This window comes from Quercus robur, chromosome 12, assembly GCF_932294415.1.
Source record: "Quercus robur chromosome 12, dhQueRobu3.1, whole genome shotgun sequence".
NCBI classification, from domain to species: Eukaryota; Viridiplantae; Streptophyta; class Magnoliopsida; order Fagales; family Fagaceae; genus Quercus; species Quercus robur.
The window spans coordinates 31,698,696-31,842,874 of NC_065545.1; the positions used below are offsets into that span (position 1 = coordinate 31,698,696).

Here is a 144,179-nt window from a genome sequence, read left to right on the forward strand (position 1 = left end):
TGGTCGTTTAGGTGGAAGGGCGGTGCAGCATTTATGATCTTGGAACTTGTTTCCATTTGCACCGATTATGTTCGGCAACTCACGTTCCCATTCATATCATGTCCTTCCCGGATGTGACTCATGCGCTCTTCCGGGAAGGATCAACCGGTCAACTCTGGGAACTTTGTGCTCAAAACCTGTTTTTACTTTTAAGGCAGTTTCAAGAAGGATCCGGGCCCAAGGACAGTACGGGCTTTGGAAGCTCGGCGCCGGGCCTGCATCCAGGGCCGGTATGGGCTTGGGCCCGGGGCCTAGATGGGTCTGGGCCCAAGGGCAGTATGGGCCTTGGAAGCTCGGTGCCGTACAATAGCCCCCCCTTGATTCATACTCGGTTGCCGAGGAGAATCAAGGTGCTGCTTAGGGCCTTTTGATCCCAGGAGTCTTCTAGCCTGGGACTTCTGGCTGTCACTTCTCATTAAAATTCATCTCAAAAGACGCGCCGTTTCGCGGCGCCAGGCTCAGTCGTCATTATTGCCTGACGGTTCGTAAACCGAAGCGGCGCGTACATCAGTTACGCTTGGCATTCGTTGGGTCGCTCGTAGGCTGTGCCCATTTATTGCTTGATTAAGCGTTTCCTCTTCCCCCGTTTCTTTTGGCTCTATAAATAGTCCTTCTCCACACTTCATTCCATTTTTCCTTCGCCTCTGATCTTTAGCGTCTACTCTCTGCCGACCATAGTTCTGTGTGCTTGCTTGCTTCAGCGTTCTTTTCCTCCTTAGAACCCAAAGTAAGTCTTCCTTCCCCTCCCTGTTCCTTCAGCTTTGTTTCTTTGAGTTCATTCTTATAGTTTTAGGCTTTGTAGATGGGTTATTCTTACCTCCTAGATACCCCGGCTGCGTTGGCCACCTTTAGGAGTAAATTTAGCATTCCCAGTGACGTGGACGTGGCCTACTGTCACGAGAGTGATATGGAACTCCACCGAGGGCAGGGTACAGCCTTCTTTCCTTTGATGTCCATATTAGAAGGTGGGGTTAGGTTCCCGGTAGATCCCCTCCTGATAAACACACTCACCTACTATGGGCTGTGCCCCGACCAGCTTCCCCCCAACTTTTACCGGGTAGTTAGTTGTGTCAGCCAACTGAACCGAACCTTTAACTTACAGTTAGACCAACATGATATTAACCAAATGTACAGCCTCTGTGGGAGCAAGTCCACAAATTATTATTTAAAGACGAGGGATGCTCGGGTACGGCTGATATCGTGCCTACCCGATTCGAACAGGAACTCCGCCGGGGAGTTCGTCAGGGTGCGCGGCAATTGGTTTGCCGGGGAGATCCCTTGCCCCCTCACACGGCGTGAAGTGGGTTCGTACCCTCCCCTTCTTATAGTTGTTTGAGTAAAAGAAAGAAAAAAAAAAAAATTTTTATTTGTTAAAAGCTAACGCGTTATCTGTTCTTTTGCAGACGGTAAAGTTTTTGTTCAGGACCTCAGAGCCGTCCACGTTAGGGACCTAAACTTCGTCCTCCGTTCCGAGATCTTTGTGCATTAGGACGGGCAACTCCGGGCCTCCCACCTGATCCTCGGCGTGGAACCGGTTTACTCTACTTGGCAGCCTTTCAAGCAGGCGTTGGTAGTTGACAGCCCCCTGCTATCGTACATAGACGTCCGGTACGTGAACTTCTTGCCGCCGAAGCTTACAACCGGGGAAGCGAGGGAATTTGGTCGGCGGTTCTCTGCCGCGGACGAACTAGTCCCCCAGCGAGACGATTCCGCGGAGCAGGTATCCCGGCGCCTTAGAGAGAGAGCTCACGAAGCCATACAACAAGGGGACCAAGCCCAAGAGCAGCCCCATCCCGAGGATCCACCTGCCGAGCACCAACAGCAAGTGACAGACGCTGCTAACCTGCTAGCTGAAGCGATCCAGCCCGGTGTAAGAATGGTGGCAAGGAGAGCAATGACCCTTGACAGGTTCGTGCCTGGTGCCCGGCCGACCAACCAGCCCCCGCCTACTCAGGGTCGGGGTCCAGTTTCTCAACCTCCTCCCCCCTCGCAGTCCGGACGTGCCCGGAAGAAACAGAAAGTCACCGAGCAACCTTCCACGGGTCCGGGGGACGCCGTAGTTCAGACTCCTCCCCGTCCAACTGGCGGAATCGTTATCCGCGAGCCGCCAACCGAAGCTGGCACGGGGGGCGCGTCCTCCTCCCAAGTGGCTCCAGCGTGGGAGCCTAAGTTCCTTTTGGACGGCAAGCCATTGCCCTCAACCGCCTCCATTCGGATGTGGGACAAGGGCGAGGGCGGTCGTATCGCCCAGACTTTGGCTGGAGCTCTCCAACTCCCCGAGGACGTGCATGCTTTCGAGGATGGGTCCGAGGAGTCCGTGGGGCGCCGGTTAGAGTGGCACGCCATTGCGGTAATTCTTTTATCTCTTTACTTTTCGTATATATATAGATTTCCCTGGGTTTCTTTGTTAACCCCCGTGCTTGCTAGGCCGCTCAACTGGCTCATATCGTGGCTGCCCGGGCACGGGAGCTTGATGAGGAGAATGAGCGCGAGAAGGAGGCGCGGGAGGCAGCAATAAAAACCGCTAAGGAAAAGGCAAAGATTGCTGAGTCTGCCGAGAAGAAGGCAGCTGCCGCAGAGAAGTTCCGAGCATCGGCTGAAAAAAGGTGCACCGATCTCCTAGCCCGGCAAAATGAGACGGAACTTAAGCTAGCCCAAGCCCTCAGCCTCAATACTTCTCATGCTGACGAGATAGCCGATCTCAGGGCCGGCTTGGCGGCCGCGGAGCAGAAGTGGTATGACGTAGGTTTTGCCGATGCCGAGAACTCCGCAGAGCCGGTGGTGACTGGGGCTCGGCGTATGGGTTTCGAGGCCGGGTGGTTTGCTGCTCTTCAGGCAATGGGAGTCCCTGAGGACTCACCGCTGAGGGACCCCACCAGATTCCATTTCCGAACCCTGTACCTGCCGGCCAGGACGCCCCGGCTGCTCTTGATGAGGAGGAGACGGCCAGTATGAGGGAGTTGGTTGAACAAATCGACTCCCATGCTGAGCCCGAGGAACTGGAGGCCACGAGCATACCTACTGTGCAGGAACTTCTTGACGAGGCCCAGCCTTTCTCCCTGATCGTCCAGTAGGAAGTGCCTCCACCGACTCAACCCCCTAGTTGACTTTATTTTCTTTTTATTTCATTTTTATTTGCCTATGTCACCGGGATGTGGTGATTGAACCGTTGCTCTATTTTATTGGTTTTATTTGCCCATGTCGCCGGGATGTGGTGATTGAACAATTTGCTTTCACTTGTTTAATTGGTAGTCCGTTTCCTTTTCCTGTTTCAATTTGTTGAGTGAAATTATATCCGTTTGTGCTTTGCTTGAATTATACCTGTGCTATGGTCGTTTAACAGAATGGTACCCCCGAGAACCTGTTGTGCGGAGCTGTGGGTAGTTTTGAGAGCGCTATTTGGACTTAATTTTTGTAAAAAGGTTTAGGTTTTTATCAGGTTTTGGTTTGACCGAGAATAGAGTTTCCGTCCTTCGAGCATTTGTTTGCAAAGTTTCCGTTTGTTCGGATATTCGATTTTAACCGGGAACCAGTTTTTGTCTTCATAGATTTAATTGCAAGTTTCACACATGCTCGGTGATTTAGACCGGGTCGAGGGTCAGGTTCATGCCCTTAAGGTTTATTCGTCAGGTTTTTACCTGCTCGGCGATATTGATCGAGCCGAGAGTCAGGTTTTTGGCTTTTGAATTTTGTTCGTAAGGTTTTCACCTGCTCGGCGATATTGATCGGGCCGAGAGTCAGGTTTCTGTCCTTAGGATTTTGTTTGTAAGGTTTTCACCTGCTCGGCAATATTGATCGAGCCGAGAGTCAGGTTTCTGTCCTTAGGATTTTGTTTGTAAGGTTTTCACCTGCTCGGCGATATTGATCGAGCCGAGAGTCAGGTTTTTGTCCTTAGGATTTTGTTTGTAAGGTTTTCACCTGCTCGGCGATATTGATCGAGCCGAGAGTCAGGTTTCTGTCCTTAGGCTCTTCTGGAGATTCTCTTAATGCGCGGCTACAGGTTGAAAAACAGCAAAGACAAAAAAGTTCATCATACTCTTAATCTTCACAGAATACAAGTTTTGGCTTACATCGACGGTTACGCGTAGAACTTCTTCAGGTTGTTGGCGTTCCATGGTCGGGGGAGCGGCCTCTCGTCCAGGTCCTCCAAGTAGTAAGCCCCTGCCCCTGCGATGGCTGTGACTCTGTATGGTCCCTCCCAACTCTGAGCAAGCTTCCCTGCAGCCACGTCCCGCATGTTCCCTACTACCCTTCTTAACACCAATTCCCCGGCGCTGAATTCCCTGGTCCTTACATTTCGGTTGTACCTTTGCGCCAGCTTCTGCTGATACTCGGCAAGACGTACGGTCGCGGCCTCCCTGCATTCTTCTAGCCAATCCAACTGCTCCATCATAAGGTCGGCGTTCTGTACGGGGTCAAACCCGACGACCCGCGCGCTGCACAAGCTCACCTCGGTTGGTATCACCGCTTCTGCTCCGTATGCCAGAGAAAATGGGGTTTCCCCCGTGGATCTCCTGGGGGTCGTGCGGTAGGCCCACAAAACACTGGGTAGTTCTTCTGCCCATCTTCCTTTCGCTCCATCCAACCTTCTCTTGAGCCCGTTCAAAATAGTCTTGTTTACTGCTTCAGCTTGGCCGTTGCTCTGGGGGTATGCCGGGGTTGAATACTTGTTCTTGATGCCGAGCTCGCTGCAAAAGGTCCGAAAAGCGTTGCTGTCGAACTGTAGCCCGTTGTCTGTCACTAGTGAATTCGGCACCCCAAACCTTGTAACTATGTTTTTCCACACAAACTTTTTCACGTCGGTATCCCGGATATTGGCCAAGGCTTCGGCTTCAGCCCACTTTGTGAAGTAGTCCACGGCCACTAGTACAAAACGGCGGTTCCCCGTTGCTCGGGGGAATGGCCCGAGGATATCGAGCCCCCATTGTGCAAATGGCCACGGGCTGCTGACGGGGTTTAGATGTCCGGCCGGCTGATGGATCATTGGGGCGTGCCTTTGACATTGTTCGCAACTCCGAACGTATTCGACGGCGTCCTTCTGCATATGTGGCCATCAAAACCCCTGCGTCATTGCTCTGTGTGCTAAAGATCGTCCCCCGGCATGCCCGCCGCACACTCCTTCATGCAGCTCGGTTAGAAGCTCCTTGACTTTTTCAGGATGCAGGCACAAGAGGTAAGGGCCGGCGAAGGACCTTCTGTACAACTTTCGGTCCGAGGACAACCAGTACCTGGGAGCCATTCGTCGAATCTTATTGGCCTCGGCCTCATCCTCTGGAACTTTATCTTCGGAAAGAAAGTCTATAATCGGGTTCATCCAGCATAGTCCGGCCGCCGCCACCTGCGCAACCTCTACTCCGGCACGGTCGAGGGCAGTCTTCACACAGATGCTTGGTTCCCTTACAAGTTCAATCGTGATAAGCCTCGGGGTGTCCTCGGTAGCCGATGAGGCTAACGTGGCAAGAGAGTCAGCATGCTTGTTTTGCGACCGGGCCACCTGGGATATCTTTACCGTTCCAAACTGACCGATGATCTGCTTTGCCGTACTCAGATAAGCTTTCATTCGGGGATCCCGAGCCTCGAAGTCCCCCGTGATCTGATAAACAACCAGCCGAGAGTCTGAGTAGATCTCCACATCCCTGGCGCCCAGATGCAATACTGCCCTTAGTCCGGCCAGCAGGGCCTCATATTCGGCTTCGTTGTTCGAGGCTTTGAACCCCAATCTGAAGGAATGTTCCAGTCGCATGCCTTCAGGGGTGATTATGACAATACCAGCCCCGGCCCCCAAAGCGTTTGATGCGCCGTCCACAAATAACCTCCACGGGCGAATCTCCGCACTACAGATTATCTGGCCTTCATTCTTAGGCGTAAATTCCGCGATGAAATCAGCGAGAATCTGCCCTTTCACCGAGCTTCTTGGTCGGTATCTTATGTCAAACGATCCCAACCGAGTCCCCCACTTAGCAATCCGTCCCGTGAAATCGGACCTCTTCAACAGTGATTGCAATGGATACTCGGTAAGGACGAACACTGTGTGTGCCTGGAAGTAGTGTGGTAACTTCCTCGTGGCGTGTACCAAGGCCAAAACCAACTTTTCAAGAGGCAGGTACCTCGTCTCGGCGTCGACCAAGGTCTTGCTTACGTAATACACCGGTATTTGCACTCCCCGGTCCCTTAGTAATACGGCACTTACGGCATGATTGGTGACTGCAAGGTACATAAACAGATCCTCCCCGGGCTCCGGGGCCGTCAACCTCGGTGCCTTTGCCAAATACCCCTTTAGTTCTCGAAAAGCTTCATCGCAGCTCTCGTCCCATTGAAACCCCTTCCACTTCTTCAGAAGTTGATAGAATGGCCGGCAGCGATCGACAGACTTGGAGATGAATCGGTTCAGGGCGGCCAACATCCCGGTGAGCACCTGCACCTCCTTAGGGTTGCTCGGTGGTTTGAGGCGATTGATTGCCTCTATTTGGTCGGGGTTAGCCTCTATTCCCCGAGTGGAGATTAGATAACCCAGGAACTTGCCAGCCCCCACTCCGAAAGTGCACTTTTCGGCATTGAGGCGCAGCCTGTGTCGTCGTAGTATCTCGAATACTCCCCGAAGGTCTTCAGTATGCAGCAACTCTTTTCTGCTCTTTACCACCATGTCGTCGATATAAACTTCAACCGTGCAACCAATTTTTTCCCGGAACATCCTTGTCATCATACGCTGGTAGGTGGCCCCGGCATTCTTCAATCCAAACGGCATGACCTCGTAGTGATAGTTTGCGTTCGGGGATATAAACGCTGTCTTCTCTCGGTCCTCGGGTGCTAAGGCAATCTGGTGGTAGCCTTGGAAGGCGTCCAGGAAACTCATTCTCGGGTGCCCGTACGTGGCGTCCACCAACTGATCTATCTTGGGCATCGGGAACGGATCCTTGGGACACGCTCTGTTTAAATCGGTGAAGTCCACGCAAACTCTCCATTTACCGCTCTTCTTCTTTACTACGACAGTGTTTGCTAGCCATCTCGGGAAGAATATTTCTTTTATGACCCCGGCTTCCTTCAGTCTCTGGACCTCCAGGTTTACTGCATCGACGTGCTCCTTTGATGCTCTTCTCGGCTTCTGCTTTTTCGGAGGAAATGATGGGTCCACATTGAGTTTGTGAACAATGAACTCGGGGTCTACGCCGGGCACTTCATACGGGTTCCATGCGAAGACATCTATGTTCTGCAACAGGAACAACAACATCTCTACCCTTTCCCGGTCATCCATGCTTGTACCTATCTGGAAGTATTTGCCACTATCTGGGAGAATTCTTACCTTCAGTACCTCCTCGGCAACGTCCGCCCCCTTTTCCTGGGGTATTTGTAATTGCTATGCAGTCTCCTTTCCAGCGTACTCAGCTTGGCCAAGCTGCTCCTTTTCCCACTGGACCGCGTCTACGAGGCATTGCTTCGCCACCTGCTGATTTCCCCTTACCTCTACAACTCCGTGCTCAGTAGGAAATTTTACTTTCACGTGAAGGGTGGACGGAACAGCCCCCATGGCGTGAATCCACGGCCTCCCCAGGATTGCGGTGTAAGGTGCGAACGATCGGACTACTATGAACGTAACTACAACTTCCTTGCCCTCCATGTCCACAGGGAGTGAGATTTGCCCCTCGGGAATCACCATTCTCCCGTCAAACGAGACCAATGGCGTGTTATACTTTGCTAAATCCTGGGTTTTTAACCCGAGCCCTTCGAAGAGGTCCGGGTACATGACGTCAGCTCCGTTACCCTGATCAATCATCACCCTCTTCACCAGGAAGCCGCCTATCCGGGCGGTCACCACCAAAGCGTCGTCGTGAGGTTGGATGGTTCCTTCGAAATCATCTTCTCCGAACGAGATGTCTAGCCGTCCAACTCTCTTTTGCTTCTTGGATGATTCTCCCTCCGCGCGAGCCACAGTCATCACCATCCTTGCCGCTGCTGCCCCTCTCGGTGCGGCATGAATGACGTTGATTACACCCCGGGGTGGTGGAAGTGGATTCCTTCTCTGTGGGGCGCTCTGCTCGGTCTCCCGGTCAGTGGGATCTGCTACAAACTCTTTCAGGTGCCCTGCCTTCACTAACTGCCCGAGATGATCTTTCAATACCCTACACTGCTCGGTGGTGTGCCCTTTGTCTCTGTGATAAGTGCAGTATAGGCTTTGGTTCCTCCGAGATGGGTCGCCCCCCATCTTGTTCGGCCATCTGAAGAATGGCTCGTTCCTTATCCGTTCCAGTATCTTGTGCACGGGCTCTTTAAACAACACATTAACCCCTTCCATCTGCACCTCTAGTTCCTGCGTTCTGAAGTCCCTTTTCGGCTTTGGCGGTAAGATGCTTTGCCGAGATCTCCCCGTAAAAGGGGCTTTCCCCCTGCTTTGCAACCGGTCATCCTCCAGGCGTTTGTACTCCTCTATGCATCTCATCAGTTGCCTCATGTCCTCCGTGGGTCTTCTTGTCAGCGACTCCCGTAGTTCAGAATCCTCGGGAAGCCCCATCCTGAAGGTACTAGCCGCAATTTTCTCGTTTCCCCCACCAATCTCATTGTAGAGTTCCCAGTATCGGCTGGCATAGCTCCGAAGGGTTTCCCCGACCCTCATTTTCATGGACAGCAACGCGTCGACCGGTTGTTGCACCCGGCTGCATGTTACGAACCTGCTGCCGAACTCCTGAATCAGCTCGGCGAAGCTGTGTATAGAACCTTTCCGCAACCCATTGAACCATCTCAGTGCGGTAGAGCCGAGACTAGAGGGGAATACTTTACACATTAATGCATCGTTGTGCGCATGCAACGACATCATGTGGATGTAATGACTAACATGCTCCACGGGGTCTGTCCTCCCCTCATAGGAATTGAATGGTGGACGCGTGAATCTGCTCGGCATGGGTGCCCGTTCAATCTCGTCAGAGAATGGAGACTGGGCCGCCATCCGCAAGGCCCTGCTCATGGCATCCATCGCGGCGTTGTGGTGCTGCCGCTCCTCTGGCGACTCTGACCCTTGGTTATCATATCCATGCGACCGGGAACGGTCCCGTCTACGATGAATATCCCGGGAGTGACGACGTGACTCTTGAGAATGGGATCGGTCCCGGTGTTGTTGTGTAACAGATCGGCTAGAACCTTCCTCGCCACGGTTCCTCCTGGGTTGGGGGTTGTGGTTCCTTTCGTGGCGCCGACCCCTTGCCTCCAGCTCCAAGTCCATTACCAATCTGCGCAACCGCTCCAGCTCCCGGTCTCTATCATCATGTTGCCGATGTGCTGAGACGTTTGAAATCATCCGGTGCGTTTGGGCCGATCCTTCTCCCAATCCGGACCTTTCCTCTCCTCTTGAATGCTCCCTATCCTCCAGCCGCTTCTGCCTTCTCTCCCTCCACGTCGATCCCCGAGAAGATCCTGCGGAATTGCTCGGAACGTGCCCTCTTGAACGTTCCTCAGACATCTTCTTTGCTTGAGTCTCACTCGAACCACAGCTTCGTAGGATGGCCCCACGGTGGGCGCCAATTATAAGAACCAAGTACAAGAGCTCTGGGCCTTAGATTCCTTGGGCTCACAATTTATTTGTAGTGGGTTGAAGGATTTCCTACAATGGGTCGTTCTCGGCAGAGAGACTCAAAGTAACACTCAGTTGAAATGTTCTCTCCTTGACTATTCTCTCTCCATTTTTTCTGAACCCCTTCTTCTCCCAACTTTCTTCTATTTATAGTCAAGGTTAGTGGGGAGATCATGATTACAATCACCGTTAGTGCTACTAAAGGTCCAGTATTATCTGGTTAAAGTGGTCGTTTAGGTGGAAGGGCGGTGCAGCATTTATGATCTTGGAACTTGTTTCCATTTGCACCGATTATGTTCGGCAACTCACGTTCCCATTCATATCATGTCCTTCCCGGATGTGACTCATGCGCTCTTCCGGGAAGGATCAACCGGTCAACTCTGGGAACTTTGTGCTCAAAACCTGTTTTTACTTTTAAGGCAGTTTCAAGAAGGATCCGGGCCCAAGGACAGTACGGGCTTTGGAAGCTCGGCGCCGGGCCTGCATCCAGGGCCGGTATGGGCTTGGGCTTGGGCTCGGGGCCTAGATGGGTCTGGGCCCAAGGGCAGTATGGGCCTTGGAAGCTCGGTGCCGTACAGGTTCCTTTCACAAAATTATAGTTCAAGCTAATATTTCATTTCAATAGCACCGACTAAATCAAATAAATTTTTAATATATATTTTCCATATGGAAGAAATTCTAGTTTTCCCCCCTCTAAATCAAGGTAGCTAAGTAATTAAATAAAAATTTGTTAGGAAAGACAAAAGAAATATATTCAATAGATTAAAATAAAATATACTTTAATAAAATAAAACAAGCCAAGAAAAATGTTACTTACTAAACGTCAACGATGTCTACTAAAAAACTCTTAAAACTCCTCAAGAAAATTCCAGTAAGACCTAAACTCCATCATAATTAATTCAATTACTTAGAAGATGTCCAAAAAACAATACTAAAATAAGTTATCCTAGGATATAACTATTTTAAATCAATAGATCTATAGCACAAAGTAATTTCTAAGGTCCTTAGCTAAAAGAATCTCAAGAATTATCAAGCCTTTTTTCTTTAAAAATTTAAAAAACACCATTTAAGTGTAGTTTTAGACATATGATTTTTTTAATGAGAAATGCTATGTCTACAACATTTCTACAACATTTTTACAACAAATCCTAAGTGGCAAGTTGTTACTGGTTGTTTTTGTTGGGGCAAAAAAGTAATCTTAGTGTTAGTTTTAAATTTGAACCAATAACAACTAACCACCCATGATTTGTTGTAAAAATGTTGTAGACGTAGCATCTCTCTTTTTTAATAAGTCATGTAACTTATTTAAATATTATACATAAATAGTCTTATAAATTGCAACGTATAGCGACTTGAAGGAGATTCCTCTAAACTAATTTGAAAATAAACTTTGTTCTTTAATAAAAAACATCTAAAAAAATTTAATTAAAAACTCCAATCCCCTTCTTATTTAAAAAAATAATTTTTTAAAAAAAGCAACAACAATAACAACACCGTCCCCTCCCCTTCCCCTCTATCCAATCACAATTTAGAGATGAAGAATCACATTCATCGTATGAATATGTAAAGTAAGATGCACTACAGAATTTTTTTTTCAAGATTCTTTTTGTGAAGCTTTAAAACAAGGCACCAGCGATCTAGTGGTAAAATAGTAGCCTACCAGTTTGCCAAGGTACAAACCAAGGGTTCGAAAGGACACCTGGTCTGATCATCCACATTAATATTCCACAGGCAAATACGGACATGGGTAACTCATGCAGCAATGCATGAATTGCACTAGTGAGTGGCCTACATAAAATGCATGGTTTTAAAATACTTAGAAGTTTGAGCATTTATAAGCAATCTCTGTTGGATATAATACAACAATTTACTTTTGTGATAAAGCAAAAGAAACAATACTCAGATAAAACAATAAGCAATAATACAGATAGATGTGAAAGATAAATACAATTAATAAATACTGAATATATAAATAGAAATCTGCAAATAATTAAAGATTCACAGACCAAATGCGTGAAAGGATGAATAATTGAGATCAAGTCTTGTGTTTGACACAAACTTCTTAAAGCAGATTTTGCCCCTCACACTTTCACTGTGGTGCTTTGAGACTCGTGGACGTCTGCCTCCCAGGATAAAATGATCTTCAGCATGAAAACAAAGCACACAAGGTCGTGTTTTGCGAACTACTCAATGCCTCTTTCTCTCTCTTTGACACAAAATGAATAAACAAAAATCTCACTGGGAATGTTTTCTCTGAAAAATTATTTTTCATGAATGAGGAACAATGAAACTATACGTAACTTAAAATTGAAACACTGTTTCAGAGATAACTGCTGTATACAGACTTATTGACTCAAAAAAAAATAAAAAAAAAATATTATTATTAATTGGATAAGTGGGCCTAGTCTACACATGCTTAAAGTCCAACCCAAACTCATATTCTCTATCATTTCCTATTTCCAATGTGAGACTCAAGGATTTTCACCACTTATAATAACATCTTCAAGTGAATATAGAAAATATCTATACTATTTTTCCAACCATCTCAATCTTGGTTTATTACTTTATATGCAGTTTCAATTCAGGGAATGGTAGAATACTCAATTCACAAATACCTTGTCACGATCTTTCTCATTTTATTCTTCATTTACAGTTATTCAGAAGAAATGAATAATTAGAGGAATGCAAGAGGGCACAATGGTTGTTCCAGCAAGTCATATATCCAAGGGAAGTCTTGAAACTTGATTACTAAGAAGCACACCTGTCACTAATAAGCTTGAAAAATCAAGTGATGATCGTCTCATTCATCACGGTAAGAGTCACGTCGAACACGTCTGTTCTCGCGATTGGCATAGAACATTTGCACTCTCCAATCTTCACTTGTAGGACATCCACACTGAGCCGCAAGCCAATCGTTGTAATGGAACTGCAAAATGACATCCAAAGTATTTTCTGAACATAACCAAATTAATATTAAGGTATAAGAACTAGAGGAATGAAATTTGATTGCCATCACTAGCCGAATTAACTTCTTCTTGTCCAATTCAGCAAGTCTTCTAATATTAATCAAGGAGAAATTTCCTAAATGCACATTAGAGCCATTTATGACTTATTTTTAGAGATAGTTACAATATACTACTAACCTCGTAGCACGAGCATTTTACCTTTTAGGCCTTAAATATTTTGTACATGAAAATGTGTCAAACCCTCGTGGTCTTTCTTTATGCAAGTGTAGCATCCTATAACACTTACATTGACAATAGGTCATTTTACACCATATATATTTGATGCTGGCCCAAAGGGTAAATAAAAAAATCAAAATCCACCATATGGTCATATGGCATGACGTGTGTACAAAACCATAATGATGCAAGGCTGGACAATTTTATTTATTTATTTTTAAAATGGTAAATTTAGGAGTGAACACCTATATATGCTTGCTTAGAGCAACACCAAGTAAGAGAAAACAAAACCTCTAAGAGTCAATACTGAGGGTTGGCCGGAGTCCAATGCTAGACAGTCGAAAAAATTTAAAGAGATTTTCTTCATCAATCAAACTGTAGTTTATGTCCTAGTACAATATTGAGTATATAAAGTACTAGGGCTAAATCCTAATTCTATTAACATAAGAAAACCTTTGGTTCTAATTCTAATTGACCGAGGAATCCTAATTTCAAATGACTTAAGAAATCCCAATTAGAGAACTACATTAAATACCTTGACTCTAGGAAATTAAATAAAAAGAAGTAATAAATCTAACTTCTAATATCTAAAATAAAACACAATTGATCAATAAAAAATCAATCAACTCCAAAATTAATAAAACTAAATTAAAATAAATACTTCTTTGCGATTCATCAAGTAGGCCCTCGACTAGGCCAAATTTACCCGTGTCGTCTCCATGTTAAGAGTGTATTGCTTAGACACATCCTCCATTATCTTCTCTTGCGATGGAAGCTCAATTCGGCTAGACAAAACACCGGCTATCCACTTGCTTTGGAGTTCTAACATGGGGAATGGAATCGCCTGGCACCAATCACATATAAAGATCTACTTCCACAATTATGATTAAACTAAAGATCAAACAAAAATAAGGGCATCTTATAATAAGTAGGGATAAACCTTTGATGGTAACCCAACAAAAGAAAGGCATGGGGCCAAGGCTGGTGGGAAAATATGCTTGTACAATGGCTCCACACGGTTGTCATCCACAGTCACAATGCCATTGGTTTCAAGAAAAGGAAAATGATACTTGTACCTTAAAAAAAGGTAAACAGCTTTTCATTATTATTATTTTCAGTACCATGTTTGGTTCATTCTTAAATTTTATATTCAATAAGAAACTTCGTGTAAAGACACTTCTGGTTCTAATGAGTATGCAACATACTCTGTGCAGTGTAGAATGATGTCACCAAGGACAGAGCTCCCATCTGGGAAAATCACAGTACCATCTTCACACACGCTTTCTATCTGCATCAATTTGATTTATATTTGAATTCTAAATTAGCCTTTCCACATAATCAAGTCAATTATTTGATGGACTTCTCATTCTCATGGTACCCACCTAATTCTGACCAGGGGTAAGGACTATTACCATAGGATGAAGCCACATATTATCATAGCCGGGCTGCTTTCCATATTCTCCATCTTCAACAGATCTAGTAGCAATATGGACTTCTTTGGCAACACCCACTATGACCCGAGAAATGTCTTTAGCACTTGCTGAATTCCCTATCAAGACTACAACCTGCATGAAGCAGAAAATAGATTAAGGTAAACTAATTACTTGGATTGCGAGGAAGGTAAGGGGGATTAAAAGAAATATACGAACTGTAAGTTGTTTACAGGAACTTAGTAGCAAGTCAATAAAAAAAAAAGGCTTCTCTAATGCCATGCAAATGTGTTATGCAAGGCATTTTTTGGTAAAATGTAATGCTGTCACGATTGATGAGACAACCTTATGTGACTATCCTTCATAAAGTCAAAAATAGCATACTCAACAAATCAAGACCTATACATAATATGTGCGAGTGTGTGTACTACACACAAAAATATGGATTGAAATGAATATGATAAGCAAACCTAGTCAGAATTTTCTCTAATTCTCCTTGTCAGATTGGATGCCTTCAGAATTTGAGGTCCAAGTTCCACAAACATCTTAAAAAAAAGATTTAACTATCAGATTTTTTTCTATTATAAGTGATTTCAATACATTTTTAGGTTTCTCCAAATATCAAATTAGTAAAGTTAGCACTGTTAAGTGAATTAACAAAAGTTTTATAGCTAAATGTCTTATGTACTTAAAATATTAAGATGGGAATTACTTCATGTGGTTATTTTCAGTCCAAAATCTGGCTGGCTGCTATATAGAACATCCCATTATACATGAAATGTGGACAGCTAAATAGGGGAAGCCTTTTCTTGTAAAAGGAATAAATAGATACAAACTCCTCACTTTATATGGTAACAGAAGATATACCACTAGTGGAGACTGGAGAGGATAATAGGTGAATCAGATAACATGTGTCATGGTCAATGTAGTTCAGCAAAGATTTATGGTCCCTTTGGAACAAATTCGAATAGGATTGTAATCTGGAACGTGAAGCCTCATCCTAATCTAGTTCTTGAAAGCAACAATCAATTTCACCTAAAGTAGACAAACTTAAAAAATTCGACGAGTAAGTTTGCAAGGAACAACTGAGTATAATAGGACACCGATTTTAGCTAGATGGGGTACGTCCTCCATATTCTTTTGGAGAAAACTTAGTTTTTTATGGCACTGTGCCAAAGACAAAAACCAGACAATTGCTGGTTGAATAATCTAAATTAATGACGAGGACCACTTGAGGACTTCAGCTTATAACTTGGGATAATCCTCAATTTCGCTAACGAAATGGAGATTTTTAGACGATTAGTGAAAATGAATCATTCTTCATGTCCAGAAAAACAAGAAGAATGAGTTTACCACCATGGTCCAAGTCAACTAATCATTCACCTCTTGTTCTTCCTAATAAATAATAGCTACTTGGTTGTAGATTTGCAGGAGTAATTCTTACATGCTCCGGGAGTAATGCTCCCCTCCTTTCACATGGGGGGTGGGCTCCATGGTGGGACCCACCTCTCATGTGAGAGGAGGGAGCATTGCTTCTAGAGCACCTAAGTTTTTTCCAACTTGCAATAGCACATTCTTTTTACTTCTTTTTATTTTTTATTTTTACTTCCATCTGTCATGAATTGTGAAAACGATACCCCAAAATTGATTAATTACAATTTGACTTGCTTATACAAAATGTTCACAAAAAGCTCACCTGAAAAATACACAAAATTTGGTCGATTAAATAAGTTAAAGAAGAAGAAGAAAGAACCAGATGCAACCAAAAGCAAGCATTCACTCATACAATGATCTCCTGTATGAAGACCTAAGCTGAAACTTCTAAAGCTCAAGTCAACCATTCAAGGTCCTAGCTAGAGAATATAAATATTATCTTCTTTAAATTTTTAAAAAGGAGAATAAAAGTGAGTTTTGGCCCCAAATGAAGGGAGAACAAGTTATTCTAATCGATGAACTCCGTTTCAGTCCCACCGATCGTGTGATCTCTTGAGGTTAATGTAAATGCATATATTATTTGATTCTACTCATGCGTTGCAATCAATATCTTTTCCAAATCATTTAGCAAACAAAAACTACAATATCAAAGTAATACCCCTACCATTGTTGTATATATAGATATATACAAGGATAGGTTGTAATAATGTTGTTTGATTTTAGAGAATATTGTTTCATAAAGTAAAAATTCAAATTTTGGAATTTTCTAAGTAAAAATTATGAATTAAGCATTTTCGATCGGTCAAAATGGTAAAGAAAAAATCCTAGAGCTTCTACCTAGTTCGATCACTAGTCGATTCCTGTTCGATTGATTGAAAAGAGTATACGATCGATTGAAAGAACCTCTCGATCGATTGAAATTCGAAAGCTAAATTTTCTGTAGAATTTTTTTGGTGACTATTTGGAAAGGTTGAAGAGGTTTCAAGCCTTGTGAACGGTTTTATGAATTGATCGAAACTCGAAAGCTGAATTTTCTATAGAATTTTTCTGGTGACTATTCAGAAAGATTGAAGAGGTTTCAAGCCTTGTGAACGGTTTTATGAAACATTTTAACTCTCTGTACGTGTCTTTTGATGAAATATAACCCTATGGTATAAATAGAGGCTTATGTTCACTTGAAAAATAGTAAGTTAGAGAGAAACACAAGAAATCCTGTGCTTATTCTTCAGAATTGCTATCTGTAGAACTCAACATTTTGGTTGTATCCTGAGGACAAATTTGTGATAACCCTTTAGCAACAATAGTGTGGGGGGCAAATATTGTCTAGGGAAAATGATATAGTGCCTCCAAGTTATCTATTTTTTATTTGTCTTTTATGTTAACCTTGTTCTTCCATTATTACTTTGTATAATATCCCGAATAATCTTAGACAATATTTCCTACAATTGAAGGAACAAATGATGTTTTAGCGTTGAAGATGTTAAATCATGAGTTGGTGAAATTGGATCACTTTGATGGAACCAATTTCTCTAGATGGAAAGACAAGATGAAATTCCTACTTTGGAAAGGTTGAAGAGGTTTCAAGCCTTGTGAACGATTTTATGAATTGATCGAAACTCGAAAGCTGAATTTTCTATAGAATTTTTCTGGTGACTATTCAGAAAGATTGAAGAGGTTTCAAGCCTTGTGAACGGTTTTATGAAACATTTTAACTCTCTGTACGTGTCTTTTGATGAAATATAACCCTATGGTATAAATAGAGGCTTATGTTCACTTGAAAAATAGTAAGTTAGAGAGAAACACAAGAAATCCTGTGCTTATTCTTCAGAATTGCTATCCGTAGAACTCAACATTTTGGTTGTATCCTGAGGACAAATTTGTGATAACCCTTTAGCAACAATAGTGTGGGGGGCAAATATTGTCTAGGGAAAATGATATAGTGCCTCCAAGTTATCTATTTTTTATTTGTCTTTTATGTTAACCTTGTTCTTCCATTATTACTTTGTATAATATCCCGAATAATCTTAGACAATATTTCCTACAATTGAAGGAACAAATGATGTTTTAGCGTTGAAGATGTTAAATCATGAGTTGGTGAAATTGGATCACTTTGATGGAACCAATTTCTCTAGATGGAAAGACAAGATGAAATTCCTACTTATTGCACTCAAACTCTTCTATGTCTTGGACCCGAATTTGACACATTTTCCTACTGCGAGTGATGAAGACACTGATGAGATAAAGACGTAAAGAAAGAAACGGGAGGAAGATGAATTGATTTGCAGAGGGCATATTCTCAATACTCTTTTGAATCATCTCTATGATCTCTACACATCACTGAAGGAGATTTGGAATGCTTTGGAGGCAAAGTACAAAACTGAGAAAATAAGTACAAATAAGTTTATTATTCAAAAGTATTTTGATTATAAAATGCTTGATAATATCTCAGTTTTGGATCAAGTGCACGAGTTACAGATTTTGGTCAATAAACTCCGTGATTTGTCAATCAATATTCCTGAATCATTCCAAGTGGGTGCAATCATTGTGAAACTCCCACTAAGTTGGAATAATTTAAAGAAGAAGCTTCTGCACATGTCGGAAGATCTCACTTTAGAACAATTCGAACAACATTTTCGAATTGAAGAGGAAAGTCGGGTTAGAGATGTGACTAACATTGATTTTAAGGTAAATGTGAACAATGTAAGCAGTGTTCAAAGTGGGAGTTCGAGTAAGACCAATAAGCACTTGAAAGTGAACAAAAGTGGGAGTGGTTTCAAGAAGAACAACTCCAATAATCCCAACAAGGACAAGAAGAATCGGGTATGTTTCCATTGTGGAAAGAAAGACCATTACATTCGTGAATGTAAACTTTTAAAGAACAAGAAAACGGATGAAGAAGGCAATACCATTGAAATGAATGTCATTGAAGACATTGTTGCTATGGTGTGTGGCATACATATTGATATGATCATTGAAGTTCATATGGCTATGATTGTAAATCTTTTAAATTGGTGGTTCGATTTAGGTGCAATGGTGCATGTGTGCAACAACAAAGAGCAATTCGGGACTTATGATGAGTCTTCCATAGAACAACAAGTGCTGATGGGCAACCACAATAAAGCAAAGGTTCTTGGAAAGGGCACTGTTGATGTGAAAATGAGTTCTGACAAGATGCTGATCTTGACCAATGTTTATCATGTACTTGATATCAAGAAGAATCTTGTGCAATTTGTTATATAAGAGTGGTGTGAAAACTGTACTTGAATCGGACAAGTTAATCTTGTCCAAGAATGGGATATTTGTAGGAAAATGATATGCTACTGATGGCATGTATAAACTAAGTATTATTAATAAATAAGTTTCTGGTTGTACTTATTTTGTTGATTCTTCATATATGTTGCATGGCAGATTAGGACATTTAAATTTCAAATACTTGAAGTTTATGTCAAAGCATGGTATGATTTCATATAGGTATGATTTCATATAAGCATGATGATGAAAAGAAATGTGAAATTTGTATTCAAGCAAAGATGACAAAGAAACCTTTTTCTAAGTTGGATAGAAATTCTATTATGCTTGAACTTGTACATTCTGATGATTTTTCTAGATTTACATATGTGTATTTAATAAGAAATAAAGATGAATCTTTTGACATGTTTAAACGTTATAAAAATGAAGTAGAAAATCAAAAGGATAGGAAAATAAAGATCCTACGAAGTGATAGAGGTGGTGAATTTTTTCTTAATAATTTTTCTATGTTTTGTCAGGAATATGTTATAATAAAACAAAATTCAGCCCGTTATATAGCCCAACAAAATGGTTTGGCTGAAAGGAAAAATAAGACTTTTGTAGATATAGTAAATGCCATGATCTTAAGTGTAGAGCTCCCATTTAATTTATGGGGAGAGGCATTGCTTACATCATGTCATGTGCACAATAAAATAGCTTCCAAAAAGATTAAAATATCTCTATATGAGTTATGGAATGGAAGGAAACCAAACCTTAATTATATCAAAGTAAGGGGGTGTTTAGCCTTTTATAGAGTTGTTGATCCAAAAAGAATAAAGTTAGGACCAAGAGCTATGAAAAGTGTGTTTGTAGGTTATGCTGAAAATTCAAAAGCATATAGATTATTAGACTTAAACTCTAATACAGTGGTGGAATCAAGAGATGTTGAGTTTATTGAGGATAAATTCAGTAAAGATTCCATGGATGCTTTGATACCTACTCAAACACAACAATGTGACTCTAATCATAATACTATTTTGGGTGTTACTAATAGGATTAAAAGTGGTTCACCAAGTGAATGAAAAAAGAGTTAAAGGATAAGAAAAGTAAAGGACTTTGGTCCAAACTTCATTTCTTATCAAGCTCAATTGTTTCTTGTTGAAGGAAATAGACAAGTAGTCCTAAATAAAATACCTATTGTGTTTAATACAGAGAATGATCCTAAATCATATGAAGAAGCTATGGCTTCTAAAGATTCAGCTTTTTAGAAAGAAGCTGTGAATGATGAGATTGACTCAATATTATCCAATAATACTTGGGTCCTAGTGGATCTACTTACTGGTTCAAAACCAATTAGTTGTAAATGGACATTTAAAAGAAAATATAATACTAATGAATCAATATAACCTTTAAAGCAAGGTTAGTGCCAAAAGGCTTTAAATAAAGGGAAGGAGTAGACTATTTTAATATCTATGCACTGGTGGCTAGGATCACGTCTATTCGTGTGTTGTTAGCTCTTGCATCCATATACAAGTTGATTGTACATCAAATGGATGTTAAGACAACTTTCCTAAATGGTGATCTTGATGAGGAAGTTTACATAGAACAACTTGAGGGTTTTGTATTTTCTAGAAATGAAAAGAAAGTTTGCAAGTTAGTTAAGTCTTTGTATGGCTTGAAACAAGCTCCAAAACAATGGCATGAAAAGTTTGACTTAGTAATTTTGTCGGATGGCTTTGTGCACAATAGTTTCGACAAATATATGTATTCCAAATTCACAAAGGATTATGGAGTCATTGTATGTCTTTATGTGGATGATATGCTCATATTTGGTACAAATATAAAGATGTATGTGAAACAAAAAAGTATCTATCTTCTATGTTTCAAATGAAAGATTTAAATGAAGTAGATACTATTTTGGAATCAAAATTAAAAGACATAGTGAAAGATTTTCATTGTGCCAATCTCATTATGTTGAGAAAGTGCTTCAAAGATTTGAACATCTTAATATAAAGGAAGCAAATACACCTTTCGATCAGATCATAAAGTTGGGTGAAAATACTGGAAGAGTAATTGCACAGCTCAAATATGCTAGTGCTATTGGTAGCATAATGTATGCTATGCATTGTACAAGACTAGATATATCGTTTTTAGTGGGCAAACTTTCTAGATTTACAAGTAATCCAAGTGTGGATCATTGGAAAGCAATTGATAGAGCTCTTGGTTATTTAAAGAAAATCATAAGTTTGTGACTCTTTTATTCTGAATTTCCAGCTATGTTGGAAGGTTATTCGGATGCTAGTTGGATTACTAGTGTAAGTGATAACAAATCCATGTCTAATTGGATATTTACTCTTGGTAGGGGTGCCATCTCTTGGGCATCAAAGAAACAAATGTGTATTTCTCACTCCACCATGAAATCAGAATTTATAACCTTGGTAGCAGCAGGCAAGGAAGCGGAATGTTTAAGAAATATGTTGTTAGACATAGAGTTATGGTCACAACCAATACTAGCCATTTCGATGTATTGCGATAGTGAAGCCACTTTGGCAGAGCATAAAGTAAAATGTATAAAGGTAAGTCTAGACATACATGTCTAAGACATGATTACATAAGACAATTAATAGAATCTGGTACCATTTTAATTGTTTATGTAAGGTCAAATAGTAATTTGTCAGACCCTTTAACCAAAGCAGTGTCTCGAGATATGGTTGGGGTAACATCCATTGTAATGAGACTAAAACCCTTCTTTTAAAAGAGTCACCAATAGTGGGAACCCAACCTCAAATTGATTTATTTTAAGGAGGTTTAAAGGGTAACAACAAGCTATTGATACGTGGTTAGTAAGAGCACTAATTTTATGTCTCATTCAGGATGGATTAGTGTAAACTGTTACGATGAAATTGAGGATGAGTTTTACACTTTTAATGAAGTTCATAAAGTGTAAATGTCTGTGTAACAGGGACATAGGAAGGAACTTCACCTTTGTGAACATAGAAGTGGTGCCACTTCTAGTAAGAGTAAAGGGTTTTCTCTTGTAAATGTTCACTAAACCGGGAAGAGCACAATACCATAATAGTGCTAGCAACCGTGGATTTCTAAATGTGTTGTGGATGTTCTCATGCGTGTGTTGTTTTCGATTTCAACACATAAGAGTTTTGGTTTAAGCACCAAACCACCATTAACTTTGTTGATTTCTTAAGCAATTACACTAAGGGGAGGTTTATGTTGAAAGACACATTCCATTATGCATGATAGAATATCAATCAAGTGAGACATATATTATTACAACCTAGTGGGGGATTGTTGTCTATATAGGTATATACAAGGATAGGTTGTAATAATGTTGTTTGCGTTTAGAAAATATTGTTTCATAAAGTGAAAATTCAGATTCTGGAATTTTCTAAGTGAAAATTTTGAATTAAGCATTTTTGATTGGTCGAAGCTTTGGCTCAATTGATCAAAATGGTAAGGAAAAAATCTTGGAGCTTTTGCTTGGTTCGATTGCTAGTCGATTCCTATTCGATCACTAGTCAATTCCTATTCGATTGATCGAAAAGAGCATTCAATCGATCGAAAGAACCTCTCGATCGATTGAAACTCAAAAGTCGAATTTTCTGTAGAATTTTTCTAAAGACTATTAGGAAAGGTTGAAGAGGTTTCAAGCCTTGTGAATGGTTTTATGAAACATTTTAACTCTCTATACGTGTCTTTTGATGAAATATAACTCTATGGGTATAAATAAAGGCTTATGTTCACTTAAAAAATAGTATGTTAGAGAGAAATACAAGAAATCCTGTGGTTATTCTCTAGAATTGCTATCTATAGAACCCAACATTATGTAGGGAAAATGATATTGTGCTTCCAAGTTATCTATTTTCTATTTGTCTTTTATGTTAACCTTGTTCTTCCATTATTACTTTGTATAATATCCCCAACAACCATAACACAAAATCGAATGTTTGTATATATACAAAGATAAAGAATAAGCAAATAGAAACCTGGCACATACTTGATCTTGGAAAGGTTTAGGAACACGATAATTGTGGCTATGCATTTGCTTCCCAAGCCACTCTTTTATTCTTGACAAACAAAAGAAAAAAGTCAAAATATAATTTTGGTCTTTAGACTTAGACGGCTAGACTAAAAGTGATTTTTTTTTTCTTTTCCCAATATTAAGAGGTGAGAGAATTTGAACCATTCAATCTTTGTTGGAGATTCTAAAGAGTGCCAACTAGTTAAATTATAAGACTTTTGATAAAGTGTCATTTTTTATTTTTTATTAAAGCAGCAAAGAGTGATTTTAATATTTTGAAAAATTATTAAAAAAATATTTTAGAGCACAATAATTTGATACTATTTGTATAAACTATGGGGTCCAATAATTTGTGGCCCTGGCCCATTTTTACATTGGGGCCCAAGGCCCGAGCCGAGGAAGGTTATAGCCGAGGATAGGTAATAAAAGTCCAAATAGTCTTGAGACTCAGCCGAGGATGATTCTGTCCTCGGCATATCCGAGGTCTCACTGGAAGGAAGGGCAAAAACGGTATAGGAACAGCTTGGAAAAAATCTAAAAATATCTAGGTCAATAGAGAAGGGTACGCTGGAAAGTATAACGATCAGGGAAAGCTGCCCTTACTGCCATTCAATACTTTGCACCTGATAGAGCCATACTCTTATGCTTTTACAACCACCCTCAATCACTCTGGGTATGGGCTGATGGGACAAGTATCAGTCTTGGAAAATCGAACCCACACGTGGACGTTGGATAAGGGATACAAGTTAGTATAAAAGGAAAAGTAAGCATCCAAAGGAAGGGGCTGGGAAAAATGGCCAAAAACCAGAGCCTTCCAGCCTGCCTCCAGGAGAAAGACTTTTATGGCGATCACGATTTAATTATGTACGAACACCGCGGAAAACCACCGTCTTGTGACCAAGGCCTAGCCTTTCAAACCCACGTTCTATAAATGATATTGTTTGGGCCTTTTTACGTGCGAACCCAATATTGTTATGGGTCGTCACAAATCATGTCCTTACAATTGGCGCCGTCTGTGGGAAAGGCTTGTGTTTTGGCACAGGTAGTGGGTTGAGACAATTCCTCACATCATTTCCAACAGCTGGGTGTAGTGTTCTAGCATAAAGTTCCACTAGGGGCTACGTTTCTTCACTAGGGGCTACGTTTCTTCACTAGGGGCTGTGCTTTGTAGCGTCAGCAGCACGGATGGTTCTAGGGGCTTGGCTGAGTTGCTAATTCCCCTTAAACCAAGGTCCCACGCCATAGTCGAGGGGGTAATTCCCCCAACTACTTAAAAATCAAGTTTTGGACAGAACCAAGGTATTGCATGGTCCTCGGACTCAAACCTATGGGGAAACCAACTACTTATCAAAATCAAGTTTTGGACAGAACCAAGGTATTGCATGGTCCTCGGACTCAAACTTATGGGGAAACCAACTACTTATCAAAATCAAGTTTTTAACAGAACCAAGGTATTGCATGGTCCTCAGACTCAAATCTATGGGGAAACCAACTACTTATCAAAATTAAGTTTTGGACAGAACCAAGGTATTGCATGGTCCTCAGACTCAAACCTATGGAAAGGTCAGCTACTTAATAAGAATTCTAAGTTGCTCAATCCTCGGATCAAATACCAGAAGAGGTTAAAGCTATGAAAGTTATTAGGAAGATGGTGAAATGCCTTATTACTCAGCAACCTGTAGGGGCTGTTCATTTTTTTTTGGTTATATGTCCTCGGATGATTACCTCCTACACCACACCGAGCATTCAACTGTCATCTCGGCTATTTTGGGGTAAGTATTGTTTTCTTAGGTCGGCATTATTGTGCCAAATAACTCTATTAAGTTCATAATAATATCTTTTCCTTAGCAAGAGTTTCGACCCTAAGTGTCATTTGTTCAAGTTGGCATTATTGTGCCAAACAGCTCTCGTAAGTTCATGATAACGTCTTTTTACTTGGTAAGGGATTTTGGCCCTAAGTATTGTTTTTTCAGGTTGGCGTTATTATGCCAGACAGCCCTAATAAGCTCATCATAATATCTGTTGCTTTTCTTCTTAACAAGGATTTCAGCCCTAAGTATCATTTGTTCGATTCAGTATTATTAAGTCGGATAGTTTCAATAAGCACAGAGCAAGATCTTTTTATTAATTGAGATTTTGGCCCTAAGCATCGTTCAGAGTATAGAAATAAAAAAGAAGTCGCAAAGTAGTGCGTCTATTTACGACATAATCATTTCAAAAAAAAAAAAAAGAATATACGAAATAAAGCAATGATGACTTTTATTAATATAAAGGGGTATTACAGTGTACAAAGAAGGGCTTAAACAAGCCTATATAGAAAACGAGTTACAAAAACAATAAAAAAAAACACAACAAACGAATAGCCAGAAATCTTTTTAAGCTCTGCTCCCAAGTCTTTCCAAATTCTGCCCCATTAGCGTCCATATTGAGAGAAGGACCTTCCTTGGTGGGAGAGGAGAAGAAGAGGAAGAAGGAAAAGTACCAGGATGGATTTGGTGGTGGAAAGAAGAAGAAAGAGAGGCAAAAGGAGGCACCAGTGAAGGAAGAGAGGAAGAAGCAGGGATACTTTGTCCCTGCGTCAGTCCTGACTTCTAACACGCTGGTGCCGTGTTAGCTATGCTCATAAGAGAGCGGCTGGTACTGATAATGGGTGACCCCAGCTCAGCCGCGCCAAAAGATTGACGCGACGAGCTCCTGCTTCGGATTTTGGCTGAAAGGAGGGTAAGAAGTAGCTTGAGTCTCTGCCATCCCTGGCCTGACCGAGCCAGTTTGAGCTTCAAAAGAACGTAGCATTTCTGGGAAGGGTATGGTCTCTTCATTCCCACTCCTATCATGGACGAATCACAATTCAAAGTGTAAGCGAGCGGATAAGGGAAACTCTGGGGGAGGCCAAGAGTTTTTAGACTTTAAAAGGATTGAAAGGTCTCTGTGTAAGAGAGGTAACCTCCTGCTTTCCTTCTTATATGAAGGGTCAAACGGGAGGCATTTAATCTATCCAAATTTCCAAGAAAATTGGTAAACAAGAATATACCCATTCCACTTCCCCACGCCGTCAATAACCGTCGAATTTAAATGGTCTCGAAAAAGGGAAATCATTAAAGGCGCGTTTCGGATAATGAAGCGGCAGGAACGCGTCATGAATGAATTCAAAGGAATATCTCGTAGTCCGGTATGTTTCCTGGATAGGTGAAGAGACACCCACATTGATGAAGGGCAGATCTAAGCAGACCGCAATAAAGGCGAGGCATTACCAAAACCCTCCTCTCCGACCAAGAGGTCGGACAGCAGGATTTTGAGGGGCTATTATGGGATCCAATAATTTGTGGCCCTGGCTCATTTTTACATTAGAGCCCAAGGCCCGAGCCGAGGAAGGTTATAGCCGAGGATAGGTAATAAAAGTCCAAATAGTCTTGAGACTCAGCCGAGGATGATTTTGTCCTCGGCATATCCGAGGTCTCACTGGAAGGAAGGGCAAAAATGGTATAGGAACAGCTTGGAAAAAATCTAAAAATATCTAGGTCAATAGAGAAGGGTACGCTGGAAAGTATAACGACTAGGGAAAGCTGCCCTTACTGCCATTCAATACTCTGCACCTGACAGAGCCATACTCTTCAGCTTTTACAACCACCCCCAACCACTCTAGGTATGGGCTGATGGGATAAGTATCAGTCCTGGAAAATCGAACCCACACGTGGACGTTGGATAAGGGATACAGGTTAGTATAAAAGGAAAAGTAAGCATCCAAAGAAAGGGGTTGGGAAAAATGGCCAAAAACCAGAGCCTCCCAGCCTGCCTCTAGGAGAAAGACTCCTATGGCGATCACGATTTAATTATGTATGAACACTGCGGAAAACCACCGTTTTGTGACCAAGGCTTAGCCTTTCAAACCCACGCTCTATAAATGATATTGTTTTGGCCTTTTTACGTGCGAACCCAATATTGTTATGGGTCGTCACAAATCGTGTCCTTACATAAACTAATAATTTTTCCAAAGTTAAAATAATGTTTTTATTTGCTAAAAAACATTAAAAAAAAAATGATCAATTTTAGTCTATACAAAACTTAAAAAGGATCGCTTTCAATCCTTATAAAATAATGATGTTAATTAGTTATATTATTTCGTCTCTTCTAATAGATTAATAACTTACATAAATTTTTTCTTTCTTGGAGAATCAGTTCAGTTACAACTATATTTTAAACTTAGTAACTAGTACCGTATCATGTGTGTAACCGTGTGTGTCTATATATATATATATATATATATATTTATTTATTAAAATTCGCATTTAATTAAAAAATATTGATTAGTGTAATATTATTTAGAATTATATTAGGTGTCACTTTTTTTTTGAGAGAGAGTTTCAACCTATGACAATCAGTTTTTGGTGTAGGTGGGAATTGAACCCTATATCTTTTATACAATTATCAGAGACTTCACCAATTGAGCTAACTGGAACCCACACACCAGGTGTAACTTGAACCCAACCCTAAATATAAATTAATCATCAATTTTAGAAAAAATTTCCCACTTTGATAATTTTTTCAATTTTCCATAAAAAATTTCCTACAATACTCTAATATATGCCTTTAAGATCAAATTTATAAAACCCATATATATAAGCCAAAAAAATACACACAACTGGTTCAGTGGCTTTGCACTCACTCCTGAGATAGGAGCTCTCTCTCTCTCTCGTGCTTACGAGTGCTCTCCTTCCCTTAGGGATCCTAAGGGCCTGTTTTTTCCTTTCTTTTTTCCATTGAACGATGGCGGATGATGTGCTTAATAGCTTTGAGAACATGAAGTTAACAACGGAGGAAGAGGAAGTCATAGCAATCTTGGTTGAGACACGAAAGGAAGAAATCGAGAGTTGTGCTCAAAGTCTGATTGGAAAATTTCTTACTTGTAAGTCCTTTAACAAAAGAGAGTCTCACAACACGCTGAGGAAGGCATGGGGAATAGAGAAAGGGGTGCAGATAATCGAAATACACACGACTGAGCAGTGAGCACCGAGCTTAATTTTATACTAGGAAGAAATACCAAGAATATCGGTGACACGAGGTTGGGTGTAGTGTCCATTACATATCAGTCCCTGAAGCCCATGCACTCTCGAGGGAGGTTAGTGCAAAGGGATTGGTAGAGACTGGAGTGAACCGAGGTCTGGGTCAGGCCGGAGTCGACCTTAGGGGTGTAGACCCAGGTGCCTCCAACTTGGTCTCCTCGCTCAAACACTATGACGCTATGGCCTTCGTGGCGGAGTTCTCGAGCCACTACAAGCCCCGCAGCACCCACGCCGATCACAGACACGTGTCGAGTTATGAGTGGATGGGGAGCAAGCATTGCTCTTTCATTATTATTGTTTTTATTGTTATTGCAATTTTGCGTGATTGCAGAACGAGCTCGTATAGATGGGAATAGTCTGCATTGGAGATAGAGTGACATTGATCTACTTTTTCTTTTTCTTTTTATTTTTTTATTTTTTTTAATGAATGATGGATTTGCAACCGTTTACTTCTTTTGGAGAATATATAGGCCGTAATGAGCAGTAATATGTTAATCAGAAAGGTTTAAGGTACACGGCACAATTAGTAGCAAGTCAAAAGTCCCCATGTTTTAGCCACAAATAAAAATTGAGAGTCAGAAGTTTAGGGTGCAAGCAATGTTCATTCATTTAAATGCTTATCAATACTCAATAGTATGTGACCTCAAAAGGTTGAATAAAATTAAAAATGTGAAAACATCATATTAAATATTGACAAGGGAAAGTTATTAAGCAACATTAATTGGTCTTTTCTTTTTGGCAAAAATGCACTTTTGGTTCCTACATTTTGGACCGATTCTTGATTTGGTCCATAAATTGATTTCACTCCTGGGTCAATCCCTGATTTCAGAAAATCGTTTTTATTTTGGTCTCTGCCGTCAACCCAGTAATAGAAAAATTTGAGGTGGCAAACGGAGTGCATAGGTGGCATATTAAATACTGACATAGCCAAAAAATAATAATAATAAATACGACGTTAGCACCCATGTCAACATCTAATTTTAAATATATATATATATATATATATATATATATATATCAATTTTAACAAAATTAAAAAACATAAAAAAAAATTTTAAAACATAAAAACACATCAATTTAGATTTGAATAAAAATAAACAAGAACATGAACACAGATCACAAGAACACAAGAACATGAACCCAAATCATAAGAACACAAACTCAGATAACAAGAACAGTACTCAGAATTTCTATTCCAAAATTTGTATACATTCTTCCACCAAAAATCAATTATAAATTAAATAAAAAATGGTGTTGTGTTCTTCTACAAAAATTAAAACCTAAACCATCAAACCCAATGACCACCACCACAATCTACCACACTAACCCATATCCACTAGCACTAAACCCGAATGACCTCCAGCACCACCACTACCATATTCATCACCACCAAACCCTACAATCAAATTTCAACCATAACTCAAACATATTTTGAACCATTAAACAACCCAAACCCCCCACACCATCACGGATCAAAGAAAGAGGCATCGAGTGGGTGAGTCCAAGAAAAGAAGAGATGGAGAGATAGATAAAGGAGATTACCTTGATGGTGATTGGTGGTGGTGAATGGTGAGGAAGGAAACCACAGCCACTACTACTGATCTGAGTTTCACAACATACACAAGGGGTGAAGCTGTGTTGCCCATCATTTTCTCTGATCCGTGTTGCCCACCAAGCACCGAAGCCTCCATGATCAAAACCCCAAAGAGGGATAAGCAGATTTACTCACTGTTGGTCGATGAGGGAGAAGCCGAACCACCGTCGACTACATCTCAGCCTCTCTCTCTAAAATGAATCGTCTTTTTATCACTCTCTCTCTCTCTCTCTCTCTCTCTCTCTCTCTCTCTCTCTCTCTCTCTATATATATATATATATATATATATATATATATATATCTATGTGACATGATAAAAAATCATACTCCAAAAATAGTTTTAAAGTTTTTTTTTTTTTTAAAGAATCAAAACTTGTGACCACTTTTTACCACAATTTTAGATTTAAGATTAAAAAAAGTTAAATTAAATTAAATTAAAAAAATAGAAATTCAGAAATTTGTTTTTAATTCAGCGTTTGTTTGTTTTTTTTTTTTAATATTATTAAATTATTTATTTTAATTAGATTAATGTTTATTTTTATTATTTTTTTTAATTTCTTGAGTTGGTTTTTTTATTAATATAAATGTTGATGTGGCATTTTAATTGCTGACATGGCATTTAAAAAATGCCAAATAATTTTTTTAAATATTATTTTATTAGCCACATCAGCATTTACTGTGCACATAGTGTATTCCGTTTGCACCTTAGATTTCTCTGTTATTGGGTTGACGATAATGACCAAAATAAAAATGATTTTCTAAAATCTAGGACTGACCTAGAAGTGAAATCAATTTAGGGATCAAATCGAGAATCGGCTCACAACGTAGGGACCAAAAGTGTATTTTTGCCTTTCTTTTTCCCACTCTTCTTATAACTTTTGCTTGTGTTGCTAGATTTAGTATTCATTGTCTGGCATTGACATCTAGTTGGCATAAACGATATTACTATAAAAATAAACTCAAAATAACATTATTTTGTGAACAATAATACTACATATACAACCTTTTATATGAGGTAATGATTGAGTTTGTTGGTGATATCATTTTATTATTTACTCTTATTAACACGTCACTATACGTTGTCAAAAAAATTATGCCTAAAAAGTTCTATTTTAGGTGCAAACTCAAAAAAAAAAAAAAAAAAAAAAAAAAAAAAATTCACAATTGTTGTGCATTATGTATGAAAAATGAAAGATACGACTTGAGAGGCTTACTCCAAGACCATTTCCAAAAGAGTATCTTGCTACAAGCCTACATGTGCTAGTTCCACTCTTTCTGGAGTAGGCGTGTAAACATCTTGAATCAAGTATTGAGTCGAGTCTACTACTAAAGTTCAGTATATATTTCTTCATTTAATTTTAATTTTAATACGGGTTGAATTCAAGCTTATCATTAAACTAAATTATGTGTTTATGCCTAATTTATTTTATTTTCTAATGAACTCGAATTTGTTCACAAAATACTTGATTAATTTATCCTTTCACCTTATATAATAAACATCATGACTAACAAATTTTACCCTTAACAAATCTAAACTAATTAACAAAAAATTATAATTAAAATTATATTCTATTTGAAATGATCAAATATATGGATTTTTGTTATTTGAACTTAATAAATTATATTCATCAACATAATTTTTACAAAAAACAAAATCCAATATCAAGTCTATATAAACATATCATATTATATATACTTAAAATCAAGCAATATATCATGAGTTTGATTCATTTAATAGTTGAGCACAAACATAGACTTACGTCTAGTTCATTTGCTAAATAAAAGAAGACAAATAATTTTTTTATTTTTTATTTTAAGCTACACCGAAACTGGTCATAAATAGTTTGGTTTATTTACAGCCTTACACTGGTGTATTTTATTTATTTATATTTTTCCTTTCCTTCTCCTTTTTGTACTTGTTTAAATAAGACATAAGTCCCTAAGGCTCAATTTAGTGTAAATTCCATCCAAAATTAGTAGCACACATTAACCATCCATTTTGGGAATATTTTTATGGAAAATTGAAAAAACTGTCAAAACAATTAATTACTTTTTCGCCTTTTCATAAAAAGTTTCTTAAACTGGTTTATTAATATATGCCCTAAGGTCACACGTTAGTAAATTCCAAAAAAAAAAAAAAAAAAACCAGTTAAGCTATGAACTACTCAACAAATATACTCTGACAACAAATCTGCCTTTGTCAAGTTCACTTGCCTCGCCATCTCAAATCACCGTGCAAACACCAAAATTCAACTACTTTTAGGAGTTGATTTACATGACAATAGAAAAAAGAAAAAAAACACTTCCCTATGTGCTCTTATGCACCAATGATAGTACTTCCACGTGCCACTCTTAGACATCATTCGCTCCATCGTGCTCCACCAGACACTTTGCCAATCTGGCGACAAAAACCAATCGGTGATCAAAACCCCAAAAATTAGTCATCAAAATCCCTTATATACGCCAAAAGAAGATACCCACGCAACACCAACTAAGTCACGAGAAATTATATGGTCTTTATGATGGACTACGTTTCATTAAATGACTTACATCTGTTTAAAATTGCTGAGTCAGCGTATGATTAAAAAAAATAGTTAAACTGACTCAACAATTTTAAATAAGTGAAGATTTTTTAGTAGAATGGTGGACCAAGTCATTCCTAAGCCACACACCTTGTGTTGGTCAGAATTCCAATCGTGCACTGCCATGCTTAGCATGCACCCTACGCATGAATAAAAATTTTGCCACATCAACCACAATGTGATTATGACATACGTCACCCTTTAGTCTTATTACGCTGCCACATCTGTAGATCTTCTTTTTGGTCTAACCCAAATGATTTCAAAACAAATCTAACACCATTGAACTATTGACTTTTTATGATAACGTTGAATATGAATGTTGACGAAGTTGACCTTTCCCATGTAGCCTATCTTGCTTCATTTTTTTGAATAGATTCCGATTTCAAAGTTCGTTTTCTCATATAAAGCTCCTAAACCCCTCATATTGGTTTATTTGGGTCTCGTATATGCGAAATTTGCCAACCCACTTACAAATTCATTCCACATTGTGCCTAATCTATTATTCATCAAATCTATTCATCACTTTCAAGGCATCTTAATGAGCTTATACTCCAAACTCAATGCACCATCAAGTTTCTATATACCTTGAATTTTGGGGAGAGTTTTAAGGATATTAATTTATTTTGTTTATGATATAATGACCCAAGACGCTCAATTTATTGTAAAGCCCATCCAGGGCTAACCCTAGACCCTACAACTCCTATATATACCTATTAGGGTAATTCTAATTTAAAGCGTAAGAATATCAAAGATGTAGTCGTCTAAGGAGTCCCACCGTAGACATAGGTTATTACTTGAACCTTGTAATTTCTTATGTCCCCCTTCTCTCTTCAATTTTCATCTACAATATTTTCTATTTAAATTTAATTTCAAGAGTAAGAAAGTACATTATGGTTTATTTGAGCCCCACCCCCCAAAAAAAAACATGGTTTTTAATACTTTTATTAAATTACTAAAAAATTAATGTATGTTTAAAGAACCAGGTTACCAACGCAGTCTAGTTAGTTTTAATTGTCGATGCACAAAATGCCTTGCCACTAACCATAGATTTGGGTGATTTTGTTTTTGATGATCCCATTTTCTTGAATTTAAGTTTTTTTGTTTTTCTTGACTATGAGTGTTACTAGGTTATTAACTTGAATTTGTTTGTTACTTTTTTGTTGTTGCTATAGTACATATTATGTTTGGTGTGTTTACCGTGGTAGATCATGTTAATGAATTAATGGTAATAATGAGTGATCATACCATAACATGGTGCACTCTCATATATGTAATAATTCCACTTGAGGAATAGTGTTGTTTCACATACACATTTATTAGTAAGAAAAGTGACTTTTAGATAAGGTTATATAGTTCCTGGTTAAAGATATATTTATTCACTAACAAATTAATATGCCCTTGTCAAGGGGTATTAATTAGTAGTCTATCAATACTATAAGTTTCATTGCATTTGGACAGGGGCGGAGCCACTTGGCTCATGCCCCCTCCCCCCCCCCCCAAAAAAAATTTTCAAATTTCCATTAAAGTAGGTAAAAAATTGACATGGCCCCCCCTAAACTATTTCAACCATTCTTCTAGTTCTAGTCCAATACAACTTAAAATTAAAGAAAAACCTTGGCCCACATCCATCCCCACTAGCCAGCCCCGAATCCCTAATAAAACAAAAATTTTCTTCTTTAAACTAAACACACTTCCAACCCAGCCCAATCCCAAATCTAAAATGCCTGATCAAACAAAACAAAGGCATCTTAAAATTCAATCCTCATCGTTAGAAAAAGGAGAAAACAATCTGATTGTCACGCTGCCTTTTTTTTTCCCTTCTGTTCTCAATTCACACCTCCATAGTGTCACACTGTCACGCCTCTCCTTAGAAACAATCTCCTCAGTCCTCGCCTACTTGCCTTGTCGCCGCAAATTCCACTAGCCCGCTGACCTGTTCAGCTGTTCTATTCATCACCTCAACCTCAAGCCCTCATCTCAATCTCAATTCCTCAAGGTATCTCATTCTCATCTCACTTCTGACTTCTCTCTTTTTTTCTCTACAATTGAAGTTACTGAACTAAATATAAAATATGTGTATGTGAGTATGTGAAATTGTGATTATGTGATACCCTTTGCCAGCAAAGCAATTTATGCTTATTTGACTTTGTCTTTTTGTGTTTATTGTTTTTGTATTCTATATTCTTGAGTCTTTACCCACTGACTCCACTGGCTGCTCTATGACTTTTGGCTTTTGTGTTGTTTCTTGTTTGTCTCTTCAGTGTGGGTAGGGTGGGGGCCATGGGGCTTGCATTGTGTAGTTGGGTAGTAATTAGTAAAGTAAGTAAAATATATGGAAGGCAATTGGGATGAGGGCTGTGACCCATTGACCCGGGAGTTAGTGTATTTTGTTTATGTAGTTTGTTACTTTGTTTATACTTTTAAGTGATTTGTTTATTTAATTTTTTTATCCTAAAAGGTCCATACTTTGAAATTAGGTACCAAATAATGAGCAAATTGCAGGGAATTGCAGGGAATATGATAGTATGATAGTTTATATAGAGAAGGAAATTGCAGGGAATTTCACTGTGGATGATAATGGATGAATTTTATTCCATGATTTGATGTGAATGTTCTTTATTGTATGTCTACATTGAACTAGACAGTTTTTTATGTTAATTAACGTACAAAAATATGATGATATATGAAAGTTGATAATTTTGTATTCAATAGACTTAGAAATTATATTTAGTATATCTCTATTACAATCCGGCCCCCCCAAGTAATTATTCCTGGCTACGCCCCTGCATTTGGATATGATTAATCTCTTTGCAGGACATAGTTCATTGCGTCTGGATGATCAACACTAGACAATGGAATCAAAGGAAGGTTCTAACATAATATGTTTACAAGAATTGTGCTAACCATGGCCATGTGTTGGTGGTGGTCTTGAATCACTTCTAACATGATTAAGAAGTGATTATATTGAAGATGATGATGTTACGGTGTTGGGGTAACCGTGTAGGTAGTAATGGAATGGGTAAAAAACAGAATGGGTAAACACCTCTTCAAGGCAAGAAAGGTGACGCCAAACTGAGTACTCAAACAAGTGGCATGGTGACTCCCTTGCAAGACATGACTTGCACCATGGCATTCTTGGGAAACAAGTTTGTTGCAATGGAATGCATGAATTCAAGGACGGAGCCAGGACTTGGAGTTAGAGGGGCAAAAGTATAAACAATATTTTTTTGAAACTCCAAATAAGCATTCATTTAGAAAGTTTTTTTTTTTTTTTTTTTTGGGATAATTATAGATTATCCACCTGTGGTTTAGACCTAATTTAACTTACCCATCCGTGGTTTTATTTTTGACAATTTATCCACCCGTGGTTCATTCCGTCTATGCTCCGTAACCCACCTCTAATTTTTCCATCACTCTAACAGGTTTCATCAAAAAATCAAACAAGAAATCAGATCAAACACTCCTCTCCCACACGCTCTCTATGCTTGCTCAACCGCTTGGGATCTTAGATGCTCCACAAACAGGACTGATCTCTTCACTTGTTGCTCCTGTTCAGGCTGAAGAACTTGGGTTCAAATGTGATGGTAAGCCACCTCTAATTTTTCTGTCTCTGTCTGTGTTTGTTTGAAGTGTGCGGTGATGAGGCTATTTGTGGACTAGAGTTTCTGATCTGGGTTCTTCTTCCCATTTTCTGATTACAAACCCTTGGCTGTCTGAGCACATTACCTCCACTATTTCTTTTTATTTTTTGGTTTTTATTTTATATTTAATATTTGTGTATAAAAAATGCATGATTTTTTGAATTCGGCTAATGATGATAACTTCATTATGTTAGTGGATTTCGATGAGAGATTTATTTCGATGATCTGAATGTTACACACACTAAAGCCCCCTAATAATATGTATGTTGTCTATTAAATATTATATAGTTTCAAGGGTTTGGCTAGGAGTAGGGCTATTCCCACTCAAATGCAGCCAGAAACTCTTAACTCTCAGAATTGGAGTTGGCGCACCTCTGATGGCAGCAAGGGCAGTCATGAGAACAAATTTCAGTTTACAGCTCCGGTCTAAAAGGAAGTGGGGATTAAAGCTAAGGGTAAGAAGAGTGGAGAGCCTGATGTGGTGTCGAACTGGCGTGTGGGTACCGGAGGAGGAGAATTTTCCTGTGTTCGCTCAGACCGTCCCGGAGGCAGCAAGGTCGGTGATGTTTGTGGAAGACCGAGTTGTCACCCAGCCGAGCCAAGCCTTCAAGCTGATTCCGTTGTTCAAGCTGATCCAGTTGATCAGCGGACTCATAACAGCAAGGATAGAGTGCAGGGGGATTCCGGCGAGGGTGAAGCTGGGATGGATTTCAAAAATGATGGAGGAGTTACTGCTGATTCCGTTCTTCAAGCCGAGCCAGTCGATCAGCGGACCCACAACAGCAAGATTAGTGAGCAGGGGGGTTCCGGTGATGGCGAAGTTGGGATGGATTTCGAGAATGGTGGTGGAGTTACTGCTCCTGCTTGATATGTTCCTTTTCCCCATTTTTCATTTTATTATGAATTTTATAGTTTGGAATAGTAGAGGGGTTCTGAAGCCCAATTTTCAGAAACATGTAAGGGACTTGGTAGGGATACACAATCCGACAATAATTGTAATAATGGAAACCCGTCTTGGGGGAGAAAGAGCAAGAGAGATCACTGACAGACTTCCATTCGATGGTGCAATTATTACGGAGACAATTGGCCGTACTGGAGGCTTGTGGTTGCTGTGGAATTCAGACATGGTGGAGATTGATCAGCTGGCTACTACAGAACAAGAGATCCATGTTGAGGTCAAGGTACTATCCTCTAATCTATCCTGGTTTTTTACTGCAATTTATGCTAGCCCGAGGAGTGAGGAGAGAAGTATTTTATGGAATAATCTGTCCAGAGTGGCAGAGATGCATAATAAACCCTGGGTGATAGCTGGAGATTTTAATGAACCCTTAGTTAATGAGGATAAGTTGGGGGGTAGACCAGTAAGCATTAATAGATCCCTTCTATTCAAGGAGTGCTTAGATAGGTGTAATATGGTGGATTTAGGGTTCAATGGGCGAAGGTTTACTTGGACAAATAAGAGAGATGCCAACTATTTTATCCAAGAAAGGATTGATAGATACTTCATGAATCCGAGCTGGTGTCTTCTGTATCCGGAAGCTAGAATTTCTCATCTCACGAGATGTCACTCGGATCACTGCCCAGTTCTTCTTGAAACTCTGCCTAGGAGGATGAATTATCTTAATAGACCGTTCCGTTTTCAAAGCTTCTTGCTCTCTAACCCTTCCTTTTCGAGAGTAGTTAATCAGGCGTGGAAGAGGTCTATGGAGCTTCCGGAGAATATAGAAAATTTTGCAAAGGAGGCTAAGCTGTGGAATAAGAATCATTTCGGGAATATATTTGCAAAGAAAAGGAGAATCATGGCTCGTTTAGATGGAGTTCAAAGGGCAATGGCTAATAATCCATCTCCCTCTTTGATTCTATTAGAGTCTCAGCTTCTTAAGGATTTGGAAATGGTGAATGGCCAAGAGACAAAGTGACCGTAATACTTCCTTCTATCACATATCAGCCCTAGCCAGAAGGAAAAGGAACCATATTTGGTCAGTTAAAAATGGGGTAGGGGATTGGATTTTTGAGGAAAGGGAAGTTATGGATCACTTCAGGGAAGGGTTTTTCAAGCTTTACACCACTAGCCAGGTCTCAGCCACAGGGGAGCTGAATTATCATTCCCAATGGCAAGCCAAACTGTCGGAGGAAGAAAAAGAAAGTATTAGCCCTATGGTGTCAGAGGAGGAAATTGTAGCTGCTTTGTGGTCGTTAAAGGCTTTAAAAGCCCCTGGACCGGATGGTCTTCATGCTGGTTTTTTCCAGCGATTTTGGACCATTGTTGGGGACTCGGTTAGAGAAGAAATCAAGAAAGTGTTTAGAGAGAGGAAAGTTCCTGATTATCTAAATAACACAAATATTGTCCTTATTCCGAAGGTTCAAGGTCCTGAGACAATTGGAAGTTACCGTCCCATAAGCCTTTGTAACTCGGTGTATAAGATCATTTCCAAAGTGCTGGTAGGAAGAATTCGCCCCTATTTGGATAAGATTATATCCCCGTGTCAGGCAGCCTTTGTTCCTGGTAGGCGGGGGGTGGATAATGCTATTATTGTCCAAGAGGTCATTCATACAATAGGCAAAACGAGAGGGAAAGTGGGGTACATGGCACTCAAAATCGACCTAGAAAAGGCTTATGATAAGCTGGAATGGAGCTTTATAAAAAGCATGTTGAGCAGATTTAACCTCCCTAATAATCTCATTGAGATTATAATGAATTGCATCACTACTGTGTCAACTTCTATCCTCTTTAATGGCAGTAGCTTGGAGCCTTTTATGCCAACTAGAGGAATAAGGCAAGGGGATCCTCTATCCCCATATATTTTTATCATGTGCATGGAGTATCTTGGCCAGCTAATTCAAGATAAATGTGAAGAGGGTGTTTGGAGACCAGTGAAAGCTTCTAGAAGCGGCCCTTCCTTTTCTCATCTCTTTTTTGCCGATGATTTGGTTCTCTTTGCCAAGGCTAATACGGAGAATTGTATGGCGGTTAAAGAAGTCTTGGACAAGTTTTGTATGGATTCAGGTCAAATTATAAGTGAGGCAAAGTAGTCTTCTTTTCACCAAATATTGGCCAGGATGAAGAGGAAGCCCTGGTTTCCGTTCTTGGGTTTCAATCTACTAGCTGTTTGGGGAAGTACCTTGGATTCCCCATTAGACACCATGGAGGATCGAACCAGGACTTTAACTTTGTGTTAGATAAAGTCAAATCGAAGCTTGCCGAGTGGAAGGCGAACCTTCTGTCCATGGCAGGAAGATCTGTCCTAATTCAAGCTGCCTCTTCGACTATTCCATCTTATGTGATGCAGAACTGCATGCTGCCTGGGAAGGTGTTAGAGGGCATTGATAGAGTAAATAGGAACTTCCTATGGGGTTCCTCTGATAATAATAAAAAAATGCATTGGGTAGGTTGGAGAAAGGTTACTAGGCCTAAGGAAGATGGGGGGTTGGGCCTCCAAACAGCCAGGGGCAGGAATACAGCCTTGCTTGCAAAACTTAATTGGCGGTTCCATACCGAAGAAAAAGCTCCTTGGGCAAGGGTGCTAAGAATGAAGTATTGTAATCATCAACGGGTGAACTCTAGGAATGTTAACAAGTTGTCTAGCTCTAGAGTTTGGAAGAGTTTGAAAAAGGGTGAAGATGTTTTCAAGAAAGGTATTAAATGGTTACCTGGGGCTGATAGTAATCTGGACTTTTGGCATGATAATTGGCTAGGGATTGGGCCTTTAAGGCAAGTCATTCAAGGTCCTTTGACTCTTGAATCAGCTGGGTTGAAGGTTAAGGAAGTGGGCCATCCTGGTGGATGGGATTGGGATAGAATGCAGATGGAGTTGCCAAATGATATTAAAAGGGCCATTCAAGCCACCCCAATTCCCTTAACAGCAAGAACATAAGATAAATTACCCTGGAAGTTATCGTCTAAGGGTAAGTTTGACTTCAAGACAACATATTCTCTAACCTTGCCTAATCTGGATGTGCCTTTTAGGGGAAGGTGGATTTGGAAGCTCAAAACACTGCCAAGAATTCAATTTTTTGTTTGGCAATGTATGCACCACAGCATCGGTGTAAGGGAGTGTCTCATGGCAAGAGGTATGAATATCGAGAATTCTTGTCCAATTTGTCTTAATAGTCCTGAAAGCATTATTCATGCATTGAGGGATTGCCCCTCAGTTAGAGCCATTTGGTACCAGCTTGGTGTTCTGCCCTCAGACCCGGTGTTTTTTGCGGAGAACCTTAAGGAGTGGCTGGTTTCTAACTGCAATGCTAAGCTGAGTCATAGACAAGGTCAGATGCCGTGGTTCCAGGTGTTTTTGTTCGCAATATGGATGATCTGGAAAATAGAAATCAGCATGTGTTCAAGAGAGAAGTGCAGAACCTGCATGTTACTAAAGAGATTTTAGGCCGAGTCATGGAATATAATTATTGTGCAAGCAGTCATACAGCAGCAAAAAGAGTGGAGTTGAAAAGCATTAGATGGGAGAAGCCTAATACCGGCTGGAAGAAGCTTAATACGGATGGCTCATCAGTTGATTCCCTCGGTTTGGCTGGTGGTGGAGGTGTGGTTAGAGACGAGAAGGGTAACTGGGTGCTTGGTTATGCCAGGAAATTTGGTCCAGTGAACAGTTGTCTAGCTAAGTTGTGGTCCCTTTGTGATGGGCTTATCCTTTGTGTGCAAGCTCAAGTCCAAGCTTTGATTGTGGAGATGGATGCTAAAGCCTTGGTGGATGCATTCTCCAATCAGTCTAAGTCTAATACTGTGAATTCCTCATTGATGGAAGATTGCAGATAGTTAGCTAGTCAAATTCCCTAAGTTAGTTTTAGACATGCTTATAGAGAAGCAAACATGTGTGCAGATCAGTTGGCGAAGTTAGGAGCGTCCATGGAAAATGATTTTGCTGTATTCTCTTGTCCTCCTGTGGGAATTGTTCCTTTTGTTGAAGCTGACTGTCGTGGGCAGTATGTAAACAGGCTTTGTCCTGTATCTGTTTCCCCTGTTTAGTTTGTTTATATTACACCCTTTCTACCAAAAAAAAAAAAAAAAAAAATTATATAGTTTCACTTTTTTTTTCCCCTTTTAATTGTTAAATTTGGTTTGTGGGACTTGGTTGCTATGATGAGATTAAACACTTGGATAATGTTTTGGGCAATGGACAAGACCCAAAAGGCCTCGCCGTGAGCTCATTTTATTAAAACGACTTCTCCTTCCACTAAGCTCTAGTCCCAACAAATTCATTGCTCAATTTATGCAATTGTGTACTATATATGTGTGTGTGTTTTTAATCGAATTTGTTTTGGTTTTTCTTGATTATGGGGGAAATATTCTGTTTGGGTTTTTCTTGATTATTTTTTTTAGGGTTTGAATTTTCTGGGGTTTGATGTAAAAGTGTTTGTGTTTTTTCAAATTAGGAAATTCAGTTTCCTTTTCCATTTGGGGTTTTTTTTATTGTTGTGGGGTTTATTGCAAGGGGGTTTGTGATTTGGGAAATTCCACGTTGTTACTTCAATTTTGGTGTTTCTGGAATTTTTTTTGAGCAGGTGCATTATTGGAATTGTCTAGAAAGGTTTCACTTTCAGATTAGGAAATTCAATTTCCTTACACGATTAAAACCTAGATGTTTCTTTGTCTAATAAATTAAGTGGGTGGCATTGTAGCATCTAAGATCCCAAGTGGGTGAGCAAGCGTAGAGAGTGTGTGCAAGAATAGTGTTTGATCTAATTTCTTGTTTGATTTTTTGATGAAACGTGTTAGAGTAATGGAAAAATTAGAGGTGGGTTACGGAGCATAGACGAAATGAACCACGGGTGGGTAAAGTGTCAAAAATAAAACCACGGGTGGGTAAGTTAAATTCGAGCTAAACTATATGTGGGTAATCTGTAATTATCTTTTTTTTTTTTTTTTTTTTTTGGTGTCTTGTGTGTTGTCAGATGTGTGTGAGTGTCCACTTAAACTAGTTAGAAATTTAGAATTGGCTTAGGAATTTTATATTTTATTTTATTTTTTGTTTGTCTTACGTGGGTTTGTTTTGGGGTATTGTTTGGGCTTAAATTTACTATTAAAAAAATTAATAATATAGTTGAGAGGGCCAAAGTGCAAATTTATTGAAACAAATGGCTAATTTATATATATATATATATATGTGTGTGTGTGTGTGTGAATCAATTTGAAATATATATGCAAAAGATTCATGCATGGCTTATATCCCAGACTTTGTTCACGAACCTGTTATTATGGCAGAGTTTGGCCTATTTAATGATCAATCTTAAACCTAAGCTTACGCTTGACTTCTTTGCTAAATAAAACAAACACAAACAAAGAAAACAAATATATATATATATATATATATATATATATATATAAACATGATTTTTATTAAATTACTAAAAAAATTTAAGTATGTTTAAATTAATCCCATTATTCAATTTCAATTCAAAGGAACACGTTTTCATTATTCTTAACTTACATTACAACTCCGAACAATGACTAAACCAAGGGAATAGAAGACAACAATAGAAGGCTGACTGGGGTTCTAGCAAGTGCGATATAGTGCAAAAGGGTGAGTCTTGAAACTTGATTACTGAGAGACGTATCTGTCACTAACTTGATTTGGGGTGTACTTGATGAAATCCTTTTGAGCTTGCAAAACCAAATGTTGATCTTCCCATTCATCGCGGTAAGACCGAGGTTGGGCGAGTCTGCGCTTCAAAGTGTCATAACACATTTGCTTTCTCCATTCTTCAAATGCAGGACATCCACATTGACCTGCAAGCCATGTATTGTACCCTACCTAGAAAATAACATCCCAAATAAGATTTCTCCTCTAACTTAGCTGCTCTTTTACTAATAATCAAGGAAGATTTTACGAGGTGCAAGTCAGTATTGAGACACCCTTATGGTCTGTAGATTGCTAGTTTGGGATAATTTAACAATGTTTATATTGAAAATGGGTCATACGCCACCATACTTAATGCGGGCATGAAAAAAATTAAATAAGGAAAAATGAAAATCCGCCAAATTGTAGGCTTTTGACTTTGACCAAAATTACCTGGATATTAGCCACACGATGAGTATATCGCTTCGGAGTGCCAGAAGCTTCAAGTGATGAGTAGAAGGTTTCAACATCTTCAATCATCTCCTCTTGTGATGGAAGCGTGAATTGATTAGATAAAACACCAGCTATCCACTTGCTTTGTAATTCAAAAATGGGGAAAGGAATAGTCTAGCACCAACCAAATACAAAAATTTACTTCCACCATGTAATAAGATTAAATTAAAGATCCAACCATGAACAAGGGCACACTAAATTAAGTAGGGATAAACCTGATATGTTAACCCAACAAAGGAAAGCCAAGGGGCCAAGGTTGGTGGAAAAACATGCTTGTACAATGGCCCCACCCGGTTGTCATCCACAGTCACGACACCATTGGTTTCAAGAAAAGGAAAATGATACTTGTACCTTAAAAAAGATAAACAACTTTTAATTACCATATATTTAATGTTTCATTTTTGGTTCATTCAGGAATTTTATACTCAATATGAAACTTTGTGTAAAGGCAATTTGGGTCGTAAATCAAAGCAAAGGCAAAATTTATTGGAGTATGCAGCATACCCTGTACAATGTAGAATGATGTCAGCAATGACAAAACTACCATCTTGAAAATATACATAACAATCTTCATTGACACCTTCTATCTGCAATGGTTTAATTATGGTTAGTACATAGTACCTCCAAGTAGCCCGTCCCGGAGTCACAGAAACATACCTCTCATCCCTTTTTGTTAGTCTTCTATTACATTTCTAAATGCCCCAAACAAAATCCTTTTTTAGAAAATATACATATACTTTCTTAACATACTCTTTACTTATTTTTATATGAAAGAAGATTGTGAAATAATGTTCCCCTAATAAGTAGGAATATCTAAATAAATAAATAAAAATTTAAAAAGTTGAAGTACTTGTTGACTTCTTCTAATAGCCACTCAGTTTCACCGAGGGTGAGGACTGAGGACTTACCATAGGATGAAGCCACATATTATCATAGGCAAGTTGCTTTCCAAATACACCATCTAGGACCGTTCTAGCTGCAATGTGGACTTCTTTGGCCACTGTGGCTACTTCCTGAGAAATATCAAATGCACTTTCTGAACTCCCTATCACAACTACAACCTGTAGAAAGCAAGAATGGATAAGGCAGGCTAATCACTTGTGTGGGGAAAGAATTGAAACTGAGAATATAATAAGCTGTAAGTGGTAGGTCCTAATTACTGAACATTGTTTACATACATGACCTCAGCCCCGACTCATTGCAAAAAAACATGACTGGTCTGCTAAATTTTAGCTCAGTATAGCACCATGCAGATTGGTTATAAAAGTAAAATTTAGTTACCTAGAAAAAAAAGGCATGCCATATTCAGGGGCAATGTTAAATTTTCAGACTGTCTACCTTAACCAGTTTCAACACATTTCCTAATAAGCTAATATCAGATGAATAGAATTTGTTTCGTTAAGTAAACTAATGGAATTTTCTGATACTTAAATGTCTAGTCTAGAAGGAGAGAATTATTTAATACGGTAAGATTCAATAAAAAATTTGGCTGGCGGCAATACTAAACTTCCCATCATGCTTTGGAGAGTAAAATATGGAGCAACAAAACTTAATGAATGGAGTTTTTTCAGGCAAAATATATGATACAATAGATACAAGGTCCTATGATAGCAGAAGATATTCCCCTAGTAGGGAGTTAAGGAAATATAGGTGATTGGCTTTGATCAGATAAAAGGTCTCATGTTCAATTCAGTCTAAAAAAGTTTTATAGTGCCTCCTGAACAAGCAAAACAGGATTATAAATGTACAGCGCGCCTCGTCCTTATCGAGTTCTTGACGAGGTAACAATTTTGTTCGCCAAGTTAATTTATTCAAAAGCCTAAGATAAGACTACTTGTATCTGTGCAGAAACATGTATATAAAATATATATATTTTAAGTGAGTTTTCATATTACTACCGTAAGGGCACGGTTTGATCCCTAAGCCCAAAAGGTGAAAAAATTTGGGCCCAAAGAGTCCAATACAATGAATTTGTAGAGAATGAGTTAGAAAACTAGGCTCTAATGAGTTGGATAACAGTTATAGTGGGTCTAGATGACAAGAAAACAAAGATAACCTGGTTTTATCCAAAGAAAATTGCCCTCAGCTCAATCCGAGGAGGTTAGTTCTTGTATATATTTCTTTTCAACTTGATTACAAGTCTAGTTTTTGTTGCTACAGTGTTTTCCTCTCAATTTTCCGATTCTCCCCCTATAATGGGATTTCTCTCCTTTATATTGCCATCCCTTCCTCTATCTCAGCCCTCCACGTGTAGATCAAATGGCCAACTCTTATCCTTGTCCCATCAACACCTTCCTGAAACTCTTAGTAGTAGCTGTAAGGCTGAACATTATTGTTCAGGTATCACTTCCACATTAATGTGGTTAGAGAGTTAGCTACAGAGCGTTTAATGCGGTGGTAGCAGCTTTTTCTAAGATATTTCTTACCTTCCCCTTCGTCTTACTCCTTCCTGATGCTCGTCCTTTCCATTAAAACTACCCTGGATGTTGTTGTTGATGTCATGTCAGCCCTTCTAATCTTTGCTCTGTTATGTCGAGGATTCATTTGTCCTCGGATCACCTTCCTAAACCCTTATGGCCAACCACCTTCCTCCATTCACTAACCCGTACCTCTATATCAATGTTCCCTTATCCTCGGACAACTAAGTGTTCTCGGACAGGGCCCAAGGCCCAATATACATTTCTGGGCCTATCCTCCCTACAACTACTATAATCATCATATTTTATAATTATAAAATGAGTTCGGTTAATGTATGTCCTCAGTACATAATTAATCATCGATTTTGGGAAAATTTTTATGAGAAATTGAAAAGGCTGTTAAACAGTTAATCACTTTTTCATTTTTCCGTAAAAATTTCCTAAAATGGTTTATTAATATATGTTTTAGTATTAGTGGTGCTAAAAAGCCATATTGCTATTTTTAGTACTATCAATGCTAAAAAGCAACGCTACAATGTTGGAGACAAAGCTAAAATTTTTAGCTTTGGAGCTATAGTAAATTGGTATCAATACCAGTTACTGTAGCTCAAAGCCAAAAAAATAAAAAACTACATTTTATTCGGCACTTTCTTCATTCATTGTCTTCTTCGTTTCTCTCTCTTCATTCTCTCTCTTCTCTTTTCTTTTCCTCTGACTCAAAGTATCAGCACTCTCTCTTCAAGAACTAGTCTTTGAGGACGAGGTTGGCTTGGACAACAGCCAGGGACAACAACTTGGATGGTAGGTATCAGTGGACGGCCAAGGATGACGATCAAGGACGAGAGCTTTGAGGATGAGGTTTTATTTTTTATTTTTATTTATTTTTTATTAAATTAGAGTTGTGGTGGTGGCGGCAGGTGGTAGTTTGTTGATATGAGTGGGTTGTTAGGTGGGTTTGTGGTGGTGGTAGTAGTTTTTTATTTTTATTTTTTTAAAATTAGAGTTGTGGTGGTGGCAGCAGGTGGTGTTTTGTTGATGTGGGTGGGTTGTTGAGGTGGGTTTGTGGTGGTGGTGGTTGATGAGCTAGAAAATTCCTGTCGTCTAGGGAACACGCTGAACTGTTAGAGATATGTTAGACATATTAGCCCAATGTAATAGGCCCAAGCCCATTCCTACTTGTACTAGTAGTCTAGGTTTAGTCGTCTATATATACTTATGTTATGGTTCATTGTAACACAAAATATACAAACTATTCAATCCTTCTCTTTCACTTTATATTCATAACATAGTATCAGAGCTAAACTTCGTTCTTGGCATTAAACAACTATTTCTACACAACAAAGAAGTTTCCCATGTGCACAACACAAATCCACCATAGTGCCACTGCTTGCCTACTGATTTGGACTCCACGGTTTCACATAGCTCCCACGGAACCACTGTTGTTGTCTTGTTGTCATGTCTTTGATCTCTCAAGCATGTCGTGCCTCCCTTTTCAGATCTGTGCAAATCAAGCTTTCGACTGACGAAACCAACCACATAAACGTGCTCCTCGGCCTCCCGTGAGAAAAACCCAAAAATCCGGTGACCTATCACCTCTGCACATGCCGCCACGTGCTTCCATAGTTTTCACCAAAAATCACATGTGCCGCTTTAGATTCCTCTTGCTCAGATCGCCTTACAGTCACATGCGCTGCCTTGTTGGCCTTGATGTCTACCGATTTGCATGTGGAAGAAATCCGGCGGTCATCCGTTAAAGCACATGCCTCCACGCGCCAGCAGATTTCTGGCCTCGCCTCCACATGCCAATAGACACCTCATGAGCCACACATGCACCAGAAAACTCACTAACATCAAGACTGACGTCATCTTGCCACGTCATCAAACATGCAAGCATAGCCATGTTAGCCCTAATCCATGTCACTAACACGCCATCGTATGATGTCAGCGGCTTTGCAGCCCGATCCATGACCCGACCTAGACCGTGTAGACCGTTGACCATGTTGACTGTTGACTGTTGACTTATTGCATTAACCTTTGACCAAAAGTCAAAATTTTCAAAATGGCCTATCTTGCTCAGTTTTTTGCATAGATTTTGATTTTGGACTCGTTCTTCATTTGAAGCTCCAAAATCAGTCAATTGCACGTTCTTCATCATGGTTTCTTCAAAGGCATTCTTCAAGGCATCTCCAAGGAATCTTTTCATGCTTATCCAACCTCAAGCCTTCATCGAGCGTCTGCCTTGAGTTTGAGGGAGGGTGTTAGAGATATGTTAGACATATTAGCCCAATATAATAGGCCCAAGCTCACTCCTACTTATACTAATAGTCTAGGTTTAGTCGCCTATATATACTTATGTTATGGTTTATTGTAACACAAAATATACAAACCAAAGCTTCATAAATGGGCATTTATAGAGGATCCGTAATGTAAAGACGGTCTTAAAAGAGGTTACTGTTGGGAGGATCTTCCCTTAATTGAATCACTAGAAGCATTACAACAGGAGCATTCAAGTCACCATGAAAGCCTCAACGGCTAGAAAGGCAAACCCCTATATAAGCCACACCAGACCTCAATCAAAGGTAAGACAGAAATCACTATTCATAACACTACGAATCCATTAATATTCTCTTCTAGCTATTGACTTTATGGCACCATGCCGATGACCTTTCCGAGAGAAACATTTTCCTTTGTCTTGGTGCAGGGCTTCAAATCGTCTTGGTAAACCCGTTTGGACAAGCTCATCAATTGACGAATTTGGCTTCATTAGTGGTTGTTTTTGTTTTTCAGTTTTTTTTTTTTTTTTTAATCAGAGTTGTTGTGGAGTAGACGTGGAAAAACGGGCAGGTCGGATCAGGTTCGGGTCAAGTCAATCAGGTTTGCGGGTCAATCGGGTCGCGGGTCAAAACGGGTCATTTTTAAACGAGTCAACCGGGTTGCAGGTCAATCAGATCGCGGGTCAAGTTGGGTTGCGGGATGGGTCGAGTTGACCCGTATTTTTCAAACAAGTTTTTTTTTGAAATAGATGCAATCTATCAATTGTTTCTGAATTCCTTAACTGTGATTAGATTCTCACTGGTAATACTATTACCACTTACCAATTACCCTTAAACACTTGATACCCAAATTTGGTGCAAATTTTGTTCCAGCTTTCTAGAAACTAATTTTGGTATAATCTTCGATTTGTCTAAAGTAGGAAGAGAAAATGAAGGTGACAAGTAAAGAATGACAAACTATAATGGAGTACATAACATATTAAGTAAAAAAGAATAAGTAAATATTTTATAAGAATTACACCTCAATCTTAATCTACTCAACGTTAGTAGACGTGGCAAAATGGGCAGATCGGGTTGGGTTTAGGTCGGGTCAATTGGGTCGCGGGTCATAATGGGTCATTTTTAAACGGGTCAATCGGGTTGCGGGTCAAACGGGTCGGGTAAGAAAATTCTGATCTGTTTTGCTATGTCTATTGTGGAGGTAGGTGGTGGTTTGTTGATGTGGGTGGGTTGTTGGTGGTGGCAGTGGGTGGTGGGTGGCTGTGATCAAAGCGAGAGAGAGAGAGAAGGATGAAGAATAAATAAAAAAAAGAATAAAAAAAGATTATTTATATGTAGTAGTTGCTAAAATAGAATGTGGAGTTAGTTGTGAAATTGTAAGTTAAAATAAATAATGTAACTTTTTTAGATACTAAAAGCTAAAAGTTTACCTCCACTAATATGAATGCTATAAAGGAATACGCTAATAAAACCTTTATAAAAATATAGGAAAAATTATATTTTGTTGAACTTCCCTATGATAGAACTAATTAAACTCAAGATATATTTAAATGTCTTTTCCAGATCGACCATGTAGGTAATAGAAACCTAAAACCTCAGAGTAGACAATAGGATTATAGGAACAATATATAAACACTAGCAGTGGTGTGTTGACTGTATTTCATTTATAACATAAAGGTCATATTTTAAAGGAAAAATCTATCGTGCGCCATGAGAATGAGATGCCATCTCTATTTTAATATAGCAAATTGGAATCAGTTTCACGTTAAATTTTAATAAATCTTTTGATTTTAAATTTTCAACTGCAAAAGCTGATATTAACTTTTTTGACCCGATTCAGATGTTTGGTACGTACTTGGTCTTGAAAAGGCTCAGGAACACGATAACTGTGGCAATGCATTTGTTTCCCACGCCACTCATTTATTCCTGAAGGTGGAAAAAAATAAATAAATAAAAAAACTTACTCATATTATATACCATACAGTCATTTTATAATAAGATTAAGAAAATAATAATTTATATAATTTTTTTTTATAAATTAATACTGTAATAAAATATTTTATACAATAAAATTTAGTTACAAAAATAGTATTTTATCTGAAAAAAAAAAAAAAAAAAAAATCATACCAGAGGGTATAATATCAGATAGTATAAGTTTACAATCTTCTGTAATTATTTCTCTAATTTCATTTTATTAACATGATTAAACTCATTTTTATGTTATAATATTACGACGAACGTGTTTTACCAACTGAAATTGTGAATTAAAGTAGTAGTGGCCGAAGAATTACCGGGAATGCAGGCGACTCGAGGGTGGGTATAGTGGCCGATGCATACAACAACAGCGTCGAATATCTCCTCCTCTTCAACCACCGTTTCATTTTCGTCTTCCCCTCTCAGTCTCAGTCTCTGTCTCTGTTTTGATTTTATTTTCCATTTCCATTTGAAGCCTTCTTCCTCTGCTACTAATCTCACGTGTACCACCTCTGTTTCAAACCTAATCAACTCACCAATCCCAAACTCGCGTGTGAAGTCTTGGAGATACATCATAACCTCGCGGTGACCCGGGTACCGTCTCAGATCTCTGTCCGGGTCGTCTTTGGCAAGGAACGGGTAGTCCATGAAGCCCATGGACTCTCGGGGGAGGTTGGTGCGGAGGGAGTGGTAGAGGCTGGAGTGGACCGTGGTCCGAGTCAGTTCGGGGTCGGAGTCGACCTTCGGAGTGTAGACCCAGGCGCCACCAACCTGATCGCCTCGCTCGAAGACAACCACGGTGTGGCCCTCGCGGCGGAGCTCACGAGCAGTGACAAGACCGGAGGCTCCGGCGCCAATCACTGCCACGTGACGTGATATGATTGGCTCGGGCGTGGCTGACATTGGTACTTGGTGAGAGAAGAAGAATTCGAAGAAGAAGGGATGTAAATGAAGTCAACGAAAGCTACAATTGAACAGTTAAAGACCCAATGAAAGGAAAGGAACAAGAGTTGGTCGCGTGGCACGAAATGTTCGGGAAAGCAAAACATCGTGGACTTTATTTATTTTTATTTTAGGAAACATGGACTTTATTTAAAACAAAGTATTCTTTTATTTTTAATATAAAATTTTAAAGGGGTTTACCCGTATATTTAGTAAACTATTTAATTTTTTTTTTTTTTTATGAAAATACTAATTAACATTTTTTTAATAGTTTTTTTTTTAATTTTTTATAAATTTAAACGAATGATTAAGCATATGCATTGTAGGGGCACAATTATTCAGCGACCCAAGAATGACATTGGGCTCGTATGTAAAAGGCCCGAACAATATCATTCATAGAGAGTGGGCTAGAAAGGCTGGACCTTGGTCGTTGGACAGCAGTTTAGTCGTGATTTTCATGGAAGCTCATACGAAGGTAGGTTTGGCCAGAATAGCTAGGCTTCACATTGGTGTAGCTCGGAGGGTTTGAGTCCTCGGACTAAGTCCGAGGAGCATCACATTCTTCCCATTCTTCTTTTTGTAGGATCTTTTTTCCTCCTCCCTTCTTCCCTAGCTCTCTTCCCCCTTTTATACCAATGTTTACTTCCTGTTTTTCGTTTACGTGTCAGTTTTGCTTTTTGGAGTATTGACTCGTCCTATCAATCCATACATCAGAGTGGTTGGGAAAAGTTGGATAGCATGGTCTGGAGTATGGGCTTGTCAGACGCAGGGCTCCACATTGCGGTGTTGGCAGCTTTCTCCCTTGTCCTGCTCTTGTACTGAGTTTGTCCTTTTCTTCAGGCGTTTTGTGAGGTGTTGAGCGTGAGATCGTCCTCGGCCACATCCTTGGACCTTTGAGGGGCTTTCATCATACGTCCTCGGCAGTAGGACTCCTCGGCCTGAGCTTTGGGCTCTGAATACAAAATGGGCCGGGACCTCAGATTTCGGGCCCCACAATAGCCCCTCAAAATCCTACTGCCCGGCCTTGTTGTTGGGGAGGAGGGTTTTGGTAATGTTAAGCCCAAACCATGACTTGCCCAGCTCAACATTTCTTTAATGCCGGGGTTTCTTCGTTTGCATGGGGGGCGCGCCAAATTGTGAGACATCCCTCTAGATTTTCTCACGCGGCGCCTTTGACGTTTCAGTGTTCGAGGCATGCCATTAATATGTCTCCTTCACGAGGCCATCCAAACTTTATGGTTGCAGGTGGCGCTGGGAGCTGAGCAAAGACTGTCTCGTCCGTAGCATTTCTTGGGAACATGCGTAGATTAAATGCCACCGGTTACTCCTCCTACATATAAACCCTTCGTCCCCCTCACAATTCATAATCCTTCCGCCATACCCACAATCTCCATCTCCAGTGCCATCCACCATTAGAGCAATATGTTTGAGGCATGGGTGGGAATGAAGGATCTATATCCGTTTCAGAGGCACCGAATCCTTCCAAGACTCAAGGTGTTGCAGTCTGGACAGGGAAGACATAGACTCGAGATGATCTTTCGCTCTGATAAGGTGGGGATGGTATCTCTGCCTCTTTCAGTCAAAATCCGAAACAGGCACTGGTCGCATCAGATTTTTGGTGCATCAGAAGTAAGGTTTTCTGTCATCAGCACCGTCTGCTTTATCGCAGGCGTGGCTAACATGGAGGCTCATCAACTTCCGGCTCCCTGTACCTTTTCTTCAACGGTGCTAGCCCCAAGTTGGGTTCTTTTGCTGCCTGAGTTATAGGCATGTAAAAGTATTGAGGAATGGTCTCCTTAGACAACATTTTGGAACGGCAGCATCCCTCTTCTCTGCACCTCTTCTTTGGCTTTTTCTTCTCTCTCTTGTATCTTTTCTTTCCGCTTATGTAGTTAGCTTTTAGTATAAGCTTATTCAAGCTTTTTCATTGTACGTTGTACTATTTCTTTGTGCTAATAAAAGATGAATTTGTTTCCCTCAAAATACTTTTCTTTTCTGCGGCAATTACTTTGTGAATGGATATGCTACATGTGTATTTTCCTTTAATAATACTTAGGACAGGAAGCCTTGTAACAAAAAGCCATTAATTTGAACCTATTGAAACTATCAAATATAATAATATCAATCAATAGCAGATTAAACTTATGAGACTAACCGAGGTAACAGCTGAGTGTACCGTGACGCGTGTGAGGCAGTTGCCCGAGAATGAGAAACCCAAAATAAACCATCCGAGACGGTTGCCAAGTAGTGTGGAATTTTGGCCGTGTTTTCGATAACACCTGGCCTCTGATCTGAGGACTGAGGTATGATTGTATCGGATTGTGTCCAAAACTTGTATTTTTTCTTTTTAAGTAGTTGGTTTCCCCATAGGCTTGAGTCCGAGGACCATACAAGGCCTTGGTTTTGTCCAAAACTTGTATTTTTTCTTTTTAAGTAGTTGGTTTCCCCGTAGGCTTGAGTCCGAGGACCATACAAGGCCTTGGTTCTGTCCAAAACTTGTATTTTTTTTTTTTTTAAGTAGTTGGTTTCCCCGTTTCTTTTTAAGTAGTTGGTTTCCCCATAGGCTTGAGTCCGAGGACCATACAAGGCCTTGGTTCTGTCCAAAACTTGTATTTTTTCTTTTTAAGTAGTTGGTTTCCCCGTAGGATTGAGTCCGAGGACCATACAAGGCCTTGGTTCTGTCCAAAACTTGTATTTTTTTTTTTTTAAGTAGTTGGTTTCCCCGTTTCTTTTTAAGTAGTTGGTTTCCCCATAGGCTTGAGTCCGAGGACCATACCAGGCCTTGGTTCTGTCCAAAACTTGTATTTTTTCTTTTTAGCCCCTCGACCCAGGTGGGGAGAGTTAGCTTGATGTTAGAAGCCCCTAGAGCTGCCCGTGCCATCAGCACTGCAAGGCGTAGCCCCTAGCGGAAATTTATGTTGGAGCAACAACTGCATGCCGCTGGAAATGGAGGAACCTTTGCAGACCTCTGCTGGATAGAGGCTTGACTCCACCGCCACCTGCGCCAATGTGCAAGCCTTTCCCACAGACGGCGCCAATTGTAGGGGCACAATTATTCAGCGACCCAAGAATGACATTGGGCTCGTATGTAAAAGGCCCGAACAATATTATTCATAGAGAGTGGGCTAGAAAGGCTGGACCTTGGTCGTTGGACGGCGGTTTAGTCGTGATTTTCATGGAAGCTCATACGAAGGTAGGTTTAGCCAGAATAGCTAGGCTTCACATCGGTGTAGCTCGGAGGGTTTGAGTCCTCGGACTTAGTCCGAGGAGCATCACATTCTTCCCATTCTTCTTTTTGTAGGATCTTTTTTCCTCCTCCCTTCTTCCCTAGCTCTCTTTCCCCTTTTATACTAGTGTTTACTTCCTGTTTTTCGTTTACGTGTCAGTTTTGCCTTTTTGGGGTATTGACTCGTCCTATCAATCCATACATCAGAGTGGTTGAGAAAAGTTGGATAGCATGGTCTGGAGTATGGGCTTGTCAGACGCAGGGCTCCACATTGCGGTGTTGGCAGCTTTCTCCTTTGTCCTGCTCTTGTACTGAGTTTGTGCTTTTCTTCAGGCGTTTTGTGAGGTGTTGAGCGTGAGATCGTCCTCAGCCACATCCTTGGGCCTTTGAGGGGCTTTCATCATACGTCCTCGGCAGTAGGACTCCTCGGCCTGGGCTTTGGGCCCTGAATACAAAGTGGGCCGGGACCTCAGATTTCGGGCCCCACATGCATCAACTGGACTCAATTTTAAAACATGTTTTGGGGATAAAACAGAGATGCAACAATCTAAAAGAGCAAGACGGGTACTAGCCAACACCAAATGAGTCAAGTAGCTCAATTTAAAATAAGTTTATCCCTCTTCCTTGTGTGTGTGTTTGTTTCTCAAAAATAAAAAAACATAAAAAACATAAAAAACAAAAAAAGTTACATATATTGTTTAAACTCTAAAAATATTGGAGTTTGTCATTAAAAAAATAAATTAAACATTAGAGTGGTAGCATTGTAACGTCCGTCTTTTTACATTATTGAAATTTCATCCTTTTCATAAAAAATAAAAACTCTAGAATATTAGTTATCATTGTTTTTCTTGTCCATTTCAAGTCTTGTTTGTTCCGTCATTTTATAGTTGAGATTTTTTTGTCTAGAATTTTTTTTTTGATAAAAATATGCAAATCCATTTATAGCATTCACATAAGTTTATGCAAAAATTATTCTCTATTTTAGAATAAGAACATTTTTTGTTTTTTTTCCTATTATAGCTTACTATTTTTCAAAATATCCACATAGGATTATCTATTACATACTCTATTTCATTAAAATAACATTTTTTCCTTAATTTTTTTAATCATTTTTTCTTTTCACACATAATAACCACTACCTACTCTCTTTTCTCACCCTCGAGAAATACAAAAGAAAAACAGATCATATTGTATAAGCTAAAGTGACATACATTTGCACAAGCATTAAAACAAAATCATATTTCGCATAAACAATTCATAATCTGATATATGGGCAATTTTTGGACTTCAATGACTATATTTTGGGTTTTATGCTATTTTAGATGAGCGGGTGCAAATCCTCTTCTTTTAGATGCTTTCATGATTGGACTTCCGTTTTCTAAAATTGGTGGTGACATATTTGTAAATAACAAGACTTATGTTTCGAAATTCATCCCTCTTAGGTTTTCTATTTTTTGTTAGTCTCCTTCTCCCTTTCTCTCTGTCTCCCTTCTTTAATTCTCTCTCTTGGAGGATGATGGTTGTGTGTGAATGAGTATCAATGCTCTGTCTATAGGTCTCGTGATGAACTCAATCAATTATGGTTGCTAATTTGATTTAGTGACTTTGACAAGGCGAATTTTATGTGCTCTCAATGGCAGCATAGTCAATTGATTCCAATCGTTGCATAAATATAGAATATTATAAATACCTAAATCGAACCTTATAGTTAAGAACTTGTTTACAAACATATATTATGCTCCTATAATGTTTTGCCTGTTCAGTAGTCAAGCCTAAATATAAGCTTGTGTTTGACTTGTTTGCTAAATAAATGAATACAAAGAAATTTTTTCTTAGCTGAGTTCAAATCTTTTATGAGTTGTTCAATTTATTTACAACCTTATGCTCCTATAATTTTTGTTTTCTTTCTCCTTCTTAGTGCTTGTTAATATAAGACACGACTTTTCATCTTGAATTGAATTGTACTGTTGGTAGGTGTAAATGAAACAACGTCAGAGTTTTTCTAAGAAAAAAAATACATTGGTTTAAAGTACTAAAAAATTTAAGTATGTCTAATGCTATCTCATTATTCAATTTCATTTCAAAGAATAGATTCACATTATTCTTAACGTACATTACTACTCACATTACGACTCAGAAAAGTGACTAAACCAAGGGGAATAGAAGCCAACGATAGAAGGGTGATTTGGGTTGTGGCATGTGAGATACAATGGAAAATGGTGAGTCTTGAAACTTGATTAAGGAAAGACACACCTATTACTAACTTGATTTGAGGTGTGCTTAATGAAATCCTCATAAGCTTCCAAACACAAGCAGAGCTTCACATTCATTGCGGTAAGAGTCAAGATAAGGTAGTTTGCTCTTGGTAGTGATATAAAACATTTGCATTCTCCAATCTTCAAACGCAGGACATCCACACTAACCCGCAAGCCAATTATTGTACTCTACCTACAAAACAACATCAAAAATTGTAATACCCGGAAAAAAAAATTAAAAATTAAAAGGAAGGGTATTTAAGTAAATTTCTGTGGGGTCAATTTTATAATTAATATTATTGAGAGAGATTTTAGAAAACTAAGTTGAAACCCTAGCCATATGTACTCTAATTAAGTTAGAGTATAACAATAGATATTTTTTAAGGAGGACTTCTAAGTTTATTCAAGTAGAGAAAGATTGATGACACACTTGAAGAGTCTAAGAAATCTCATATTTTGTCAAATCTATATTTTATATAAATTTATAATATTTTCTAAGAAATCTCATATTTTGTCAAATCTATATCTTATATAAAATTATAATATTTTTATGTGGGTATTTTTGGCCATAAAACTATCTAAATATCTCGTGAGTTTTATGTTGTAAACGAAGAAGGATTTAGATTTATATCTTTGCTATTATGGACGCTAAGAGCATCCACATCAGTCCATGGATAGTCTTGCAAAATACATAAAGCAGCCATTTTTACACATTTTGGCCAAAAAAACACCCACATCAGTGGGTGTTAAATTGTACAAAATATACACTCGGCTGTGTAAATGAACAGTAACTGTGTATATATACACGATTACTGTTCATCGTGTAAACGATTTTTTTATTTTATTTTCTCTCTCCTCTATCAAACTACTTCTCTTTCCCAACCATTACAACAACCCAGCGTGCCAGAATCAACTGAAAATTAACCAAAATCAACCCAATATCAACTGAAAATTAACCTAAAATCAACAGAAAATTAACTTAAAATCAACTGAAAATTAACCCAAACACATCTACACAGACAAATCTACATAGAGATACACTTGCTCAAAAAAAAAAAAAAATGCAGAGATACACAACAACACCCACACATAAACAAACCCAAACGGGCAAACAACAAAGAGAGATCGGTGCTTATCAGAACGATCGGTGCTTGACTAGAACAATCAGAGCTCGTGGGTCTTGCTTGATCGAAGCTTGTGGGTATAGGTCTTGCCTGATCGGTGCTTGTGGATCGGAGCTGTAGAGATCGGTGCTTGCCTGATCGGAGCTGTGGATCGTTGCTTGTGACCAAGATGGTGTGGATTAGACCAAGAGGGAGAGTTGATTCAGAAATGGGTATAGAGATGGAGATCGGTGGATTGGAGAGGCGTTGTGGTGCTTGTGATGGCTGTGGTGTTGATGGAGTTCTTGCTCTGGTGCTTCTGGGTTTTGACCGTGAGAGAAAGAAGAAGAAAGAAGAGGAAGAAAAGAAAGAGGAAATGACAGACATAAGGAAAAAGAAAGAAAGAAGAAAGAAAAGGAGGTATTGGAAAAAGAAACGGGTAAGTAAAATAATATTAAAAAAAGAATATAAAAATATTATTTATATAAAATATATTGTACAATAGATGAACTGTTTTGGGTGTTTTGTAAAAATAGATGTGTAAAATAGAAAAAGTAGCCTTTTCCGTGTAAAATAGATGATAAGTTTACACGAGCTGGTGTGGATGCTCTAAGTAGCTGTTCCTATCTCAAAAATCTGATCTTTTCTAAGACTTCTATTCCCTTAACTGCGATAGAAACTGCAGATTTTTGTGTTGTGTTAAGATTTGTTTTGGTAGGTGTGAAGTTTCTGCACAATTTTTCTTTAAAGAATAGTGACTTAAGTACTAGACTTGATGATATACAGAAGCCTAGTAGTCTAGGCATGCTTTGAGGTCTGACATAAACTCACATGCTTTTGAAAAAAAGGGGAAAGAAAAAGAATGATGTGTTGGATTCGTAAATGTCCTGGTGCTTTGATTTTTGTATGATATAGTTCTTAGTTTGTCCTTGTCTCAGAAGAACTAATGGTGGCAACAAAACACACACACACACACACACACACACACACACACACACACACGTATAGACCCTATATGGCTGCAAGTATAGCGTGTTCCACAGGGTTTATTCCTAGGGAACTATTTGTGGCAGAAAGTAAAGAAACAAAAATATTATGACCATGTGAGTTTGGTGTAAGAAACAGGGGATTGTTGTTAGGCTTAGCTAGGAGACAGAATTTATATGGATAAATTAATGATAGTTCTGAAATATATAAGATGATATTTTTAGCAGTTTTTCTTCTAGTTGGGTAACATTATAAGTTTTTTTTTTTTTTTTTTTTTATTTATTTATTTAAATTATTTGATTATTGAGTAAATGGTATTTGTAAAATTGTTTTAGCTGATATCTAAGGATTTTAGAAGAAGTGGTTGGGAGAAGTTCCTTGTGGTGAGCTAGCTGATATAAGTAACCTTATTCTAATTGAGTTTTATTTTGCTTATATTAATATATTTTTAACTACTGAAAATTGTTTATAATTGTTAGAATTTTTATTTCTATTATATTACTGATTTCAAGTAAAGGATTATTATAAATATATTTTAATATTGAGTATATAATTTTTTATATACATACTTCAATAAGATATATTTTTGTTAGAAACTATGATTTCATATATATAATTATGGACAATCTGATTATGAATTGATTTTGATACCCAGCCAATGGGGGTTATTCATTGGTACTCTGATGCCTAGTCATGGGGATATAGCGTGACCATAGTCATAAGATTGTTAAGAATATGAATTATGTTTGAATATCTAAACTATTTTGAGTCCTTAAACTACATATGTGATTTTGGAAATGTTTGAGTATTTGAACTATTTTGAGTCACTAAAACTGCTTATGTGTTTTTGGAACCTATTGTAAGTTATAGCTTTTGATATATGGAAAACTGGCTATTTTCTAAACCATGATATATTTGTAAGATTAAAGTATGTGATCCATGTGCAACTTATTATATTAAGACTATGAGATTTCTTCAACAATTTTGAAAACACATAGTAGTATATTATAACTTTTGAAAACATATATTACATCTTATACTTTACAGATATATTGCTTGATAGAGCTTATTAGGACTTTCGTTACTTATTGAGTTGTCAACTCACCCCCTTTTTCCCCTCCAATTTCAGATTGTGAAGAATAGCAAGTTTTGGGAGTTTTGATGTTGTGTTGTGAGCAGGGAAAGAAGTTTAGTGATTTTGGAATTAGATGGCTATGTAATAGTCTTATATCTTTTGGCCAATTTTCTTTATTTAGGCTATTCTTATTCTCATTCTCTTATTATAAATTTGTCACTCTCTCCCATTTTATGCATATTTTTTTCCCACACAAAAAGGTTACCTCTCTCTCTTTCTCTCTCTCTCAATTTTTTATTATTATTTTGTTTCATTTTTTATGAGGTTTGTACTCCCATTGTAGACCATATTTGGGGAAAAATCATATTATAATATGTCCATAATTTGTGTTGTTGTCAGGTTTTAGTTTATTTGGAAAACAACAGAATAGTCTGGACAATATAATGAAGAACAGTTAGTGCAATTGAAGAAGATGGTCATTGTGTAGTTTCATTTCACTGTTTGTAAATATTTTGTTTAACAAATTAGCACCAAATTGTTATATCTTTATTAGATGATGTTTTTAGATGCTTGAGTAATTGTTTTAAGCATTTACGAATATTTTGTTTTGCTTATCTTTCTTATCTCATTAGTGTATTCTTTGACGTTTTTAAGATATTTATTTATTTATTCAATTTTCACATGTTGGATTAGATGTTAGATTAGATTATGACAGTATTAACACAATACTTCTTCTTTTTTCAAAAAAAATTTCTCTACTTTTTTCCCCTTTGTACTCTTAGTTTTTTATTTTTTTTATTAAGAAAAAAGAGTTACAGTCATTATGTATAAAGCTATAACCAACACTTTTGTTGGGGAACAGTGACATATTTATATTGTGTTACTTCAAAACCTTATTAAAAATTTTGAGTCTAATCATAAATTAGATATTTGGCTTGATCACATCACGTTTGAAATGTTTTGGAGAATATTTTAAGAAATAATTTTGTAGGTAATTCATGTTGTATGCTCATTTTGTGATTGTGTAGAGAATAGTTGTACGATGTTTTTGGTTTGTAATTTTGAAGTTGTTTAGGATTGTAATTTATAGTGTTTTGTTTGTGTGGGGTCAGAGAATTTGTGACCCTGGCCCATTTTATATTAAGGCCCAAGGCCTGGGCCGAGGAAAGGTAATGCCGAGGACGCACAATGGGAGTCCCGAACGGCCTAAGGATATGGCCGAGGACGATCTCGTGCTCGGCATCCCATAGTGCCCCTAAAAGAAAGGGCGAGCACAGTGCAGGAGCGGTCCAAGTAAAAGGCTGTCAGTACTACAATAAAGCACTCTGCACCTGACAGGACCATACTCTTCAGCTTTTACAACCACCCCCAACCACTTTGGGTATGGGCTGATGGGACAAGTATCAGTCCTGGAAAGTCGAACACACACATGGACGTTGGATGAGGGGTACAGGCTAATATAAAAGGAAAAGTAAGCAATTCAAAGAAGGGGGCTGGGAAAAAAGGCCAAGAACCAGAGCCTCCCAGACCGTATCGAGGAGAAAGACTCCTCGAGCGAATATGGTTTAATTCTGTATGAGCGCCATGACTAACTACCGTTCGGTGACCAAGGCTTAGCCTTTCAAACCCACGCTCTACAAATTATATTGTTTGGACCTTTTAACGTACGAACCCAACATCATTTTGGGGCCATTACGGATTGAGTCCTTACAGTTTGTTTTATGGATTAGTGATTGTTTTAAGTTATTAGCAATTATTTTTCATTGTTTATTTACTAAATAGAAGCCTTTCATATACCCTCTACTATAAAACTGAAATCTTATAGTATTGAATATATATTTCAATTGTAACTGATGTTTAATAAGCTGCCAAAAACCCCAAATTGTTACAGATACAAATCTATAAGTACATAAATATATGTTCATGTTTGTGAGTTTGAATGGATGTTTACGTAGCTTCTGTATCCTTTAGTCTTAAGTTATTAGCAATTTTTTTTTGTCGTTGTTTTAGTGAATAGAAGCCTTTCATATACCCTTCACTATAAAGGCCAAATCTTATAGTATTAAATATATTTTATCATTGTAACTTACGTTTAATGTCCTACCCCATAAAGTGTATCATTATTGAGATGTCTTAATTTGAATTGATTTGTGCTGCATAATTCTTATTCACCAACCTAGCAATGCTTTAATCAATATTATAGTGTTTTCATTAGCCACCATGCATTTCATGTATCTAAATGGTCAGCAAATGAGGTGGGCACCAAATAAATTAATATGGACATTTGAAAAAGTTTTTTTTAAAACAAAAAAAAAAAAAAAAATTTTCCAAATTTTATATACTTTTTAATGATACACAAAATTTTATAATTAATTTTTATTAAAAAATAGTATTTTTTCTACTTTTTGAATTCCAAAGAAAAATTGTATTGTTTTCATTTTGGTATGAAAAAAATTATATATATTGCATTTGTGCTTGTCTCTATAATAATTGAAAATATAATTATGAAATATATTATCTATACTATTATTTAAGGGGTTTCTCCTGTTTGGACCAGGTTTTTTTTTTTTTTTTAGTTGTTCCAAAATACCCCTATAGCCTACATTTAAGTAGGGGCAAAATTTGGTAAAAATGCTTCTTTAACTCCCACTAAAACATTGCTTACAAAATATGACCACTTTCCTAATGGTTTTCAAATTGCTTTATCCATTTATAAAAAAATATTAAAATTAAAATTGTAGGGTCACAATTCGGGGTCCAGGCTCAACAGGTATGGGGTTCTGGCCCAAGGAGCCCGAAACAATGAATTTATAGAGAGTGGGTTACAGAACTAGGCCCTAACGAAGTGCATACTAGTTAACATTGGGCCATACAACAATTGAAAATAAGAAAATCTCCTTCATGTCCATTAGATACACGGTCCAAGGAGACGTAGGGGATGAATCTCTGTCCCTGCTCAAAGGCTATGGTTCTCACCTTCTTCTTCTATTCTAAGTTCCTCCTTTTTTTCCGTCCCTTTCTTCATGGGGACTCCCCCCTCTTATATAGCCCCCTTAAAGTTATCAGGATCTTATACTTATTGATCATCTGGACCTTCACTTGAGTGCCCGTCCCATTGGACATCTCCCCCATCTTTCTGTGAGTTGTGGTAGCCAAGGTAACACTGTTCACAAATCCTCTCCACATTAATGTGGCCGGAAAAGTAGCTGTCATGCATTTAATGTGGCAGCTGTAGCCTCTCTCTTGGCATCCTACACTTTCCTCCCTCTTACGGACTTGTGGGACTCATCCCTGTTACTAATACTCGTTTGAGTGAATCCTTATAGTTGGCAGAGTGCATGTTCGAGCCATATTTGGTACGTCTGAGGAGACATTTCTCCTTTGACCGCCTTTTAAACAATTTTGGGCCCATAAGAATTGGGCCGGGAGCCCTTTTGGTACCCATACCTTCTCCTCAGACGTGGTCGAATTTTATATGGGACCCAAGGCCCATTGTATGATCTTGAGACTTTACCCCTACAAAAACAAACACAAATTTCTTTGCAAAAATACATATGCCATACTATTTTATAAAATTAAAAAAAAAAAAAAAAAAAAAACTGCCGTTTTAAATATCCCCATTATTATTAAGCTTTTTTTTTTTTTTTTTTTTTTTTTTTTTTTGAGAAGCATTACCATTAAGCAGTTATGATCACGTTGCTTTATTTATTTATTTATTGTTAAACATATATTTCAAGTTTCTAAGTTATCCAAATTATAAACTCCTCAATTTTAGCTACAACCTTTTCTTTTCTCTCACTCTCTCACGTTTTTTTTTTTCTCCACGTTTAAAAAATATATATAATAGCTTCTTCTTTTTAATTAGAGAAAATAATGATAAAGATAATTAGTCAAAAAAAAATTGTTCCAAAATACCCCTACAACCGACATTTAAGTAGAGACAAAACTTGGTAAAAATACTTCTTTAACTCTCATGTAAAATACTATTTCAAAATAAGACCAAACTCTCAGTACTCCCAAATTTTATCTGCTTAGGAAGTTTAAATAATAGGGTGAGATAAGTAAATTTTATTTTGATACTTTACTTCCCCTTATTAAACACTCTATTGCCGTTTACTCTAACCTCTTGAGATTTCCTCCAAATGAAATTTCCAATTTAGATCTCCAACCTTTTTGTTTTCCTTCCAACCTTCACCTCCCACTTCAGTTTTACGCATCATGTTCAGTTTTTATGGTTTTATTACATCCACATTTTTTTCAACCAAATTACATATTTTAAAAGGTTCTCGGTGTCAAAATGACCATTGAATTTCGTGATGATCCCTTTTCAAAAATTGTATATATGTTATAAAATGAAAACTGTCCGTGAAGGTTTAAAAGTTTTAACAAGGAAATTTTCATATCATGTGCTCAATTTTTAAAAAATGTTTGCATAATATTTTGTCTTAATTTTTGCAGGTTTTACATGTTTCCTTCCAAGTTATGGCAAAAAGTTCAAGATGAACAATTAGAGGTTACTTTTCCAACCGTCAGTAAAAGTTTTGATAAGGAAATTTTCATATCATGTGCCCAATTTTTATAATTGTTTGCATAATATTTTGTCTTAATTTTTCAGGTTTTACACGTTTCCTTCCAAGTTATGGTGAAAAGTTCAGAATGAACAATTGGAAGTCTTAAGGTATTCGGGGGTACCCAGTTTCTCTAGCTGTTAGGGTTTAGGGTTTTCCTCTTTTCCTAGCCGCCTGTAGAATTTTGTCCCTAGCATAGTCTAGGTTTTGTCTCCCTTCAATCCCCGTTGAGGTTGATAGGACGGACTGTTCATGCTCTGTTTTCGAGGACTATTTTTTTCTGGTGCTCTGTTTTCATGGAGTACTTTTTTCTGGCTTGGTGTTTCAGTTCTATGGCAGGTTTGGATGAGATGTGGGCTCGTTTTTCTCTGTCAGAGGAGGAAGAGCGTGGTGCAGAAGTATCACGACAAGAGGATGTAATTATACACAGGTTGGCAGGCAAATTCCTCACCAAACGGGTCTTGAACGTTGATGCAGTAGCTTGCACGTTCAAACCATTGTGGAAACCTATTGGAGAACTCAAGATTCGTGATGTGGGGGATAATATTCTCCTTTTTGAATTTGAAGACAGCCTTGATCTCCAGAGAGTCCTTGAGTTTGAGCCCTGATCTTACGATAAAAATCTAGTGGTTTTCCAACGAGTAGTAGATGCCGAATCGGCCCCTCTGCTAGATTACTCTCGCAACACCTTTTGGATGCAAATTGATAACGTCCCAGCACACCTTGCTACTCAGGAAACAGGTGAATCAATTGGAAAAACACTAGGTTAGGTGGTGCAAGTGGCTGATCCTGAAGACAACGGCTCGCTTTGGTGCTCTCAATGGTAGTATAATTCAATTGATTTCAATCTTCAATGCGTAACAAGCCTTATTCATTGCGGAGCTAGGATTTCAGTTTAGGAGAGTAAGATTAAAAAATAATCATAAAAAAGAACCTATATTATCAATCAATATTAATAATAAAATTATAAACATCAATAATTGTCATACAAAATCTATTAAAATTTAAACAATTGTAAAATAAATTTGGGGGGATGAACTCAATTCCAGGCTGAGGCCGAAAGGGCTTGAAAGATCATACTTGAAAGGATGGGCTAGACCCATCCCTATGAGTAATAAAGGGAAATATCCCTAGATGATTCCCCCGAAGTTCTAGGTATGCCACCAACATTGAAACTCTTGTCCGAGGTCATAAACACGGGTGACCCTATAGTAGGCAAAGGAAGGATCTCGAGGAACCAGTCCCTCTCTTAGCCGAGATGCCACTCTCACCTGATATCCCTCGGGAAACTCCCTAAAGGGATAAGGATTACAGAGACTGTCACCTCCACATTAATGAGAGGTTCTCTACCTAATTTCTTTCGAATTAAATACGTATAAGAAACTTGAACAATACAGACACCTCCCCCCCCAAAAGTCCTATTTCAGGATAAGGGGGGGAACCAATAGAAAAGGGGCAAGTATCCAAAAAAATCTAGCTAGGAGTAGGCCCGTTAGAGAGATAAGGGAAGAAAAAATGCCTATAAATGGGGAGGAGGTTGCAACAAAGAGGTGGACGGAAAAATTAATTGTGCAAGTCATTTACTTAGACCGTATATTAAATTTCTATTTGTGGGTTGAGTTTCTGATGCCCACATAATTAAACAATTGTAAAACATTCCTTACTATCAATCATCAAAGTAAGAGATTACTCTATATAAATAAAGTTTAGACATTTAATTTGATTCCTCAAAATAAATTGAGAAAATAAATTTCAACTTTTCTTTCTCTATTCTTCTAATTATTTAAAATTTGGATTTATGATAAAACTCAAATTTTGAAACTATGAAAATGCAAGAAATGAATGAGAAATAAATAATGGACACTTTTTGCTTTAGTGCCATACAAGTATTATAAGAGCTGGATTTGAGTTCCTTGCCCAAAAAATGGATGGACTCAGGCCCAACAAGCCCAAAACAATGAATTTGTAGAGAGTGCGTTAAAAAACTGGGCTAAAATGAGTTGGAAAACAAATAAAGTAGGCTCAAATGACAAGAACAGGAAGATATATTGATTTAAAGTAAATAAAATCGTCATCGGTACAGTTCGAGGAGATTAGTTCTTATATGTTTATCACAAGTTTGATTACAGCTTTGGTTCCTAATTGCTACCATGTTTCCCTCTTTTTCTCGATCCCCTCTCCATGAAGGGTCTCTTCCATTATATAGTTCTCTTTAGACGATCTTGGCCCTCCACTTGTTGACCATCCAAACTACTACTTGAGTGCTTGTCCCATCAGACACCCTCTCAGGCCCTCTGTGTGTTGGGGTAGCCAATGCAACACTGTTTAGGGGTCTTCTCCACATTTAATACAGTCAGAAAGTTAGTTGCAGAATATTCAATGCGGTGGTTGCAGCTTTCTCCTTAGATATTTTAGGATTCCTCCCTATCTTGTGTTCCTGTAATGCTTATCCATATCAACAAAATTTTCCTGGAGTGCTCCCCCAGACGGCAAATTAACTTTTCTGACCTCGGCTTTGGTTAGCTGAAGAGGCATTCATCCTTGGCCCACCCTCTTGGGCCTTTATGACCAAAATTAACTTCTTCATTTACTAACATGGACTCCCTTGACAATGTTTACTTTTTCTCGGATGACTTTACGTCCTCGAATTGGGCCCCAGGCCCAATGTATACATAGATAATGAGCTCCTGGGCCTAATATCCCTACAATTATTATTGTGGCAGGCAAAAAGTAGGATAGGTCAATAATGAGTCAAAACTTGCTACTTTTGCTCACACAATTAATTTGAAGAGATGGGATGCTTAATCAACCTAGAATACCCTTAATTAGAAGGAAAGAATTAACTGGAGTTGATGGAATTAGCTTTAAGTGTAAATATGCGAGTATGGATGAGAAATAGACTCAAAGGGCCTGTATTGAGCTCCTTGGGTTTAGTCCGAGGTAGTTGTTATAATTGGTTTCAAGTTCTTAAAAGTGAATCCCCCCCCCCCCCCCCTCTCTAGGGCCTTCCTTGCCTTATATAATCATCTAAGTTGGATCTTAGCCTTGCATTTGGAGGGTCAGGGTTCAATCCCTTTGATACTTGTCCCATTAGGGCCTTATTGGAAGGCTTCTACATTAGGCTATGAGTTGTGCTGACACTGTTCAGGAGTCATTTCCTCATAAATACGGCTAGCTAAGTAGATTATGAGCATTGAATGCAGAGGTGATAGGTGTTTTATCTGTCTTCTTCCCTTCCTAGTTTGATGACAAACTTTCCTTTTCATTCTTAATTTATGCCTGAAGGCCCTTAGCATTGGTTCCCGACCCCCCGAGGACATGTTGGTATCCTCTGGTCCTCGGGCGTTATAGTCTCCCTGCACCTACAGAGGGTTGCTCATATCTTCTCGAGGGTTTACTGTCAATGCCTTCTGAGGTTCGTACTCTTGACATTGTCCTTGGCCCATCTACCCATGTCCTCAGATTCTCGTCCTCCCACAATTATTATTATTATTTTGTGTAAAATTTGAGTTCCACATGCTTAACTTGAAACGAAAGGAAAGAAGTTTAGATAAGTAAAAAAAAAATAATAATAATAATAAAAGAAAGGAAAAAGAAAAAGAATATTGGTCAAAAGTGTATATAGGTTTGGTAGCATTTATTTTGTGTTAGGCTCATTGTATAACTTGGGAGAAGTTGTTTGAGTAACACCACAAAATCTCACAATATTTTTACAATAAATTGAGGTATCAGTAAATCATCAGTCAAAATAAAATAAAATATATTTATTTTGAGATCCACCCTAACTAATATTAAGAGTATTGTGAAAATATTGTAAGATTTTGTTGCATCTCTAGACTTTCTCAAATAAAGATGTGTATTTTATTTATTTTTTATTTCATGTTAGGGTATGGTTTGTTTGTTTGTTTATACTTCATAGTAGAAATGTTTCTTTTCTATTCTAACTTTAGGAGCAAACTCAGCTTTATAGAAATATATGAAGGACTTTTGTGGAAGGAGTCAAGGGGGGTAGGTGCCCCTACTCACCCCCCTTTGGCTCTACCCTTGCTTACCACCACCTACAGCAGATTTGAGTGATTTGCTTTCATTTTAGTCATTTTAGTTTCCCCCCCCCCCCCCCCCCCCCCCCATTTGCTTGTTACCTTTTTTTAGATTGCTATTTGTTGGGTGCATTTGCAGTTGTAGGGCATATATAGTCATGATGGGTGATCACATCGTAATATGATACACCCTCATGTATGCAATAACCTCAATTGGTGGACAATGTTGCTTCACATACCTTGTATTCAGTAAAGAAAAAGTGAATTTTGGGTAATGATATGACTCTTGGTTAAAGATATATTTGTTCACTAACATGTACGTCATTGACAAGGGGTATTAATTTGTCTACCAATACTATAAGTTTCATTGCATTTGGATACAATCAATCTCTCTGTTTTTCTAGTAAATTATGCCTATGATCACCACTCTAGCGAGACATCCATCAACAAAAAGTAACAATGCAAGGTTCTAATGCATTATATTTTACAATGCAGAATCTACTATATGGATTGCGATTTAGAACTAGAGTGGTGACACATCATCGATGGCTTCTATTGTCGATACAAAGAGGATGTAATTACGTTATGCAGTGGTGAACCATTGTCTTAATGGCTACACCATTCCAGATTGAGAAAGAAGAAGATGTTAGCCGAGCAAAACAGGTTTTTTTGACAAAAAATGTGGCTAATGGTGACACCCATGAATAGATAAAATTGTGACGTTGTGGCATTATGCAGAGGTGCAGTACAAATAGGCATGACACAGGTTTGGACTACAGAGGAGAAAGAAAATGTGCAAAACTAAAGCACAGTTTTTCATTCAAAGTGGGCTAGATTTCTAAACGCTATGTCATTCTTTGAAGGATCATACTACTTCACTTTTAATGACATGCAATTTCATTACTCAATGCTTAAAATGAAAAAACAGCGATGTCATTTAGGTGCACCATCTCGATCTGGATGTAGCCCGATAAGTCACATATTGGGATCAAACCAAATCTACTTGAGCGATTTTGGGTCAAATAGATATAATTTGACCTGATTTGAGCTCAACTTGACCTTATTTTAGTAAATTGGGCCAAATTGCTCATTTTAAATCTGAGTTGAGCAGTTCAAACGCCATTTTGAATCTTACTAAGTGGGGAACATTTTTATAAGCCTTCCAAGTTGTATTTTCACTTTTAGGGCCACTACAAAAATTCTTGAAATTGGAATGTCCTTCAGTCCATACGATTTAGGATATTGTATATAAGTTTTATTCTTTTTCAAAACTAAATTAATAATTCATAACAATTATAGTTGAAATTATATTATTTGATTTAATTATGTAGCATGATTTTTATTGATTATATATATATATATATATAGAAACATATAATATTATAAATTTCTAAATTCAACTTTATAGTCAAGAACTTGTTTACAAACACAATATTATGCTTCTTTCTCAAAAAAAAAAAAAAAAAAAAAAAAAAAAAAAAAAAAAAAAAAAATTGCGTTAAGTGTTGCCTGTTTAATAGTCAAGCTTAAACATAAGCTTGTGTTTGACTTGTTTACTAAATAAACGAACACAAAGAAGAATTTTTCTGAGGTGAGTTTAAACTTTTTATGAATAGTTTAATTTATTTACAACCTTACGCTTCTATAATTTTTTTTTCTTTCTCCTTATTTGTCCTTGTTCATAAAAGACATGAGTTCTCGCCTTGCATTGAATTGTATTGGAATTGTACTGGTAGATGTATATGAAACAACGTCAGGGTTTTTCTAATAAAAAAAAAATACATGGTGTTAAAGTACAAAAAAAATTATGTTTAATGCTACATCTCATTATTTAATTCATTTCAAAGGAATAGATTCACATTATTCTTAATGTACATTACTACTTAGAACAATGACTAACCAAGAGGAATAGAAGCCAACAATAGAAAGGTGGCTAGGGTTTTGGCATGTGAGATACAATGAAAAATGGTGAGTCTTGAAACTTGATTAAGGAAAGACACATCTCTGATCTATCACTAGCTAACTTGTTCTGAGGTGTGCTTAATGAAATCCTCATAAGCTTGCAAAACCAAGTGCTGAGCTTCCCATTCTTCGCGGTAAGATTCAAGATGAGCTAGTTTGCTCTTGATAGTGACCAAAAACATTTGCATTCTCCAATCTTCAAATGCAGGACATCTACACTGACTCGAAAGCCAATTATTGTACTCTACCTGAACAACAACATCCAAAATATTTTCTCACCGTGACCAAATTAATATTAAGTAAGAAATCAGAACTAGAAGAATGAAGTCTAATTGCCTTCACTAGCCAAAAAATAGCTTACCTCTACCTTAGCTGGTCTTTTACTATTAATCAAGTCAGTTTTATCAGACGCATACTTTCTATTGCTAGGCACCATTGAGGCACCCTTATGGTGTTTTATTATGCCAGTTTGGAATAATTTAGCAACATTTATATGGAAAATAGGTCATTAGCCACCATACCTAATGTTAGCATGAAAGTTAAATAAGGAAAAATGAAAATCTGTCATGTTGTAGGCTCCTGAATTGACCAAAATTACCAGATTATCACCCAAACAATGAGTGTATCGCTTTGGAGTGCCAAAAGTTTCAAGTGATGAGTAGAAGGCTTCAACATCTCCCATCATCTCCTCTTGTGATGGAAGCATGAATCGATTAGACAAAACACCACCTATCCACTTGCTTTGTAATTCAAACATGGGAAAAGGAATGGCCTGGCATCAACCAAATACAAAAACATAACGTCCACCATTATATAAGATTAAATTAAAGCTCCAACCATAAACGAGGTCAAGCTATATATTTTTAGGTAGAGATATACCTTCCAAGGTAATCCAACAAAGGAGAGCCGTGGAGCCAAGGCTGGTGGAAATATATGCTTGTATAGTGGCCCAACGCGATTGTCATCCACAGTCACAATGCCATTGGTTTCAAGAAAAGGAAAATGATACTTGTACCTTGAAAAAATAAATAAATGACTTTTAATTACCATTCACTATTTCATTTTTGGTTCAGTTTTGGACCAAAATTAAAGCCAAAGCCAGATTATTGGAGTATATATGCAGCATACCCTGTACAGTGTAGAATGATGTCAGCAATGACAATGCTCCCATCTAGAAAATTTACAGAACCATCTTCACATACATCTTTTATCTGCATCATTTAAATTAAGGTTAGTATTTTCAATTAGCCTTTCTTGTAATCAGTGATTCAGTATTACCTTATTATTAGTCCCTAGTCTTCTAATTCAACTTGGGATGTCTTAAAGGATGATCCTTTTTAAAAGTGAATGGAAACTTTCCCAACATACTCTTTATTTATATATAGTATTTCTTTTTTATATATGCTAGACATTTCATCAAACAAATTGAAGATTTTTTAAATAGAACCCAAAAAAAAAGAAAAAAAAAAGAAAAAGAAAAAGAAAAAGAAGAAAGAAAGAAGAATTACTTGATTGACATATCCTGATAGCCACTCAATTGCATTGTGGGTGACTTACCATAGGATGAAGCCACATATTATCATAGGCAGGCTGTTTTCCAAACGTTCCATCTATGACCGTTCGAGCTGCAATGTGGATTTCTTTGGCAACTCCAGCTACTTCCCAAGAAATATCGAATGCACTAACTGAATTCCCAATCAAAACTACAACCTGTTGAAAGCAGGAAATGGATAAGGTAGGCTAAGCTAATCACTTGTGTGGGGAAAGAATTGAAACCGAAAAATTATATAATGATCAGTTAGTTGTAGCCTTGTAGATACATGATTGGTCGGGTAAGATTTGTTATTCAAAGCATATTAGACTTTATTTACCCTAAGTAGTTTCTACACATTGTTAAATTTCTCCTAATATTTGAGGAATATAAGAGAACATGTTTTGTTAAGTGGACTACTAGAATTGAAAGTTTCAAACAAAATTAGGCACTTCATGTGGCATGCTGCAAAACAGTCTCTCCCAACCAAGCAAAACTTGTTCAAACGGAATGTCCTTAATGAAACTCAGTGTAGTCATTATGAGGAACACTTGATAGATTGTTTACATACCTTATGGTTATGTGACCAGGCTCAATAATTAGTGTGGTGGTTAGAAACTAGCTTCCTCAATTTATTTTAGAAGAAGTTTAGATCGTTTGTTGATTTGGTTAGAACAGACTGTACAGTGTTCGAACAAACTCCTCGTCTCACAGTGGCATTATTTTTCTAAGATCACCTGGATCCTTTGACAAAGACGCAATAGGATCAGAGAAAAACAACCAAAATGGGCTTTATAGAAGTGGCATCGAAAGCAAAGGAACTCCTCATTGAATTCCTTGATGTGCAGTGGAAATTAATTAGAGATGTCCAGCCGAAGTATCGAGTCAAATGGAACCCTCCAAGTGAAGGAATGTAAAAGGCGAATTTTGATTGAGTGATTTTCTCTGAGTTCTCCCTATCTGGTATTGGTGTAGTGATTCGAGATTCTTGGGGGAATATAATAGTAGCCCTTCGCCAAAAAATCATGTTACCTCACCCAGTTGATTTGGTAATAGCTAACTGGACAGTAAGTTTTGCTCGAGAACTTTACATTTTCTAGGTAGAGTTCGAAGAAGATAGTTAAAGAGTTATCACAGCAGTCAACAACCAGATGCCTTCAAAAACTATGTTTGGTCATGTAATTGAAGAGATTTGGCCTTTGTCAGGTGCTTTTCATAAGTGTAGTTTTGGACGTGTAAAGAGGGAGGGCAACTAGCTTGCTAATTCCTTTTCTAAAAGAACCGTTCTTAATCTATGGGTAGAAGATCTACCTTCTGAGCTGAATGTTGTACTCCTAGTTGATTTAGTTTATTTATAAAATTTTTTTTAACGGTTCATTAAAAAAAAAAAGGTGAAATAATGGAAATATTTCTCAAAGTAGAAGAAGTGAACTAATGGAATTCAAATGGGAATCAATTTACAACTGCAGTATAATTATTATTTTTTGAAATCATCCGGTAAGCTTAACTTACTATTCACATTCAAAAGGGAAGAAAATGTGGCACATACTTGATCTCGAAAAGGTTCTGGATCACGATAATTGTGGCTATGCATTTGCTTCCCAGACCACTCATTTATTCCTGGCACAAAATACTAATAAAAAAAAAAAAACGACCAAATACTCTCAAAACTTATTTTATCTATTTTATCCTTCTATATAGCTCATTAAAATGATATTTTTTGATGAACAGCTCATTAAAATGATATATACTATACCAATAAATAATATAAAATATTCAATTTCTCTCTCTTCTGTCTTTCATCTCTACTTTTTTTTTTGTCTTTTTTTTTATTATTTAGGATAACGAACTGTTCATAGTTAGAATATAAAAGTAAAAACCCACCCAGGATGTGGGTGGGTTTTGGGCGAAAATGGCCAACTGGCCTTAAAAACGAAACTATCTAGTTAGTAGGATCTCTTTAAAAACATATTTCATTTATAGCATCTCGAATCTTAAAGACTCGATTTTGGGCTTCAAAATCGAGTCTTTAAGGCTCGGTTTGTATGCTTGACCACGTCTGATGTGGCAGAGTTGCCATCTGGTATTGACATGGAAATCGAGTCTCTTAGACTCGATTTCCACGTGTATTCCAACCGGAAATCGAGTCTTAGAGACTCAATTTCAATCCCAAACCCAAAATTTTAAAAAAAAAATTCTAAGTCTCTACATGCCAAAATACCCAAACGCAGATCAGATCAGAGGGAGAGAAAGAGAAACACACAGCTACTCAGATCAGATCAGAGGGAGAGAAACAGAGAACCTCACTGCCAAACCTCACCAGCGCGGCCAGGGGCTCGCGCGAGACTCAGGCCGTGCGCGACCCAGGCTCGCGCGAGCCCCAGGTCGCGCGCGGCCTGACTCGCGCGAGCCCCAGGCCGCGTGCGAGCCTCAGGCCGTGCGCGACCCAAGCTCGCGCGAGCCTCAGGCCGCGCGCGACCCAGGCCGCGTGAGCCCCAGGCCGCGCGAACCCCTGGCCGCACTCGACGCTGGCCGGCGCGAGCCCCTGGCCGCCTGGGTCGCTGGTCAGTTTCTGGTCATGCCGCGCGCGCCTGGGTCTCCGATCTCGATCTTCTCTTCCTCTCTATTTCTGGTTTTCTTTTCTTTTTTTTTTTTTTTTTTTCTCTGGGTTTTTCCTCCTCTGATGCTCTGGTGTTTGGTGTGAGCGTTATAAATAGGGGTTAGAAATCGAGTCTAAGAGACTCGATTTCCATGTCATTGCCAGATGGCAACTCTGCCACATCAGACGTGGTCAAGCATACAAACCGAGCCTTAAAGACTCGATTTTGAAGTCCAAAATCGAGTCTTTAAGACTCGAGATGCTATAAATGAAATATGTTTATAAAGAGAGCCTACTAACTAGATAGTTTCGTTTTTAAGGCCAGTTGGCCATTTTCGCCTGGGTTTTGGCTCATTGATTGCTAAAATGGGAGGTTATTACACCACAGTGTTCTAAGCACACTGAAAATTAGAAAAAATAGTTTCTAAAAAAAGAAAAAGAAAGGAGCAGTTAGGAAAAATACCAGGAATATAGGCGACACGAGGCTCGGTGAAATGGCCATTGCATACAACAACAGCGTCAAATATCTCATCCAATTCCAAACCCATTTCTTTGCCTGACCTCTGTTTTGATTTTATTTTCCATTTCTCCTCTTCCTCCACCAATCTCACGCGCACTACCTCCGTTTCAAACCTCACCAACTCATCAATCCTGAACTCGCGCGTGAAGTCTTGCAGATACATCAGAACCTCTCGGTGACTCGGGAACCGTCTCGGGTCTCTGTCCGGGTCGTCTTTGGGGACGAAAGGGTAGTCCCTGAAGCCCATGGCCTCTCGTGGGATGTTGGTGCGGAGGGAGTCGTAGAGGCTGGAGTGGACCGTGGTCCGAGTCGGTTCGAGTCCAATCGGGTCGGATTCGACATTCGGGGTGTAGACCCAGGTGCCGCCAACCTGGTCCCCTCGCTCGAAGACCACCACGCTGTGGCCCTCGCGGCGGAGCTCTCGAGCAGTTACTAGGCCTGCGGCGCCGGCGCCGATAACTGCTACGTGGCGTGATACGATTGGCTGGGGTGCGTGTCCTGGGCTTCGAAGCATGGAGGGAAAACCTGCGAGCGACGCACAGGAGATTTTGATCTGTGATGAAATTAGTGTTACGTTACATATTCATTCAGTTTAATCCATGGGAAATCATTTCTCTTCGACTTTATCTTTTTGTTCGACTTTATCTTTTTGATAGACAAGTATTGTCTTGTCAAAGGATTTTTTTTTTTTTTTTTTAAAGGAAGTTTTAATATTTGGTGTTTACCTCACAACGATAGTTACTTATTATTGGACTCGAACACCCATTAATTTTTTTTATTTTATATATATATATATATATTAGAATTTAACATCAGATTTGTTATTCAATCATTAAAAACTTTACTAATCAGGTTTTATCAGTTAAACTAATTGGAACCTGTCGTGAGAATTGGGTGAAATAATTAGTTAACACAAGGTTAAAGAAGAGAGAGAAGAAAATATGACACAAGAAATTTGCGTGATTCAGCAATATACCTATGTTTACGGGAGGCGACAGAATAAATTTTCACTATAATTGTGAAGATTACAACAATGACTTAAAGATACTCTCACACAAACTCAAACCCCAAATACACCCTTAGTTCTCTCACAAATAAATAGAGAACACCCTATTGTATTTAGACAAAATTGAAAGGCTTTTAGAATAATTTCCCAAAAATTGAAGAGACCAATTTGATACTTGTAGGCTCCAAAGACGGGCTTGTTGGGCCAAACCACTATTTGGGCTCACAATTAATTTATCTGGTGGGTCTGGATATCCTACCTTGGGTTGTCCTAGGTTAAGGGACCCAATGAGATCATTTTTCTCTCTTTCTCAATGTTATCTTCTCTCTATCTCGCTCACTCTTTTCTTTCCTCAGAATTGCATTCCCCAACTATTCATTCATTTCTCCTATTTATAGCCTTTGTTAATGGGATGATCATCATTATGTTCTCCTTTAGTGCAAAGAAAGGTCCAATGTCGATGAACTTAAGTGGATTTTTTAGGTATGAGTGGCTTTGGAAATGGTTCCCACTTCAGTTAATGTGTTCGGCAGCGGAGTTTCCTAAAGTTCTGCCGGGCACTTGAATGGCGATGTGACCGGGCAATGTGACCGCGCATGTGCATAGTGCCCGGAAATGGTTTCCTGAGCATCCTGTGAGTGGGGCGTACGTAGTTCGCCTTTTAAGTGTCCGGACAACGCTCAGTTCACATTGGTAGTTATTCATGGGTTTGGGCCGGGGCTCTTGTTGATGTGAAGGTTGGACCTTTGGCCCATATCATTGATTCATGGTCCAAGGCCCAATATGAACTTGGGCGTTAGGTGTCGTACAATACCGTTAAGGTCTAAAAAATAATAATAGTGACTTCTTAGGATCAAGCATGCTATCTACTATAGTTAGACCTAAAACACTATTATGACATCATAAAAATAAAGGATTTTCAAATAAATATCATTCTAGAATCCCATCTATTCTTTTTATTCTTCTTAAACATGCACCTCTAAATTCTAATTAACATGGAATATGAGCTTAAAGGAAATCAAATATCAATAAGAGCCTAATTAGCCCGGCAAAAATAAATTAAAAGAAAAAAGAGAATACAACATAAAAATAAAGAAGGTAATTTTTTTATAAAAAAATCAAGGCATTGAGAGAATTTTATGCAAAATCTACATTCATTTTTGCACCAACAAATCTATACGACTTCATATTACATGTAAATTAACGTTATTTTCTATTATAAATAATTACATATAAATAAACCTCATTACATAAATATATTCTACACTTATATGATTTTGGAGATCATTCACCTAACAAAACTTGCATATGAACAATTTTAAGTGAAATAATTTCAGCCAATGATTTCAAGTAAATAAAAGTCACTTTTGCCCAAATCTAAATGCCCTTTTTTTCTCCTTTTGGAGTGTGGGTGGGTTTTGCCTTTTGTAATTGCATGCTCTTACTATGCAAAACCAAAAACAAAAGATCCTAGAGTTTCTTATGTTTCAACATCTTGTAGCCTTACACATCATCAAACACCATTAGCATGAGATGTTAATTATGTGAAGCAATGTGAAAAAGAGTTGGAAGACATTATCTAGCAAACTAACTGAAGCCATCCTATTCATATATTCATTGCATGCATGTGTGCAAAATAAAAAATAAGTTTTGTTTTCTTTGCTCACCATGACCAATATATATCAATCCTAATTGAGCACATATGAGTTCAAAATAAAGATAGCAGTTTCGATTTTTGTCTGCAATGATTTTTCACTTTCATCAACCAAGACCATTCGTTATAATGAAGAGCTATGTCATTGTAGAGTTTATATATGGTATAGAATACGAGTAATGGCAATTGACAACACAGCCATAGAAAATTATTAGGTACTCCTAGAGTACCATAAATGCGTAGTCCCTCCGGGACCCACCATTCATGTGAGAGGAGGGAGTACACAATAATTTCCCCATAGCCACATGCATCTTATTTCATTCATATATACTTTAGTTCATCTTATTCATTCAAGTCAAAATTTACTTCTCAAAGCAATGAAGGACACCACAATGATGCAATCATTTATAGTAAACCTAATCCAAAAGTTCAAACTCTGAATTTGATTATCATGAATAACCTAAACTTGAAATAATAGATTATCCATGAAAACTGAACAAATTGTGGATAGAATCTGAAGCATTCAAAAGCATCAATTATTGCTTGGTATAATAGATATATTGAATCAAAATGGGCAAAATACTATTTTAGTTCCTAAACTTTATTAAATTTTTTTTTTCATCCCTGAACTTTAAGGAGTTCATTTTTCGTCTCTAAACTATTGAAAAGATCGTTTTTCATCCCTAAAATATTGAAAATGTTTTATTTATGTCCTTAAACTTTACTTTTAATCCCTAAATTATTGAAATTAGTTCCTTTTTCATCCCTATTTTTGTCTTTAAACCATTAAAAAAAAAAAAAAAAAAAACTCTTTACAAAGTTTAGGGATGAAAAAGGACTTTTTAAAGTTTAGGGACGAAAAACAAATTTTTGTCAAAGTTTAGGAACCAAAATAGTATTTTACCCAATCAAAATTCATGACTATGTATAGTAGATTGCTTTATAGTTCCTATGCTACAATAAATTCCATGATAATTGTTATGCCAACTTGTTTGGCCCCGTCAAACTTCATAAGGTTGAAGATGTGAAACACAATTTATACATTATAAATAAATTGAAACTAAATAAAACTCACCAACATTCTACCTTTTCATACTAGAAAACCTATCAACATCAGCCACTGCAGTTGGCTTTGATGCTCCAACAACCATTATATAGTCCTAGAACATCATTCCAAATTTAGAGGTTAGAGCAAATGGCTAATAATTTACAAAGGGGCATAACAATCTCATAAAATCATAATAGTACATTTAAAAATATAAATAAAAAATAAAAGCCTACCTATTATGACCCACAGCCTCAATTCTCCCTTTCTCTTTTTTTCTTTATTTTGTTGGTAATAATGCTCTTTGATGAAATCAACAATAAGCAAAATTAGTCAAAGCAAGCAATGAAATTTTTTTCTTAAACCATTCGTAGGAAGTGCAAAGCAAGCAAGAAAGAAAATTAAACCTATAAACAATATGCACAAAATTTGTTGTATATCATAGTAAATGGCATATTAGTTAATTCATGGAGTCATAAAAGTAGTTAAGTTGTCTACAATCAAATTAATTTTTTATTTAAATAAATATATTTGGGAAATTTCTATAATAACCAAATTAATCATTTGCATAGAAAAATTAATTTTTTACAACCATAGTATAGCTACTTAGAACCACAACATGAGGAGGGGAAAAAACTTTGAATGAAAAGATTTCACAGCAAATTTAAAAGAGATTTCATCGAGCATATGTTATGCAACACCAAAAGTACACCTATAGAATAGATTAATTCAAAAAAACCCCAAAAAGATGACTCAAGAAAAAACACTTACCATTTCATCTCATCAAGCAATTAAGTTCCCAACAGATAGGCCCATGAGTACAGGATATTGGCCAACAACTTTGATGATCTTGAATTAAACTAAATTTTTGCATTGCGATTAAACAATGAGAAAAATAGTATGAGACCCAAGATAAATAAAATAAAATAAAATTTAAATTAAAAAAAATCATCAAATAGTAGAGAGAGAAACCACCCCTTTACAATTGGAGAATGTATATGTTTTCTAAAAGAATAGAATCAAAAGAAACCTAAAATCAAGTTCAAAGAATAGGTGCCATCCATAGAAGCCAATAATTCATTTTAAAGATATGGAAGGAAAAAAAAAAATACACAATCCAATATGCTATATTAACTTTTTTGCTACACTATTCCTTATAAAGTAACAAAAAAATATAAAATCATTTGCAAAAAACTGTTACATCACTAAAATTTAATATAAATGCAGATACCTAGTATGCGTTTGGATAGAAATTATTCTCCTACATTTGCCTTTTTTTTTTTTTTTTTTTTTTGACCAATGCCTCTTGCACTGTTCATTGGACATGAACAGTGCGTTTAGGCAAACGAACAGTAAACCACACGTGAACAACAACCTTTTTATTATTTTTTTTTATGTTTTCGGTTTTCAGCAAAATAAACAGTATCCAAACGGATCCTTACGCAAAATCTTAGCAACAACAAATCCACAAGTCCAAACTTTGTAAGATCTAGTTAAGAATCTTCCAATGCTAATTCATTAGTGATTAAAACAAATGATGCAACAAAAGGAATAAGTGATGAAATCTCAAAATTGAACAAATAAGGACAGACTAAACTTCAAACGTTAAAGATGAAGAAATAGATGATGATAATATACCTCTTAACAAGATTTACAAGCATTGCCATATTGCAAAAACAAAGCATTGAAGAAACAAAAAAAAAAAAACAAGATTTCGCAATGAAGCTCTTTATTACTGATAGGCCAAAAACGAATTGATCCCTTGTGATAAATTAACCAATTAATTTAACCAAGTGAATTAATTAAGTTAATTAACATGCAAACGCGTGGTAGCACAAACAAATCTCCAATTAAACTAACTATGTAGCGGAAATTAAATTGACACGGTGATTTGTTTACGAATAGGGAAAACCTACACGGCAAAAACCCCACCGGGTGATTTTAAGGTCATCACTCCCGAAATTCCACTATTATCACAACAAGCAGTTACAAGTAAAGAAATCCCAATACCTTATACCAACTTACAGTTGGACCCTTACCCCAATACGCAATTTGACTTGTTCTGTAGTGACAATTTCTCATTTCGACGCATGGCACCTAGTACGTGACTAACCAATTGCGCAAATCCCAATACGCGACTTCAATCACCAACTAGAGAAGTTTATTGGTTGCAAAGTTCTTCAGTTCATCCCAATAATGAAGATTAAGAAGATGCTTGGTCACAAAACCCTACAGTGCACAAATACAGCAACTTCTTCATAAGAATGATGAATTAGGGCAAAACTGTGTCTCCGGTCACAAATTGCTTGAACAAACTTTGCTCAACACTTATGCAACTTGTGTACTCTTTGACGACCCTTAAAATAATCATTTTATGTGAGAAAAGAAAACCCAAACGCATAAACATGGATTGGAGTCAAAACAGAATTGAAAATCTGTTTTTCATAAATCTCGACAGATACCATATCTGTCGAGCTACTGTCGAGCCACGAGGCTGAACAGCTCTTTTAAGCTCGATGGATGGCTAGCTGTCGAGTTTTAATGACAGACGTTTTTTAGCTTAAATCTTGGATAGACTTGCATGACTTCAACACTTGAATGACTTCAACACTTGATCTTGAAACAATGTTTCTTGAAGTATTAAAACATCTTATATCTACTCAAAAACAAGTAAAGTGCGTTTTATTAAAGGATTAGCCAATTACATAAAATAATGACATATATTCCTAACAAGTGAATCACATATGTCCTAACAATTACATCACATAATAAAGATCAATAATATGGAATGAATTAACATGCTTTAATTATTATACAATATTACTCGAAAGTTGTTTTTTTTTTATTGCTCATTACTTGAAAAAAATATTTATAATGGATTTGTGTGTGCAATTTATAATTATTGCTTCTTATGATGATCTCATTACTTAGAGCATTCGCATCCGCAACCTCCATCTCATTCTATTTTACTATCTCAAAAAGCTATTTTATCAGCTATACTATACTATTTTACAACACAACCAACATCTCAACTTTTATTTTCCTATTCTACTCATTAAAATAATATATATTACCCATTAAAATAATATAATATATTCCAATACAACTCCCTCTCTCTTTCTTCTCCCCCATCTCTCTTCCACTTTATCAATTAAAATATATTATAATTTTTACTAAAGTGCTACATTGCCATCCTACATTTATATTTAATGTAGGATGGCACTGTAGCACAATTGCAAAAAAAATTTGCAATTGTAAAATTTTACAAGTCCAATTGTTGGGCTCTTTTTGTGTCTTTATGCTAAATTTTCCCTACATATACCATTTACAATTGCCAATGGGAATGCTCTAACAAAGTTTTATAACAAATATGCTATAATATATATACAACATTCTCCAAAAATAATTTACATAAAGTATTAAAACATTATCCGTGCATCGCACAGGCAACTTACTAGTTATTCTTAACGTACATTACTGCTTAGAACAATGACTAAACAAGAGGAATAGAAGCCAACAATAGAAAGGTGACTAGGGTTTTGGCATGTGAGATACAATGAAAAATGGTGAGTCTTGAAACTTGATTAAGGAAAGACACATCTATGATCTATCACTAGCAAACTTGTTTTGAGGTGTGCTTAATGAAATCCTCATAAGCTTGCAAAACCAAGTGCTGAGCTTCCCATTCATCGCGGTAAGATTCAAGATGAGCTAGTGTGCTCTTGATAGTGACCAAAACCATTTGCATTCTCCAATCTTCAAATGCAGGACATCCACACTGACTCGCAAGCCAATTATTGTACTCTACCTGAACAACAACATCCAAAATATTTTCTCAACACGACCAAATTAATATTAAGTAAGAAATCAGAACTAGAAGAATGAAGTCTAATTGCCTTCACTAGCCAAAAAATAGCTTACCTCTACCTTAGCTGGTCTTTTACTATTAATCAAGTCAGTTTTACCAGACGCATACTTTCTATTGCTAGGCACCATTGAGGCACCCTTATGGTGTTTTATTATGCCAGTTTGGAATAATTTAGCAACATTTACATGGAAAATAGGTCATTAGCCACCATACCTAATGTTAGCATGAAAGTTAAATAAGGAAAAATGAAAGTCTGTCATGTTGTAGGCTCCTGAATTGACCAAAATTACCAGATTATCACCCAAACAATGAGTGTATCGCTTTGGAGTGCCAAAAGTTTCAAGTGATGAGTAGAAGGCTTCAACATCTCCCATCATCTCCTCTTGTGATGGAAGCGTGAATCGATTAGACAAAACACCACCTATCCACTTGCTTTGTAATTCAAACATGGGAAAAGGAATGGCCTGGCATGAACCAAATACAAAAACATAACGTCCACCATTATATAAGATTAAATTAAAGATTCAACCATAAACGAGGTCACGCTATATATTTTTAGGTAGGGATAAACCTTCCAAGGTAATCCAACAAAGGAGAGCCGTGGAGCCAAGGCTGGTGGAAATATTTGCTTGTATAGTGGCCCAACACGATTGTCATCCACAGTCACAATGCCATTGGTTTCAAGAAAAGGAAAATGATACTTGTACCTTGAAAAAATAAATAAATGACTTCTAATTACCATTCACTATTTCATTTTTGGTTCAGTTTTGGACCTAAATCAAAGCCAAAGCCAGATTATTGGAGCATATATGCAGCATACCCTGTGCAGTGTAGAATGATGTTCGCAATGACAATGCTCCCATCTAGAAAATTTACAGAACCATCTTCACATACATCTTTTATCTGCGCCATTTAAATTAAGGTTAGTATTTTCAATTAGCCTTTCTTGTAATCAGTGATTCAGTTTTACCTTATTATTAGTCCCTTAGTCTTCTAATTCAATTTGGGATGTCTTAAAACATGATCCTTTTTAAAAGTGAACGGAAACTTTCCTAACATACTCTTTATTTATATATAGTATTTCTTTTTTATATATGCTAGACATTTCATCAAACAAATTGAAGATTTTCTAAATAGAACCCCCCCCCCCTCCCCCCAGCCCCCCCCCCCCCCCAAAAAAAAAAAAAAAAAAAAAAAAAAACCAAAAAAGAAAAGAAGAAAAGAAGAATTACTTGATTGACATACCCTGATAGCCACTCAATCGCATTGTCGGTGACTTACCATAGGATGAAGCCACATATTATCATAGGCAGGCTGTTTTCCAAATGTTCCATCTATGACCGTTCGAGCTGCAATGTGGATTTCTTTGGCAACTCCAGCTACTTCCCAAGAAATATCAAATGCACTAAGTGAATTCCCAATCAAAACTACAACCTGTTGAAAGCAGGAAATGGATAAGGTAGGCTAAGCTAATCACTAGTGCAAGGAAAGAATTGAAACCGAAAAATAATATAATGATCAGTTAGTTGTAGCCTTGTAGGTCCTAATTACAGAACAGTGTTTACATATGTGCTTGCTCTCAATCCCAACTCATTGCAAAAATACATGATTGGTCTGGTAAGATTCGTTATTCAAAGCATATTAGACTTTATTTACCCTACGTAGTTTCTACACATTGTTAAATTTCTCCTAATATCAGAAGAATATAAGAGAATATGTTTTGTTAAGTGGACTACTAGAATTCAAAGTTTCAAACAAAATTAGGCACTTCATGTGGCATGCTGCAAAAGAGTCTCCCGACCAAGCAAAACTTGTTCAAACGGAATGTCCTTAAGGAAACTCAGTGTAGTCATTATGAGGAACACTAAATAGATTGTTTACATGCCTTATGGTTATGTGACCAGGCTCAATTAGTGTGGCGGTTAGAAACTAGCTTCCTCAATTTATTTTAGAAGAAGTTTAGATTGTTTATTGATTCGGTTAGTACAAACAACAGACTGTACAGTGTTCGAACAAGCTCCTCGTCTCACAGTGGCATTATTTTTCTATGATCGCCTGGAGCCTTTGACAAAGACGCAATAGGATCAGAGAAAAACAACCAACATGGGCTTTATAGAAGTGGCATCGAAAGCAAAGGAACTCCTCATTGAATTCCTTGATTTGCAGCGGAAATTAAATAGAGATGTCCAGCTTAAGTGTTGAGCTAGAAAGCACGGACGCGGCTGGGAGGGTGCCGCACCTGTGTCCGACGCGGTTGACCACGCGTCGGTGTTGCGTCTGAGTTTTTTTTTTTTTTTTTTTCTTGGATTCGCGCCGACTCGGCTCGATTCGCGCCGAATCGGCTTCGATTCGCGCCGAACCGGGCTAATTCGGCCGGAATCGGGCCGTATCGGCCATATCGGGTTGTATCAGCCGGCGACCGATACTGCCGAAACAGGCCGAAATCGGCCTTGAAACTCACTGGAGTAGCCGAAATTCTGACCTCAGATGTGTTTCTTGCCTTCTTCTTTCTTTGTTTTGTGAATCAAGGTATATTAATGTGTTTTTTAAGAATATTTTAATAGTAAAAATATATAGAAAATATAAATAAAAATATTTTTAATAATTTTTTAATCGCTGAGTCTTACCTCACCCGCACCCTACTTTTTCAAAAATTGCCGAGTCCCACACCCGCACCCGAGTCCCGAAACGCACCCGTGCTAGTTAAGTGGAACCCTCCAAGTGAAGGAATGTAAAAGGCAAATTTTGATTGAGTGATTTTCTCTGAGTTCTCCCTATCTGGTATTGGAGTAGTGATTCAAGATTCTTGGAGGAATATAATAGTAGCCCTTAGCCAAAAAATCATGTTACCTCACCCGGTAGATTTGGTGGAAGCCTTAATAGCTAACTGGACGTTAAGTTTTGCTCGAGAACTTTACATTTTCTAGGTGGAGTTCGAAGAAGATAGTTAAAGAGTTATCACAGCAATCAACAACCAGATGCCTTCAAAACCTATGTTTGGTCATGTAATTGAAGAAATTTGGTCTTTGTCAGGTGCTTTTCATAAGTGTAGTTTTGAACGTGTAAAAAGGGAGGGCAACTAGCTTGCTAATTCCTTTTCTAAAAGAACCGAATCTTGATGTATGGGTAGAAGATTTACCATCTGAGTTGAATGTTGTATTCCTAGTTGATTTAGTTCATTTATAAAATATTTTTTAACGGTTCATTAAAAAAAAAGTGAAATAATGGAAATATTTCTCAAAGTAAAAGAAGTGAACTAAAGGAATTCAAATGGGAATCAATTTACAACTGCAGTATAATTTTTTTTTTTTTTTTAAATCATCTGCTAAGCTGAACTTACTATTCACATTCAAAAGAGGCACATACATTTTTTTGGGAAGAAAATGAAAATGTGGCACATACTTGATCTCGAAAAGGTTCTGGATCACGATAATTGTGGCTATGTATTTGCTTCCCAGGCCACTCATTTATTCCTGCCACAAAATACTATTAAAATAAAATAAAAAATATTTATTAAAAGTATTCTCAAAACTTATTTTATCCATTTTATCATTTTATTTTACCATTCAAACCTCTTCTAATTTCTACTTTTAAATATACCTCGTTAAAATAATATAAACTATTTCAATAAATAATATAAAATATTCAATTTCTCTCTCTTCTCTCTTTCATCTCTACTTTTTTTTTTGTCTTTTTTTTTTATTTATTTTTATTTAGGATAACGAACTGTTCATAGTTAGAATATAAAAGTAAAAACCCACCCAGGATGTGGGTGGGTTTTGGCTCATTGATTGCTAAAATGGGAGGTTATTACACCACAGTGTTCTAAGCACACTGAAAATTAGAAAAAATAGTTTCTAAAAAAAGAAAAAGAAAGGAGCAGTTAGGAAAAATACCAGGAATATAGGCGACACGAGGCTCGGTGAAATGGCCATTGCATACAACAACAGCGTCAAATATCTCATCCAATTCCAAACCCATTTCTTTGCCTGACCTCTGTTTTGATTTTATTTTCCATTTCTCCTCTTCCTCCACCAATCTCACGCGCACTACCTCCGTTTCAAACCTCACCAACTCATCAATCCTGAACTCGCGCGTGAAGTCTTGCAGATACATCAGAACCTCTCGGTGACTCGGGAACCGTCTCGGGTCTCTGTCCGGGTCGTCTTTGGGGACGAAAGGGTAGTCCCTGAAGCCCATGGCCTCTCGTGGGATGTTGGTGCGGAGGGAGTCGTAGAGGCTGGAGTGGACCGTGGTCCGAGTCGGTTCGAGTCCAATCGGGTCGGATTCGACATTTGGGGTGTAGACCCAGGTGCCGCCAACCTGGTCGCCTCGCTCGAAGACCACCACGCTGTGGCCCTCGCGGCGGAGCTCTCGAGCAGTTACTAGGCCTGCGGCGCCGGCGCCGATAACTGCTACGTGGCGTGATACGATTGGCTGGGGTGCGTGTCCTGGGCTTCGAAGCATGGAGGGAAAACCTGCGAGCGATGCACAGGAGATTTTGATCTGTGATGAAATTAGTGTTACGTTACATATTCATTCAGTTTAATCCATGGGAAATCATTTCTCTTCGACTTTATCTTTTTGATATATAGACAAGTATTGTCTTGTCAAAGGATTTTTTTTATTTTAAAGGAAGTTTTAATATATGGTGTTTAGTTATTTATTATTGGACTCAAACACTGATTAATTTTTTTTATATATACTAGAATTGAATATCAGATTTTTTATTTAATCGTTAAAAACTTCATCAATTAGATTTTATCAATTAAGTTAATTGGAACCTGTTATGAGAATTGGGTGAAATAATTAGTTAACACAAGGTTAAAGAAGAGAGAGAAGAAAATATGACACAAGAAACTTACGTAGTTTGGTAATATGCCTACATCCACGGAGGTGACAGATTAAATTTTCACTATAACTGTGGAGATTACAACAATGGCTTGAAGATACTATCACACAAACCCAAACCTCAAATATACCCTTCGTTCTCACAAAGAAATAGGATGTCTCACAAAGAAATAGAGAACACCCTATTGTATTTAGACAAATTACAAGACACTTTAACTTCCTAACTCTGGTGTGTACACAAAAGAAGTTCTTTTGCTATCTCCCTAGCTCACGTAGGAACTCTCTTTTTGCTACTCTTGCATCTTCTCTCATACTCACCTTTATTTATAGCTAGATGTTCAGCCAAAATATCACAAATTTCAGCACATGATAGAATTCTATTGTTAAGGAAGTCAACAATAATGGCCAAGTAATCCATGCAACATTTAATGCATGAGTGTTGTGTTTCTTCACGTAAGCTTACATGTTGAATTCTCAAAAAAAAAAAAATGCTGAATTGCATATCTTTGACTTTGTTGATCAAGCCATACTTTCTAACATAGGCATGCATCCATTTATTGCCCATGGAGTCATACATTTCGGCTATTGTGAAGAATGCATGAATATAGTCCAAGCCGGTGTTGTTCCTTGCCAATTTCTTTAACAATTCATACAAGATAGCATTTAATGCTTGCTTGTAATGTTAATCCACTGACATTAAAATTCAAGCCATTTCAACAAATCTTCACCTTGGCTTGAATTGTATCAAGCTTCACAAACTAGTGGCAACATGTCTCCTGCTTCATGCAAGTCCCACTGCAATGTGGAGAATGATTCCAGCAGTATAAAGACTACGCAATCTGGAATTGAAAAGGAAAGTTCAAATCTTTCTACCTTCGATCAGTTTTCTGGAACTGATGTAGTCTGCCTAGTTGCAGGAACCTTATCAGGCAATCAGGACCAAGGATCTTCTGACAGCAGTGAATCAAAACATGGATGCCTCAATAAGAAAGGAGAATCATCTGAACCAGATGTGTATTCTTTTTCTCCCTCCTTAAATAACATAGTATTCTTTTCATCACTTAAAATTTAAAAAAAAAAAAAAAAAAAAAAAAAAAAAAAAAAAAAACATACACATATCAAACAGTCATATTTTTTCATATTTTAAAATATATTATTTGAAACATGGTACCAAACACATTTTATACATGATAAATACTTAAACAAGTGTTTCCTAACACTTTTTAAATCACAGTTTTATCATTATTTTAAACAACAATACTTGAACACCACTACCAAAAAGACCCTAAACCAAAAGGAATAGAAGCTGATGTACAATTGAAGGGTGACTAGAATTTTGGCATGTGAGATACAATGGAAAATGGTGAGTCTTGAAACTTGATTAAGGAAAGACACATCTGTCACTAACTTGATTTGAGGCGGGCTTAATGAAATCCTCATAAGCTTGCAAAACCAAGTGCTGAGTTTCCCATTCATCGCGGTAAGATTCAAGATGAGCTAGTCTGCCCTTGACAGTGGCATAATACATCTCCATTCTCCAATCTTCATATGCAGGACATCCACATTGATCCGCAAGCCAATTATTGTACTTTACCTACAAAACAACATCCATAATATTTTATCAACATGAACGAATTTAAGAAGTAAGAAATCATAGCTAGAAAAATCTAATTGCCTTTACTAGCCAAAAAAAAAAGATCTTTTCTAACTTAGTTGGCCTTTACTATCTGGTTCAAATCAGTATTGAGGTACCTTTATGGTGTTTTACTGTGCCAATTTGGAATAATTAGTAACATTTATGTTGAAAATAGGTCATTAGCCACCATACCTAATGTGGGCACGAAAATTAAATAAGTGAAAATGAAAATCTGTCATGATGTAGGCTCTTGAATTGACCAAAATTACCTGCTTATCATCCAAAGCATGAGTGTCTCGCTTCGGAGTGCCAGAAGCTTCAAGTGATGAGTAGAGGGCTTTAACATCTTCCATCATCTCTTCTTGTGATGGAAGTGTGATACGATTAGACAAAACACCAGCTATCCACTTGCTTTGTAATTCAAACATGGGGAAAGTAATGACCTGGTACCAACCAAATACAAAAATATTTCCAACATTATATTAAAATTAAATCAAAGATCCAACCATAAATGAGGTTACACTATATATTATTAAGTAGGGATAAACCTGAAAAGGTATTCCAACAAAGGAAAGCCATGGAGCCAAGGCTGGTGGAAATATATGCTTGTATAGTGGCCCCACACGGTTGTCATCCACAATCACAAAGCCATTGGTTTCAAGAAAAGGAAAATGATACTTGTACCTTAAAAAAGTTAAACTAGTTTTAGTTACTATTCTCTGTTTCATTTTTGATTTAGTTTTGGACCTAAATCAAAGCTAAAGCCAAATTATTGGAGTATATATGCAGCATACCCTGTGCAGTGTATAATGATGTTAGCAATGACAAAGCTCCCATCTTGAAAATGTATAGAACCATCTTCACATACATTTTTTATCTGCATCATTTGAATTAAGGTTAGTTCTTTCAATTAGCCTATCCTATAATCACTGTTTCCTTACTCTTAGAGTCTTAGGGCATGTTTGGTTTGAAAAAAAAAAAAAAAAAAAAAAAAAAAAAGAAGAAGTGTTTTTTGTATTCATTTTCAGTTTTCTGTGGAACCTACCACAAGAATTTGGTTTACGGGTTGGCTTTTAGTTTTCTGTATTCATTTTCAGTTTTTTGTGGGACCCTTCTCCCTCTCTCTCATCAATCTCACTCTTTCTTGGGCAAAAATGTGAAATCTGAGTTTTCTGATGGTAATCTGGGTTGTCTTTTAGTTTTTCAGGTGGATTACGATTTATGAAATCTGGGTTTTAGTTTTCCTTTTCGTCTCTCGGTTTCTCTCTCTCTTAATCAGTGGCGGTGGCACTTGATTGGAGATTGTGACCCACAACCGATGCTCACTGTTAGCAATGGGGGTCGATCAACAATGGTGTGGTGTTTGCTTAGGGGTTTGTTTGTGCCTTGTGGGTTGCTTTGTTAAAATATTGAGGTTTGGTGGTTGTTTGATTTAAGGCATATCTGATAGTGGGTTTGAGGTGTTAAGGGGGTGAGTTTGTTGAAATCTGATGGGTGATCCATGGTTGTGTGGTGTTTGTTTTCAGGTACTTTGACTTGGGCTAGTTTGTAGGAGGGAAGTGATTTTCTAGCGGGAGGAGCTTCATCTGCGTTTGTATCTATTGGAATTGTCAAGGGGAAAAAAAAAGTTTGAGAAGACAAGCTGAAAATTGCTGCCAAACAAAAAAATTAGTTGAAAACAAAAAATGAGAATAAGATTTGAGTACAGAAAATGAATACACACCCATCAAAAACCAGACAGGGCTCTAGTCCCTTAGAGCATCAGCACTAGAGAATGCTAAAGCCAAATGTAAGGGAAATTTGGCATTTCAAGCCCCAAAATCCTCTCCATCAAGAAATTTTACTGCCAAGTATTGCAAAATTTTCTACAATAGTGCTACAGTGCAATTCTAAAACAAAATAATATTTGTTTATTCACATATTTGACTCTCTTTCTCTCTTGTCTCTTCTCTGTTTCTCATCTCCTTTCTCTCTCCACAACGGCCTCTCTCTTTCTCTCATCACATCTCTCTCTCACGGTGGGCTATTCTGGCGTGGGTCGTGGGTCCGGCATGGAGGTGAGACTATGGAAGTCGAGATCGACGTGGTATGGTGGCAATTTTTGGGTTTTTTGGGTCCAGATCGACGTGGTATGATCGGTGGTGTGTTTAAGCTTTTTTCGGCGTGGTTTATGGCATGGTTTCCTTTCAACAAGTGCAGGCAAGCCGAGTTGTACCTCCCATGGAAGTGCAAGACTGAGCGCCGAAAATGAACCTTGTCGAAAAGTGCGAGACTGGGCTATTGAATGGTCTTTTTCTTGAACCTTGTCGGAAATGAAGGCTTTGACGGAAGTTGCAGATAGAAATTTAGGATTTTTTGTTTGTGGGTTTTGTTGATTGATGCATTTTTGGTTGATCTATGAAGTTTTGGGTGTTTGAGTTGATGGGTTATTGTTGGATTTTGTTTGAATGATTTCTGGGTTTCTTGAACCTATTCAATGGTCTTTTTCTTGAACCTCGCCAGAAATGAAGACTCCAGCGGAAGTTGCAGATAGAAATTTAGGATTTTTTGTTTGTGGGTTTTGTTGATTGATGCGTTTTTGGTTGATCTATGAAGTTTTGGGTGTTTGAGTTCATGGGTTATTGTTGGATTTTGTTTGAATGATTTCTGGGTTTCTGAACCTATTCAATGGTCTTTTTCTTGAACCTCACCGGAAATGAAGGCCCCAGTGGAAGTTGCAGATAGAAGAGAGCTAAAAATTAGAGAGAGGAGAGAGATGGTAGAGAAAAGATATAATTTTGGGATATATTATTTTATTATGTAGATATATTAAAAGTTTAGGATGCTGGAGGTATTGTAAAATGATATGGTATAATAATAAAGTGGCTTTTTGGAATGGTAAAATAGAGTAGAATTAGAATTGTGGGATGCTGATGCTCTAAATAATCTTCTAATTTATTTTGGGATGTCATAAAACATAATCTTTTTTAAAAGCGAACTGAAACTTTTCTAACATACACTTTATTTATATATTATATTTTGTTTATATATGCAAGACATTTCATCAAACGAATTGAAGATTTTCTAAATAGAACCAAAAAAAGAAAAAGGATTACTTGATTGACATATCCTGATAGCCACTCAATCAGTCTCACTGTGGGTAACTTACCATAGGATGAAGCCACAAATTATCATAGGCAGGTTGTTTTCCAACTGTTTCATATTTGACCGTTCTAGCTGCAATGTGGACTTCTTTGGCAACTCCAGCTAATTCCCGAGAAATATCGAACGCACTTGCTGAATTCCCAATCAAGACTACAACCTGTTGGAAGCAGGAAATGGCTAAGCTAAGCTAATCACCTGTGCGGGGAAAGAATTGAAATCGAAAAATAATATAATGAGCAGTAAGTTGTAGATACTAATTACATAATATTGTTCACATATATACATGTTCTCAAATCCCAACTCATTGCAAAAAATACATGATTGGTCTAATAAGATTTAGATTTTAGTTTCTTATTACCATGCAGATTCTTTATTCGAAGCATATTAGTCTTATTAGACTTTATTTACACTAATTCAACATTTTTACATTTCTCCTATATAAGAATAAGAGAATATGTTTCGTTAAGTGAACTAATGGAAATGTGAATCAATTTCTTATAAGATTTATTAAGCTTTGGATTTAAAAATCAACTGTAGTCTTCAAAAAAAAAAAAAAAAAAAAAAAAAAAAAAAAAAAAAACAACAACAACAACAACTGCTAAGCTTAAGCTACAATTCACATTTTTGACGTCGGATTTAGATGTTTTGTGGATATTTGGAAAATTAAAAAGTAACACATACTTGATCTTGAAAAGGTTTTGGATCATGATAATTGTGGCTATGCATTTGCTTCCCAAGCCACTTATTTATTCCTGCCACAAAAGAGGATAAAATAAAATAATAATTTGAAGACCATAGTAACTTAGACATGCGCACCATGTTAAAAGTATATGATTAAATAATTAAAGTTATTAAATTTCAATAATTAAGTTTTTAAGATAATTGATAATAATATCAAAGTGTCATAACAGACTATTAATGTCACTTAAAAAAATGTTTTTTTTTTTCCTCCTCCTCTTGCTAGGAGTGTTTTCTTCTCACGAAAGGTGAGACGTCCTCAACTACTACTATTAGTAGTTTTTCCTGTCCTCTCACTAAACTAGATTTTCTCATTGTATAGGTGTGGGATTTTTTTCGTTGTGGCTTCTGGTCTTTGTTTCTCTCTTCCTGGTCCATCATGGACTCGAATTTCATTGACAAATTACAACGGATTAATTTAAGAAAGGAAGGATAGGTGATAATTGTCCATTCAGAACATCATCAGAAAATACTTGAGGAGTGCTCTCTTAGTCTAATTGGTCAATTCCTCACAACTAAACCCATCAACCTTCGAGTGGCAAAAAATTTATTACGGAGTGTTTGGAAATTTGGACAACATTTGAAGATTATTGATGTTGGAGAAGGGCTAATTCAGTTCAAGTTCACGTTGGAAGGTCAACTTCTATGGGTTGTAAACAATGGTCCATAGAGTTTTAACAACCATCTCTTAATACTCTGATGATGGGAAAAGGGGATGACGGCGTTTTCTGTTAACTTCTTGAACATCCCTGTTTGGGTACAAGTTTGGGGACTTCCTTTTGACCTTACAAATGAAGAGGCAGGTAAGGACATTGGTAGTGGCATTGGTCGAGTAGTGGATGTCGATTGCAAAGCTATTTCATCTAACCAAGCCAGGTTCCATCGAATAAGGGTTGAAATGCCACTGGCTAAGCCAATCCGACGGCACCAGTTATTAGTCCAAAAGGGGATAAAGTTTGGGTGGCCTTTCAATATGAACGACTCTTGGGGCTCTGTTTCAATTGTGGTCTATTAGGACACGAGGCAAAATCATGCACAACGACAAGGCTAAGGATTGGTGAAGAGAGTCCATATGGTGACTAGCTGAGAGTGGGATTTTGTAAGTCGAAGGACTCAACTCACCATAGCCAACCGCAGAGGAATATATATGGAGGGAGCTGATGACAGTGGGGATAGAAGCATGTCGCCACCGCCACCAAATATTGCGGAACCAAGAACCTCCAATGGAAATCCTGATATTAACGATACGACTATGGATAATAGGGACAAGCCCTAGACAGTTTTCATGGAATTATGCGAGAATGATACACAATCGCCTACACTTTTGCCGGGTACTTTAAAACTCCTGATAATATGGGAAATATTGATGATTATGGGATAGAGCATGGTTCCAATAGTTTCGGTGACAGATTGTTTATTGTGCCTATATCGTATGACAAAATAAGTTGGATGATAATAGGCCTCTTGCCAGTGGTGCCGTAGGTGACTTAACATCTAAAAAATAGTGCCACGTGATCAACAATTAGTAAGCAAGCCCAAAAAACACACGTGGAGGAAAATAAAAACTCATCAGGCCACATCCACGACTGGGGCAGATTTGGCCGATACTGAGATGAGATAAATTCTTTATTATTCCAGGAAGAATTATTTTGGAGATAGAGGTTTAGATCAATTTGGTTACCTACAGGGGATAATAACACAAATTACTTTCACCAAAGAGCAAGTCAAAGGCACAGGAAAAATCATGTTTCAAGAGTTTTGGATGATCAAGGGAGATGGTGCACTTCTGAAGATGACATTGCAAGGGTGGCCGAATAGTACTTTAGGAATCTATTCATTGTTGCTACTCCAAGAAATTTGGATCTTGTTCTAGAGTCTGTTGATCAAGTTGTTACACTAGATATGAACCATACACTCTTTCGACCGTATACACCAAATGAGGTAAGGCGGGCTCTTTTTTACATGCATCCCTCTAAATCTCCTGGACCTGATGGTATGTCTCTTTTATTTTTTCAAAAATATTGGGACATAGTGGGTAATGATGTAACTGATGCAGTATTATCTATTTTGAATTTGGTTCACATGCTCCATAAGATGAACTATACATATATTGTTCTCATACCCAAAAAAATGTTTCTGATTACCGGACTATTAGTTTAGACAATGCTGTGTCCAGAATTGTCTCTAAAGTTTTAACCAATCAACTAAAACTTATTTTGCCAAATGTAATATCAGACTCACAAAGTGCTTTTATTCCTAATCAATTAATTACTGATAATAATATGGTAGCATTTGAAGTATTACACAGGATGAGGAATAAAAGAGCAGGGAAGAAAGGGCAAATAGCTATTAAATTGGACATCAGCAAGGCTTATGACTGGGTTGAATGGGGTTTCCTTCGCCAGATAATGCTTAAATTGGGCATTGATGCTAAGTGGGTGCACCTATCAATGGAAACAGTGACTAATACTTCTTACATTATGCTTATTAATGGAGAGCCTAAAGGTTTTGTCACCCCATATCGGGGTATAAGGCAAGGCAATCTCTTATCCCCATACTTGTTCCTATTATGTGTAAAAGGGCTCTCTTATTTGAACAGAAAGGCAGTTGAATCACAAAACCGTCATGGCATTCTAACTTGTAGTAATGGGGTATGTGTATCTTACCTTTTATTTGCAAATGATAGTTTTATATTCTGCCAAACTACTATGGAGGAATGTCAACATCTCTTGACCCTACTTGAGTGCTACGAATCAGCATCTGGCCAAGCTATTACTAGACAAAAAAAAAACTTCTATTTTCTTTAGCAAAAACACAAGGACTGAAGTAAAACATGATATACAAGTTGTGTTGCGTGCAAGAATTATGGAGGATTGTAAGAGGTATCTTGACTTGCCAATGGCTGGAGGGAAGCAAAGGTCAAGACTTTTAAGGATCCAAGGGAAAAGATTACTAATAGATTTTTGGGATGGAAGGAAAAATACATTTCTAAAGTTGGAAGAGAGGTCCTAATCAAAATAGTTGCCCAAGCCATTCCTACCTATTCTATAAGTATTTTCAAAATTCCAAGGAATCTATGTGATACTATCAACTCTACAAAATATTGGTGGGGGCAGTCAAAAGATGAAAAGAAAATCCATTAGATCAATTGGAAAAAAACTTTGTGCTAGAAAGGAGAGAGGAGGTATGGGTTTTAGAGATATTCAAGCTTTTAATTTAGCTATGCTAGCTAAACAAGCATGGCAATTGATTCATAATACGCACTCTTTGTTCTATCGGGTATATAAAGCAAGATATTTTCCAAATTGCTCTTTTATGGATGTGGAGATAGACAACAATCCTTCTTATGTTTGGAGAAGTCTATTGGCAACTAGAGAGGTCATCAAGGAAGGTTCTAAGTGGCAGGTGGGTGATGGAAGATACATTGATGTTTCAAAACATAATTGGCTGACACATAAACCAATTTTTCTGGGAAAGGCAAGGCCTAATCTATTTGTTAAAGATTTGATTGATAATGCCACAGTTCAATGGGATATAGACAAAGTTTTTGATCTCTTTGCTCATCGAACACGAATGGAGATTTTGCAATTTCCCTTGTCAAGGTTGTCTTTACGAGATGTACTGGTATGGATGGAAAATCAGGCTCAAAATTTCTCTATCAAATCAGCATATCAAGTTGCACAATGCCTGAGGGAGCAGTCAAGAGTTGAATATTCGGGTGTGGTGGCTGACCAAACCATATGGAGAAGGCTGTGGAGATTGAATGTACCCCCTAAAGTGAGGATGTTTGTATGGCGAGCATGTTCTAATATCCTACCTACTAGAGACAATCTACATCATCGAAGAATCAATATTGATCCATAGTGTGAACTATGCTGCTAATAAGTAAACTCTGCTGCTCATTTACTTTGGGAATATCCCCTTGCAAGAAACATTTGGGCCCTATGCCGAGGGAAATTTAAAAAATGTCCCAATAATGCTCAAGATATTTTCGGTCTTTTCCATTGGTTGCTTGATAAACTATCACGTCAGGAGTTAGAAAATTGGGCGGTGATTGCTTGGGCAATTTGGAATGCTCGAAATAAATTTTATTTTGAGCATATCCAAATTCACCCAAAGGTTATTCTGCATGGAGCAATTGGTTTTCTGTAGGAGTACCAAAGGCTGGTAGCTACTCAATAGCTGTTGTTGCTTGGAATTATATGCTCATAAGATGTAGTTTCTTTTCTGCATAACAAAGGGCTATAACAAAGGGCTATTTGGTAGTGTATCTAGAATAACAGTTTTTTGTGTTTAAACAACATTATACATATTTCTACACACTTTTTCACCTACACGTATTTTCAAAAAATACAAACAACGTTATTAGAACAACATTACCAAACACCTGCTTGGTTTTCACAAAACAGGTTTAGGATTTTCTGCATAATTTGTGCTTATAGGGGGTTGAGTGTAATATCTATTACTGCTTCTATATTGTATGTCCATGGGCTGTATTTCTTTTGTTGCATATTTTGTTTTTTGCAGTACAAGTCTTTGTTCCCCTCTATCTGTGCTTACAAGGTTGTGGGGCTGGCCCTAGGCTTAGGCCTATTAGGCCATTGCCTAGGGCCCCCTTACTAGAGAAGGCCCCAAATTTGGGGGCAAATTTTTTTATTTTTTAATTTATTTTATATATATAAATATTTGTGGGAGATATTAAAATATTTTAGTTTACATTTTTTTCACTATTAAGAAGGCTCAAAGAATGAAGTAATGCTAGTGATAGAGATAAGACAAATTTAAATAAATAAGTCTTACAAATAGACGTGTTACTAATCACAAGTAATTCAAATAGGAAAATGTTAAAAATATTATAAATTTTACTACATAACTTTTATTTATTTAATTATTTTTGCACAAGATAAAAATTATACTTTAGCCTAATCTAAGTGTATATGTGTGCGAAACTCTCTTCTAGAGACTTAAATCTTGGTCATTGCCCCCACACCCCACAAGAACTTATACTTGTGGAGTAATCACTGCACCAAGGGTGCGTGGTGGTCTCCATAATTTTTATAATTTGATATGACAATTGTAGGCTCCAAAGACAGGCTTGCTGGGCCAAACCGCTGTTTGGGCTCACAATCTATTTGTGTGGTGGGTCTAGGTATCCTACCTTGGGTTGTTCTAGGATTAGGGACCCAATGGGAGCACTTCCCTCTCTTTCTCTACGTTTTCTTCTTCTCAAATCCTCTCTTTCTCTCTCCTTTCTTTTCCCAAAATTCCATCCCCTTCCCATTCATTCGTTTCTCCTATTTATAGCCTTTGTTAATGGGGTGATCATCATTATCTTCTCCTTTAGTGCAAAGAAAGATCCAATGTCAATAAACTTAAGTGGATTTTTAGGTACGAGTGCCTTTGGGAATGGTTCCCACTGCAGCAAATGTGTTCAGTAGCGGAGTTTCTTAAGGTTCTGCCGAGCACTTAAATGGCGATGTGACTGGGCACGTGTATAGAGCTCGGAAATGGTTTCTCGGGCAGCATGCGAGCAAGGCATCCGCTGTCCGCTTTCCAAGCATCCGGACAACACCCAGTTTAGACTAGTAGCTATTGTGGGCTTGGGTCGGGGCTTTTGTTGGTGAGAAGGTCAGACCCCTGGCCCATATCATTAATTCATGGCCCAAGGCCCAAATGAACCTGGACGCTAAGTGCCGTACAATAGCCCCCCCTTGATTCGTTCTTGGCTCCCGAGGACGAATCAAGGAGTCAAAGAGGCAGTGATTTGCCCGAGAAATCCAACGGATGCGTTTTGGGTGGTTACAGCGATCCATAAATGCGCTCCTCAAAAGGCGCGTTGCTTCAGACCCTCTGGTTCTGCTGTCATTATTACCTAGCGGTTCGCAAATCGAGGCGCGCGTGTTGATTGCTCTGGGTATTTCTAAGGTCACTCCCTTTTACTTCAACATTGCTAATTAATGTTAATTATTGCTCCCTAACTGATGCTTTTCCTTAGCTCTTATAAATAGTTCACCTTAATCCATTTTCTCACTTTTCATTCTTTGTTCTTTCGAAATTTCTTTCTGCTGAGCATTCACTTGCGTTCCAGTCCACTAACCTAGAATCCTCTTCTCCCTTAGAGCTAGAAGTAAGTCTTCTTCCCCTTTCCTTTGCTTTTATTTCCCTCCCTAGAGCTCTTTCTAATTTCTAGGCTTATGATGGGTTTTGCTTATCTTTTAAATGCTGGAGCCCCCTTAGCCGCTTTTAGGCAAAGCTTTAGCGTCCCTGATGATGCGGAGATGGTGTACTGCCATGAAAGTGAGATCGCCCTCCATAGAGGGGCAGGCATGGCCTTTTTCCCATTGATGTTAGTCCTAGAGGGCGGGGTTAGGTTTCTCATAGACCCGCTTTTACTTAACACCCTTAGATATTACAGATTGAGTCCCGACCAACTTCCCCCAAATTTTTACCGGGTAGTGAGTTATGTGGGTAAGCTAAACCAAACGTTTGGTTTGCAACTAGACTACCACGATGTAAACCACATGTGTAGCCTTTGTGGAAAGAAGAAATCAAATTACTACTTAAAGACTAGAGATACAAGGGTACGGCTGATTTCATGTTTGCCGGACTTTAATAGGAATTCCGCCGGGGAATATATCCGGGTGCGCGACAATTGGTTTGCCAGTGACATCCCTCCCCTTTGTCACGGTGCGAAGTTGGTTCGTTCTAACCTTTAATTTTTCATATCCCTTCCATTTGTAACTACTTTATTTACTCTAATTTTGACTCGTTCTCTTTTGCTGCAGACGGTTCAGTGTTCACCCAGGATATAAGAACCGTTCATGTTCGGGACCTGAATTTTGTGCTAAGGTCCGAAATCTTTGTGCACCAGGATGGACAACTCCGTGCATCTCACCTTATTCTCAGCATTGATCTAGTGTACTCCACTTGGCAACCTTTCAACCAAGCCCTCATCGTTGATAGTCCGCTCCTTTCTTACATAGAAGTTTGACACGCGAACTTCCTTCCTCCCAACTTTACTGTAGGCAAAGCCCGAGACCTCGGCCCGCGGTACACCTGTTCGGATGAACTTGCGCCTATAAGGGACGAATCAACCGAAGCAACATTCAGATATCTCCAGGAACGTGCTCACGAGGCCATTCAGCGTGAAGTTGTGCCAGCCAAACCCGAGAATCCAATTCAAGTAGCCGCACAAGAAGCCAAAGAATCTAGTGATTCTTCCCGGACACATTCTGTTCCCGAAGACATGGTGACCCGAAGGACCCTGACCGTTAGCTGTTTCATTCCTGGGGCAAGTCAGGCCACTCAGCAGCAGTAGCCACCTTAAGGGCGCGTCCTGGCTCCTCCCGCTCATCCTCCACCTCCTCCCCCTTCCGGGCGATAACGTAAGAGACAAAGGGTTGCTGATCTATCTTCCATCGGCCCGGGAGAGGGTTAAGTCCAAATTTCCCACCAACCTTCTCGGGGCATCACTATTCGGGAATCCCCGACCCAGGTTGGAACGAATGTGGCCTTATCCTCCAGATCGATGCAGTTGTGGCAACCAACGTTCGAGCTAGATGGCACGCCCCTCCCAGCTAGTGCAAGCGTCCGAGTATGGGAGAAAGGTGAAGGGGGCTGTGTTGCCCAAAGCTTGGTCCACGGTCTCCTTTTACCCAAGGACATAAGTGCATTTGCTGATGGGACCGATGAGTCCATGGGGAGAAGACTCCAATGGCACACTATTGCGGTAAGTTCTCTTCCTTTGCACTCTTATTTTTTCTTTTGTGCACATTCTTATTTTTCTGTGTTCGTTGTTCCTTCAAGTTACTGTGCGTGAATAATGTTGTCTTTAACAGGCCGCTCAGCTAGTCCATATCCTGAACAAGAGGGTGAAGGACCTTACCGAGAAGGTTGATCAGGAGAAAGCTGGCAGGGAAGAGGCTGTAAAAACAGCTAAGGAAAAAACAAAAATTGCTGAATCAGCCGAGAAGAGGGCTGCTGCTGCGAAGAAATCCCAGGCCTCGACAGAGAAGAGATCGGCAGAGTTGGTGGCGTGGAAGAATGAAATGGAAGTGAAGTTGGCCAAAGCAGCAAGCTTGAACTCTACCCTGTCTGATGAAGTTGTTGATTTGCGGGCGGCCCTTAAAGCTTGCGAGAGTAAATGGTATAACGAGGGGTTCACTGACGCAGAGAAGGGCGTGGAGCCCGTGGTGATGCAAGCTCGGCAACTTTCTTTTCGGGAGGGCTGGATGGCTGCTCAACAGGCCTTAGGGGTGCTCGAGGATTCTCCTTTTAGGGACCTTGGCCAGAATCCCATCCCAGATTCTGCCCCTGCTGCTCAGAACCCAGCTGGTCCAAACGATGAGAAGGAGACGGATAGCTTAAGGGAGCTGGTGGAGCAGATTGATGCCCACGTGGAGATGATCGGGACAGAAGCAACCAGCAACCCTCCTATTGACGGCCCTCATGGTGAAGATGTTTATCCCCAGCCTCTTATACCAGAGCACCACTCCGTCGAGATGACCTCCGAGACGCAACTTGTGGATCTTTCCTCCTGACTGCCAAACCCGTTCTACTTTACCTTTACTTGTTTTCATTTAACAGCTTTTTATTTTAAGTTGGTTTGCCTATGTCGCTGGGTTGTGGCGACTAAACGGTTATTTTCTCGTTCTTTTACTAAACAACTACTTAATTTCTGGATTTGAACTTAATGTCACCGGGTTTTGGTGATGAAGTAATTGATTTATCATGCTTAGTTTTGATTTAGGTTTATTCGTCAATCAGTTACCTTAATCGTTTTTGTGATTATGCATGTATATTTAACCTTCTTGTGTATGCTTTAAAGTTTCCGGGCATGCATGTATCACTAATGTACAGGGTGTGTTTCCGACTTGATATATAACATATTTTTGTAATACTTTTGCCCTTAGAGAGTTTTGAATAAGGTTTCCACCTGCTCGGTGATAGGGATCGAACTAGGAAGTAGGCTTCTATCCTTAGGCAATTTTGAGTAAGGTTTCCACCTACTCGGTGATAGGGATCGAACCGAGAAGCAGGCTTCTGTCCTTAGAAAATTTTGAGTAAGGTTTCCACCTGCTCGATGATGGGGATCGAACCGAGAAGCAGGCTTTTGTCCTTAGAAAATTTTGAGTAAGGTTTCCACCTGCCCAGTGATAGGGATCGAACCAAGAAGCAGGCTTCTGTCCTTAAAAAATTTTGAGTAAGGTTTCCACCTGCTCGGTGATAGGGATCGAACCGAGAAGCAAGCTTCTGTCCTTAGAAAATTTTTAGTAAGGTTTCCACCTGCTCGGTGATAGGGATCGAACCGAGAAGCAGGCTTTTGTCCTTAGAAAATTTTGAATAAGGTTTCCACCTATTCGGTGATATGGATCGAACTAAGAAGCAGGCTTCTGCCCTTAGAAAATTTGAGTAAGGTTTCCACCTGCTCAATGATAGGAATCTAACCGAGAAGCAGGCTTCTGTCCTTAGAAAATTTTGAGTAAGGTTTCCACCTGCTCGGTGATAGGGATCGAACCGAGAAGCAAGCTTCTGTACTTAGAAATTTTTTTTAATTGCTTGAATTTCCTTAGCTTCCCCTGTGTCTATTAACTGGACATAGTAAATAAAAAGAATTGGCTGGGCAGGTACGAACTAGTTGCATCATTATCATATGAGTTAGTACAATGTACATTTTTCCGTGCATGGACGGTCAATGATAAAACTTCTTAAGATTATAAGCATTCCAAGGTCGGGGCAACGGTATTTTGTTCATGTCTTCCAGATAATATGCCCCTACACCTGCAATGGCTGTAATTCTGTACGATCCTTCCCAAGTTTGGGCTAGCTTCCCGGCGTTTGTATCTCACATGCTTCCTACTACCCTCCTCAGTACCAGGTCTCTGGCATTGAATTCTCTCACCCTTACATCTCAGTTGTAACGCTGGGCAAGCTTTTGCTGATACTCCGCTAGTCTTATAGCCGCTGCCTTTCGATATTCTTCAAGTAAATCTAGGCACTCCATCAACTGACCATCATTCTGGGACGTACTGAATTCTGAAACTCGTGCACTACATAAGTTGACATCGGCTGGTATCACGACTTTAGCCCCGTACGTGAGAGAGAATGGGGTCTCGCCCGTGGACCTCTGAGGAGTTGTCCGATATGTCCACAAAACATTGGGTAGTTCCTCGACCCAGTTGCCCTTCACTCCTTCCAGCCTTCTCTTCAAGCCGTTCACGATTACCTTGTTCACAGCCTCAGCCTAGCCGTTGCCTTAGGGATACGCTGGAGTAGAATACCTATTCCTGATACCGAGATTGTTGCAAAATTTACGGAAAGCTCGGCTGTCAAACTGCAACCCGTTATCTGATATAAGGGAGTCTGGAATCCCAAACCTGGTGATTATATTCTTCCAAACGAATTTCTTCACATCTACGTCCCAGATATTGGGCAGAGCCTCTGCCTCTGCCCATTTGGTGAAGTAATCGACGGCTACTAAAATGAATCTTCGATTGCCTGTTGCTCGAGGAAAAGGCCCGAGTATGTCCAGCCCCCATTATGCGAAGGGCCAAGGACTGCTAATCGGGTTCAAATGTCCGGCAGGCTGCTATATCAGAGGGGCGTGCTTCTGACACTGCTCACACTTCCGAACGTATTCCGTGGCGTCCTTCTACATCTTGGGCCACCAGAATCCTTGAGCCATTACCTGGTGTGCCAATGACCGTCCCCCTACATGACTGCCGCATACCCCTTCATGCAACTCGGCCAGGAGTTGGCCTACTTTCTCTGGGTGTAAGCATAAAAGATATGGTCCTCCAAATGACTTACGATAGAGTTTCCGGTCTCGGGAGAACCAATACCAGGCAGTTACCTTGCGGATCTTGTTGGCCTCCTTCTCATCGTTTGGAATTCGGTCATCGGCTAAGAAATCTATGATGGGATCCATCCAGCTCGATCCAAGTGTTGCGACTGTTGTGACTTCGACTCTCGTAGTCCCCTCATCTTCTGCCACCTAAATGTTGGGCTCGGGGACGAGTTCTACTCTGATAAGTCAGGGAATATCCTTGGCAATTGACGATGCCAGAGTGGCGAGAAAGTCGGCATGTCTGTTCTGTGCTCGGGCCACTTGAATCACCTTCACCGTACAAAAGCTGTCTATGACCTGCTTCACCAAGTCTAAGTATGCTTTCATCCGAGGATCTCGAGCCTCAAAACTCCCCTACACCTAGTTGACTATGAGCCTTGAATCCGAATAAACTTCTACGTCCCGGGCTTCTAACCTTGAGACTGCCCTCAGTCCGGTAAGTAAAGCTTCATACTCTACCTCGTTGTTGGAGGCATTAAATCTCAATCTGAACAAATGCTCCAAGAGAATTCCTTCTGGGGTAATTATGACTATCTCGGATCCGGCCCCTTTGGCGCTGGAAGCCCCAATAACATGTACCTTCCACGGGCGGTGTTCCAACTGATAGATCATCTCTCCTTTAAGAGAGAATTCTGCTACAAAATCAGCTAATACCTGCCCCTTTACTAAACTTCTCAGCTTATACCTCACATCGAATGCCCCAAGCCGTGTCCCCCATTTAGCTATTCGCCCTATGAAATTAGATCTTTTCAATAATGACTGTAGGGGATGTTCGGTCAGCACATATACGGTATGAGCCTGAAAGTACTTATGCAATTTCCTGGTGGCATGCACTAGGGCCAGCACCAATTTCTCCAAGGGCAAATACTTGGTCTCGACATCGACTAGGATCTTGCTAATATAATACACGGACTGTTGTACTCCCCGGTCTCTTAAAAGCACAGCACTCACAGCATGGTCGGATACCGAGAGGTACATGAATAGTTCCTCTCAGAGCTCTAGTGCACTCAACATCGACGCCTGCACTAAGTACTCCTTGAGGTTCTAGAAAGCCTTTTCACATTCATCATCCCACTGAAATCCCTTCCACTTCTTCAAAAGCTGATAAAATGGACGGCAACGATCTGAAAAATTTTGAGATGAACCGGTTGAGAGCGACCAGCATCCCAGTCAACACCTGTACTTCTTTCGGATTGCTTGGCGATCGAAGATGCTTCACGGCCTCTATCTGGTCAGGATTGACCTCTATCCCCCGGCTGGTGATCAAGTACCCCAAAAATTTGCCAGCCCCTACTCCAAAGGCACATTTTTTTGCATTAAGACGCAATCTATGCCTCTGCAACACCTCAAACACCCCCCGAAGATCCTCTACATGCCGTGCCTCTTGCTTGCTTTTTACCACCATGTCGGCGATATACACTTTGACCGTATGTCCAATTTTATCCCGAAACTTCCTCGTCATCATCTGCTAGTATGTCGCCCCGGCATTTTTTAGTCTAAAAGGCATCACGGTGTAATGATAATTAGTATCGGGGGATATGAACGCCGTTTTCTCCTGGTCTTCACCGGCCAGGGCAATCTGATGGTACCCTTGAAAAGCATCCAGGAAACTCATCCTCGGGTGCCCGTAAGTGGCATTCACTAATTGATCAATCTTTAGCATAGGGAACGGGTCCTTTGGGCATGCTCGGTTCAAATCAGTGAAATCCACACAAACCCTCCATTTGCCGTTCTTCTTCCGAACAACCACGGTATTTGCCAACCATTTCGGGAAAAAGGTCTCCTTTATTGCTCCTGCCTCCTTCAGCTTCTCTACCTCCTGCCTTACCGCCTCAACATGTTCTTTGGCTAACCTTCTCGGCTTCTGCTTCTTTGAGGGATATGAGGGGTCTACGTTAAGCTTATGGACGATAAACCCGAGATCAACCCTGGGAACTTCATAAGGGTTCCAAGCGAAAACGTCCATGTTTTGAATCAGAAACAGCAATACTTGGACTCTTTCCTCATTACTCATGCTTGCTCCAACCTGAAAATATTTATTAGTGTCCAGTAATATTTTTAGCTTTACTAACTCCTCAGCGCAGCTAACCCCCATTCCTTCTCGGGGCCCTTTTAATTTCTATAAAGGGTTTTTCTAGGACGCATCTTCCCGTTCAACATGCTCCTGTTTGGACTGCCCAGTCCCCTCGTCTCTTACCAGTTGTCTGGTGATTTCTCCCTAACTGACCTGATTCCCCCGCTTCCAATTCACTACGGCGGTAAGACACTGTCTGGCTACTTGCTGGTCTCCTCTTATCACGGTGAAACCTTGCTCGGTTGGGAACTTAATCTTTACATATAGTGTTGATGGGATAGCCCTCATTGAATGGATCCACAGTCTTCCCAGAATGGCAGTATACAAGGAAAATGAACTTACTATTGTGAATGTCACTACCACCTCTTTCCCTCCCATAATCACGGGAAGAGAAATTTGCCCTTCAGGAATCACTACTTTGCCGTCGAACCCAACCAAAGGTGAAGTGTGCTTCATCAGGTCCTCCTTCCTTAGCTTGAGTCCCTTGAACAGATTAGGGTACATTACGTCGGCCTCGCTTCCCTGGTCTATCATCACCCTTTTTACTAAGAAGCCGCTTATCCAAGCAGTGACCACTAATGCGTCATCATGTGGTTGGATCGTCCCCTCCAAATCGTCATCGTCGAATGAGATGGACTCTCGTGCATACTTCATCTTCTTACCCGGCGACTGTAGATCCGGGTTATCCTCTACCGATACTACTGTCAACGCTCCTTTCCTCCTTCCTACAATGAGCTTCTCCAGGGCAACATGAATTACTTTAATCACCCCTACAGGGGGTGGGAGAGGGTTCCCCATTTTTCGAGTATCTTGCCCTACAACTCTGTCCCCCGAGTCTAGCACGAAATCTTTTAAATGCCCGGCCTTGGCTAATTTCCCGAGGTGATCCTTTAATACCCGGCATTGTTCGGTAGTATGACCCTTGTCCCAGTGATAAGTGCAGTACAAATTCTAATTCATCTTGGATGGGTCCCCTCCCATCTTATTCGGCCATCGAAAATACGGCTCGTGTTTGATTCGGCCAAGAACCCTGTGTACCGGTTCCTTAAACGTTAAATTCACTTCTCCCATTTGTGCGGCTGGCTCTTGAATCATCAGCCCCCCCCCCCCCCCCCGAGGCCTGAATGGGAAACCAGTCTGCCGGGGACGATTCATCATTGGCACTTTACCTTTGCTCTGCAGCCGGTCATCCTCTAATCATTTATATTCCTCGATGCGTCTCATAAGCTGCCGCATGCTTTCGGGAGGTTTCTTGGTCAACAACTCTCGTAACCCGGAATCCTCGGGCAACCCCATCCTAAAAGTGCTTACTGCGACTCTTTCGTTATCCCCACCTATCTCATTGTATAGCTCCCAATATTGGCTAGTGTAACTACGAAGGGTCTCTCCCGCCCTCATTTTCAATGAGAGAAATGTGTCTACTGGCCAAGGTATTTGGTTGCACATCACAAGTCAAACATTGAACTCCTGAATTAGCTCGGAGAAACTACGTATGAATCCTTTCCGTAACCCGTTAAACCACCTCAAAGCAGTTAGTCCCAAACTTGAAGGAAATACCTTGCACATTAGCGCATCGTTATGAGTATGCAAAGACATCATCTGAATATAATGGCTGACGTGTTCTACTGAATCAGTCTTCCCATCATAGCAGTTGAACGGTGGACGGGTAAACCTGTCTGGCATCTCGGCTCGCTTGATTTCGTTTGAAAACGGGGATCGAGCTGCTTTTCGCAGAGCGTGACTCATGGCATCCATGGCAGCATTCTGAGGTCGCTTTTCTTCCGGGGAGAGCGAGTCTCTAACTTGAATTTCCCAAGAATGTGAACGGTCTCGGCATTGCCCCAACTCCCGGGAGGGAGACCGGTTCCTATTTCATTGAGACCCTCTCAAATGCGAACGGTCTCGGTACCAATGGGATTCTCGGGAATGTGAACAACTTCGCCGTAGTCAAGGTCCGGACTGATTAGATCCCTATCCGTATCTATTTCCCCCAATTTCGATCTCTTGTTGCCGGTTATTTCTGTTTCCTCTCCAGCGCTTACCTCTCATCTCCAGCTCCAAACCCCTGACTAGTCTGCGCAACCGTTCAAGCTCTTCATCCCGTTTCTCCTTCTGCCTACATCTCGTAGCACTAGAAACCGTCCGTTGGGTTTGGTATGACCCTTCTCCTATGCCAGACATTTCTTCTCGTTGGTTGTACTCCCTATCTTCTCGTTCTTTCTATCTGCGCTCTCGCCAACTTGACCCCCGAGAAGACCCTACGGATCCGATTTCCGCATGGTCCCTCAAATGTCTTTCAAACATTTTCCCCAAGCTTGAGTCCTTTTAGAACCACGGCGTCGTAGGAGAGCCCCACGGTGGGTGCCAATTGTAGGCCCCAAAGACGGGCTTGCTGGGCCAAACCGCTGTTTGAGCTCACAATCTATTTGTGTGATGGGTCTGGGTATCCTACCTTGAGTTGTTCTAGGATTAGGGACCTAATGGGAGCACTTCCCTCTCTTTCTTTACGTTTTCTTCTTCTCAAATCCTCTCTTTCTCTCTCCTTTCTTTTCCCAAAATTCCATCCCCTCCCATTCATTCGTTTCTCCTATTTATAGCCCTTGTTAAGGGGGTGATCATCATTATCTTCTCCTTCAGTGCAAAGAAATGTCCAATGTCGATAAACTTAAGTGGATTTTTAGGTACGAGTGGCTTTGGGAACGGTTCCCACTGCAGCAAATGTGTTCGGCAATGGAGTTTTCTAAGGTTCTGCCGAGCACTTAAATGGCAATGTGACCGGGCACGTGTATAGAGCTCGGAAATGGTTTCCCAGGCAACATGCAAGCGGGGCGTCCACTTTCCAAGTATTCAGATAACACCCAGTTTAGACTAGTAGTTATTGTGGGCTTGGGCTGGGGCTTTTGTTGGTGAGAAGGTCAGACCCCTGGCCCATATCATTAATTCATGGCCCAAGACCCAAATGAACCTAGACGCTAGGTGTCGCACAACAATGAATATGATAGGTAGATTTCAACAAACTATTGAATGCATTTTTGAATGAATATTTGTGATTGGTAATATATTTTTGTAATTCTCATGTTATAAATTTTATAATATTTCTAATATTTTTGTAAGCCTTATGCCATTGATCACATTCATTACAACACCAGTTTGTAGTAAAATTTATTATAACTTTAGTATTTTCTCAAATAAAAAATCATATTAAAGAATAAAAAGAATTGATTTAGAAAAAAAAATTATATAAAATATTAATTAAATATTATTTAAGTGATAACAAAAAAGTCCCATTTGAAAATTTCACTTTAGCCTCAGAAACACTTGGGCTGCCCTGCAGGGTGGTTATGTGTTTGTAGATGTATTTCCTTTTTATAAAATAGTATTTCTATCTTTTATCTTTTAAAAAAAAAAGTGTCATAACTATGATATACAATTTCTGAATACGGAGTTAGGAAAAATTACCGGGAACATGGGAGACAAGAGGCTGGGTGTAATGGCCATTACATACGACAACAGCATCAAATATCTCATCCACTTCTTTGTGTCTTTGCTTTGATTTAATTTTCCATTTCTCCTCTTCCTCCACGAATCTCACGCGCACTACCTCCGTTTCGAACCTCACCAACTCATCAATCCCGAACTCGCGCGCGAAGTCTTGCAGATACATCATAACCTCTCGGTGACCCGGGAACAGTCTCGGGTCTCTGTCCGGGTCGTCTTTGGCAACGAACGGGTAGTCCGAGAAGCCCATGGAGTCTCGGGGGAGGTTTGTGCGGAGGGAGTGGTAGACGCTGGAGTGGACCGTGGTCCGAGTCGGGTCGAGTCCAATCTGGTCGGATTCGACATTCGGGGTGTAGACCCAGAGTCCACCAACCTGGTCGCCTCGCTCGAAGACCACCACGCTGTGGCCCTCGCGGCGGAGCTCTCGAGCAGTTACGAGGCCTGCGGCGCCGGCGCCGATGACTGCAACGTGGCGTGATACGATCGGCTGGGGTGCGTGTCCTGGGCTTTGAGGCATGGATGGAAAACTAGGGAGAGACGCACAGGAGATTTTGATTTGTGATGAGATTAGTGTTTCATTACAGGACAGGCACGTAGCTTTTACTAGGATAGAATTGCGTCCCTATTCATTCTGTTGTATTTGATGAATGATTGCGTCCATATTCATTCATTTTAACCCATGGGGAAATCGTCTGTAAACTATTAGTCATTATTATTATTATTTTTTTAATATAAAACAAACAAACTATTTATAGTCATTGTTGTCTATCTCTGAGCATTCACGCCAATCTATCCACTTTTTTTTCCCTGCAAACTTATATTTAGCTGCATTTGTGGACATACCTGGCTGAGATTAAGATGTAAGCATGAGTTAATAAACATTGTCAAGGGAAAATGGGTTTTAGACCTTATTTAAAAAAAAAAAAAAATCTAGCAGAATGTTTATGTTTTGAAACTATTAAGTATAGTGTCTTTGTTTTTGAAATTCGATTTTAATAAAATCGAGTTCTATATAAAATTTGATATCCTCAAAATTGAGTTATATGTAAATTTTTAATTGAAACTCAACTTTAGCAAAGTCGAGTTTCACTTAAATTTTTTAAAAAAAATTAAGTGGCAAAATATGCATAAAACTCGACATTGCCAATATCGAATTCCACTTGTAACTTGATTTTTTTTTCTTTTTTAAATTGAGTTTTAAAATAGGAACACGATATTTAATAGTTTCAAAACATAGACATTGTACTAGATTTTTTACAAAATAAGGACAAAAGCCTATTTTCCCCAACATTGTCATCAAGGATGGAGCTATTTTGGACGTGGGGTAGTGGCCCCTCCATATATATATATATATATATATATATATATATATATATATATATTTTTTTTTTTTTTTTTTAATTTTTTAGCATGTATATATATATATATATATATATAATATTATTTTTAGCTATTTGTTTCAATAAAATTGCACTTTGTCCCTTCAACGATATTTTTAAAAGCTATAAAAAAATATTAGCCTAACAACAAAAATTAAGCCCAAACATCACCCTAAAACAAACACATGCAAAATAATAATAATAATAATAATATTCAAAGTCAATTCTAGCTAGAGATCTAACTAGCCTAGGATTAGGAAAACACCCAACTTCCGATAAGACACACATATAATAAAATGGAAAAAGAAGGGGATTTCAAACCATGATCAAAACAATGATCAAACCATGGAAAAAGAACTCTAATTTGTATTGTTGGCAAACCATGATCAAAACAATGTGTTTAGAAGTGTTTAAAGCTAGCTCAAAGTTGTATGTCAATGTAAAGTTGGAATTGAGTGTAAAGCAGAAAGCACTGTAGCTTTCGGTTTGGCTCAATCGATCGAAACTTAGGCTCGACCGATCGAAGCTCGGGCAGATTGCTTTTCTGTAGAATTTTCCAACTCAGCCCTAGTTGTTTTTAAACGTTTTTAGGGTTTCTTATTTGTCCTAAGTATAAAAGGCAAATCCTAGCCACGTTTTAGTGTTGCTCATATTGCGGTTTGTGTAAATCTCTTGTGAGATCTAGAGGAGTTTTCCTTTACACAAATTTAGGGTTTTCAAGGAGGAGATATTCTCTATACCTTGATGATCAAAACAATTGCTGCCATTAAAGCTTAAAGAATACACAAGCGGGGGTGTTTGTAACTGGTGGGAATCCAAGAAAGAAGGAGTCCGTGGATTCGAAGTTTGAACGTGGTCGTGTCAGTAAGTTCTACTGGTTGGTAGCATTAAGAAGTCGAGCGGGGGTGCTTGTAAGTCCTATTTTCCCCAACATTGTCATCAAGGATGGAGCTATTTTGGACGTGGGGTAGTGGCCCCTCCACATATATATATATATATATATATATATATATATATATATATATATATATTTAATTTTTTAGCATGTATATATATATATATATATAATATTACTTTTAGCTATTTGTTTCAATAAAATTGCACTTTGTCCCTTCAACAATATTTTTAAAAGCTATAAAAAAATATTAGCCTAACAACAAAAATTAAGCCCAAACATCACCCTAAAACAAACACATGCAAAATAATAATAATAATAATAATAATATTCAAAGTCAATTCTAGCTAGAGATCTAACTAGCCTAGGATTAGGAAAACACCCAACTTCCGATAAGACACACATATAATAAAATGGAAAAAGAAGGGGATTTCAAACCATGATCAAAACAATGATCAAACCATGGAAAAAGAACTCTAATTTGTATTGTTGGCAAATCATGATCAAAACAATGTGTTTAGAAGTGTTTAAAGCTAGCTCAAAGTTGTATGTCAATGTAAAGTTGGAATTGAGTGTAAAGCAGAAAGCACTGTAGCTTTCGGTTTGGCTCAATCGATCGAAACTTAGGCTCGACCGATCGAAGCTCGGGCAGATTGCTTTTCTGTAGAATTTTCCAACTCAGCCCTAGTTGTTTTTAAACGTTTTTAGGGTTTCTTATTTGTCCTAAGTATAAAAGGCAAATCCTAGCCACGTTTTAGTGTTGCTTATATTGCGGTTTGTGTAAATCTCTTGTGAGATCTAGAGGAGTTTTCCTTTACACAAATTTAGGGTTTTCAAGGAGGAGATATTCTCTATACCTTGATGATCAAAACAATTGCTGCCATTAAAGCTTAAAGAATACACAAGCGGGGGTGTTTGTAACTGGTGGGAATCCAAGAAAGAAGGAGTCCGTGGATTCGAAGTTTGAACGTGGTCGTGTCAGTAAGTTCTACTGGTTGGTAGCATTAAGAAGTCGAGCGGGGGTGCTTGTAAGTCCTTTTATATGAATTTCGATTCTTTCAGATAGTGGATTCAAGTTTACCTTGAGGATAGTTTAGTCAAATCCTCCCCAGGTTTTTACCGGTTTGGTTTCCTGGGTGATCATATCGTGTGTTATTTATTTTCCGCTGCTTTGCATGATTTGATCTTTATTATTGTGATAACCTAGACTTGTTTAATTGGACTAAGTAACAACTTGGTTAATTACCTAGGTTTAATCAATTGTTTAAGAGGTCTAAAAACTATCCAGGCAACTCCTAGACCCTCAGGTGTAATCCAGTTCAGGACTCCTACCAATGCACCATGCCCCCAAGGGGTGAAACAATAGGTTTACTTATGAAATGATTAGATGAGACTAAGTAATTTTAAGTTCTCATATACTTTACTCAAAGTGTGTATTGGTGTTTTTTCACTTGATTTTTGAATTCCATATGAAAAAAAAGGATTTTTGGACAAAATATTTTAGAGCAGAATATCTCCATAGTACATAAAATGCTGTTGCAGCTGCAGCAGAGGCTGCTGAAGACATTGTCAAGTGCAGCTCAGCAGATGGTACTCTTTCTGAGAGTTGAGGTTTTCTTTTTTTAACGTGATTCTCCTGCAATATTTTTGTATGATTACTCCAGTACTTTTACTATATTGTTTCCCCTTTTTGCAGATTCAACGGGTTGATCTAACTCTTGACATGGAAACTGACCAAGGGGATGATTACACGCATCTCCCAGTATGTGGGATTAGACCACTCTTGTAGTTTCTTTTGGTTGATTCATTAAATTAATCCCTCTGTCTCTCCCTCTCTTCTTCTTTTCCATTTTTTTACCTTGGTAAGGGGGATTCAAATTTAGGCAAGTGATTTTTTATTGAGTCAAGCAAAGTTGACAGAGGAATTCACAATGAAGTAATTACAAAACTCTGAAGTTACTAGTCAGTCTTGGGAAGGATTCTATAGATTTAAGACTTGATTTTGAAGAGATCTTTGCAATTCTATATTGAATAACACAAAGTTGCTCTTTTATGATAGTAACTTTTGAACTCAAAACTTGTATAGTGGGAGAGGCCATACTTCTTAAAGTCCCTCTCTCCCTCTGCCCACAAAAAGAGAAGTTGGTAAACAATATCTATTAAATAAAAAGATTCATAGTTGTGTACTTTATCATATCTGCATTCTTGGAGTTACTTAATGAGGGCATCCACTTACAAGGTGGATTTTTTGTTCGGCACTTCAAATTCATAGTGTGATTAAATTCATGCTTGTCCATTAGCCTCGGTCAGGATAACATGCTTTGACAAAATTTCGGAGTAAATTGGTGACATGTTCTAAAAGTTGGAACACGTCAGCAGTTTCTAGTTCTACTTCTGTACTTGATATATGAACCATTGCCTCTTCTGAGAGTACAAAATAGCAGAAGGGATAGTTCTTAGTATCCGGTTAATTTTCCATGTTATTAGATACAATCATCTGCTTCTATAGAGGAAAATTGCTAGGAGTACACATACATCCCTATGTATCTTATTTGGTTGAATATTTCATGATCGTGGGATTTTCCATGATGGTAGCTAGGAAATAACTGATTGAAGGCACGAGCAATTCAAGAGAACTTTCTTGCAAGATCTTAATCCCCAAGGTGAAGTTGTTCTTGAAGGAAGAACTATGGGTAAGGATCTCTCTTGAATTTATTCATTCTCTTTTCTATTTTGGAACAGTTAATATATAATAAACGTCAAAAGTTGCCTGTTTCTCACCAAATTTCATTTTCTTCAGAAGTTATTTGATTTTAAACTTGCTGAGTTTCCTTTTTGTTCATCCAATTTAGGTAGATAACTTTGGTTATTATCCTGAATGTAGATGTAGAGTTGGAAGATCCAAGAACCGTAGCAGAAGCACTTGCGCGGTCAAGACAGGGTTAGCAAGGTTTATTTTTGTTTGTTAAAAAAAATCCCACTTCCTTTTTTTCAAGTCTTATATAGAATTTGCAGTGAAGAATCTGATGAGAATGCAAAGCAGGAGAGGCTTGATAGAATTTCACGGATGACTGAGATGGAGGACCTTCAGGCACCTCATGATCACCCTCTTGCTCCACTTTGTATCAAGGTCGGACTTTTTCTACATTGTAGTTTGTACAATGCCTCTAATTTATTATCGTACAGATGTTTTATACATGCTTTTCCAAAATCAGGATCCTCGTGATTACTTTGATTCCCAACAACTTAAAACTTCTGATGATACACGGGCTGGAACAGAACAATTAAGATGTAGCCTGAGCTCTGAGGAAGCATATGGTTCTTTTATGGGTTCAGTATCGGAGATAATGGCTGTGGGCTTAAGTGATCCCATAGTCAGACCTGAGGTTGCTGTTATGGTTATAATATCTTTATTTTGTGCCAGCCTTAAGATTTTAGAAATAATATTACTTATCCCCAAAAATCCCCGAAAAAAGTGATATGCTATCATATATATGATGCATAATTAAACTGTATAATTTGTAGGATTCAGATCCTTAATGGATTGACCCAGAACATTTCAAGTACCAAATGTCAGCTTGGGAAGAATGCTCAAAAGAGTATACTAAACAGCTTGCCCGACACAACTAAAGAGGAACTCATGTGAGTAGATGTGTGTTTCTTAAAATAATATATAGCTGCTTCTAGAAAAATGTGACTAAACACCACAGATACTTTATTTATTCAAGAGTTGGTTAAGCAGGGCATGTGCTAGAACCAATTGTTTTTGTGTTAAATGCAGAACTTATTAATGATTTTAATGTTAATAAGAAGAATGAATTTTGTCAAGAAACATTCCCATATTTGGGCCACAAAAGATGGTCACTTATCAAAGCAAAAAATGAAGAAGACAGTCAAGAAGTATTGCCCTCAAATGCGAGTATGCGACATTGGATCAAATAAGGATATGTAATGCACAGCATTTGAAAATGGATCTTCTGAAATTTGTCTTTTGATTAGATTGGTTCAGCATGCCTATTGCCTTATTCATTTAATGATTAATGTACAGGTGAGCACAGTGAAGGATGCCATGTCAAAATTTTATCCACAGCTGGAGGTGTCTTATAATATAAAAAACCCGTCATTTATATTTTTTCCTCGTGAGCTTTTGATTCTTCCAACCCCATCAACAATCTTCTTGGTTATTGCCTTCAGTCCGCTGCTATTATATGGTCAATTTCCGTAGTTTTGATTTTCTAAAGGTTTTGATTTTCATCATATACTCTCACTCTCCCACTTTGTGGTTGAGTACCATACTCAACCTGGCTGCAGCATGAAAGCTAGTGGATTGGTGATTGCCTTTCACTTGTCCTGTTGGCCTGTGTGTACCGTTGATGTTTTCCTCCCTTCTCCTTTCCATATTAATTGATTAAACAAATCAGTACATGGTATAACTGAACCATCCATGTGATTCTGTGATGATTTGTTTTTGGGTTGGGTTGTTTGTAGTGCCATCTTGTTGATGGCTGAAACTCATGGACAGAGACTATAATGGTGCAAGATGCCGCTTTTCAACATTATGAAGCGGATTTGCAGAAGAGATCAGCAAAGAGCGGAGATAAACCAAATGGATATGTGCAGGAGTAATATTTCCCAACTCATCATCCTCACTGGATTTGTCATGTAAACATTCTTTGTTATTTCCATCTTGTAGCAGTCATATAAACATATGAAATCAATTTTGCTCTGAGCTCAGGCACAATATAGAGTTTCATCAATTCGGCTCGTTAGTGTAAAAGTAATTTAACGCTTTACAGCTGATCGAAAGTGCAAAGAAAAGTGACCAGAGTGAGCTTGACTTTGAATAAAGTTGCACTGTCTCTCTTTTATGATGTTATGCGACTATGTTGAATTTATGCACGATTCTGATATGATGTTGAGCACGCCCATTAGTTTGTGTAAGCAAAGATTATATATTAAAAAAAAAAATTGTTTGATTATTGTTACTTTTTGGGGAGGTGATTCATGGTTATTAGTAAAGAAAGTATGAGCATGTGTAAAATTTTATGCTGGATTCATGATGTCTGCATATTATGGTTGGTTTGTGATATGATGGCGACACATAATGATGTTTTAGTTTATTTGGAAATTTGCTAAATGGGTTTCAGTTGATATGCACGAATTATATGTATGTTCATTTGTTACGGGCAGTACATATAGTCCAAGCAGAGATGGGGTAGGCCTCTTTCCAAGGAATATTACGATGGCATGAGGTTTTAAGTGGAGTTGGTGCAGATGGCCCAAGCTCTTTTGGCAAGGAGAGCTTTGTAGTGACTAGTGACTCAAGCTTTTCTTGATTCCTAGCCCTCCTAGGAATTTGGGTTTTGTGACCGTGTCCCAGTTGATAAGGTGAATTTTCTTATTTGTTGCAGAATTACCCTAAATGAAATTGTGGTTGATTTTGTAAATTTTCATTCAAATTTTGGAAGGAAGAAGTGTACATTACATGATGTGCACGGGAATAGAAGTGGTGATAGAGTTAATGAGGGTAAGGCGGCCTTCTAAGTAGAGAAAGCTAACTTTCCAGTTTGCAAGTCTATTGCGGAGTTTGTAAATGATAGGTCAAAAGCTATTTTATCCGTTTTGTCAATTAGGATAGAAACTTCCAAGGTATTTCCCAAATTCTTTGGAGGATCTAATTCCCAGTTCTCTTTTCAATGGTTTCAATGTTACATGGATTTGTGTGACGAGAGAAGATCTAGGATTTGTTGAAATTGATTTTCTAACCGGAGAACTTGCAAAATTCTTGAAGAACCCTTTTACCGGTGAGATAATTCTTTTTGGTTACTTTTGCAAAATGGATGAGGTCATCTGCAAAGAAAAAATGAGAAAATATCGGTCCATCTCTTGTGGTTTCAAAGCCAATCCAATTACGAGATGGGAATTCATTTTAGATGAGTTAAGCTAGATATTTTTCATGCAAATAATGAAAATGTACAAGGATAAGGGGGTCATTTTGCCTAATCTCTCTAGAGGGAAGGAAGAAACTGAGTCTTTTCCCATTGACATGAATGGAGATAGGCTAGAGGATGCAATGCAAGACATGATGAGATCAATTTAGTCCTTGGAAAAGATAAAGAAGGTGAGAATGTGTTTCATGAAGCTCAATTCAAGTCTATCAAAAACTTTTTTAATATCTATTTTTAAAGCCATGTAAACCTTGTTTACTTTTGGAGGTGGTCATGGAATGAACAATTTTCTGAGGTAGAATGAAGTTATCACTAGCTTTTTGTTCATCAAAGGAAAAAAAAAAAAGTAATCACTAGCTTTTCTTCATGGACAAAACTAGCTTTGAAGGGGTGGATGAAATAATTTAAGTAGGGCTTGAGCCTTTAACCTAAAATATGAAATCTTGGTTAAGATCCAACCAAATTGGCAAGAGAACAAAAATAGATTTTTTTTTTTTTTTTTTTTTGGACAAACGAGTACGGTATAGATTATTGAGACAAGACTTAAGAGTAGTAAACCATAAATAATTGTTAATGTTGATGACCCCCCCAATCAGATAGATAGATAAATAATAACTGTGGACAGGCTGTTGGGCAGAACATCCAATGCGTAGACAAAAGCTCTTTCACTCCGCAACAACTGAATATGGACAACAGCCCCCATAAATAGATACTAGTATAAATTCGTGATACAAAAAAGTAGCAACTTACAATACAACCCATGTTATGAGAAATCAGTCATTTGGAAAATAGTACGGGGACAAAATTGTAAAATCAAGAAACAGGCCAAAGCAAAAATATTAAATAGTTTAGGACAGTACTAGTGGGCCACCTGGGCCTTTGCGGTTGAAAGTTGAAGCTGTCCCCACACTCCCCACACCACCTCTGACTGGTCCTCTTAATGTCACAAATCTAAGTACCTGTAAATGTGCGTTATTAATGTCACAATATTTGCTAGTACTTTAATAGTAGACTCTATGTGTGATACACAATTATTCTCGTATGAATCCTTTTTTTTTTTTTTCGACCAATTACTTTAGAGTTGTAGCAAAGAGTCGAGCTTATATGCCAGTTTTTCATTTTTTAACTTTTTAATTATCTGCTTTTTAGAGTTTTTTTTTTTAAGTACAAGTATGCTTACTTTTCAAACATGTTTACTTTTCAAAATACAATTATATTTAGCGCAAAAAAAAGAAAGATATTTTATAATGTTTTATATATATATGAGTGGCAGAAAGGGAGAGAACATTTCTACGCCTATTTTAGCCTCTCTTCTTGAAGAGAGGGAGAGAGAGAATTATCTTTCTTTCCCATCGGCCCTCTTGTCCCCCCAGTGATGTGATTCCTTTTCTTTTTTCTCTCTCTCTTTCTCTCAGATTTCTTTTTCTTTCTGTCTCTCTCTCTCTCTACTGTAGGGGGACGGAAGCATTATCTATGGTTGTCTGGGAGTATACACACTGATATTGTTTTTATGAAATGGGAATTTTCTTCACTAAGAAGAAGAGGAAACAGATATTCTAATGGCTGAATGCTCTTTTCTTGGGTTCTCTGCCTTTTGGTACTCTCTCTCTCTCTCTGTGTTGCGCTTTTTTTTTTTTTTTTGGTATTTGTAGTTGCATCGTAATCTGATTAAAAAGTTTAACTTTTGGATTTTTTTTGCTGGGTTTTAAGTAATATGAGAATTGTCTGAGTTAAATGTGTAGTTGCTTAGTATTACTTAGCCCAAAAAAGAAAAAAGAAAAAAAGATGCATAGTTGCTTATTACCAGGTTAATGGGTATTTTATTTATTTTTTATATATTTTTTCTAGTTGTTATTGGGGGAATATTTTTTTATTTTTTGTTTTTTAATGTAAAGGAATTTTTAACTGCAAATGCAGAACTCTATGTACAATGTCGTTTTCGTTGACTTTGCTATTAATATACTACAAAAATCTATGGTTAAGATTGCCCATATGGTAGAAAACAATGAACAAATAAAGTAATTGCGATTTTCAGGGGTCGAAAAACTTGGATTTGTGAAGATTAATGTGCCCGTTTCCATTATCATTTGTATGGATATTGAAGTAGAATGATTTCTTGGTTGGTAGTATCTGTTTGGTTCTAACTCAAACTCATTTGGGTTTGAACCAAATTTAAGCTTTGTTGTGCTCTCATACTGTATTACAGTATCACAGATTCATAATGTTGGATTGAGTAAACCCCTTTGGGCTTACTCACTGTTGCACATTGATTGAATTGAAAGAGCAAGTGCTTCAAGTTGTGGGAACTGGGAACTGTGAAAAAGCAGATTAACGCTGACTGTTGCACGTCTTAATATGCCAGCTGATTAATAGATGTACTCTCTATTACATTTTGTTTACATTGAATTTGAATGAACAAAAATGGATTATGGAAAAAATTGTAGAAGAATTATACAATTTTATGGTCTTAGGTTGTATTTATGGTCATACTTAGTAAATGATGTCACTTTTTATGTGGGGTTTGTCATATGAATTATATATTCTTATTAAGGAACGCAATGGAGCATTAACAATGCTTATGTAAACACACTTTCTTTACAAGCATTTATATGTACAGTTTTTCTTTTCAAGGAAAAGACCGAACAGTTTCTTTATTGGGTGGTTTGACAAGTGTTTCCTTTTACAAGCTGTTCAGAGATGGAGCATAAAGCACGGAGTTAAAAGCTATGGAGAATTGCTATTCCTGAAGATGCAACATCAGCTTTGATGTGTTCGTTTTCTAATCTTGGGGAGGACATCATGTTGATGCAAGCAGATTTTGATCTGAATTCAGCACAAATATATACTGAGTCGCTCAAAGAATTTCTGAAGAAGACTATGCTTGACCAGGAGGTTATGTTTAGGAAGCAGGTACGTGGGCACCATCACTATGCTGATTGAGTTATGTGTTGACTTTTTTTCTTTTTTTCTTTTTTTCTTTTTTGCTGAGTTATGTGTTGACTTCAGGATCATGTGTCTTATTTGACACAATTATGTCTCAATTGTCTGATAATATGTAAATTATTTGAATTTGTTTTTGGTCAAATGCTTGATTTGGTGGTGATTTCTTCCCGATTATATGAATCATACCTTGATCACTAGCTGCTTAATATGACTGACTTCAGAGATATTTGGGATTTCCTCTTCAAAATATGGCTCCTAGTGACCTGACTCACCTGAGTAGCAATGGGCACATGCATGTATTTATTTTTAAGAAAAAAGAAACCGTGACTCCCTTAAAATTTACTTATATTTCTTGATATTGTTTAATCTTTAGGTTGAGGAACTTCATCGATTATATACTATACAGAAGACACAGATGGAGAATCTTTCCTGGAAGGAGTTTGATAGATACAATTCAAGGAAAGCAAGCACCCAATCAACACTGATACCTTCTACAAATCTAGGGAGACATGAACCATTTGCAAAAGAAACAAAATTTTCCTCAATTCCCATGGTAATTGGAAGCCACTCATTTTTAGAACTGAAAAGTGATATTATATTAATGGGGCAGAAGTTTATTTTTCCCTTTTTTTATTAGTTTCTTCATGGCATAAATTCCAGGATATCTTGAGTTACCACTTGAATGTCTAATTAAGAAGATCTGGATTAAAAATTGTCATTATATTTTGGAGTGACCTAAACTTCAGTCATAGGGTTATATGCTCTGACCTGGATATTAGATGGTTGTGAATTTATTATATCTATCCTGCTTTACTGACTGACCTTTTTGTTTCAATGATATGTGGTTTTCTAGTGTTAAATGTTGCAAGCTTGTCTTTCAGGAGGACTCAACACAAGCTAGAAGCCACATGCTGTTTGAAGGGCACCAGGGTATGTACTCTAAGCTTTGGCAGAAGCCTTTAGACCTTCAACTTTCTGCTGACCAGTACATTAGCCATGTTGGTAAGGATCTTCAAAGAAAAGGAATATTTACAATCACTTAAAGGAAATATTAAATGCTAAGATTTGTGTGTGTGGTGGTAATGTCTCAGATCCTGAGTTGAAGCTTTCTCTGAGTACTGGCGAGGACAGTTGGAGAAAGAGGAGTGCTAAGAGAATTTGGTTCAGTAAAAATGCTCATTCCTCCACCCATGATATTATTGATTTAGAAGAGTCTAGTGAGGGGATATCAAATGAGGACGAAAAACATGCACCTTCCTTAAGCTTTGCTGCTCTGACGAATAACTTTGGAGGCAAGCATGAGTCAGATTCTGTACTTTCTGATCTGGTCATCTCAAGCTGTGTGAAGAAGGATTTACCATATGAGATTGCGGACAGTCACCCTCTCCTAGATGACAGCAAGTGCTGTCAAGAGAAGAACTCTTTCAAGAAAGGTACTGTTGATTTATCTATATGATTGTGATTCTAGTGTGATAGACGTGAAGTCATACTCCTGAACACGTAGCCTTGTGTAATTTTGTGCATATGTTTAGTCATTAGGATTCAGCCTTTATGTGTTTGTCCTTTTCTTCAGGATTTAAAAATTGCCATGTTGGTGTCCTAAGTACCAATCCGTCCACCAAGATGCAACTGCCTACTTCATTTAAAGCAGCAAATGTGGACCTTAACAAAGTTCAGCTTGATGACTCCTCTTCTTACTCTAATGATCTTGTTGTGGCCCATCCTTCAACAGCTAGTTCACCCCATGTTTTCATTGAACGAGTTGGCAGGGTTCAGGACACTTGTGTGTCCATGTCTAGGAGAAGAGAAAACAATAATTGCTCGAATGAAACCTCTGACATGTTTCACCAAGATGATGCAGTGAATTCTCCCTTAATAGATTTCAACAGCAAAAGCAAGAGAACAGAAATTTGGGCTAGAACTTCCAAGTTTGATGGAGTGGGTGGAAGTGAAGTGGGGCTTTCAGGTGTTGAGGCTATCTCCAGGGCCCCACCAGGCCTTCATGGAGACCTTGGTAGCAACAGTAGTGACCCGAAGAATGATAATTTTAGGTTCATGTCAGAACTTTCAAGTGATATTTTAGGTGACTCACATTATACATGTCTAGCTAATGGACAAATAAACTTTGATAAGAGCAAAGTTGAGAATATTATACTTTCAGGTTCTGAACAAAGTCAAGTTACAGTTCAAGATGGATGTGGCAACATGTCTCCTGCTTCATGCAAGTCCCATTGCAATGTTGAGAATGATTCTAGTAGTATAAAGACTATGCAATCTGGAATTGAAAAGGGAAGTTCAAATCTTTCTACCTTCGATCAGTTTTCTGGAACTGATGTAGTCTGCCAAGTTGCAGAAACCTTATCAGGCAATCAGGACCAAGGATCTTCTGACAGCAGTGAATCAAAACATGGATGCCTCAATAAGAAAGGAGAATCATCTGAACCAGATGTGTTGATTCGTATGGCAGCTGAATCACTTGTTCATTTCTCCTTGGAAATTTCATCTGGTAATCAAGATTGTTGTACCAGAGCAGGACTAAGTGAGATGAGAAATGAGGAAAAGGAGCAGCCACAGTATTCTTCTGATTCTTTTGAGTTAATCACTCTAAATCTAAAAGAATGCAGTGCAGATGACTATTCTGTATCATCAAAGCCATTTGAAGTAAATGACATGGAGACAAAGGATTTTTCTTGTAGGTTAAGAAGGGGGAGAAGATTGAAAGATTTTCAGAAGGACATACTCCCTGGTCTTGCATCTCTTTCCAGACATGAAATTCGAGAGGATATAAACATTCTGGAGGCAGTTCTAAGATCAAGGGAGTACAGGAAAATCAGAGCAAGGATGGGTGATGGACAGAGCTGGTGTGCACCCGTTAGAAGCAGACGGTCAAGAATTAATTACAATGGGAGGAAAAAATTATAATAAAAGTTAATTCTAAATGGTGAGTGCCGTGGGAATGGCATTGTTCATAAGCATGGTCATGTGGCCTTGTATACCTTTATTGCAGGAATTCTTTAAGCCAAAATTTCTGATATTATTATTTTTTTTTTAATTTTTTATTTATGCATGTTTGATTTCTTGTTCTTAATGCAACACACTTTTTCCGCCGTTTTTGTTTTAAGCTTTGCTCTCCATTAGGCAAATTAAGATGAGCTTGGGATCACATTTCTTTCCTAACTAATCTTATTTTCTTCTCAAATGTGAAGAAAATGCAGCTCATGGGATTAGTGGCAAGGAAAATGTCAAGAGCAGGGTACGAAATTAATCTTGTGCTAGTAGCTATTGGTTCTGCGAGTTTGGGAAAGGCACCTATTCTAAAGCTTGACGGATAAACTGAACAGTAGGCAGTCACTGAAACTTTTCACATGATTTAACAAGATGACGCTTTAAATCCTACGTTAATGGATTACAGAAATCTTAAGGAAGTAGAAATTCAAAGTCTAGTGAAAGTAGGCTGTAAAGATCTTGAGATTGAATTTAAAATTGACCAGCTGTAGCATCACCAAATTTAACTGTGGACTGATTTTAATCAATTAACTGACTTTTAGATCATCTAGCTAGTTTAGCACATTCACAATAACAATAACCTTTCTGCTTGTCAGTATTGCAATTTGTTCTTCAAGTTGTCTATCAAAATTTGTTCTTCAAGTTAGAATGATAAGTTAATACACCAAATTTGTGCGAGAGCTTATTCTAGGAGTTCTAGGAAAGGCCTGTATAGTTTGGGAAGAATCACATACTGCCATTTTGGTAGTACATAGTTTCTATTTTCGTTTTAGCTTAATAGTTACAACAATGGGGGAGAGGAGAATTAAATTCTAGACGTCTCAGTTGTAAACACTAGTATGATCAAGCTTGTTATTAATAAATCATAATGTTTCTATTGACTATGGTGATTCTATAATGTTTATTTGTTTGTTTGTTTTTCATTTTTTAGAATCCTAATGTTTCACTTTCTGAGGGTAGCTCAGTCTAACGACGTGGCTAGTAGGTAAAAGCATGGAAAACCCCCTAGCGACCAAGCTTCCTTAATAAAAACATTATTACGAAGTCAAACCTATATAGAAACACATTCAAAGAAATCTTCTCCACCGAAATTCTTAGATTTGATCTTGACGTTCATAGGATAATCAATGGATGGGGGGTAATTTACATTAAATGCCCTTGCCGATCTCGTAGAAGGATAGACTTCCTGAAAAGCATAAAATAATGAAGGATCTTTAAAAAAAAAAAAAAGTAAGTATGAGAGAACAAACCTAAAAGCTACATTTTCCCTTTCTTTTAGTAAAAAATGTCAAAAATCTATTGTTGACTTAAGTATTAGAGAGTCTCCCGTCGATGCACCCTAAAGATCTCTAATCACTTTCTTATTTTATTTTCAGGTATTCATGTATGAGGTTATACTATCAAATAATTGTATCATTAGATAATAATTTTAGAATTAAAGGGAACAAGAAAGAGATATCAAATTTTGAAATATTATGGTAGATATAGAGAAGATGAAAAGGAAAAATGAAAGAGATTAATGTGGTTTGGTCATCAAAACCTACACCCACAACTGTAAATGTCATATGGCTACATCTTTATTCACTTTATTGATAACATATTAGAAGGGAACTCATGTTTATAATGAGATTTAAATAATTTGAAAATAGGTAAGTTATCAATTAATACATGCATATTTTGAATTTCAATTTAATATTAATATTGATACAGAGTAAGTAATTGAAAGAGAGAAAAACATAAACAAGATTTTAATGCATAAAGCCCTTGACTTTTACATATTTATTACTCCCTTCGTCCCACTTTTTTTTGTCATCTATTCCATTTTGAGATGTCTCAAAATATTGTCAAGTTTCTAAAAATAAAAGTCATTAATTTACTAATGTTCCTATTATACCCCTATTAATTTACTAATTCAATTTTTTGATAAATTTTTTTAAGGGTAGTTTTAGAAACTTATACATTTTTAAAAGGTAAACAAAATAATAAATGATGTTTCCTTAAAAAGTTTGATTTTTCAAGCAGGACAAAAAAAGTGGGTCGGAGGGAGTACTATTGAAATGTGTACTAGGGTAGTTTACTAATGTTCCTATTATACCCCTATTAATTTACTAATTCAATTTTTCGATAAATTTTTTTAAGGGTAGTTTTGGAAACTTATACATTTTTAAAAGGTAGACAAAACAATAAATGATGTTCCCTTAAAAAGTATGATTTTTCAAACAGGACAAAAAAAGTGGGTCGGAGGGAGTACTATTGAAGTGTGTACTAGGGTTGTTCAGATTCCAACCTAAACTCAAAAAAATCAGCCAGAGCTAACTTGGTCACACCGATCCTAGTTGCTGCCAACGAAGTCAACTTGATTGCACCAAACAAAAATTGCATTACGCGAGCATGCATGCGTGCGCACACACACAGTTAAAAAAAAAAAAAAAAAAAAATTCCCTTAAGCCATCACCTCTTTCCTTATAAACTTAGATCTTTCCTAAAAGTACACACATCCAGTGCGTGTTTAATTGAAAAATGTATAAAATTTACATAGTTTCATCTAATAAAAGACTCACATCTGTTAGTGTATTAATTGTGTAAATTTACAAATTTGATACAATAACCATATAAATTTACATTGACACTATTCACTTTGCATTTAGTTTTTTATTCTTTCTTTATGTATCTCGAGAATAAAGGAAGAGAGTGGTTAATGGTTGTTGTAGGGACACGATTTGCAGCAACCCAAAACGATACTGGGTTCGCACGTAAATAGGCCCAAACAATATAATTTATAGAGCGTGGGTATAAAGAACTAAGTTAACTTTTGTATAATAAAAAGATTCACCCTCACGTATACTAAAGGCCCAGAGCTGGTACAACGATCGTTTTCTTTGGTAACCAATACAGTTCTCTTTCTCCCTTCGCTCCTCTTTCTTTTTTTGTCTCTGTTCTCTCTTTCTTCCTTTTTTGTTTTGATCCCTTCTTTCATGTTCTTCTTTCAGTTTATATACCACCCTTTGAGTTCCATCCTCACCATACACGTGTAGGTTGGGTTTGGAGGATTTCTTTCTGTCCCAGCTGGCAACTCCTGGAACTTCCTATGGGCAGCTGTAAGGCTGCCTCCCTACTGTTCAGGTATCACCTCCACATTAATGCGACCAGAGAGTTGGTTGAGAGGTCATTAATGCGGAGGCAGCTGTAATTATAGATATTTGTTCGTCTTTTCCCTTTTACCCTTGGTCGGTTATCCTATCTTCAGTGGTGACATAATTCTGAGGTTCGGTGGCAACAAGACCGCATCCTGATCGTCCTCGGACGCATACTGCCGAGGAGTATGGCATCCTCGGACGAATATAGAACTCTACTCTCGTAATATTGACTACCACCCCCTTCGGTAATTGCCTTATGACCTGACTTGGCCTCCTCAGGCAGATATGCATCCTCGGATGGACCACAGGCTCAACGATCCTGACCTTAATGGGCCTATTGATCGAATGGCCCCCACAATAGCCCCTCAAAATCCTACTTTTCGACTCCTCAGGAGAGAAGGTGGATTTTGTCGTCATACGCCCGTACCTATGTGTGTTTTGGGGCATGCCCCTGACGCTTCAGCATCCTGATTTTGGCAGTATTAAATTTTGGCAACGCCCTTGTCTCCCACGTTCGACGGTGAGATCTAAATCAAACGGCAGAAGGCTTCCCTTGTTTAGTGAGCAGGATCTTTACCGCTCACAATCCTCTCACTACTATAAAGGCGTTCTCTAATTAACCCTGTACTTTACCTTCGATGATTACGTGGTTCCAGAGCTCATACATTGAACCTGCCTTTCTCCATTCTTCGTTATTCTCCTGGCGACTACAAATAATTGTAATTTATCCGAGGTCCTTCCTTTGAACCTGTAAGTCTTCTCGAAGTTCTTACCATTTTCATTTCAAACCCAACAGTCTTTTCTGCTAAGTCTTTTTAGAAAAATGGGGAAACAAAAGAATCCGTTTCGATGTCTCGTTGAGTCCGAGGAAGGTATTAGAAACTTTCGTTCTAAGTATAAAATCCCCCCAACAGTAGGGATGAGGTACGCAGCCAAAGGGGAATGGGCTGATGCCAGACAAACTAGGGAAGTAGTTATTCCCATGATTGCTTTTATAGAGGGCGGGATGACCATCCCCATGGGTAGTATCACTAGGAGTTATCTTAATTTCTTTAGGCTATCCCCCACCCAATGTGCTCCAAACATGTTTAGGGTCCTGGGAAGTATAGACGCTCTGAATAAGAGAATGGGCCTAAAGTTAACCCATCATGATGTGAATTGGGTGTACAACCTCCATCACTTAACCGGCCAGGGGTATTATCTCAAGTCGAGATATCCTGAGGTAAGGCTAATTCAGTGCCTTCCCACTTCAAACAAGAACCTAAAGGAGGATTTCCTCATTTTCTCCGGGGAATAGCACGATGGCCTGCCTTGCCTTGCCCAACGGTAAAGGGAACACCAGGTGGGCGCGTAGGCATAGATCTATAATATTTAGTTCGCGAACATATTTCATTTTCTTTTTCTTTTTTAATTATATTTGTCTCCAATTTTCACTCTTGACTCAACGGTTTTGCAGATAGACGCTACACAAAGCCCAATCTTAGGTTAGTCAATAAGGCGAGCTTGGATAAGTTACTAAAAGTTGAAATATACGTGAACGAAGCTGACGGTCAACTCCGGGCAGCACACTTAATTCTCGGCTATACCCCCCTTTCTTTTGCCTTTCAGGTGCCGAAGTGTGTGATTAGAGCCCGCGATCCTCGGCTTCACCGTATCAGTGTTGCCTACGAAGGGTTCATTGTTCCAGAGGGTATTCCACTTCCCCAATACACACCTCGGGCAGAGCCTCTTTTCGTAGCCAACGTTTCGACAGGAACTTCGTCATCCCTACCTACCCTCAGGGAAAAGGGAATAAAAGGGAGAAAGAAAAAGAGGAAAGGCGAGGAAAAGGTTGTAGCAGTATCTGAGCCCTCGGACGATTTCAGGATTTTTGATCAACCCACAAGCCCCGAGGAAGATCCTGACAAGATGGGGATACAAAGAAAACCCCAGAAAAGCTTATTAGAGCTGATGGAAGGTCAGACGGGAAAGAGTGTGCCTGCAAAAACAATACTATCCCAGGCTTCATCTCTTCCAGCTAGGTCTCCTCCTCCTGTTCCTCGCCAACCTCCTCGGTCATCACCACAACCAGCGCTTCCTAATGCTGCCGAGCAGAAAAGGCACAGGGAACAGAAGGGCAAGGATGTGGCAGACACGAGCAAGTCTCGTCCAACTCGAGAGGAGGATGCCCAACGAGCTGCAAAGCAACAGAAAACCAAGCACCAAACCGCGCGAGGCCAAGAGAAATCTGATTCCCAACATCTTGAACCGCAAGCATGGTTGCCAGCACCGATGCACGGTGGGAAGCCTATGCAAGATGATGCATCCATAAGGGATTTTAATGGTGGCATAGGGTGTCACGTAGCCTCGGCCATAGAGGAAGCCTTACTGCTCCCAAAAGATATGGCCGAGATAAAGAATATGAGGAAGAATGAACTTGTCCTTGACAACAAACGATATTTGGGCATGGTAAGGAGCTAACTTCTATATTTCTCATTCTGTTTCTGTTACTCATCAATATGCATTTTTCATTGATTATAGTGTTAACCCTTTTCCCTACAGATCATCCAAAATACTTTCAAGCTAGATGAGATGCTCAACGCTTATTCCGATCAGCTAGATGATGAAAGAAAAAGACGGGCAACGACTATGCAGACCTTGTCCAAATCTGAACAGAACTTGGCCGATGCAAGGAAAAAGCTACAGGTCGAAGAGCAAGCTTGCAAAAGCGCCGAGTCGGCATTAGAAAGCTACCAAAAGAAAGCCGAGGACCAAGGCAGGCTTCTGCGTGAGGCGAATGCCGAGCTGAAGAAGGCTCAGGAGCAAGCTCTAGTTCTCAGGAAGCACCTGGAGGAAACTCAAAAGCTAAGGGAGCGAGCTGAAAAGTCCAAGGAGCAAGTCGAGAAAGCAAAAATCAATGCCAAACAGGCAATGAACGAAGCTGAGCAAAGAGGCTACGAAGTTGGTATAGCTGAAATTGAGAAGGCTTTGAGAGCCGAGGTTCCGGAGGTATGCCGTATCTACTGCGCAAGAACTTGGAACGAGGCTCTTAATCGTGCTGGGTTTGAAGCCTCATCTGAGTTACGTAGACCAGAGAACGTATTCTATCCCGAGGCGATCCGCCCCTCAGTTCTTCTACCCCATCAGGCTGATGCACTTTCTTCAGTTATTAACCTCAACGAGGAAGTTTTGTCTCGCAATTCTCCTCCCCATGGCCAACCGGAATCAGCTAAAGAGGGACTCGCCCCTCCAGGAGCTTCTCCAGACAAGACCACCACCGCTTCGGAGGCAGAGACGGCCTCCCAAGGTTTTCAACGGGATTTGGACTCCACAGTTCTACCAACTGGGGGCGTTACCAAAGCCAGAGAGGGAATCACAACCTCAGAGGCAGACCTACCCGCTAGCCAGAACCCACAGATCCAGTTGAAATTAAAAAAGTAGAACTTGTTTTGTAACTTAACTAGATATCTAGTAGGGGACCTCCTTGCTCATTTTCTTACCGCTTTTACTACTTTATGTTATTTTTGTACTCATTCAATGTGTTATCTTAATTTAGATAGGTTCATTTCAACTATCTTTTGCTTGTATGCGGCATTTGTACTCATACATATCGTCAATCAATAATTAGCAATAGGCAATAAACGTTAATACAACATAGCCTTAGGGAAACGTTTTAGATATGCATGTATCCTTTCCAATCAATTGCCATTCCTTACGAAAGTTCATAAATTAAATAAAATCATGCCTTTAGTACCTTGATTGCACGCCAACTTACGTCCAAAGATCTTTCTTTGATTCCCCAATGAGTGTTACAGGGCGTTATTTCTCATTAAGTTTGTGATTAGAAGATCTATCACAACTCAGCTACTGCTTACCACCTCAATACACAATGTGGGACGTTAATTTTCACCAAGTTTGTGGTCCGAGGACCTGGCATAACTTAGTTTTTGTTTAACATTTCAATATACATCATAGGACGTTAATTTCCACTAAATTTGCGATCCGAGAACCTGACATAACTTAATTTCTGTTTAACATTTCAACATGCAACATAGGATGTTAATTTCCACTAAGTTTGCGATCCGAGGACCTGGCATAACTTAGTTTCTGTTTAACATTTCAATATACGACTTAGGACGTTAATTTCCACTAAGTTTGCGATTCGAGGACCTGGCATAACTTAATTTCTGTTTAACATTTCAATATATTAGGACGTTAATTTCCACTAAGTTTGCGATCCGAGGACCTGGCATAACTTAATTTCTGTTTAACATTTCAATATACAACATAGGACGTTAATTTCCACTAAGTTTGCGATCCGAGGACCTGGCATAACTTAGTTTCTGTTTAACATTTCAATATACAACTTAGGACGTTAATTTCCACTAAGTTTGCGATCCGAGGACCTGGCATAACTTAATTTCTGTTTAACATTTCAATACATAACTTAGGACGTTAATTTCCACTAAGTTTGCGATCCGAGGATCTGGCATAACTTAATTTCTGTTTAACATTTCAATATACGACTTAGGACGTTAATTTCCACTAAGTTTGCGATTCGAGGACCTGGCATAACTTAATTTTTATTTAACATTTCAACATGCAACATAGGACGTAGAAGCACAGGATGTATGGTTGACGTAAATTAAAAGAGATATTTGAACTGAAATACTTTTATTAATAATAATACCTCTTGAGATTATTTACATTCCAAGGATGAAGTATAGCTTTTTCATCTAGGTCTTCCAGATAATAGGCTCCTATTCCCGCTACAGAAGTGATCCGATATGGCCCTTCCCAATTAGATCCCAGTTTTCCCCAATTTGGATTCTTGGTGGCCCCCAGAACTTTCCTCAGCACCAAATCTCCTATGGCTAACGGCCTCATCTTCACGTTGCTATCATAGCCCTGCTTGAGTTTATGTTGGTAGTAAGCTAGTTGAACCATCGCGCTCTCCCTTCGTTCTTCAATCAGGTCTAAGCTCTTCTCCAACATCGCATCATTACTATCCGAGGAGAATGTACTGGTCCTTAACGTGGGAAATCCAGTTTCCAGGGGAATGACGGCCTCGGCCCCATAGGTTATGGAAAAGGGAGTTTCCCCCGTTGAACGTCGGGGTGTTGTCCGATACGTCCAAAGCACATGTGGCAGTTCTTCCACCCACTTTCCTTTCACGTCATCCAGCCTTTTCTTAAGCCCATTGACTATCACTTTGTTTACAGCTTCGGCCTGCCCATTGCCTTGTGGATAAGCCGGAGTGGAATATCTATTTCTTATACCCAGTTCTGAACAATATTCCCTAAAGGCATTGCTATCAAATTGGAGTCCATAATCTGAGACCAGAGTGCGGGGAATCCCAAATCGCGTAACAATGTTTCTCCAAACAAACTTCTTCATGTCTACGTCTCTGATGTTCGCCAAGGGCGCAGCTTCAACCCACTTAGTGAAGTAGTTTGTGCCGACCAGCAGGTACTTCTTGTTTCCTATGGCTTTAGGAAAAGGGTCGACAATGTCCAGCCCCCATTGGGCAAAAGGCCAAGGGCTAGAGAGAGGGTTAAGAACTCTTCCCGGTTGGTGGATATTTGGAGCATATCTTTGACACTGATCGCACTTCCTAACGTACTCCTGTGCTTCATTTTGCATATTTGGCCACCAATATTCTTATGTGATGGCTCGACATGATAGAGACCTTCCTCCTGTATGGCTTCCACAAATGCCCTCATGCAATTCCTCCAGTACCGACTCTACTGTCTCAAGAGGCACACAGAGCAGGTATGGCCCAGAGAAGGACCGTTTGTATAACTTTTTATCCTCAGATAACCAGTACCGAGGAGCTTTCCTTCGTATTTTCTCAGCTTCCACCTTATCTTCGGGCAATATGTCACTTTCAAGAAATTTTAATATGGGATCCATCCAGTTTGGCGACAGACTGGTTTGATTGATTTGGCAAATCTCCTTTTCTGGTAAGGTGGGGGTACATAGGTCTTCGACGATAATCACCCGAGGAAAATTTCGTACTGAAGAGGTGGCAAGGGTTGCCAAGGAATCAGCGTGGGTATTTTCACCTCGAGGAATATGTAACACGTCAAAGAACTCAAACTTCGTTCGCATACAACTAACCTGGTCCAGATACCCTTGCATCCTTAGGTCTCGGGCCTTCAACTTTCCTGTCACCTGGCCGATTACCAACCTCGAGTCTGAGAATAACTTCACTGCCTTTCCACCCATTTTATGGACCATACTCATTCCCATTATCAAAGCTTCGTATTCTAATTCATTGTTAGTAGCCGAGAACCCTAATCTTAACGATTTCTCGATGATGACCTCTTCGGGGGATATCAACACCAATCCCAATCCTGCTCCCCGTTGGTTTGTGGCCCCATCCACGTACACCCTCCAAAAGGACCCACTTTGTGCAGATATTAGGCCAACCGATTTTTCATCCATGTGACCTTAATTCACATTAACTTCTTCTGGGCATTCGGCGATCTCAGCAACCAGGTCGGCAAGGACTTGTCCTTTCACAGAGGTGCGAGGCATGTATTTGATATCGAAAGCTCCCAGAATCGTACCCCACTTAGTGATTCTCCCGGTGTAGTCAGCACTTCTAAGTATGGACTTAAGAGGCAGCTGGGTCAAGATGACCACGGTATGGGCCTAAAAGTAGTGCGGAAGTTTGCGTGTTGCATGGACCACCGCCAATATGGCCTTTTCTAATGACAAATATCTCACCTCGGCCTCGTGGAGGGATTTACTTACATAATAAATTGGCCTTTGGACGTCATTGTCCTCTCGTATCAAGACGAAACTAACTGCATGCGGGGCTACCGCCAAATAAGCAAACAACACCTCATCCACCTCAGGACTAGACATGATAGGTGGCCTGGACAGGTATTCTTTCAATTGCTGGAACGCCTTTGCACACTCCGCGGTCCATTCAAATCCTTGCCACTTATGCAATAGGCGGAAAAAAAGACGACACCTCTCAGCCGACCTGGAGATGAACCGATTCAACGCAGCAGTCATCCCAGTCAGTTTCTGCACTTCTTTCGGATTCCGAGGTGCTTGCAAATCGTTAATGGCCTTAATCTGGTCTGGGTTCACCTCAATTCCTCTATGGGTCACCATGTACCCTAAAAACTTCCCGGAACCGACACCAAATGAACACTTTGAAGCATTCAAGCGTAACTTATGTTTTCTCAGTATCCCGAAGATACTCGTGAGGTCCTCCACGTGTTCTGACACCACCTTACTCTTCACAACCATATCATCGATATAAACCTCAATACTTCTACCCAGTTGTGGTTCAAACATTTTCGTCATCATGCGTTGGTAGGTAGATCCCGTGTTTTTCAAACTGAAAGGCATCACCTTGTAATGGTAGTTCCCGATCAGGGTCACAAAAGCAGTCTTTTCCTGATCGTCAGCGGCCAGTGGAATTTGGTGATACCCTTGGAAGGCATCCAAGAAACTCATCCCAGAGTATCCCACGGTCGCATCCACCAACTGGTCGATCTTTGGCATGGGAAATGGATCCTTGGGGCAAGCCTTATTGAGATCCGTGAAGTCGACGCACACCCGCCATTTTCCTGTCTTCTTTTTTACTACCACCGTATTGGCCAACCATTGAGGATAGAAAACCTCCTTGATAGCCCCAGCTTGTTTGAGCTTGGCAACTTCGCTTCTAACTGCCTCGGCGTATTCCTTCGATGGTCGCCGAGGAGGTTGCCTCCTAGGCATAACGGCGGGATTCACGTTAAGCCGATGACAAATGAAATTCGGGTCCACCCCCGGGGCTTCATACGGGTTCCATGCGAAAACGTCCACGTTGGCTCGGAGGAATTCCAACAAACTCGCCTTCTCTTGCAAAGGCAATTTAGCCCCAATCTGAAAGAATTTTTCTGGATCACCTACAACAACTACCTTTTCCAAATCTTCACACTCTACCCCACTGGCTGGTACTTCCACGCCTGATACTAGGGACTTTAATTGCTACAACTCATTGTCGGCCGTAGCCGAGGTTTCTGCTTCTGGCCGATGCTGTATAGCCGCTACTAGGCATTGCCGAGCAGCCCCCTGACTCCCTACTATTTCCAACACTTGGTCCCTGGATGGGTACTTCACCTTCTGATGCAGTGTAGACGAGACCGCCTTAAGGGTGTGAAGCCATGGTCTGCCCATAATAGCCGTGTACGGAGAGAAAACATCCACGACAATAAAGTCCACCTCCACCACATCCGTACCTATTTGCACAGGCAGCCTAATCAGTCCTTTGGGAGTGATCAACCTTCCCTCAAAACTCACTAGAGGAGAGTTGTAGGCTGTCAAGTCCTCTGGCTTCAATCCTAGCCCCTTGTACAAATCTGGATACATTACATCCACAGCACTACCCTAATCAACCATCACTCTTCTGACATCGTACCCGCCAATTCTCAACGTTACCACCAAAGTGTCCTCATGGGGCTGTATGGTCCTAACCATATCTTCATCTGAGAAGCCTAGAATAAGAGGGACACGCACCTTGGCTCTCTTCAATGCCTAGGAATGATCCTCGGCCGGGGGTCGGGACACCGACAATACTCTGGAGGGGCAAGATCCAGTCCTTCCCAGGGCCGTAAAGATAACGTTAATTGTACCCAGAGGGAGTCTTGATGAAGCATCCCCACACACCTCCGAACCTGCTTGGCTCGCCCTTCCACTGGAGTGATGCAAGAGTTGTTTTAATTTCCCTTCACGGACCAATTGCTCCAAGTGGTCCCACAAATTTCTGCAGTTATCCGTCATGTGCCCATGATCCTGATGATAATGGCAGTACAAATTCGGGTTGCGTTTCCTAGGCTCTCCCGCCATCTTGTTCGGCCATTTGAAGAATGGCTCGTTCTTTATCTTCTCCAAAACCTGCTGCACTGGCTCTCGAAATACTGCATTAACAACCTGGGCGTCCGCCGAAGCTGACTGCCCAACCAAATCCCTTCGTGGTCGGTTGTTATTATAACGGTCCGACTTGAAATCCCTCCTCTCCTGAGGGATCACCTTGGCCTTTCCTTTTCCCTGAAGCTGATCTTCCTCTACCCTTCTGTATTTATCTATTCTGTCCATCAGTTGGCGCACACTGGTAACAGGTTTACCCGTCAGGGATTTCCTCAAATCGTGATCAGCTGGGAGATCAGCTTTGAAAGTGGTTATAGCCACAGCATCGTTCTTTCCCTCTATTTCATTAAACATCTCCCAATACCTATCCGAGTAATTCTTGAGAGTCTCCCCCTCTCGCATAGACAGAGTCAGCAAAGACCCCAAAGGCCGAGGAGTCCTGCTGCACGTAATAAAGCGAGCACCAAAAGCCCGAGTCAGTGTTTTGAAAGATCCCACAGAATTGGTCCTTAAGCCGTTGAACCACCTCATCGCCGTTGGACCCAAACTTGATGGAAAAATTTTGCACATCAAAGCCTCGTCCTTAGAGTAGATAGCCATCTTCTGGCTGTAATAGCTTACATGTTCCACTGGATCCGAATGGCCATCATACAAAGAGAACGTAGGCTGATGGAATCGCCAAGGATGAATCGCATCATCTATGTTTCTAGTAAAGGGCGACTTGGAAATTTGACTCAGGGCTTTGTTCATGGCATCGTTTCCCAAGCCCCTGCTAGGGGGACTTCTACGCTTACGTCGATGACGGTGCTCCTCCTCATAGGAGAAAGTCTCGCTTGGCGGCGTTCTCGATCTTCGCCTATAACTAGCTCCATCCGACTCCTCAGAGGATGGTTCGGAGCAAGGTGGGGAACGTTCCCGCCGTGCATGGCGCAACTCCCTCTTCAAACCTACAATCTCACGTTGCAGATTCCCATCATGCTTCGCGTGGGAGATGTGACTCTTCCCCCAAGAGTGGCTCTTAGTGGTATGAGTTATACGTACACTCCCCTCATGGCCTTCTCTCCATTTGGGACTCCTTCGAGGATCACCATACTGGGAGCCCCTTGACTCTGCCTGGTGCAGGTTGACATCCTCCTGATGCGGTCCCGCCGCGGGATGATGTGGTCCCACTTCCTCCATCAGAAACGTTGCACCGGAAGTCCTTTAAGTTAACACAAGCTCTTCCCATAGACGGCGCCAATTGTAGGGACACGATTTGCAGCAACCCAAAACGATATTGGGTTCGCACGTAAATAGGCCCAAACAATATAATTTATAGAGCGTGGGTATAAAGAACTAGGTTAACTTTTGTATAATAAAAAGATTCATCCTCACGTATACTGAAGGCCCAAAGCTGGTACAACGATCGTTTTCTTTGGTAATCAATACAGTTCTCTTTCTCCTTTCGCTCCTCTTTCTTTTTTTGTCTCTGTTCTCTCTTTCTTCCTTTTTTGTCCCGTTCCCTTCTTGCATGTTCTTCTTTCAGTTTATATACCACCCTTTGAGTTCCATCCTCACCATACACGTGTAGGTTGGGTTTGGAGGATTTCTTTCTGTCCCATCTGGCACCTCCTGGAACTTCCTATGGGCAGCTATAAGGCTGCCTCCCTACTGTTCAGGTATCACCTCCACATTAATGTGGTCAGAGAGTTGGTTGAGAGGTCATTAATGCGGAGGCAGCTATAATTATAGATATTTGTTCATCTTTTCCCTTTTACCCTTGGTCGGTTATCCTATCTTCAGTGGTGACATAATTCTGAGGTCCAGTGGCAACAAGACCGCATCCTGATCGTCCTCGGACGCATACTGCCGGGGAGTATGGCGTCCTCGGACGAATACAGAACTCTACTCTCGTAATATTGACTACCACCCCCCTCGATAATTGCCTTATGACCTGACTTGGCCTCCTCGGGCAGATATGCATCCTCGGATGGGCCACAGGCCCAACGATCCTGGCCTTAATGGGCCTATTGATCGAATGGCCCCCACAGTTGTTATGTGTAAAAAAAAAAATAGAAAAATTAATATTTTAATGAAATATGGTGTAAATAAATAATCTGATGTGGAGTATTTTGAAAATTGAGTATGTAAAATAGAAAATGTAAATTATTATGCTAAAATAGACAAATATTTTCACAAGATAATGTGAATGTTCTAATTCTGATCGCCACGTCTACTTTCCTCGGACTTCGATCACCATCCCGCACTCAAACTCAAAGAGAGCAAAGCTTCCAAACTACAAATCAAAGAGATCGACTTTGATCTACCAAGAACAGAGAAAAGGAAAATGGGTGGCTATTGTTATTTAGCCGAGCCCATCCCTCTAGCTCTAAGCTCTTGATCAAGGGTAAACTTTTTCTTGAATAAGCCATGTTATCGTTTGATAAGAGATGTTAACCAAATCTTAATACAAAAATTTAATTTATAATTTTGTATCTAGAAAAACGTTAATGGATTTTAAATAAAATAATTTATAATAAAGAAATTAAGATTTTTTAATTTTTAATAATTTAATAGTTGGGTGGGGAATCTAAACCCTAAATGTCTTATTAGAAACAATGTCGAAGCTAGGATTTGACTCAGGGGATGGGGGGAATTTATATACACTATGCATGTACATTGAAACACATACACATATTACATATATGTTGGGTAGTTGTAAAGGATTTTTTGTTTTTATTTGCATAAATAAGCCCTTTTTTTTTTAGTAAAAATTTCACTTATAAATGACAATATTTTTAGTAATTAAGTATAAACACCAAATACAACTAACGTAATTTTGTGTTATTATATGATTATCTCAAAATTTTGGTTTATTATACAAAATTTTATGAAGTGGAATAATTATTACATAAAGAATTTTTTTTTAGTAAGGATCCACATGGTGATGTGGAGAATTGACACCAAGTCCCAGTCAAAGCTAGTTGGCTATTATATGCATGCCAAGCCACCCTAGCCAAAGCTACATGGCAATTATTTGCTCTTTAAGACTTAAGAGATGCACCTTTTTCTACCCAAAAAAAGAAAGAGATGCAACTTTGAGATGGACATATTGTCAAACCAAATACAAACCTTTTTCCTGCTAAAATTTAAAAGCCACCCTACTACTTTTTTGGCGGGCCAGGGGGGCAACTCCCCTTCCCACCCCCCCCCCCCCCCCCCCGCGCCCCCTAGCTTTGCCCCTAATTAGAAACACTAAAAGTGTTAGTTGAGCTACCAGACTTTTAATAATAAAAATTATTTAATTAATATTTAAATATAAGAGAATACTCACTTTAAGCCTCAAATCTTATTACACCAACCTGTCTTTTTTAGATTGAGCTTAATGCATTGTTGGAAGTCAAGACTGACCCTCAATAAACACTAAAAATGTTTTGTATCATATTTTTTTAGTAAATTGATAAATATAATGGAGGAAGAGAGATTTGAATCATGGACGTTTTTATTGGAAACACCAAAAAATGTCAAAAAAGTTATGAGGCTCTTGATTTAAAGTTCTAGATTTGCAATTAACCATTGAAAGCTCGGATTTGTGCTAAAACACAAGAACTTGTTTAGACCCCCAATAAAAAATTCGGTTAGATAACTTTTACTCTAACTTATACTAAGTGTGGAACAAGAGTAAATAAGCGCAAAGAACTGTTAACACTACCCTTAGCCATATTCATCCATTATCAACAATAAAATGAAAGCATAAAGAGTAGGGAAAAGAGATGCAAACACAAGATAATACCGAGAAGTGTTATCGAAGAGGAACTGAAGAACTCAGCGAAAAACCTCTCCACGACCCTTCAAGTCGAAATCGATTCACTAGAGAATAAAGTTGGAGTACACGAATGAAAAAAGACCCTCCAAGCCTAGTTTACCCAATGTACTTGAGCCCTCCAAGCTCCTGCTACCAACAAACTTCTCAGAGTCATGTCTTCTCTAGTTTTCTGAATTCTGCAATACGCTTGATTCCATCCACCAAGCCTTACTGGCTTCTTTGGGCAAATCTCCAAAGCTTCCCAAGCTCCAAAATACTCGCTATACTTTGAAAATGTGTGGGTTATGTTTAGGTACAAATCTCCTCTCAAGGTATGGCAATGGGAGAGGGAAAGAAAAGTGGCTACAATGATTTCTTACTAAGGATGAGTAGCTCTCTCTCTAAAAGATGGGTGTGTTGTGTTATAAAAAACCTATCTAGAGTTTTTCTTTATGAATAGCCTCTCTTATTTTTGTGGGTAATGAGGGTATATATAGTATGGGTGAAGGGTAAGAAAGTCACACTTAAAATCCTCTAAGCAAAGAGTTTCGCGGGTACCTCGCAGTTTGGCCCTTCTCGCAAGACACTCGTAAAACTAACAGTCTGACATGATTCTTCAGCTTCTAGCATGTGCTTCTCACGTGTCATTTTCGTGGGTTACTCTTCTCGTGAACTTCTCGTGAGCTAGTCACAAAATTGCACTAATTCTTCATTTCATGCTGGATTCTTCACCAACTTAACACTAAATCCAATACAATAAAATCCCACAAAACACAAGGAACAAAATTAAAGCAATTACAACACTTTTTGTCATGGAATAAAGCTAACATAAAACATATTTGTAAATCACAACTTTACAATCTCCTCATTTGGCTATTCCATGACAAAACACTCTATAATAAACTCTAGACTTAAACGTGAGTTTGGGAACAATGGAAAAACTTACTCACATCTAAATCTAAAACCTATGATGAACTTGGAACATATATACTTGTAACCTAAAACACTTGCACAAAACGCATTAGACCCTCAAGGTAGAGCAAGTAATAAAAGGAAAAGTATAATGTAACAAGTAAAGTGTGATCAAGTAAACATGATGTGAAACATATGAGCAACTTGATCAAACACATAACAGTCATATGGAAATAACTACAATGATCATATAGCAAAGCAAATGATCATCCAAACATGCAATCAACAAAGCACAATGGCATCAGGATGTATGCATGTCTAACACAAAAACACTATGTGATGAGAGCAACAAAGTATAGATACTAACATAACTTAAAGCACCATATAGCAACGAGAAAACAAGCATAAAATAAAACAAAGCAAAACAAGGTTTTCTCATAAAAAAATGTCTTCTCCCTCTTAGTATATGCATCTCTCTTATAGCTTTCTCCCCCTATAAATGTGCTCGAAATAGAATTTTTCCCCCTGAAAATGTGCACATGAGTCATATAGAAATGACGAAACACTCCAGTATACTCTCCCCCTTTTTGTCACGAATAGACAAATTAATCAAAATGAAGGAGGGAAAGAAAATAAAATATGAATAAGGATAATGATGCATGAGAGGTGCAAAATGAATGAGAAAATGAAACTCAAACAAAAGATAAAACATCTAAAAAAAATGCTACAAAGCATAAAATAAACATGACATGCTAGGATGAAGAAACAAGATATAGACTAAGACATGACATAGATACAAGAACATGTTATATATGCTAAAAGGTCTTAAAAAGACTTAACTAGCATGAGTGAATGCAAAACATGTTAAATGTTAGAGTGTGTGCATCAAAGATACATCTAGTGTGCATGTGAGATGCATGACCAATGCGTGAGCGAGCACTCACGGGGCAACGTGTGTAAAACACACAATCAATGATCAAAACATGATAAACATGCACAATCAAGGTAATCCCCAAAAATTGGTACTCATCGGAGTCTAAAAGAGTGAAAAAATACCACAGACATTTTATCAAACACTTAGAGTGCATACACTACATATGTATGTTAAACAATGCATGAACATATGAAAATCTTGTCTAAATATATGTTATTTTTGCCACAAGGGGCCAACATCCAAAGCAAATCATCATATAAAACAAAACTCAATCAAAAAGATTGACAAAAATTAAGTTTTCTAACCCCCATTTGAGAAAATCCCAACTATGAACATAAAACCCTCCAAAAACATAATCTAAGGATCAAAATCAATGAAAAGAGTTAAAAATTACCTTAGAAATGTTAATGGAATGAAAAACGGTTGAATTTAGTTGGATTTTGATGTAGAAACATTAAAACAAGGGTTTGGGAGAAGATGAGAGAAGTTTAAAACAAATGTCCCACGAAATGCCCTTTAAAAAGCTGATCTAGGAATTCTCACGAGTAGTTGGGAATTTTCGCGAGTAAGCTCTTCTCGCAAAACTCTCTGTCCAAACTTGCAATTGAGCTTACTCACGAAATAAGTAGCGAAAACACCCAGAAAACATGTTTTTCACACAAAATCAACTTGAAAAACTTTGAAAAACATGGGTGATATAAATCACTTCCAAAAGCAAATAAAAAGAACAAAAATCTTTTTGATTTGATCCACATATGGTTGAGTACACACATATCACATTTGAACACATACAATCACACAAATGAAATAGACATTCATTGAATATTAAACTTGTGTGTTGTGTGTATGGATCAAGTATGAACTAGTCCATAGTCTAGTATGAAATTTCAATGATCAATTCAATCAAGTCATACATAGCTAGTATGAAGTCGAGTGACCTATTTCACTTGTAGAAATGAACATATATGACTCTCCACCAAAGTGTTTACATTTGATTGAAAACTTTTTATTTGACTTTCATTTTTCATACTTTTGATCAATATATACCTCAAATTTTTGAGAAACGATGCTATGAACTTTTTGATATATCTTTGATAAATAAGTATTTGGCTTTGGCACCATAGATTTTAAAACATATTTGCTTCACCTTTTCCTAGTCAAACTAGTTTTCAAAACAATGCTTTTTCAACTCTTTTCTCTTTTTAGAGATAAACATTTGTAGAGCTCTTTGAAAAAGAAAAAAAAATTGTGAGGACATATATAGGCACAAGTCTATACATGTATCAAAATCAAACAAGACTATTGACTAATCATTTATGACAAGCTAAGCTTGTAAATGCACTACGCCATTAGTACGGAGGTACTAGGTCAAACTCACATATGATATGTGCTCAAACATATACGGCCAAACTTTTTTAATTTTTCACTTTTTATGTGGTTTTAGATTTTTACACACACAAAACAAAGACATAAAAGTAAGATAAAAAACAAAAACAAAAACAATGCATATAAAGAGATGCATGATGCACAAATACATGATAATGAAACATTTAACGTATGAATGATCCTACAAAAATTGAAAGAATTAGATCAATGACCAAAAGAGTATAAGCTCAATTATAAGAACCCTTCCTCATCCAAACAGAGTAATTGTTTGGAATGAGTGTCTCATAAGAAGCGAGACGAGGGTTAGAAAAATGAGAATTGGAGATACACATAGACAAGGAGTAAGAACATCAAAAATTTTCTTCAACAACTTACCATTTTCCCCCAAATCTGGTTTTGTTTTCATAGCATGACTTCCAAGAAACTCAAGTTTCTCTTTTCTTTTAAATCTTTTAAGAGCTTGAAACTTATAGCAATGAGGTCTAAGATGACCAAAGACACCACAATGGTGACAAACAATGTGTTTAGGTCCATTAGGCTTTTTTAAGGGAGGGATCTAACAACATGGTTTTGTTCTCACTTCAACATGGAACATTATAGTCTTATGTGACCAGTCACACCACAATGGTGACAAGTAGGAACAAACTTAGATCCACTCAAATCCCTAGGATGAGACCTAAACGAAGGCTTAGGCTTAAGAGTCTTTCTCTCCACCTTTTGGTTTCTTTTGTGTGAAAGAATGTACACAAATTTGTCTTTAGTGGTAGAACTCATATAGGCACAAAATTGGGCAACATAACATGATTGCAACAAAGATTTTCTTCATTTTTAGCAATAGGTTCAGCAATCAAACACTTGGCATGCATCTTAGGAGATTCATTTTCACATTTAAGATCATCAGCAAGTTTGTTAGACAAAACAAGTTTAGCATCCAAGTCCATGTTCAAACATTCAAACTCTTTCATCTTTTAAAAAAAAATTTCAGCAAGTTTCTTTTACTTTTCAACCAATTTATTGGATTCATTGAGCTTAGCAATCAAATCATCATTTTCACAAATTAACTTACTCAAATTTTCATGAAACCTCTTAAAATTTTTCTTCAAGAGTTTGACATTTGAAATATTAACAACACCCATAAATTCATGTAACATGTCATTACAAGCATGAGGATAATCACTCATAGAGACATTTTCACAAACACATGGCATGTTACACTCAACAACATCCAAAACATCCATAGAAGCGTACAAAGCACTATCCATGGCAATAAAATACAAGGGGTCAAGGATCACACTTAGGTAATGAAACCAAAACAAATTTACCCGCTCTGATTCCATGTGAAAGGGCTTGGATTTGTGCTAAAAACACACGAGCTTGTTTAGATCCCAAATTTTAAAATTGCTTTTACTCTTACTTAATCAAACTGCAAAACAAGAGTACATGTGCGCAATGAATTGATATTACTCTAGTGCATAAACATGAATAATAAACAATAAATGTAAAGCACAAAAGTAAGAGAAGAAAGATGCAAACACAAGATAACACCGAGATGTGTTATCGAAGAGAAAACGAAGAATTCAATGAAAAACCTCTCTGCGACCCTTCAAGTCAAAATTGATCCACTAGAAAATAAAGTTAGAGTACACGAATAACAAAAGACCCTCCAAGCTTACTCTACCCAATGTATTTGAGCCCTCCAAACTCCTTCTACCAACGAACTTCTTGGAGTCATGTCTTCTCTAGTTTTCCAGATCACGCAATACACATGATTGCGGCCATTAAGCCTTACCGGCTTCTTTTAGCAAATCCCCAAAGCTTCCCATACTCCAAAATACTCACTATACTCTGAAAAGGTGTAGGTCGTGTTTGGGTATAAATATCCTCTCAAGGTATAGCAATGGGAGAGAGAAGGAGAAGAGAATATAATAATTTCTCACTAAGGATGAGTAACTATCTCTTTAAAAGATGGGTGTGTTGTGTTGTAGAAAACCTATCTGGGGTTTTTCTCTCTGAATAACCTCTCTTACTTTTATGGGTAATGAGAGTATATATAGTATGGGTGAAGGGAATGGGAGAGGGAAGGAGAAGAGGCTACAATAATTTCTCACTAAGGTTGAGTAACTCTCTCTCTAAAAAATGGGTGTGTTATGTTGTAGAAAACCTATCTAGAGTTTTTCTCTTTGAATAGGCTCTTACTTTTATAGGTAATGAGGGTATATATAATATAGGTGAAGGGTAAGAAAGTTACACTTAAACTTCTCCAAGTACAGAGTTTCCCGGGTACCTCGCAGTTTGGCCCTTCT

General features: G+C 38.6%; 6 protein-coding genes, 3 non-coding genes and 1 pseudogene across 24 annotated transcripts; 6 read left to right on the forward strand and 4 right to left on the reverse strand.

Moving 5' to 3' along the window:
- Positions 1-12,365: 12,365 nt before the first annotated feature.
- Positions 12,366-29,659, reverse strand: LOC126708380 (flavin-containing monooxygenase FMO GS-OX-like 4; annotated as a pseudogene).
- Positions 29,660-35,771: 6,112 nt separating this feature from the next.
- On the forward strand, positions 35,772-35,869 carry LOC126710650 (small nucleolar RNA Z157/R69/R10). The gene has a single exon (XR_007649710.1). It is a non-coding gene; the product is annotated as a small nucleolar RNA Z157/R69/R10 (small nucleolar RNA).
- Positions 35,870-35,949: 80 nt separating this feature from the next.
- LOC126710653 (small nucleolar RNA R11/Z151) lies at positions 35,950-36,035 on the forward strand. Its single transcript, XR_007649713.1, has one exon. It is a non-coding gene; the product is annotated as a small nucleolar RNA R11/Z151 (small nucleolar RNA).
- Positions 36,036-36,786: 751 nt separating this feature from the next.
- On the forward strand, positions 36,787-37,704 carry LOC126708382 (uncharacterized). The gene has a single exon (XM_050408170.1). The coding sequence runs from the start codon at positions 36,787-36,789 to the stop codon at positions 37,702-37,704; it is 918 nt and encodes a 305-aa protein (XP_050264127.1).
- A 3,167-nt stretch (positions 37,705-40,871) lies between these two features.
- Positions 40,872-40,983, forward strand: LOC126710654 (small nucleolar RNA Z152/R70/R12). The gene has a single exon (XR_007649714.1). It is a non-coding gene; the product is annotated as a small nucleolar RNA Z152/R70/R12 (small nucleolar RNA).
- Positions 40,984-42,142: 1,159 nt separating this feature from the next.
- Positions 42,143-50,542, reverse strand: LOC126710410 (flavin-containing monooxygenase FMO GS-OX-like 5). 2 transcript variants are annotated; one of them, XM_050410849.1, is made up of 7 exons: positions 49,852-50,542; positions 49,416-49,486; positions 43,779-43,883; positions 43,375-43,457; positions 43,086-43,221; positions 42,811-42,984; positions 42,143-42,552 (listed from the first exon to the last, which is right to left on the reverse strand). In XM_050410849.1, exons 1-7 carry the CDS (start codon positions 50,435-50,437, stop codon positions 42,340-42,342), a joined length of 1,368 nt encoding a protein of 455 aa, XP_050266806.1. In that variant the 5' UTR covers positions 50,438-50,542; the 3' UTR covers positions 42,143-42,339. The 2 variants fall into 2 exon arrangements, with proteins under 2 accessions (XP_050266806.1, XP_050266805.1); XM_050410848.1 differs by having other exon boundaries at positions 43,779-43,931; positions 49,852-50,541.
- A 5,206-nt stretch (positions 50,543-55,748) lies between these two features.
- On the reverse strand, positions 55,749-87,072 carry LOC126710413 (flavin-containing monooxygenase FMO GS-OX-like 4). 10 transcript variants are annotated; one of them, XM_050410854.1, is made up of 8 exons: positions 86,781-87,072; positions 74,286-74,867; positions 72,773-72,843; positions 71,250-71,402; positions 70,821-70,903; positions 70,572-70,707; positions 70,291-70,464; positions 69,536-69,940 (listed from the first exon to the last, which is right to left on the reverse strand). In XM_050410854.1, the coding sequence occupies exons 2-8, from the start codon at positions 74,854-74,856 to the stop codon at positions 69,746-69,748; spliced, it is 1,383 nt and encodes a 460-aa protein (XP_050266811.1). In that variant the 5' UTR covers positions 74,857-74,867; positions 86,781-87,072; the 3' UTR covers positions 69,536-69,745. The 10 variants fall into 10 exon arrangements, 5 of the variants coding, with proteins under 5 accessions (XP_050266814.1, XP_050266811.1, XP_050266810.1 ...); XM_050410853.1 differs by having other exon boundaries at positions 74,286-74,895; XM_050410855.1 differs by lacking the exon at positions 86,781-87,072 and adding an exon at positions 86,228-86,382 and having other exon boundaries at positions 74,286-74,701.
- Positions 87,073-87,938: 866 nt separating this feature from the next.
- Positions 87,939-109,321, reverse strand: LOC126710412 (flavin-containing monooxygenase FMO GS-OX-like 4). 2 transcript variants are annotated; one of them, XM_050410850.1, is made up of 7 exons: positions 108,664-109,321; positions 92,228-92,298; positions 91,551-91,703; positions 89,197-89,279; positions 88,951-89,086; positions 88,672-88,845; positions 87,939-88,360 (listed from the first exon to the last, which is right to left on the reverse strand). In XM_050410850.1, exons 1-7 carry the CDS (start codon positions 109,217-109,219, stop codon positions 88,148-88,150), a joined length of 1,386 nt encoding a protein of 461 aa, XP_050266807.1. In that variant the 5' UTR covers positions 109,220-109,321; the 3' UTR covers positions 87,939-88,147. The 2 variants fall into 2 exon arrangements, with proteins under 2 accessions (XP_050266807.1, XP_050266808.1); XM_050410851.1 differs by lacking the exons at positions 88,951-89,086; positions 89,197-89,279.
- Positions 109,322-113,889: 4,568 nt separating this feature from the next.
- Positions 113,890-114,610, forward strand: LOC126709596 (general transcription and DNA repair factor IIH subunit TFB1-3-like). Its single transcript, XM_050409893.1, has 2 exons — positions 113,890-114,106; positions 114,192-114,610. The coding sequence occupies exons 1-2, from the start codon at positions 114,044-114,046 to the stop codon at positions 114,453-114,455; spliced, it is 327 nt and encodes a 108-aa protein (XP_050265850.1). The 5' UTR covers positions 113,890-114,043; the 3' UTR covers positions 114,456-114,610.
- Positions 114,611-118,208: 3,598 nt separating this feature from the next.
- Positions 118,209-122,955, forward strand: LOC126708604 (uncharacterized). Of its 5 annotated transcripts, none has more exons than XM_050408410.1 (6): positions 118,209-118,521; positions 119,612-119,834; positions 120,241-120,420; positions 120,721-120,869; positions 120,959-121,300; positions 121,441-122,955. In XM_050408410.1, the coding sequence occupies exons 3-6, from the start codon at positions 120,377-120,379 to the stop codon at positions 122,787-122,789; spliced, it is 1,884 nt and encodes a 627-aa protein (XP_050264367.1). In that variant the 5' UTR covers positions 118,209-118,521; positions 119,612-119,834; positions 120,241-120,376; the 3' UTR covers positions 122,790-122,955. The 5 variants fall into 5 exon arrangements, with proteins under 5 accessions (XP_050264367.1, XP_050264370.1, XP_050264368.1 ...); XM_050408413.1 differs by having other exon boundaries at positions 120,721-120,797; XM_050408411.1 differs by having other exon boundaries at positions 119,620-119,834.
- Positions 122,956-144,179: the final 21,224 nt, after the last annotated feature.

What these genes read in the sequence shown, in the direction of transcription:
- LOC126708604 (XM_050408409.1), top strand. Translation starts at nt 120,283, where the DNA reads ATGGAGAATCTTTCCTGGAAGGAGTTTGATAGATACAATTCAAGGAAA. An exon ending in AATTTTCCTCAATTCCCATG is followed by an intron (nt 120,421 to 120,748) that starts GTAATTGGAAGC and finishes CTTGTCTTTCAG; the next exon opens with GAGGACTCAACACAAGCTAG. An exon ending in CCAGTACATTAGCCATGTTG is followed by an intron (nt 120,870 to 120,958) that starts GTAAGGATCTTC and finishes GTAATGTCTCAG; the next exon opens with ATCCTGAGTTGAAGCTTTCT.
- LOC126710413 (XM_050410854.1), bottom strand. Translation starts at nt 74,856, where the DNA reads ATGCTTCGAAGCCCAGGACACGCACCCCAGCCAATCGTATCACGCCAC. An exon ending in ATCATTCTACACTGTACAGG is followed by an intron (nt 70,708 to 70,820) that starts GTATGCTGCATA and finishes TATTTTTTCAAG; the next exon opens with GTACAAGTATCATTTTCCTT. An exon ending in TTGTTGGATTACCTTGGAAG is followed by an intron (nt 70,465 to 70,571) that starts GTATATCTCTAC and finishes GGTTGATGCCAG; the next exon opens with GCCATTCCTTTTCCCATGTT.
- LOC126708382 (XM_050408170.1), top strand. Translation starts at nt 36,787, where the DNA reads ATGGAAACCCGTCTTGGGGGAGAAAGAGCAAGAGAGATCACTGACAGA.
- LOC126710410 (XM_050410848.1), bottom strand. Translation starts at nt 50,437, where the DNA reads ATGTCAGCCACGCCCGAGCCAATCATATCACGTCACGTGGCAGTGATT. An exon ending in ATCATTCTACATTGTACAGG is followed by an intron (nt 43,222 to 43,374) that starts GTATGCTGCATA and finishes ATCTTTTTTAAG; the next exon opens with GTACAAGTATCATTTTCCTT. An exon ending in TTGTTGGGTTAACATATCAG is followed by an intron (nt 42,985 to 43,085) that starts GTTTATCCCTAC and finishes GGTTGGTGCTAG; the next exon opens with ACTATTCCTTTCCCCATTTT.
- LOC126709596 (XM_050409893.1), top strand. Translation starts at nt 114,044, where the DNA reads ATGACTGAGATGGAGGACCTTCAGGCACCTCATGATCACCCTCTTGCT. An exon ending in TTGCTCCACTTTGTATCAAG is followed by an intron (nt 114,107 to 114,191) that starts GTCGGACTTTTT and finishes TTCCAAAATCAG; the next exon opens with GATCCTCGTGATTACTTTGA.
- LOC126710412 (XM_050410850.1), bottom strand. Translation starts at nt 109,219, where the DNA reads ATGCCTCAAAGCCCAGGACACGCACCCCAGCCGATCGTATCACGCCAC. An exon ending in CAAAACCTTTTCAAGATCAA is followed by an intron (nt 91,704 to 92,227) that starts GTATGTGTTACT and finishes TGCTTCCAACAG; the next exon opens with GTTGTAGTCTTGATTGGGAA. An exon ending in ATGCTTTGGATGATAAGCAG is followed by an intron (nt 88,361 to 88,671) that starts GTAATTTTGGTC and finishes GTTGTTTTGTAG; the next exon opens with GTAAAGTACAATAATTGGCT.